The sequence below is a fragment of the Chenopodium album genome, chromosome 17 (assembly GCF_948465745.1).
Source record: "Chenopodium album chromosome 17, dcCheAlbu1.1, whole genome shotgun sequence".
Taxonomy (NCBI): Eukaryota; Viridiplantae; Streptophyta; class Magnoliopsida; order Caryophyllales; family Amaranthaceae; genus Chenopodium; species Chenopodium album.
In genome coordinates this window covers 5,829,554-5,973,732 of record NC_137850.1, presented here as the reverse complement: position 1 = coordinate 5,973,732, position 144,179 = coordinate 5,829,554, and the positions used below count along the sequence as shown (strand labels likewise).

The 144,179-nt window shown below is 33.4% G+C and overlaps 7 protein-coding genes, 2 long non-coding RNA genes and 3 pseudogenes across 11 annotated transcripts; 7 read left to right on the top strand and 5 right to left on the bottom strand.

Moving 5' to 3' along the window:
• The first annotated feature begins 21,021 nt into the window (after positions 1–21,021).
• LOC145588573 (uncharacterized) lies at positions 21,022–21,783 on the top strand. Its single transcript, XM_081645205.1, has 4 exons — positions 21,022–21,154; positions 21,218–21,518; positions 21,602–21,668; positions 21,724–21,783. Exons 1-4 carry the CDS (start codon positions 21,022–21,024, stop codon positions 21,781–21,783), a joined length of 561 nt encoding a protein of 186 aa, XP_081501331.1.
• Positions 21,784–22,152: 369 nt separating this feature from the next.
• LOC145588572 (uncharacterized) lies at positions 22,153–24,886 on the bottom strand. Its single transcript, XM_081645204.1, has 2 exons — positions 24,628–24,886; positions 22,153–22,448 (listed from the first exon to the last, which is right to left on the bottom strand). Exons 1-2 carry the CDS (start codon positions 24,884–24,886, stop codon positions 22,153–22,155), a joined length of 555 nt encoding a protein of 184 aa, XP_081501330.1.
• Positions 24,887–29,885: 4,999 nt separating this feature from the next.
• Positions 29,886–30,939, bottom strand: LOC145588571 (uncharacterized). The gene is made up of 2 exons (XM_081645203.1): positions 30,552–30,939; positions 29,886–30,310 (listed from the first exon to the last, which is right to left on the bottom strand). The coding sequence occupies exons 1-2, from the start codon at positions 30,937–30,939 to the stop codon at positions 29,886–29,888; spliced, it is 813 nt and encodes a 270-aa protein (XP_081501329.1).
• Positions 30,940–37,464: 6,525 nt separating this feature from the next.
• LOC145587505 (uncharacterized) lies at positions 37,465–41,876 on the top strand. Of its 3 annotated transcripts, none has more exons than XR_014101280.1 (6): positions 37,465–37,628; positions 37,698–37,780; positions 38,012–38,139; positions 38,302–38,412; positions 38,940–39,041; positions 41,446–41,876. It is a non-coding gene; the product is annotated as an uncharacterized LOC145587505 (long non-coding RNA). The 3 variants fall into 3 exon arrangements; XR_014101281.1 differs by adding an exon at positions 40,180–40,315 and having other exon boundaries at positions 37,465–37,780; XR_014101279.1 differs by having other exon boundaries at positions 37,465–37,780.
• A 4,929-nt stretch (positions 41,877–46,805) lies between these two features.
• LOC145587504 (pentatricopeptide repeat-containing protein At2g03880, mitochondrial pseudogene) lies at positions 46,806–49,961 on the top strand (annotated as a pseudogene).
• A 22,874-nt stretch (positions 49,962–72,835) lies between these two features.
• Positions 72,836–78,755, top strand: LOC145589440 (xyloglucan endotransglucosylase/hydrolase protein 31-like). Its single transcript, XM_081646006.1, has 4 exons — positions 72,836–73,124; positions 73,848–73,948; positions 74,252–74,469; positions 78,153–78,755. The coding sequence occupies exons 1-4, from the start codon at positions 72,932–72,934 to the stop codon at positions 78,514–78,516; spliced, it is 876 nt and encodes a 291-aa protein (XP_081502132.1). The 5' UTR covers positions 72,836–72,931; the 3' UTR covers positions 78,517–78,755.
• A 775-nt stretch (positions 78,756–79,530) lies between these two features.
• On the top strand, positions 79,531–80,216 carry LOC145588570 (13S globulin seed storage protein 1-like; annotated as a pseudogene).
• A 377-nt stretch (positions 80,217–80,593) lies between these two features.
• LOC145587503 (UDP-galactose/UDP-glucose transporter 5B-like) lies at positions 80,594–85,418 on the bottom strand. The gene is made up of 12 exons (XM_081644239.1): positions 85,158–85,418; positions 84,548–84,661; positions 84,280–84,372; positions 84,104–84,169; positions 83,867–83,965; positions 83,089–83,168; positions 82,340–82,452; positions 81,960–82,048; positions 81,727–81,813; positions 81,568–81,636; positions 81,379–81,491; positions 80,594–80,891 (listed from the first exon to the last, which is right to left on the bottom strand). Exons 1-12 carry the CDS (start codon positions 85,257–85,259, stop codon positions 80,789–80,791), a joined length of 1,128 nt encoding a protein of 375 aa, XP_081500365.1. The 5' UTR covers positions 85,260–85,418; the 3' UTR covers positions 80,594–80,788.
• A 2,348-nt stretch (positions 85,419–87,766) lies between these two features.
• LOC145588569 (putative methionine--tRNA ligase) lies at positions 87,767–94,743 on the top strand (annotated as a pseudogene).
• Positions 94,744–96,537: 1,794 nt separating this feature from the next.
• LOC145587502 (uncharacterized) lies at positions 96,538–103,766 on the bottom strand. The gene is made up of 4 exons (XR_014101278.1): positions 103,559–103,766; positions 101,678–101,773; positions 101,439–101,503; positions 96,538–97,154 (listed from the first exon to the last, which is right to left on the bottom strand). It is a non-coding gene; the product is annotated as an uncharacterized LOC145587502 (long non-coding RNA).
• Positions 103,767–110,424: 6,658 nt separating this feature from the next.
• Positions 110,425–114,502, bottom strand: LOC145587501 (putative glucuronoxylan glucuronosyltransferase F8H). Its single transcript, XM_081644238.1, has 3 exons — positions 113,668–114,502; positions 113,268–113,518; positions 110,425–112,437 (listed from the first exon to the last, which is right to left on the bottom strand). The coding sequence occupies exons 1-3, from the start codon at positions 114,349–114,351 to the stop codon at positions 111,978–111,980; spliced, it is 1,395 nt and encodes a 464-aa protein (XP_081500364.1). The 5' UTR covers positions 114,352–114,502; the 3' UTR covers positions 110,425–111,977.
• A 13,366-nt stretch (positions 114,503–127,868) lies between these two features.
• LOC145587500 (protein NUCLEAR FUSION DEFECTIVE 4-like) lies at positions 127,869–130,207 on the top strand. The gene has a single exon (XM_081644237.1). The coding sequence runs from the start codon at positions 128,133–128,135 to the stop codon at positions 129,927–129,929; it is 1,797 nt and encodes a 598-aa protein (XP_081500363.1). The 5' UTR covers positions 127,869–128,132; the 3' UTR covers positions 129,930–130,207.
• The last annotated feature ends 13,972 nt before the right edge of the window (positions 130,208–144,179 follow it).

Sequence of the window (144,179 nt, the reverse complement as noted above, 5' to 3'; positions counted from 1 at the left end):
GTTAATGTAGTAATGCTAATGAGGTTCAAGGTGTTGGCGTTGAAGGAGAGGAGGCTGATATGGAGATCAGCGATGAGGATGCTGAAGTGAAAGAAGTCATTCATTCAACGGTTGTTCGTCAGGCTGAGTAAGTACAACAGCAACCTACAATTGCTGAAAAGAATGCTGTGTTGGTGTAGCAGGGCCAACAGCAACCTGAACTTAATCAAGACAGGGACTCAGAGAAGAAGGAAGAAGACGAAGAGGGAGAAGACTAGGAGGAGTATGATTCGTGGTATGATCATTCAAAAAAGGATATTGGTTGTAATGTTTTGGATCTTGGCTGATTATATATATGAATTTCCAAATGTTGAAGGTTATATAAAACTTTTGGTTTAAATGCTAATTATTGATTTTTAGTCAAATTGTTTGTTGAATATACTTATGAATTCTAATGGGATTGTCCTTCAATAATGAGTTTAATGTAGTTTTTTTTGAATAAAATTGTTTGATGGATTCTTAGATTAGTTTTGGGTAAAATGGACAATCTTTTTATTTCTAATGGGATTGTCCTTCAATAACGAGTTTAATGTAGTTTTTTTTGAATAAAATTGTTTGATGTATTCTTAGATTAGTTTTGGGTAAAATGGATAATCTTTTGAATTTAATGACATTGTGTTACTTGTTGCTAGGAGAATAGGAAATGGCTAATAACAATATCTGTTTTGATAAAGCCTTAATATAATGTCAACACATATAGAAACATCATGTTATATATCTTAAAAAAGAATGATGTATATTTTAATATGGGTGTTGGAGACTTGATGATCTTTGTTGGAAAAAAAGAAAATAAGAATATGGTTAATTTCTACTATGTTCAAGGATTTTATCTTGTAATGATGAATGTAGATATCAAGTATTTATGTAGCAACCTTTTGTCTTATGGACAATGAGCTTTGAAGTGTTTTATGGGTCAAAGTAAGGTATGTTTATCAAAATGCTATATTGGGAAAGATTCTTTGCAATACCATTATCTAATGTGGTTTTCATTGTTGTTGATTAATTGTATGTTGAATTTTGCTTTGCCCTTTTCTCTTTCTATTTCCTTTTTGGCAAGATAGTCTAGCTTTTAGACAACAAGAAGCCTATTCAATATATAAGTAAAGAGGCTAATGTAATTTGTAGTTCTTTAGGATTTCTTGTCAAGAATAATCTTGTAAATTAGCTTAGTTTACTTTCACTGAGCTAGCTGTGTTGTAGCCTCACAATTATCAAAACTTTTTTTTTTTAGTTTAGAATTTAATATGGCAGGAAATGGTGATGAACTTTCAGCAGTGCAGAAACGCGATATTCAAACTAGGCTTCGAGTTCTAGAGCTTAGGGAAGCTATTTTACAGGAAAATTAGCTGATGCAATGGCCATTCATTTTGATGTTGAAAAGAGGATTACCAAGTTAATGAGGAAAATAAATGAGTTGTCAAATGAGATTTTGGAAATTAGGAGCTTTGGTGAAGGGAAGAGAGTTAGAAAGAATGTTGCAAGCCATGTTGATGAGTTTGTGCCTGTGGTGCAGTTAGGGGAGACCAAAATGTTGAACACTGAACCTGGAAAAGATGTTGTGGTTGCTGTTAATGGTGAAGTTGATGGGATAGCTAAGGAAAATGAAAAAAATGACATTGCTGAAGGCAAGAAAATGGAGAGTGATGTGGTAATTGGGCACTGATGGTGGGGACAATGCACAGATGAAGGGTCTGATGGGGATGATCAAGTTAATGGTTTGATTATGAAATGCATCTAGTTAACCTGGTAGAGTATTGGTAGTTTGTGTAAGAGCTTGTTTGTAATAAATAAAATGTTTAAGTTTATGAAATGGAAGCTTGTGTTGGTGCTAATTTGATGGTGTTGATTGGGTCATTTGTGCAGTGATATTTTTTTAGACAGGGTTACATCAACCTAATTTCTTAACCAAATTAGAAGAGTCAGTAAGTAATATGCTTAATAAACTGGTCAAGTATGAGTTAGCGGGTAGTTTGAAGCTAAACAATTTATGAATTATATATTATATTTAATTGAATGTTGTAAATAAGCACAAAAGTAAGCATAAGTAGCAATAGTAGTGGCAAAGTTCATCACAACTTAGTTATATTAAGGTTAGTCATGATAACCATGCATAAGTAGTTACTTAAGTACACAAAATGCAGCGAAGTTCACATGCTAGAGCATTTAAGGAGTACAGAACAATGTTCTAGTGAGTTGGCATTTTAAATGTGCAAAACGAATCTAATATTGTTTCAAAAGGTGTCCAACGGGAACACATTCAAGATGACAAGCTACTCTTGTCCGATATAACGTGTTCCTACAAGAAGCCCTAGTTCTTGGCGTTCATGACTTCACTTTGTAGCAACGGATTTGATAACCCATTTCAGATAGCCAACCCTCTTGATTGCACCTGTTGGCCTAACTTTGACTTTCACCGGTTTTAATTTAAGAGCAGCAGCTAAGGCTTCAAATTCATTCTATTCTGACATCTGCATTTCAAAGGAAAAGTTTTAATTAAGTTACAGTCTGTTCTGCTGAAAGGATTTGGACAGTAAGTAATTGAGCATGAACAACTTATTCGGATGTCCTTACCTTCTTTTCAATCAGTTCTGCTTCCTTAAGGCCTAGCAATTTTTCACACTGCTTCCCATATGCAGTTAAGCGAATAGTTCCAGTATCATCGGCTGCATAGAAGCTGACACTGACCCTGTAAGAAGGCAGATATAGTTAGCAATATAGCAGCTTGCAAGTTGAGATGATACTGAATTGTAACTTTACCTCTTTTCTGTAGAGCAGGTATCACTGCATTTATCACAGTAAAATTTAACAGCCTCAACATTGTCACAATGCTTTCCACAGATGCTGCATCCAACATAAGCACTAACATCTTCTTTCCGAGCAGCTGGGATTGTGATTGTCAGCCAGTGGCGCTCATGTGTAGTAGTAGTCAGAGGCTGTAAATGAAGAAATAAAATCAAAATGTTTTATTGGATATTATATTTATTTTTATAAATAATGATAGCTTCATTATTGTTTTCTTCTTGAGATCTTCAACTGAAGTCAGAACATTTGAGCTGCTAGCTTCCCTGGACTGCAATTGATGCGCCACATGATCAGCAAGGCGATCTTGGTTTTCCAGCACCCTGTCCCATGCAAAGCAGCAATTATTACTCAAATGTCTTGAAAACAAATTATCTTTAAAGATTATATGAGCTTACCAAGCTTTCAGTGCATTAACATCGGGACTAGTTGGCTCGGGATCAATTGTTGTGGACATAGAAGATGTCAATGAGAATCCTATGCAATAAAATAAAAGATAAGGCATAATATATTTAAGGTTACATGATTATAGTATTTTGAGAAGGAATTAACCTTCGTGGGTGGCTGCCTTCAAATGTCGAAAACTGACTACCATGTAAGATTCACACCAGGCAGCTAATTTAGCACACTCTTTAGTAGCCAACTCTCCATACACAGCAATAACAAGAGCACCAGCCATCCTGCATATATACCAAAACATTATTAAAATAGAACATACAAATAAGAATCATTCACTTAAATGTATGTGTTAATGTATAATAACCTTTGCACACTATCATCCACAACAACATTGTCTCGCACATCAAATTCATAACCATTACTTGTCATTTTTTTTGGGGTGTATCTTCCAAATGCACAACGACTCCAAGAATATATGTGCACATTAGCCACATAGTAAGGGTTAAGAAATAAGTTACAGTAGGAAGAGAAATGAAAAATTACATGGTATATATTATCATAACAATCATCTTCACTGCTTGTAGGTGGCACTTTAGCAATGGGAATGTATTTTGGCACAAGAGGACCTGAATTGGGATTGAGTGATTGAATTGCAGTTGTGCCTCCAAAAGGCAGGTAATAGTCACGTTCTTTGTGACGATACATTAGATTGGTATTCCTGATTGGTGAATCCGCTATGATAAATTCCTTCTGGTGCTCCAAAACAGTCTTAAAGTTCTCAACTTCATCATCAAACAGAGTTCCTCTGATTTCATTCCCCTAAAAGCACAACATAAAAATGAATCAGACCATGGCTAACTTTTTCATGGTAAATACACAACAAATATTCACAGCATTATATATACCTCATCATCTTCAAACACAAGTTTCTGGTAAGCCTTCTTCCCTTCTGGATATTTTGCAGGAGACTTTTCCTTCACTTTAACTTTAATCTTATACCTCTTGTTTTTGGGAGTTAGCTTATCTAGAGGCACATACTGAGGTTTCATTTAATTCATTTGCATACAAAGAAAGGTTATTTCACATTGTTTAACAATCTTATATGTATATAGCATCATTTGACTTGAGGTTATAAGTGAGCATTGTTCTAAAATGCTGTCATATTTTGTTCATAAATCAAGTTTTCTAATTTATCATGTGCAATTCAATAAAGAAACATGTTCTTTAACCTTATATTAATAATTATACAAAATTAGATCAATTAACCAAAATGAATACATTTTAGTAAAATCTGTAACAAATACATGACCAAACCACTATAGGACAAAGGGTTTTAAATCTAAAATAAAATTATCTCAGATGAATGAAACACACCCTAAGCAGCACAAATTATCTAACTTCAGCAGTAATAATTAGATTTCAGTTTCAAAAATAAGCCCAACAATTTTTCAGACAATATAAGAATAAACTGATGTCAGTGAAGCTTGTTGAGTACGCTGTAAGAAACATAGCAGTGTGGTTCATAAGAGGAAGTATATGAAGCATATATTGGCAAACAACCTAGGAATCTTAAATATAGATCTGTAATACTGAACAACATTAAAGAAGACATGCTCTAATATGAAAACAGTACATGCCTAACAATTCAGCCAGTGTATAGTCAGAGAAACATTTATTGTCATTAAGAATAAAAATACTATAGTGAAAAGAAGTGCAGTAGAGATACTAATGAAGTGATAACAATCAACACCATTAATGAAGGCATGCTATTAAATGAAGACAATTAAGAACCCAATTATATGAATTCATGAAAACAAAGCCATTAATGCACATACCTTAACAACAGAAATGTATGAACAACCAGCTGCAAAGATGCTATTTTTTAAGAGAGAAGTGTGATAAACGGTTTGAAAGCAACAAGGTTCCTTTAAATAGAACAAGGAAAACATTGAAACTTACATTTTTAAAAAGGAGAAGTATTATGATTGGCTGGAAAGCCATAGTGTGTATTGTCCACTGGAAATAAATATACCATGATGGTACTTGGTTAACCAGCAGATATTTCACTGTTGAAGTTTTATTGGGACTTATAAATATTGCAAAACTTTTTGTTTACATATCTGTTAATCCTTGAAACTCCGAAAATTTGATTTGGTTTAAAATGAAGCTCTTAAGTTTACTCTTTTGTTTGTTATAATTTGAAGCAAGTCATTATATGTAGCTACTTTGTGGGAGATCTTTCGAATGTATCTTTGAATTTATTTTATCTTAGTATGAAGTGTATGCACTTTTGTATTTCACACTATATTTAAGGCATATAAAATGTGAAATACACGAACAAATATTAATTTGTAAACATTAAAATGGCTATTTCATATAAAGAACAGTTTAAGCAAACGTTCTGTTGCTACATAACAAGGCTGTAGGTGCTAGAAAAAAAAAGTTACAAAAAATAACATGTTCATAATATTTCCTTTATAAAAGAATAGGAAAAATTATGCTGCTAAAATAATTGCCACTAAAGGCAGAGTTTAAAAACTTGTTTGACTAATGTGGGTTCGTCCAAAAGAAGAGCCACTGCTATAAGCACAGGCTGCAAATGTCCAATGTTGTGCTAAACAAGCAACATGCATAACCAATGTCTGGAATGGCTGCAAAACAAAGAGCTAAACATGAGCCTTATTTTAATATACAATATGATAGCTGGTATTCTAGATGTATATATAAAGGAGTATGTGCCATAAACCTAACCTTGCTTAGAATAAGTCTAGTTAGATGTTATTGGCTAGCCTCAAAACATCATATGACACGATGTTTCGAACAACCGTTGATGGGACAGAATCGGATAGTTGAGTTGTATACACCGTCACCTTTTCAAATTTTTGGCACGTGAGAGAGCAACATACAGTTGACCATGTGAGAAGCATGGCTGTGGAAGGTACACTAAAACACGATTGAACGTCTGCCCTTGAGACTTGTTTATAGTCATATCAAAGCTGAGTTTGAGTAGAAACTGTTTCCGTTCAAACTGGAAAGGATACTTAGAAGAAGACGAAGGCCTTAAGTTTACATGTGGAACACAATAAAATGTTCCTTTATAATGTCCACTAGCTATTTCACAAATAATTCAATTAGGAAGGAAGTGCCTACAAATAAGGCGAGTACCATTGCACATCCCTTTAGAAGGTGCTAAATTGCGTAATAAAATAACGGGGCTGTTAACCTTCATTATAAGTTGATGTGGACTCATCCCTCCTGGGCAAAGTGTGTTTAGAAATTATATTGGATAGAGGCTGCAGTTATCATCAAGGATTGAGTCGTAGCTTGAATAGACAGTAGGTATACCAGGTAACCGCTTAATCAAGTAGTCATTAATGGCATCAACTTCCTCATTCATTGGTGTGAGGATTGCTCTTTCATTGAATATGCCATTATCAAATGTTGGAATCGAGATTTCTGGGAAAATCGTTGTAGCTAAAATAGAAATTGGATCCTCATTTGCAGCAACATTCTGAACTATAATAGGGGTTTTGCTTGCGTTGACTTTTTGTTGACTTTCTCTCAAGGGCGATTTTCATGGCGATTTGAAGAAGCTAGGTTGGGTCTTCATCTTGCTTGATCTTCACCATGCCACGCAAGAAGAAACAATCAACTCCTCTTCCGCAAAACCAATCTCATGCTCCATTTGACACTATTTTGAATAATCTAAGGAAATCTGGAATCTCTTCAACATCAGAACCGATTGTTGAAGATGAAGCTGAACTTGAGCTAGTTACTCCACCACCCCATCTGGTGAATCCGGCGGTTGGAATGGTTTCCAAAGCTGATTTGAAGAAGCTTGAAAACATTTATCGAAGTTCGATTCCTCAAAATCGAGCTAATTTCAATGGAACAGTACCTAGGGTTTCTCCGGTTACTGTTCCATTAGATTTTGGGCAAAATAGGAGCTTTGTGAATCCTACGATTGATGCTGTTGGGAACTTTCAGGGCTCTGAAGATGCTGAGGAAGTTCAGGAACCTAATGCTAAAGATCGATCTTACAAAGGGAAACTAACAGCAAAAGGGGCAACTCTCTCCTTTGTTGCTCCTTTGATGCAGGATGGGAAATCGATTGCTAAACTCCAAGCATATGAACTTCGGGAAGGTAGCAAGAAATGGAGTAATGCTTTAAGTTTCTATGTTGTTGGATATTCTACTACTATTGTTGATGTTCATCGTTTTATTGCTGAGAATTGGAAGAACATAGTTAAACCAGACATTTTTTGGCATGATGAAGGATACTTTATCATTAATCTATATTTTGATGTTGATAAAGATATAATTTTATGCTCTGGCCCTATTACGTTCTATGGCAAACCAGCTATAGTCAAGGCTTGGAATGAAAAATTTGATTTTCATTTTGAAATCCTCAGAACCATCTGTTTCTAGGTTAGATTGCCAAATTTGCCTTTGAATTACTGGAGTAATGATACCCTTAGCAGAATTGGGAGCCTTTTGGGGGTCTGTAGGGAATATTTCAAGCATCCCACACTTGAGCCCCACTGTGATCATACACTTAAGCATGGTGGCCTCCAAAGGGAAGGAAGCTAGAGTAAAAGAGTCGCCAACAAGTTTTAGGAACTTGTAAACCGTTCACAGGGTGAAGGTTACACCCCTTCACGATCCATGAGATCGCTAACTCCATAGTGGTCTGGAACCATGACTGGATATTCGGGGATGAAGGTACAAATCCAACCTAAAAGAGATTGAACCTGACCTTAAATAGGCCTCTACTTTATTCTTCTCGTATTTAAGTGCGCTTTCTGACTAACATACAATCATTAGGTAAACCCTAAACCTGTTTAATCTATGTTGGTTGAATATTAATGCACAAACAAAACTATTATTGGCGATCACTTGAATTATAATCATATTAGCCTAAACAAGATTATTAATTATTTTATTAAGCGTGATCATAAGTACAAATTCCCTTTAAACATGCATAAAAGGCGTGATCAAGCAATAACAATAACAATATATATCAAGCAACATAATAACAACAATCATAACAATCATGTTAACAATAAAGCATAATAATAATAGCAAGATCCTAGGCATGATACTAACAAGATTAATAACAAATCCTAGCATGTCACTAAACCATAAAGATCAAAGCTTTAGCCCTAACATGATAGAAAGAAAGAATAGGAAGCATCATAGAAACATACATGATATTAGAAATTTTAGTTGTTACCCTAAACATGATACTAGGAATCATAAAGACATCCTAACATGATACTAGGAATCAAAATAATCAAAGCATGATTCTTATATCAAAGTAATTAAATTACTTACTTAGATGCCTCGTATCTGTTTCTAATAACAAAATACACGAGTTAGTAACTTCAAGGAAAATAATAAATCAAACAATTAAATTAAATAATTAAAATAGAGATTTAGGACCAAACCCTCAGAAATTATCAACCTTTCACGTCTAGGGTGAAGGAAACTTTGAACTTGGCTAGGTGTGTCTAGAACTAATGTATGTGGAATTTTGTAAGAGGGAAGGCTTAGAAAAAGAATAGAGAGAGAGAAAGCTTCTAGCTTTTAGAGAGAGAATAGAGAGAGATGATGGTTGTGAATTGTTGAATAAAATCGGGGAGATACGACCCCTATTTATAGAAAAAATAATCAGCAAACGATAGAAAATACTTCAAGTTCTATACGGAATAAAACTGGTATCTGTCGCCAGGCGACAGACAACAACGCCAGGCGACAGGATTAGCGCCCGGCGACAGACTCTGTTGTCTGGCGACAAACTCTGTCGTTTGGCGCTAATTAAAAGATAAGAAGCGCTTTGTACGCGGAATCCTCTTCTTAATATGATTAAGCAGCTAATTCCACGTTTATCAAATTAAAATCAGGTTTGTGATAAATCACTTATTTTATTCAAAATAAAACTCTTTAAAAATATAATTATCAATCCTTATTACATTAGAATTTAAAAGAACCTTCTAGATTATTCAGAAAGATTAAATTAATCCTAATAACTTTAGGAATAATAATTAATAGGCCCTCCTCTAGATCATTGGGTCGCATATAAAATTCATTTCGGGCCCAATTTAGTTTAGGCCATAACTTCCTCATTATTCATCGGAATTGGGCTTATAATATATCGTTGGAAAGCTCTTTTCAAGCCCAATCCAACTACACTATTATTGGACCCTTATCATGGACCAAACTAAAGTGGACTGGCTATTGTTCATAAATAGATTAGGGGTGTCCATTCGGTTTTCGGTTTGGATTTAGGCCAAATCCAATCCGATCCGAATTATAATTCGGTTTTCATTTTTCAATCCGATCCAATCCGAATTACTCTTCCAATCCAATCCGATCCAATCCGAATTTTAATTCGGTTATTTTGGATCCGATCCGAAATCCGAATTAAATTAAGTTGATTATAACGTCTAATAAACTAGTACGATAACATAAAATGATAGTCATGATTAACATAAATTGCTTCACATCCAAACAAATTAAATTGTTTAACATAAGTAGTACAACTAAAAGGCAACACTAAGAGTTCATTACAACAATTAAGTAGCATGATTTTTGTTCAAAATAAGTAGCACTTCTGGCAGTAGCAGACTAGCAGGCACAGGCGCACAGCAACTTAAGAAGAAAACAGCAGCAAACAGCAGCAAAAACAGCAGCAAAAACAGCCCACCAGCATTCTTTAATCAAGGCAGAAGCTTAGTCGTCTAAAACCTCAACTGTATCAGGCTCAGCAATGGATATCTTGCACAAATCTTGATATTGGGAGAAAAAATAAAGAGCAAATAATAATTAGATTCAAAATCAGTAACAATATTAATATATAATTAAAACAAGAAAATAAAAAGATTTAGCAATCACCTTCTTCAAGTTGCTCAACTTCCTCCAAACATTCTTCAACATTTAATGAATTCGGGGAGGCACGCAACCAATTTTGTGAACAAACAAGACTCTCAACAACTCTAGGAGAAAGGGAACTCCTAAATGGATCAAGAATCCGTCCACCAGTGCTAAAGGCACTTTCGGAAGCTACTGTTGAGACTTGACAAGCTAAAACATCACGAGCTAGTTTTGCCATTGTAGGAAATCTAGAGCAATGAAACCTCCACCATCCCAAAACATCAAAGTTATCAGAGTCTTCCTCTGTTTCTTCTTCCAAGTACTTGTCCAACTCTAACTTTGTTTCTCCTCCTTTTTCCCCCCTTTGTTTCTTATACTTGTTTTTCAAAACATCAACTTTCTTTTGAGGAGCATTTAAGTGAGCATCATCCCTACTCTCACTTGAGTCCTCTCTAAGTGTATCGGTTGTTGGAAAAACACGATACTCATCATACAATGCATATAGAGATTCCCTCAAATTTTTTGTGAGTATAGAACCAACATTGAAATCATAAATCTCACTGATCATCCACTCAACATAATCAAGTTTATAGCGAGGATCAAGAACAACAGCAACGAAAATCAGCAAGTTTATCTTTTCTGGATCCCCCCAATATTTTTCATATTTCTCCTTCATTTTACAAGCCATCAAACACATATTTTCATCCCTAGATGCACACAACTCTTTCAAAAGCGCAGCAACATTAACAAGCTCATGAAAAAATTGATTGGCAGTCACATATGCAGAACCAGAAACACGCAAAGTCAGCTCATAAAAACACTCTAAAAATTCAGAAAACCTCTTAACAGTAGCCCAATCATCACATGTAGGGGGTCCATTTCCTTCCCGCTCATATAACTCTATATTATAATGGGGATCCTCCTCTGAATATCTATCAAAAGCATCCTCTAAAGCAAGGGCAGCATCTAACATAAGATACGTAGAGTTCCACCTAGTCGGCACATCAAGACACAACAACTTCTTGCTATTTATTTTTTCATCGGCAACACATTTTTTAAACTTCAATAAGCGAGCAGGAGACTGCTTAATGAACCTAACAGCATGTCTAACCCGAATAATTGAATCATGAACACATTTCAAACCATCACCAACAACTAAATTAACAATATGAGCTACACAACGCATATGAAGGAAACGACATTTAAGAACCCCTGTCTTCCAGCCATTGATTTTTCTTTTCATATAAGCTACAGCAGTGTCATTTGAACTCGCATTATCAACAGTTATGCAAAAAACATCTTCAAGCTCCCACTCAAGTAAACACTTCTCTATCATTTTACCCACTTCTTCACCTTTGTGACTTGCAACAGTACAAAAACTCAGAATTCTTTTTTGAAGTTTCCAGTCATTATCGATAAAATGAACAGTCAAAACCATATAATTAATTTGTTGAATAGAAGTCCACAAATCTGTTGTTAAAGAGACCCTAGAATTGCATCGTTTTAGGACATTTTTTAGCTTTCTTTTTTCTGTCAAGAACATCTCATAACAGTCCCTTGCTATAGTTTGTCTAGAAGGCACATGAAACCTAGGTTCCATAATACTACAGAAATACTTAAAACCTTGACCCTCAACAAACTTGAAAGGCAGTTCATCAACAATTACCATAAAAGTTAGTGCTTTTCTAATGCTAACAGGGTCAAATTTCTGATAAGTCAAACCACTAGTTGCTCCACATGCTTTATTACTACCATTTTGAAAAGAAAGTAAGCTTTGCTTGGATTCTTTTGGAGTAGAATAGGGATACTTACGGCATTTAGAGATATGAGCCCACAAAGGGCTGGTTCCATTCTTTTTAGGGTCACAATTATACTTTGTCTTGCAATGCTTGCAGATTGCCTTTAGCCTCCCACCCGTTTCCTCTTTGTCGAAGTGATCCCAAACCTCAGATCTGTCTTTCATCCTCTTCCTCTTACCCTTTTCTTTCTTTGGGTTGTTGTTTGAAGTAACTTCAAGGTCTTCAACATCAACATTACTTTCAGCATTATTAACTTCAACATTATTAACTTCAACATCCCCTTTGCGTGAGACTCGCGACATACTGCAAGTATAATTACGAAAAAATTAAAAACTTGTAGTTGAAATTCAACAAAAAAAAAAAAAAATGAAAAAAAAAACAAAATACAATAGAAGAAGGGTAGAAAATTACCTTAAGTGGTTTAGGATTGTGAGATCATAAGGAATGATTTGATTTAAATTTTCATGAGATGAGTAGCAGAGTAGATGATGAAGTGATGAAGAAAGAGGCGTGTAATGAAGACTGAATAGGCAAATTTAGGGTTTTTATTTATATAGTATGTATTTGGGCTAAATTTTAAAGGCCCAATTATAAACCAAAACAGGCCATATTATAAATGCTGGCATCTTAAAGTTCGGTGTTCGGTTTTAATTGGATCCGAATAGGGTCAATCCGATCCGATCCGAAAATCCGAAATTTTAAAAAATTTCAATCCGATCCGATCCGATTTAAAGTTCGGATCCGATCCGAATTGACAATTCGGTTTGGATTGGATTGGATTTCGGTTTTTATCCGAATTATGGACACCCCTAAAATAGATGGTAAAAAGAAATATTTTCAAAAACAAAAAGAGAGATATTTTAATAAAAACAACCACATCACTAGACTTTTCACATTTTCACTTTGTTCGATAATCAAATGACGTGAAAGGTATTCATCACTGGGTTTGGTTTTGGGGAAACACATTTGGGTGTCTACAGAAGCCCCCACTTTGACTGAGTTTGGAGAAACGTAAGTTTCGAAAATAAAAGTCAAAGTAGCGATAGGGACGGAGAATGATCCAGAACGTTTTTTTTTTGTTTTTTTTAATGCACGGATCATATGCAAGAAAATAAATGCTCATTTTATTTAAAAAGTGAAGGGTAAAAATTCTACAGAATAAAATCTAAGGAAAATAAGAGGTACCTATGCTAGACTTATTGGGGAAAGAAAAAATAGAAGAAAATAGAAAAAAAAGGTCACGAAATCTTGTCATTGAAGCTCGCCTTGTGTCTTTTGTTCTATCATCATCTGGTCTTCTTGCTAGCTAGAGGCAATGGGATCTTGTTTGCTTCTATGAGATCTTGAATGAGATTTTGAAATCTATAACATTCATCCGTGGTATGGCCGTTTTCTTGATGGTACTTGTAATAAGAGTTGGGATTCCATCTTGAAGATCGCCTTTCTGGCGTCGGATCTTCAGTAGGGCCAATAGGTTTGATTAATCCTCGATCATAGAGACGATCGAAAGCAACATCATAGGTCATTCCAATGGGTGTGAACTCTCTTTTGGGTTTCCTTTTAGGTCCTTGATTATCCATGGCTAAGACACCGTTATGGTCAAAGGTACTAATATTGTTACTAGAGTAGGTGTTTTCGGAAGAAGAAGGATTGTCGTTCTTCTTTCCTTTCCAGCCACTGTTGTTACTACTGTTAGTAGCTTTCTGTTTTGCAAGGTCATCTTCGATTTCAATACCTATGTCGTAGACGGCCTTGAAAGTATTCAAATTATGTTGATATTTCAAATGTTTCGAATACTTGTCTTGAAGGTTCTTGATGAACATCCTTACAGACTCCTTTTCAATAGGAACCTCGACCATATTAGCGGAAGTTTCCCTCCACTTGTTGAAGAAAGAAGTGAACCCTTCATTTTCTTTTTGCTTTAGCATCTCGAGTTGTCTATGGTCAGTTTCAAATTGAATGTTACATTTGTATCTATCAATGAAAGCGTTTACTATTCTGTCCCAAGTAGAGGTCTTTTCTTTATCAAGAGAAAAGAACCAATGTTGACAAACGGTTTCAAGAGATAGCGAGAACAAAGAATGAAAAACCTTCCTATCAATCCCCTTGATGTTCATTATGGTTTCAAAAGCCCTTAAGTGAAAATAAGGATTATCCGTTGGCTTGAACTTAGGGATGTCGTAGGCATTGAACTTCTGCGGAAGAAGTTCCTTGTCCACTGAGACCCCTTGTGAGCTAATGCCCTGGAATCTATAGTCATTGGAGAGTTTGCTTAGGATTTCTTGCATGAGCTCCATTTGTTGTTGCTTCACAGGGTCATTTATTTGAAGGGTCATAGCCTTCATCAATTCAGTTATGTTAGCCATGTCTTTCTTAAGTTCGTTGACTTCCTCTTGAGTTGCCATTATCTTCTTAGCTTTTCTTTTCCGACTGATTGGTTTGTCAAAAAGTAGTACTTGAACAAAGGTGTTGTCCTTGATTAATCTGCCTTCTCTCCTTGACCAAGTGTTGTGGGAAGGGAAGTTAGGGATAAGTTTTTATTTTTGACTCAAGCTCTTTTCAACATGCAATAGATGGGAAGAGATTATGGAAGAATGAGGGATGATATGTATGGAGAAAGAAAAATGATATAGATGAAGATATATGGAATAATTTAGGAATAAAGTGGACCCCTAACTCAAATGACGGAAATAACGACTCATGCATGAACCTAAGACATGGTCATGATGACATATACACAATGTGTGTGCTAAGACTAGTGAGTGTAGGTGACATGTTTGACTCGTGTCATGAGCATGGAATTAGACTATATGACTAGACATAATTAAGGACTAAACATGACTATTGTCATTAATAAACTGATTAAACTGATTAAGTAAACTGATTAATTAGACTCGTCGCGAAGACTCGAGTAGAAAACTAGACTGTCGCCGGAGCAACAGGACTGTTGCCACACGCTAAGGACCAGCGCCAGACGACAACATTTTCGCCTAACGCTAATTACTAGTGCATGGAGCTACAGTCCAAACCTTTGCGCCATTGCTGGAACATTGGTCTGGGACTGTTTCCAGTATTTTTACTTTAAAAGGACAAGCCTAAAGTCATACTGAGTCAAGTTTGATCAATTTATTTAGACTTTAATCATTTATATTAATTAATTAATTAATTTAGCAAAGTCCTTTAGTCATTAATTAGTTCATTTAGACTCATTCACAAGTCAACAAACGGTTAGTGTAAACACATATAGGTTATGCACAAGCAAACAATGCACAAGTAGTCAAATAGTCACGATATGATGCAATGAGTTTGCAACCTAACCATGGCTCTAGTTCTCTAAAGTTCAGGATATGGGTTAGTCAAAGAGGATCCATGGTTATGAGTCCGGATGCACCGCGCGGGAGCTTGACCTTTGGGAGGGTTGGCTCGAGTGGATGGGACCCCGCGAGTTAAACTTGCTTCCAAGGTTTGGTGAATTCAACACTCGGATGTACCCTTTGTTGCCAGGAGCGTTCGATTGGGTAGATTGAGCGAGAATTCCCAGAGGGTTATGGCCATATGTAGAACACATATGGGTTTCATAAAAAAGGGAAAAACTCAATAAGGAAGTCAAATCGAGCAAACAGTACTAGAAACTAGTCGAAACAAGAAGGTAGATTTCTGGCTTGGTATTGGAAGAATTTGGCGCGAGACAATAGTGTCTATCGCCAGGCGACAGAGCCATCGCTTGGCGCTGGCGTTTTTTTCTCAGCGCTAATTCCTACATGCCTCGGCAGCTTTCTATTCTTGAATTTTCCAGTTTTTCGCAGCGTTATTTCGATTTTAGTTGTGAAAGATATTTCCCTAATTTCCTATGAGTAAAAATTCTATGTTTTTGACGCATTACGGATGGTCTTTCTAATGCGGACTTTTTTATGCTTATGCCAATAATGTTAATCAAAATTACGCACATGAAATACTTAGAACTTTTCGAGTCTCATCCACTCATTCTAAGTTATTGCCAAAATAAATTTTAGGAATTAAAATAGAAATCCTCAACAGTGGAGTTGCCAAAAAACTGTATGGAATATTTCAAGCATCCCACACTTGAGCCCCATTGTGATCATACACTTAAGCATGGTGGCGTCCAAAGGGAATGAAGCTAGAGTAAAAGAGTCGCCAACAAATTTTAGGAACTTGTAAACCATTCACAGGGTGAAGGTTACAACCCTTCACGATCCATGAGATCGCTAACTCTATAGTGGTCTGGAACCATGACTGGATATTCGGGATGAAGGTACAAATCCAACCTAAAAGAGACATACAATCATTAAGTTAACCCTAAACCTGTTGAGTCTATGTTGGTTGAATATTAATGCACAAACAAAACTATTATTGGCGATCACTTGAATTATAATCATATTAGCCTAAACAAGATTATTAATTATCTTATTAAGCGTGATTACAAGTACAAATTCCCTTTAAACATGCATAAAAGGTGTGATCAAGAAATAACAATAACAATATATATCAAGCAACATAATAACAACAATCATAACAATCATGTTAACAATAAAGCATAATAATAATAGCAAGATCCTAGGCATGATACTAACAAGATTAATAACAAATCCTAGCATGTCTTAGATGCCTCGTGTCTCTTTCTAATAACAAAATACACACGTTAGTAACTTCAAGGAAAATAATAAATCAAACAATTAAATTAAATAATTGAAATAGAGATTTGCGACCAAACCCTCAGAAATTATCAACCTTTCACGTCTAGGGCGAAGGCAACTTTGAACTTGGCTAGGTGTGTCTAGAACTAATGTATGTGGAATTTTGTAAGAGGGAAGGCTTAGAAAAAGAATAGAGAGAGAGAAAGCTTCTAGCTTTTAGAGAGAGAATAGAAAGAGATGATGGTTCTGAATTGTTGAATAAAAAAGGGGAGATATGACCCCTATTTATAGAAAAAATAGTCAGAAAACGATAGAAAATACTTCAAGTTCTATACGGAATAAAACTGGTATCCTTCGCGAGGCAACAGACATCAATGCCAGGCGACAAGATTAGCGCTAGGTGACAGACATTAGCGCCCGGCGACAGACATTAGCGCCCGGCAACAGACTCTGTCGTTTGGCGCTAATTAAAAGATAAGAAGCGCTTTGTACGCGGAATCTTCTTCTTAATATGATTAAGCAGCTAATTCCGCGTTTATCAAATTAAAATTAGGTTTGTGATAAATCACTTATTTTATTCAAAATAAAACTCTTTAAAAATATAATTATCAATCCTAATTCCATTAGAATTTAAAAGAACCTTCTAGATTATTCTAGAAGATTAAAATCAATCCTAAAAACTTTAGGAATAATAATTAATAGGCCCTCCTCTAGATCATTGGGTCGCATATAAAATTCATTTCGGGCCCAATTTAGTTTAGGCCATAACTTCCTCATTATTCATCGGAATTGGGCTTATAATATATCGTTGGAAAGCTCTTTCGAGCCCAATCCAACTACACTATTGTTGGACCCTTATCATGGACCAAACTAAACAGGACTAGCTATTTTTCATAAATAGAATGTAAAAAGAAATATTTTCAAAAACATAAAGAGAGATATTTTAATAAAAACAACCACATCACTAGACTTTTTCACACTTTCACTTTGTTCGATAATCAAATGATGTGAAAGGTATTCATCACTGGGTTTGGTTTTGGGGAGACACATTTGGGTGTCTACAGGGTCCCAATATGTACTGATGAGTGTACTTCCCGTCAACTTAGGGTCTCATTTGCTTGGCTTCTTATTGATGTGGATATTACAAAGCCTCTTCCTTAGTGTGTTTGGGTTCAAGATCCAGCTGGTGAGCTTATTGAGCTCAAAATCCAGTTTGAATGGAGCCCACCATTCTGTAAGAAGTGTGACATTGTTGTTCATGATTGCCTAGCTCCCAAGAAGCAGGTTAAACCCCAACAGAAGGGAATTGAGAATAATCAGACTACTCAAAATCAAGTTCAGAAGAAGATATGGGTCCCAAAGCAGGCTGCCCCTGTTCCTGCACCTAAGGATGTTGTTCCTGAACCTAAGGATACTATTCTTAAGCCTGCTGTTCCTGAATTTACTCCAGAAATATAGGTGCAAAAGCCTCGAGAATGGCAAATGGTTGGTAAAAAGTCAAAAAAGAAAAGTAACCGGCTGATTACTTTTCTTGTTCCAAGCTCCAACACTTACCAGCCTTTGCTTGACATAAAGATAGATCAGGGTGATGATGCTACTAATGCTGATAATATTCCTATCGGGGGTGATGGTAATCCCCCTCTAGGATCATGTTAGTAGCTGATGACCCTAATAAAGTAGCTGATGTCAAGAAGCTGCAATCTACTCATACTTGTGAATGTATTGCTCTCTTGAAAACTAAAATCAAGTAGAAAAACTCTATTGCTATTCAGAAGAAATTTGGTGTGTCTTTGTACTGGCATGTCAATTGTTCTAGCTCTCCTAAGGGCAGGATTTGGGTTGGCTGGAAAGCTGATTTTGTTAACCTGTATATTCTTATCTCTTCTAAGCAGTTTGTTCACTGTCTTTTAAGCTCCAAGGATCTTAAAGTGAAGATTTTTGTTACTTTTGTCTATGGGTTACACTCTATGCATGATAGGCAGCCTTTATGGGCTGGACTCAAAAGCATCACCACTCCTAGCCTGCCCTGGTTGTGTCTTGGTGATTTTAACTCTGTTCTAAATGCTCATGATAGGTTGAATGGTGTCCCTATTACTGATTATGAGACTAAAGATTTTCAAACTTGTATTGATGATCTGTCTCTTTTAGAAATCAAGAGTAAGGGTGCTTTCTTTTCCTAGTGTAACAAGGCTCATGAGGGGCCTAGAACTTACACTAGCATTGATAGAGGCTTGGTGAATCAGGATTGGTTGAATGCTTATGCTAATGTAGAAGCTATTTATCTCCCTCCTTCTCTATCTGACCATAGCCCTTTTCTTGTTGATATTTTTCACTCCACCCCTGGCAAAGGTAGACCTTTTAGGTTCTTAAATTGCTTGGAAGACCATACATATTTCCCTGATGCAATCAAGAGAGCTTGGCAGAGCCCAGTTGCTAGATCTGCTATGCTTCAGATCTGGAATAAATTGAAAATGGTCAAGCATGAGTTGAAAACTCTTAATATTCAGAAATTTGGTGATATTGGTGCTAAAATTGAAGTTTCTCAGAATCATCTTCATTATATTCAGAATCAGATTGCTACTAATCTAGATGATCCTGATCTGCCTGTTCAGGAACTGGATGCTATTCAAAAAGTTAAGCACTGGATGAACATTCAAGAGAGTATCTATAAGCAAAAGTCCAGGATTGATTAGATTCAGCTTGGAGATGGTAACAACCACTACTTTTTCTCTGTCATGAAACAAAGGTAGAGCAGGGCTAGGGTTGATTCTATCTACTCTGAGCAAGGTGAGCTTTTAAAAACTCCCTCTGATATTGAAGCTGAGATTATTTCCTTCTATAAGAAGTTGCTTGGCTCTAGAGCTACTTCTTTACCAGGCATTGATCTTGCTATTATGAGAAAAGGCAGGCAGCTTTCTAGGAGTTCTTAGCAATTTCTTGTTTCTTCTGTTACAACTGTTGAGATTGATTTAGCCTTGAAAAGTATTGATAGCTCTAAAGCTCCTGGAATTGATGGGTTTAACTCCTTGTTCTTTAAGAAAACTTGGGATTTAGTCAAGGGTGAGGTTTATGCTGGAGTTCTGGAATTCTTTAATACCTCTACTATGCTGACTCATTGGAACTGTACTACTGTGACTCTTGTTCCAAAAGTACGGAATCCTTCTTTTGCCAAAGACTTTAGGCCTATTGCTTGTTGTACTGTTCTTTATAAACTAATTTCTAAAGTCTTGACTGCTAGACTTGCCAAAGTTTTGCATGAGATTATGGATGATGCACAGGCTGGGTTCATTCTTGGTAAGCATATAGGAGACAATATTCTCTTAGCTACTGAGCTTATTAAGGGATATGGTCAAAAATTTATCACTCCTAGGTGCATGTTGAAAATTGATTTGAAAAAGGCATATGATTCTGTGGAATGGAGCTTCATTCAGAGTGTGATGGCTGAACTTGGTTTCCCTTCTCAGTTTATTGCCTGGATTATGAGTTGTCTGACTTCTGTTACTTTCTCTATCTTGATTAATGGTATTCCTTCCAAGCCTTTCCGTGCAAAGAAAGGGCTTAGGCAGGGAGATCCTATGTCTCCCTTCCTCTTTGCAATTGGAATGGAGTATCTATCAAGGTGTCTTTATGAGTTGAAGTTGAATCCTAATTTCAATTACCATCTAAGATGTGAAAAGCTTCTCTTGACTCGCCTTATGTTTGTTGATGATCTTTTGATGTTTTCTAGAGCTGATGCTATCTCTGTCACCCTGCTTTTTCAAGCTTTCACTAAGTTCTCACAGGCCTCTGGTTTGTCTGCTAATTTGGACAAGAGTGAAGTTTTCTTTGGTGGCATTGGTGTTGCTGATCAGGATGCTCTGAGAGTTCTTTTAGGTGTTGCTCAAGGCTCTATTCCTTTTAGATACCTTAGTGTGCCTTTATCCTCTAAGAAGCTAACTATTGCTCAATGTAGGCCCTTATTGAAAGGATCACAGGCAGAATCAAAGGATGGCTGCTAAACTGTTGTCTTATGCTGGTAGCTTCAGTTAATTAAAAGTGTTCTGTTTGGCATTCAAACTTACTGGGCTCAAATATTTGTTTTGCCCAAGAAGATTCTGAAAGAAATAGAGGCTAAATTCAGAGCTTTCTTATGGATAAGGAAAGCTAATCCTTCAAAGAAATCTCTTGTTGCTTGGTCCCAAGTCTGTCTTGCTAAAGTCAGTGGTGGTTGGGATCTTATCTCTTTGCTTGAGTGGAATAAAGCTGCTGTCACCAGGTTGCTGTGGGATTTAGCTTACAAGGGTGACAACTTGTGGGTTAAATGGGTTCATATTTACTACTTCAAAGGAAAAAATTGGTGGAGTTTTCCTGCTCCTAAAAAAGGCTCATGGGTTCTAAGGAAAATTCTGGATTGCAAGGAAATCATTGACTCTATTGGAAGCTAGGATGCTGTTCAGCATAATGGGAATTTTAAAATCATGAAATCTTACAAGCAGCTTATGGTTTCTGTGCCTAAGGTTGATTGGAGAAGAGTTATTTGTAATAACTTGGCTTCTCCTAAGAGCCTTTTCATTTTGTGGCTTGCAATAAGAAACAGGCTGATCACTAAAGGTAGATTGCAAACTTAGGGTATAGCTTGTGACCCTACCTGTTTTCTTTGTGCTCAAAATCTAGAGACTGCTCAGCATTTATTCTTTGACTGTCAGTTCTCTAGGGATGTCTGGAGTAGAATTTTGTCTCTTTTGGACTATAATATGACTGTTCTCCCATTTGGTGATGAGGTTAAATGGGTTAATAGCATTTGCAGGAAGGCAAGGCCTAAAAACAGACTCCTTGGCATGTGTTTTACAGAAGCTGTCTATTATATTTGGCTCCAAAGGAACTCTTTAATCTTTACAGGAAGCTGCAAGTCTACAGAGCTGATTTTTAAAGATGTAATATTTTGTGTAGCTTGTAGATTTCCTACTAGTGATAGGCATATGATCATTTTGTAATCTGCTGTATCTTTGCTGCTTTTGGATTGTTGTGTCTTGGTTCTTTTTTTGAACCTCTATCTAGTCTGTCTGCTGGTTTATCAGCCGGTTCCAGTTCTGGCTATTCTGTTGTAGGTTGTTGCAGGTTACAGGTCTGTTTGCCTTGCTGCTTTGTGCTTTTTGTGTCTGTCTGGTCCTGGCTTCCAGAACCCTTCCTATAAGGTGGCTGGAAGCTTGAGTCCAGTCTTTGTTCCTGGTTCTTTCTAGAACCCTTCCTAAAAGGTTGCTAGAACGGAATCTGGAACTATTTGTGGTTGTGTGGCCTGTTTTCAGGTCTTGTGGTGGTTATAGCTTAGCTTTTATAAGTTGTAACTTCTTCTCTTTGGTAATAAAATAAAATTAAAAAAAAAAACATTGTGAACTATGTGTTCAGGTAGCTGAACATAAGCATTTTCATCTGTCTGTAATTGGTCATTTCCCAAGGCTAGGAGGAAAGCTGAATAGGGTAAGTCTTCTTTAGCTCTGATGTTTTCTGTTAACCAAAATTTGACTAAAAGGGGCCAAATGTGTGACCTGACTACACTAACACCAATAGCTTCTCTTTGTGAACGACGGGGCAAAATAAGCAGAACTTGCCTAAAAATCTCCTCCAAAGACAATTATTTTTCCACCAAACGGCTGATCAGGATGGCAGAGATCGAGCAATAACAAATCTAAAGATTTTATGTTCTCTTTACAAGCCATAGAAGCTTTATCCCAAATTATTAGAGCAGTTTCTTTGATTAAAGAAGCTAAGATTCCCTGTTTTGGGACATCACAAGCAAGCGACACTTCTGATTCAAGCGGAATCTTAAATCTGGAATGAGCTGTTCTGCCAGAGGGAATATTAGAAGCAGTTATCCCTGATGTTTCTGTTGGCAATACAATCTTGCCTGCTAAGCATACCTCAGCATACAAAGCATTGTAAAGAAATGTTTTCCCTGTCCCGCCTGGACCATTGTAGACACCCAAATGTGTCTCCCCAAAACCAAACCTAGTGATGAATACTTTTCATGTCATTTGATTATAGAACGAAGTGAAAGTGTGAAAAATCTAGTGATGTGGTTGTTTTTATTAAAATCTCTCTCTTTCTGTTTTTGAAAATATTTCTTCTTACACTCTATTTATGAAAATAGCCAATCCAATTTAGTTTGGTCCATGATAAGGGTCCAATAATATTGTATTTGGATTGGGCTTGAAAATACCTTTCCAACGATATATTATAAGCCCAATTCCGATGAATAATGAGGAAGTTATGGTCAAAATACTAAACTGGGCCCAAACCGGATTTTACATACGACCCAATGATCATGTGGAGGGTCCAAAGGTTTAATCTCATTCATAAACTAATTAGGATTTATTAGAAGCTTCTATAAGTTTCTAAAAGATCTTAATTATCCTTTTTTGAAAATATAAGATCAAAGAATTCGAAATTGAATAAAACTTCTCTTTTTGAGAGTCCTTGTTCTGTGCGAAATGGAAGATGGTCAGATATTATTTTCGTGCTTCATAATTTTTATACAAATCTTATATTTGGACAGATCTTGAAATTATCTTTCCAATGACATATTATAATATTAATTTCGAGCTATAACGAAAAAGATATGAAAGAAATACGAAACTCTATCCAAAACTGATACCCTTCCACTATTTCGGCCATATCTTTTTACCTACAAAAGATTTTAATCTGATTTTAATTGGGTTGGAAAGTAGACTTCAAGAGATTTCCAACGACATATTATATAACTTATTTGGACTTCTGGATCAAAAGATATGATAAAAACAAAATCCGTAATAAACTGTCCCAGCGCCAAACGACAGAGTCTGTCGCCTGGCGCTACTACCTGTCGCTAACTCCTGTCGTTTGCGACAGGAGGTCTTTTATTCCGTATGGGACTTGAACTATTTTCTATCGTTTTTGGACTATTTTTCTATAAATAGGGGTCGTATCTCCTCGTTTTTAATCACCAACAAACAACAATCATCTCTTTCTCTCTCTCTAAAAGCTAGAAGCTTATTCTGTCTCTATTCTTTTTCTAAACCTTCCCTTTTACAAAATTCCACATTCACAAGTCTTAGACACACCTAGCCAAGTTCGAAGTTGCCTTCGCCCTAGACGTGAAAGGTTGATAATTTCTGAGGGTTTGGTCCCAAATCCCTATTTCAATTATTTAATTTAATTGTTTGTTTTATTATTTTCCTTGAAGTTACTAACGCGTGTATTTTGTTATTAGAAAGAGATACGAGACATCCAAGTAAGTAATTAAACTACTTTATTGATCTTTTGATATATAAATCATGCTTAGATTATTTTGTTAATTCCTAGTATCATGTTAAGATGTTTTATTGCTTCCTAGTATCATGTTTAGGGTTAACTAATATTTCTAATATCATGCATGTTTCTATGATGCTTCCTATTCCTTCTAATATCATGTTAGTATCATGTTAGGGCTAAAGCTTTGATCTTTAATGTTTGGTGACATGCTAGAATTTGTTATTAATCTTGTTAGTATCATGCCTAGGATCTTGCTAATATTATTATGCTTTATTGAGATTGAATATTATTATGATGATTTGTTGTTATTATTATGTTGCTTGATATTATATATTGTTGTTATTGCTTGATCACACCTTTTATGCATGTTTAAAGGGAATTTGTACTTGTAATCACGCTTAATAAGATAATTAATAATCTTGTTTAGGCTAATATGATTATAATTCAAGTGATCACCAATAATAGATTTGTTTGTGCATTAATATTCAACCAACATAGATAAACAGGTTTAGGATTAATCTATTGATTGTATGTTAGTCAGAAAGCGCACATGAATATGAGAAGAATAAAGTAGAGGCCTATTTAGGGCAGGTTCAATCTCTTTTAGGTTGGATTTGTACCTTCATCCCCGAATATCCAGTCATAGTTCCAGACCTATGGAGTTAGCGATCTCATGGATCGTGAAGGGGTGTAACCTTCACCATGTGAATGGTTTACAGGTTCCTAAAACTTGTTGGCGACTCTTTTTCTCTAGCTTCCTTCCCTTTGGACGCCACCATGCTTAAGTGTATGATCACAGTGGGGCTCAAGTGCTGGATACTTAAAATATTCCTTACAACCATCGACAAAGAAACAATCAGGCTTCTCTTCATTGACATGAGCCATAATGTTATAGAAAGCATTTTCTTGAGCTTCATTGAGCTTATTACGACAACCAATGCATTCTGGAGGAATAGGCGCTTCAAGTGCATCCTCAATATCCTTTGTAATGCGTATTCCACTACTTGCTTCTTCAATCAAATGGCCTAAGCCAAAATTTTCCAATGACTTTCCCATGGCTTCTAAGCTTTTTTTAACTTCTGTTATAATTAGATGCTTGACTTTGGCGTGATAGTTGGGATTTTGATGCTCAAAATCTTCGGAAAGCGAAGTGTAAAACTACAGCCAAAGAGCATTTGGGTTACTGGGTTGGCAAAAGATTAACACATTGGCAAAAAGTTGTCTCAGTGCTGAAGGCATCTGTGCTTCTGATGCTTCTTGCAAACATAAGGTGACTGCATTGTCTTCCTGAAATAACCCTTGTTTGATTGCAGCTTCCTAGAAGGTAGAGTAGAGCGCTCCATCTACAATTTTAAGATGGTCAAATGAGACAGGGCTAATGACTTTGCCCAGCAATAAACCACTACTACAAAAAACCCCTATCGAGTCGCCTGTAAATAACCTAACGAGTCGCCTCAAAGGCGACTCTACAACCACCAACACGATAGCTTCCAACTTTAGGAGTCGCCTCAGAGGCGACTTGATAGCTTTTATATAAGTCGCCTATTGTAGGGAATATTTCAAGCATCCCACACTGCCCCACTGTGATCATACACTTAAGCATGGTGGTGTTCAAAGGGAAGGAAGCTAGAGTAAAAGAGTCGCCAACAAGTTTTAGAAACTTGTAAACCGTTCACATGGTGAGGGTTACACCCCTTAATGATCCAGGAGATCGTTAACTCCAATAGGTCTGGAACCATGACTGGAAGTTCGGGGATGAAGGTACAAATCCAATCTAAAAGAGATTGAACCTGCCCTAATAATAGGCCTCTACTTTATTCTTCTAACATTCATGTGCGCTTTCTGACTAACATAAAATCAACAGATTAACCCTAAACCTATTTATCTATGTTGGTTGAATATTAATGCACAAACAAAACTATTATTGGCGATCACTTGAATTATAATCATATTAGCCCTAAACAAGATTATTAATTATCTTATTAAGCGTGATTATAAGTACAAATTCCCTTTAAACATGCATAAAAAGCGGTGATCAAGCAATAACAATAATATCAAGCAACATAATAATCATCATCATAATAATATTCTAAATAAAGCATAATATTAGCAAGATCCTAGGCATGATACTAACAAGATTAATAACAAACCCTAGCATGTCACTAAACATTAAAGATTAGATTTTTATCCCTAACATGACACTAACATGATATTAGAAAAGAAATGGGAAGCATCATAATAATATCAGAAATATTAGTTAACCCTAAACATGATACTAGGAAGTAATAACATCCTAACATGATACTATGAATCAACAAAATACTCTAAGCATTACTTCTATATAAAAAGATCAATAAAGTAATTAAATTACTTACTTTGATGCCTCGTACCTCTTTCTAATTACAAAATACACACGTTAGTAACTTCAAGGAAAATAATAAATCAAACAATTAAATTAAATAATTGAAAGAGAGATTTGGGACCAAACCCTCAGAAATTATCAACCTTTCACGTCTAGGGCGAAGGCAACTTCGAACTTAGCTAGGTGTGTCTAGAACTTGTGAATGCGGAATTTTGTAAAAGGGAAGGTTTAGAAAAAGAAGAGAGAGAGAGAAAGCTTATAGCTTTTTTAGAGAGAGATGATGGTTGTGAATGATGATTGTGGATGATGAAAAAGGGGAGATACGACCCCTATTTATAGAAAACAAGCATGGAATCAAAGAAAATCATATTCGGAATAAAATACCTCCTGTCGCAAACGACAAGAATCAGCGCCAGACGACAAGCTCGTCGCCAGGCGACGAAGGCCAGCGCCAGGCGACAAAAGTCAACGCCTGGCGAAGATGCTGTCGTCTCGCGCTGGTTTAAAAGCCAACGCGCTTTTACACGCGTAATTACCTTTAAAACCGGTTACAAGTAATTCTGCGTCCAAGCAGATTTAAAATCAGATTAAATATATTTTATTCAAAATAAAACATCTTTTTACTAAAAATATAATTATCAATCCTAATCTTAGTAGAATTAAAAAGAACCTTCTAGATATTCCTAGAAGACTAAAATCAATCCTAATCACTTTAGGAATAATAATTAACAGGCCCTCCTCTAGATCATTGGGCCACATTTAAAATCATTGGGCCTAATTTAATTTAATCCATAACTTCCTCATAATTCATCGGAATTGGGCTTATAATATATCATTGGAAAGCTCTTTTCGAGCCCAATCCAACTACACTATTATTGGACCCTCATCATGGACCAAACTAAATTGGACTGACTATTTTTCATAAATAGGGTACGAAAAGGAATATTTTCAAAAACAGAAAGAGAGATATTTTTATTAAAAATAACCCCATCTCTAGACTTTCCACACTTTCACCTCGTTCGCTAATCAAATAACGTGAAAGGTACTCATCACTGTGTTTGGTTTTGGGGAGACACATTTGGGTGTCTACACCTATTAGCTGTTAGGCGACTCTATAGGTTAAGCTATTGTGTCACTTGTGTTGAAAGAGGTGACTCAATAGGTTAATCTATGGTGTCGCTTGTGTTGCACTACTACAAAACTTGAAAAAGTGACCCCTAATAAAAGACCCGTTATTCAAATAACGGGTTTGTTTGGTATAAAAGATCACATATTAATTATAACGGGTCTCTTATATGTATTAGAAAAAAAAACCATAGATATAAGAGACCCGTTGTTAAATCTGACGGGTCTTTTACCTTTAATCCTGAATCTTGAATGCAATATAATGCCTCTTTTTATTTAAGTCATTCTCTCTCTTCAAACCCTAACTCTAAACTAAAACCCTCATCCTCTCTTTGAGCCTGTTTCGCCGTCACTCTCTCTTCCTTAGCTTCCTGCTTGCTCTTTCTCTTCTCAATTTTCTCAGGTTTCAAAAAAAATGCCAAGTTAATTATATGAAGATGTGGTAAACAAGCCATATGAAGAAATATAAATACTACCGGCACTCATCCATTTCAATGGCGAATACCTCCATTTTTTCTGGTAAATAAGATTTTGTTTCGCTATTTTTTAATTGGTGAGGTATTATTCTTATGGAATAATTTATACTATTAGATCTTCAAGGGATCTTCAAGACTTTGAAAAATTATTCATCCTAATTTTTTTTGAGACAAATTTTATCCATTGTCTTTGTCATAGTACCGAGTAAATACGTATACAATTAGTTCTTCATTGTTATTTTCGATGTTTTATTGCAAATTTCTTTGATTGATTGGATGTTAATTGCGATGAACATACATGCAGAGTACTGATTTCATGGTTGCAACAATTGTATGCTTTTATAAATTGGATTTATTGTGTAGTGGCCTCTAGTTGCATGTAAAGTGATTATTTTTTATAATAATTTTTAGTGCATCTCCTATTTTCTTTGTTTTTGTAAATTATAATGGTTCATTATTTTGTTTTGTCAGATTGCTTGATTTCATCTCACAAAATTATCAAATGAAGGGAGAGAATGGAATACTCAAGCCTTGATGTAATTACAATTGTAAAATTTAGTAACTTTGTTTTTTTTTTTTTTTTTTTAATTTGCTGGGATTTTATGTTGTTTTTTTTTTAATTAATTAATTTATTTTTGTATCAAATCAATTTTTATTTAGCCCATTATTATTCCAGTGTTCTTGAAGTGTAACTTACAAAAAAAAAAACGAAAATAAGTGTAACTTACAATATACTTCTAGTAGAATGAATTTTCTGCCATTTCGTATTTCGTATAAAGCGTAGAATACGAAAAATTCAAAATTTAAAAAAACCAATTTATTTTTTTTTAAAAAAATTGAGAGCGAAGAGACCCGGTAACTGACATGACAGGTCTGTTTGATACCCAACTAAACATACCCCATTTCTCAAATAACGGGTCTCTTTCCCTTCAAAACTATTAATCTCAAAACACATATAACAGACCCCGTATCACTGACAACAGGTCTTGTTGTCCTAAAAAACAGACCCCTTCAATGAACGGGTCTCTTTATCAAAGAGACCCCTGAGATAGAGACCCGTTCTGAGGTGGTCTGTCAAGCATATTACAACGGGTCTCTTTGCCAATTTTTGTAGTAGTGTTGAAAGAGGCGACACGTAAAAAATCAACATTTTTTTCCAAGTACTTTTATTACCTCATATAATGTCAATGTTTATGCTACTTAGCATGCTTGATCTCTGGTTCTTTGCCTGGAAGGTTGAAGTTCTTGCCATTATGCCAAAGTTACTTTATATGTATATATGATATTGTAACTATTTTTAATATATTGTAAAAATCAACCTTTCGAGTCATGTCTTACGTAGTAAGTGAGTTATTAGGTAATAGTCATATGATAAAGCACCTAACAAGTCAGACTTTTAGACTCGCTTGTATATAAGGTGCGACTTGTAAACATATCGAGTCGCCTCATACTAATTAGGCGACTTGTTAAATTGGTGTTAAAATCAACAAAGCACCTAACGAGTCACCTAATATACGTGAGGTGAGTTGATAGGTTTACTAGTCGCATAATATATACATTGTGACTCTATAACCTAACTTATTTGGTGGCTTAAATTAGATTTTCAAAGTCACCTATGTATAAGGTGCGACTCATTAACCTATTAAGTCGCCTTATACATATTAGGCGACTCATTCAGTGAGAGTTATAACTATCAAAACTCACCTATTAAGTCGCCTAATATGTATAAGGCGACTCGACAGGTTTTCGAGTTGAACCTTACATATAGGTGACTTTGAAAATCTAATTTGAACCACCAAATAAGTTGAGTTATAGAGTCGCATGCATATATGAGGTGACTTGTTAGGACTTGTTAGCCTATCAAGTCGCCTCATATATATTAGGCGACTCGTTAGGTGCTTTGTTGATTTTAACCCCAACTTAACAAGTCGTCTAATAAGTATGAGGCGACTCGGTAGTTTTATAAGTCGCACCTTATTTACAGGTGACTCTAAAAGTCCGACTTATTAGGAGTTTTTTGTAGTAGTGAACGTAAGAAGAAGCTTTCCCCTTCTGTTGGGCTCACAAAAGCCATCCACCCAATAATTTTTTTTTAGTAACTTCTGTTAAGCCATATTTTCTTGCTAGTTTCCCATCTGTAATGTGCAATTATTTCAGTGTACTGGTATCCTATGCCTCGAGGGATGGTTGCATTCAGCCTGAAGAATTCTGTCAAGGCAGTAGTGCATCTCTTTTCATCTTGTACAACTGAATCAAGTTGCTCATGAGACCTCATATAAATAGTCTGCATATTTGGCAAGTGCATTGGAAGAAGTTGGACAGAAGGAGTCATCTCAAAGAGATCAAACCCAAATATTCTCCAAGCCGCCTCACATGGTGAAACCCATCTACCAGACTGGAAATTATCAATCTCATCAACACCTTGATTTTGTTCGCCAACAACATTGAAAGAGACACGGTCATGACCCTTGTACACATACTTGTACAGGTATTTGACTTCTTGAATGGTGGAGCATACTTCAACATTTAAATGGCAGTCAAATAGCAGAGATAAATATGGATTATAAGAAATAACCAAGCGGTTATCAAGATTGGCTCCGTAAATTCTTACATGCTCACCAGTGTTCCTTCTTCTATACATTGGAAAACCATCTTCATTTGTGGTGGTCTATTCTAAATATGGCTTAGGGTAGCTGTACTTATAGATAACTTCACTGCCTTGTTCTTTTTTCATGCATGCACATTTAGGATTTAAAACCTCCACATGGACCATGCATCATATGACCAAGAACAATTTTGCGTAACTGAGGACATTCAGATGAAGGGATTTCTGCAGTGAAGAATTTATCATAATCAGAAGGCCCCTTTAGCTTGTATGCATCTTCCAAAATAATCAAGAAGTGAGCATGGGGCAGGCCCCTCTTTTGGAACTCCACAACATATACCATAGCTGCAACTTTGCCAAACACCTTTTCTTCCATTTTTTTCAGAGCTATTAACTTGGCCCAAAAAACCCGTGTAATAATATCTGGCTGATCACATGCGACTTCTCCAAGAGCAAGCTCAGTTGTTATCTCTGGCCATTTGGCATTACACGTCATTGTCACAAACAAATCAGGCTTACCAAAGCGTTGTACAAGAGCCATGGCATTTTAGTGTCTTCGCTTCATATCACGCGGACCACCAATGAAGGTGGGAGGCAGTATAACTCGACGACCAATGTTGTTGGCACTTGTCTCTCTGTCTTCAACTGTATCCAAAATGACCTGATACAAATCAGCTCTTATTGTCTGTTGATTCCGTCTAAAAAAATCAAGCCTTGTGTTTTCAATTTTAACATGCATATCCACAATGTATTGTTGAAAACACCGGCCTCCCCGAAAAAGCATGTTCCCTGGCCTTATCTGTAGCTTGTACGAATAGTATTCCCGAGGGGATACATGCCTTTTAGAGGTCCTTGAATTGTCTGCTGCACCTGCATGCAAATGAAATTTGCTTATTAATCTGGCTATTTAGGCATGCAAAAGTATTAGGCAACAGAATTTGAACAATCCATAATTTAGCACGTACGTTTTGCCTCTTCTGCCAGCAAGTCCTCTTCAGTATGATCAGGACATGAAGAAACAGGGCTAACACCATTAAAGCCTGTTGCTGTGCATTTCCATAATCCTTCCTAAGACCTTGCTTCCAACCACAATCACCACACGGAAATAGAAGAGGATATTATAAGGGATCTTAGCATCCATAATAGTGATATATCCGATGAGGCACAGTGGATTTTCCTGATACAACTATGTATGGGTTGTTAGATTCACTGGAAAACACGCTCTCTGGCCATATAGCAGCCACTTCATCAGTTGAAGGTGCATTATACACGCGCTGGTCTAAAATTGTGCTCTAATTAATGGTTATTTGTGTAGTCTCAGTTATAGTGAGCTCTCGTAATGATCTAAAAAAGCGAGCATATGGGTTTGTACTCATGACCCGCATTAGAATGTTTACTATGTCTTCGCTCACTTCAGGAAAAGTTTCTGTTCTACGTGCAGCTTCAAACTGTGCATCATAAAAATAAAGCTGCAAGTACTTAGGCACTTCATTTTCAGGCAAGTGGTGATAAATCTGACCATGTAATAAGAAAACGAAGATTCCTTTCTCAGAGCTAGCATTAGTTTTGTCTCCAAGTGAGAAAAATGCAAATAGGTTATTATATATGCAAGCATATCTCCTGAAATGCAATGAATCCTCATCTTGAGATGTGAAGAGCCGATGAAGTTCAGAAGGAATATCATTTGTAGCAATCCTAATACTCCCATTCCCACAAAAAAAGTGAAGCCATTCGGACTGAAACTTCTTAGCTCCGCATTTAAGACAATAATGAGGAGCATCCAGTTGTAAAGGAGCCGATGGAAGTGGTTGGCCAATAGCAGCAGCAGGTTCCTCTGGAAAGTAGGGCACTAAAAATCATATTCTTATTATCATTGCAAAACTAAAGGGAAAAAACATCTAAATACTCACTGATTGTTTTTTTCTTAGGCTTTTTTGCTTTTTATTTATTTGCTTTGTTTTTTTGTTGATGTTTCTCTGCGCACCCTGCGCACTGGTTTTTCCAAGCTCACTAAATACACAAGCATCAAAAGAAAGGTTAGTGAAATCATGCCTACATTCTAGAATTAAACATAGTCAAATAGTGAAGTTGTCACAACCTTACTGAGTCAGCTACTGAAAGGTTTCCTGTTGGTTGTAAGGCATCACGAGCAGCAGTCTTCGCTTCTATTAAGAACCCCAAATGAAGACTATCAGCTACTATTGGTAAACCTAAAAACACAAGACAGTTTTACATGCTTACTTTTTATTTCCCTCGGGTTATTTTGGTTTCTTTTTTGAAGATGTTGATTGGTTGCCTATATTTCGCAGAGCATCCTGTGCACTGGTTTTGCCAACCTCACTAAATTCACAAATGCGAAAACAAATTCTTAAGTTAAAGCATATCCACAGCATATAATACAAATCACAGAATCAGTGCACCTATTCTAACCTCACAAAAGCTGGTTCAAAAAGAGCATCAATTGCTCATGAACGCTTGCTAGAACGTTTCCTAACATAATTTGCATAGTCTGCTTGCTTATCTGGAATTCAAAGTTATTAAATATCAGTGACAATATTAATGACCAGAATGGTCTTAATTGCAATTTCAATCCTTATACCAAATCTCCTTGGATTTTAACATCTCTTTTATTATTATTATTATTATTATTATTAGTTAGTGTTTCCCCACCCCTCGTTTGAAATGTACATACCCATTTAAACAGTCACTTTTGTCTAAATTCTCTTTTGTAGCAATAGCATATGTATTTGAGGCCTGCAAATAAAGTACGCGTTCATGCTTAGTAAGGCTAGCAAGGCATGGATATGAAGCAATCAACAATCGAATTTTGAGAAAGAAGCAACAAACCCGAATAAAAACCAAACACAACATGGATAATTCCATTTAATTCAAACAAGCACACTACATTACATAGAACATTGCTGCTGAAATTGAAACTATTACATCCCATAGCCTAGCAAAATAAAACGTAGACAAAACAAACAAAAGCTACATAGAAATCCTGAAGTCTGCGAACACAAAACATTTAAGCAGCAGCATGAACCTAGCGGCCTACATAACACGAGGATGTAAGTAAACTAACTTAAGTCTTCCTACGCTTAAAAACTGTTTCTAAATCAACCAGGACTGGAACAGATATAACATTTGGAATTGAAGCTGAAAGTGCCCAAGGCCGGTTCCCAAAAGAAGAGGAAGCCTTTGGCTTGCGAGGGGCTGCTGGAAGCAGTGCAAGAGTTAGGATCTTGTTTACACCAGATTTGGGTGTCAAACAGTCAGCTCCACTAAAGAAATGAGCTAGATGCAATTCCCCTTGTTTGTCCAGAACGCGCTCCCTTACAACCATGTAGCTCTCCATGGCCAATGAACATTTGATGCCTGAATAAACAGCATTACCATAGTTCAGGTCAACTATGTCAACATTGTAAAAAGCACGCAAAAACTTGCAGCATCTTGCTTTGCACCCTTAAAAGCTAGAGCTATTTAGAGAAGGAGTGTATACTGTCAGCCAAGACACCCACTTATTTGCAGCAAGCTCAGCCACTTTTATGCCAGAGACCCTAGCCTTAGTTTCCACTGCAACAACATGCAGGACATCAACGTAATCAATGCATATGCATGTGCCACTTTGTTTCTTGACTGGAATAGCAGGCCACTTAGTTCGACCATTGACTAAGGGCTTATTCAATGATTCCAAGGCAATGAGCTTCATTTCATACAAGAAAGCTCACTGATCCAGCTTGTAAATATTCTCTGAAGTGATGTCAACAATATGCAACCCATACTGAGCTCTTAGAAAGCAGATGGTTTGCTTAGCAGTGTTTTCACAAGAAGCATCAACTGTAGCAGCAACACCACCTTCAAAAGTGTAAGGTGAGAGGATACAATCAGTGACCAGCTTTAGGTTGACAACATTTCCATCTTTTCCTGCTAGACTGTAGGTCGGAGCTGGTAACCTCAAGAACCCAACAACCTGGTTGAGTAAGCTCTGGAAAGAAATGGCTACTTTGAGTGGTTCTGACCCTATAACCTGTGCGAGCGATCAATGTATCACATCATAAGGTAGGCTAGAGTAGGAGACGGGTAGAGCCAATGATAACCTTACATTGCAGCTCCAACATTCCAAGAAGTCTTAATATATACTATTCTCCTAATTAAGGAAGCCTTCCAACACGCTAACGACATAATAACACACATCTTAAAGCTAAGACCAACAGTTTAGTGACACATGCTTTAACAGTTAACAAACTAAACTAAGAACCAACGGGATGTATGCATATTAGGCTTACAACAAATAAAGGCATCAGCATAAACTATTACTACAAATAACTAAACATGTACCTAGATAGTTAACAAGCAAAGGCAACAACATACAGGCTTGCAGAAACCAACAGCATTAATCAAGCACAGCAACATCAGGTAATTCAAATGTATATATGAAAAGAGCAAATCATCACTACTAAACAACATACACTGCAGCATGACTATATAGACAGCCAATAACAGGAAGCAGGAAACAAATGTAGACTTACAGCAGTGTCTGCAGCACAAGGAAGAAAGCAGAACTGGTTGAAACCACCTATCAACACAACAAAAATCAGGCATCACCAATATATAACCGAAACACACAATGTCTCAACAATAATATGTACTCAAATGAAGTCTGCACAAAGAAAAAAGGGAAGACTCTTATTCACTAAGTTTTAAGGATTAATAATTCTTAACCAAAGCCATGAAAACCGTAAACCTCACATGCAACTTTGCATGATGTTGATTCAAAAAAAGGCAATAACACAAAAAGAACACATTTAGACAACCAAAATCATAAGAACCTTAAGAAGCCTGAATTATTTGATAAATAAAAGATTCTGTAATTAGCAACACCCCCCTTTTTTTAAATAAATTTAAAGAACAAATACCAATACCAACAAATGTTGACATTACCATAACAACAAGATCATTTATTTTGTTAGAAACCTATACAAAATACCCATCTAACCCACAAAAAAAAAAATTGAATGATCAACAGTTATGGTTGAAGTTGATTGGAACTTCAATTTTGTCAAAACTAAGGTAATTAACAGTTCATATTATACATCCAAGTCAATAAAAATAGGTGTATACAATGTCCAATGCTTCAAATCAAGTTCAATACAATAGTCATACCTTTTAGTTCATTACAATGTACATTAGTTTAACATGATCCAATATTCAGAGCAACAAAAACAAGAAGGCAATTAAACACTACCTCAACTGGAGGTTTTGTTTGCTATCTCTCTCTCTCTTCTGTATTTTTGATAGCCTTTCCTTTGCCAAGGAAGAACAATAGAAGCAGCTCCCTTTATATAGGAATTAAAATGTAACTGCTGCAACCTAACTAGAGGTTTCGTTTGCTATCTATCTCTCTTCTGTATTTTTGATAGCATTTCCTTTGCTAAGGAAGAGCAATAGAAGCAGCTCCCTTTATATAGGAATTAAAATGTAACTGCTGTAACCTAAAGCCCACTTGCTAAGCATGATTACACAGCTATAATACAACAACACACATACCCTCAAATGCATTTTAACATTGGTAATCTAAAGCATGCGCATAAGAATATGGCAGCACACAAATGAAACCAATAAGCAGACATATTACCAAACAGTTAACAAGGTGTCTCCACATCATAAAGCTAATCAAACTGAGTGAATTTCTAAAGAAGATGGAACATCCATCTTGACATTAAACAGATCATATTTTTCCTAATCCTAAAATCCAAATATCTATACAACACTATTTCAAAAACTCTGATACATTAAGTGCATTGTAAAAATTACGTTCTCATCATTAGTAAAAAAATTGAATATAGTTAATAAGCAAACAAACAAAATCAACATTAGACTAAGGCAAAACAAACTAAATCACCAAAAACAAAAAAAAATGTGAACACAAAAAGCAATTTTTAAGACATAGGTAGACCTTTTACCCAGCAGTTAACAAGGTGTCTTAACATCATAAAGCTAATCAAACTCTGTGAATGTAAAAAGCAGATGGAACATCTATCTTGACATAAAAGAGATCATATTTTGCCTAAGCCAAAAATCCAAATATCTATACAGCAGTAATATCAACAAATCTGATAGATTAAGTGCATTGAAAAATTACTCACGCATCATTAAGCAAACAGACCAAATCAACATTCAATTAAAGCAAAACAAACTAAACAATCAAAAACCAAAAAAAATTTCAACACAATAAAGAAATTATTAAGCCATAGGCACAAAACAATTAAAAATTTATTTAGCTAACAATTTTTGTTATGACACACTTAAAACCAAGTAGGAAACCTTTTAACCAACAGATAATAAGGTAATGCTCCATCATTGAGGCTGAACAATCTCTGTGCTTGAGTAAAGCAAATAGATTATCAATTATGACATAAAACAATTGGTTATTTCCAAGAATTGTTAAAATTCCCAAATTTAAAATTAGTAAAATTACCAAGAACAACATACTGAACAATTCAAAGCCAATCCAAAAGTAAATAACAATTTAAAAAAAAAAATTAGTTATTAGAGCATAGAAAATAAAGTAATCGAAAGCAAGGCACAATTAAAAGAAATTAGGCTTGAAAGAATAGAAAATATTGAGCTTAGAATCTGTACAAAGTAATTAAAAATTACAAATAAGCCTAAGACAAATGAACACTAAGTCCATGAACCTAAAATAAGAGGAAATAATAATACAATGAAATCGATATTAAAAACTCAAAAGGCCAACAAAAACAAATTTACTAAATTTGAGATGAACAACTACAAAGTTACAATTTTTGCAATTACTTCAACAAAACAAAGAACAATTGTACATTACAGAGAATTAGAAGCTCCAGCAGTCATCCAGCATCAAAGAGGAGCCAAAAGTACGTGGCTGGCAGGGGAGAAGTTCTTTGCACACGTGGCTGGCCAGAGAGGAGAAGCTTGAGCATGTGGCAATCCTACAAGGGGCACCTACAATAAGGACAAAATGAAAGAGGTAAGTTTTCTTTTATTTTTGATTTCACATTATTAGTATTTTTAATTTAAATTTTTCTTTACAACCCTTACAGAGGTTTTTTAGTTTTTTATGCTGTTGAAATCATTTTTAAATATTTTTCTTTTATTAATTTTTGGTTTTAGGTTTGATTCGTTCCACTGTGATTAGAGAGGGATTATCTTGAAATTTCTTCAGATTTTTACAATTTGAAGATTTTAAAGGTTATTTTCACCCTTTAATTGCTTTTGCATTTAAGAACGGTTTTTGTTATATTGTTGGTAATTTTGCAGGTTTAGATTTTTTTGGTGGGAGATCTATTGTTAGCGCTTATTGATCGTTTCTCCACGGCTCATGCTGGCCCTTGAAAGTCGAGGTCAGAAATTTCAATTTTTATCGTATATTCTTATATATTATTTAAATTAGTAATCGTGTGTTTATCACTTTTCAATTTCTTTGTAATTATATGATTTGAATTTTGGACTTTCTCATTCTAAAGGTTAAACTGGCAAATACTTGTTGGTTTGCTATAAATGTATCATGTATGCTCTCAGGGCCTTTTGCCTTATGCAGAAGATACTAAGCTATGATTCTGGTGTCTGTGTAGGTGCATGCGGTGGGATTAAATCATTGGTAAGTGTAATTATTTCTACGGGGCTTTCATGTAGCAATGGGATGCGGCTCAGGGATATTGCTATAGCTAATTCAAAAGGTGAATGCTGATGCAAAGAATGGGTATGAGATAATTCTCCATGACTAGAAAAGAAATAGCGTGAATCATATCATACAAATATATACCCTATTTGCTAGGTTTTAACCACTGAATTTGATAGGTTTATAGCTGGTTATGACTCTTATGAGAATGATCATACACCTTAATTTTTCTCTGCTTCATAGAATTTCTGGGCAAAAGAGGAGATTGAGAAGAAGATTGAGCTTTGTGAGCGAGTTCAAGCTCAACTCAGTCGAGTCAAGGAGGAGACTATAAATCATAATAGATACTATAAGGTGAAGTAAAAGTGTAAAACTCTTCCATGGATTGAAGTGTTAGACATATGTACTACTGTAGTCGTTGTAGATTGTTTAGTTTGTTAGGTTATGTGCCTTTGTAAATCGGAGAATTGAATTGAGCCTTAAGGTGACAACTTAATCTCTGCATAATAAGGTGATATTTGCATTGAGCACTTCCTTTCACATGCATAGTCTAGGATATTTAAGAGGCGCATCATACATGGTTTTAAAATATACCCTTTTCGATTTAATGATTTTTATTGATGGCTCCTACATGCTTTTCTCTTACCCATTTGTGGTTCAAAGAGTTGACTAGATTGTGCCTGCTGGTTGAGGAAAATACTGCCTACTAATTTAGGATTTCTGATGTCCTTATATTCTTTAGAGGTTAAAACAAAATTAAGTTTGATTTAGGATTTCTGATGATTTTTATAGATTACCTAATTGATTAGTTTAATTTTGTTTTTAGTTTCTCAAATTTAATTGATTTAGGGTTTCTGATGAGTTTTGCTTTTGGTTTGAAGCTTATTAGGAGCAGTTCGGCCTAATTCATGTGATGAAACTCGGAATAAGCATGTGAGCAAATAGATGGAGTTTAGTTGAATCTGAAATATGGCACGAAAATGGTAATGCCTCATTTCTTCTACCTATGTTTTTCGTTTTAGATTAGTTTAATCTTTCAATGTCATTAGTTTTGTCTGTTTTTGTTGGATCTGATTTTGTTTTAACTTAGATTTTCATTTTTAGACGTACGATTTTTCGATTAGTGAATATTGTTTTGGCCTTTTAAGTGTTGATGAGAAAATGAGTTCATTTGAGGTTGTTTTAACAAATATGGATTGGAGGAATGCAGCTTTGGATTTTTATTTTTATTTTTTTTTAATGTTGTTTGATCGGAATTATTACATCGATTTTTATGGATGCAAATAGATTAGTAGATTTAGGTTTTAAAAAAACTGTTCCACTCTATTGGTTAGTTTTTGGTTTCAAGTGTATGAATTATCTCAACGTTTGTGAAGGCTGCCTGGGTTTCCGGCTGAAACCTTTATTGAAATTCAAAGGGGAAGCCCGGTTCAACATAAACGTGGCCAGTGTTTGGTTTTTTGATCAGTTCATACTTTATTGCATATTATTTCTCTTATTTTAATTTGTTTGGGCTACCTAGATTTGGTTGTTGTGTAATGCTTTGTCAACGATGGTGAGCAATCTTCACTTTTTTGCTGAATTTAATGAGAGAGGGCTAAACAATTCAGTGGGGGCAAGGACAAAAGAAGCTCTAAATTTGCATTTCGAGATGTATATTTAAGTTTGAAGAATACAACAGAGCTCCTTTTAAGACAAATATAATTTAAAATAGGATTACATCTTCGAGCACTAATTTCTGTTTTCTTTCTTCACTGTAAAGCAATTGACTACAAAGCATAATAGATTTTTACTTCATACTATATGCGTAGTATAAATGATGATATTGTTTGTTGCTGTTCTAAATGAGATATCTAACCAAATGCTTGGTGAATGACTACTAAATTATAGGTTCCAAATGAAATATGATGATCTTGTATATATGTGCTCTTAAGGTGTAATGAATTTCTTGAATGAACTTAGTTTGTGGGCATTTTCTCTTCTTTTTTTTTTTTTTTTTTTTTTTTTGCGTTTCGTCTTCTGGAAATTGAATCATGTTGTCTCACCCTTGGACTCAGTTTGTTTTATTTTTTAAATTTTATCAATTATAATTCACCCATATTTCTTTTTGGGGTGTTATAGATCTGGAGAAATTTGAGGAGATAGCGAAATTTTGGGCGGAAAAACAAATGATTTCTGTTTGGGCTGAGAAATTTTATTAGTAATTATGATTTCGATATCTCAAACATTTTACGGTGCAGACCCTGATCAATCAGAGGTACAATATTGAAGCAAATTGATTTTGTCCCGAAGTTTGGTCATTTTGAATACTTGTGATGAATTTAAGCTATGCAATAACATTAGATGCAAATTGAAATTCAAAGTTTTATTTAGAGGCTATTCAGATGTAGATTAAGTGGAGTTCATTTGATTATGCTTTATTTGTATTTGTTCTTTGCCAATTATCAAATACCAAATTTATTTCATAGAAATAAGTATAGGCGTGCTAGCAAAGTGGCTATAATTTATAATACTTTTTAATTTTTATTAAATGGCTATGTTGTTGAATTTGACAGTCAACATCTTGGCTGCCCTAGGTCTGCTTCAGTCAGTAGTAAAATTACGGTAATTTTTGTAAACTGCAGTCTTTTAAAAGGCTTACTGTTATTGAGTTTGGCAGTCAACACATGGGGTTGTGCCTTGGCCTGCTTGAGTCAGCTTAAAACCCAACAGTTTTTGTGTTTGTCCATGGGAAATTTAGGTGAGTTGATGTAGAATCCTGTAGTTGTTATTAGTATTGATGAGTTTAGGTGTATGAGCCTTGTGTTTGATGTTAAAGATTTTTACCTTTTCAGATTTATCTTTTGATTTATTAGGACAGGATACATGTAATGATATACAAAGGCTTTTGGGTATAAAAAAAAGGCTAATTTAACTAAATTCACAAATTACATATTTGTACTCTCTTACAATTTGGAGTTTATAAATAAGGACCAAGTTCAGTGAGCCTGAGCAAGAAGCAGAGAAAAAAGGCTCAAATTTGTACGCTTTTGTCTTATATTATACTCTGTATTAAGAATATATGCTACTTTGTATCATCATAAAGGTTTTAGTTAATTGGGCACTGTGCTCTTGTTGAAATAGCATGGTAAGCTTATCAAAGCTAGAGGAATGTCCGAAAAATGGTTTTTAGGTAGTTAGAAGGTCTTATTACTACCTAAAAATGGGGTTAATTTCATAATTAAACTCATGAAAATAGAACGAAAATAACAAATTTGTTCTTAGCTCTTTGTATCCTTGTGAAAGAATGATATTGTGTGACATTAATGTTAGTTATTAAATTTTGAAGCTTTTGTTGTTTTGCATTGTAATGATAATTTGATTGTTACATTGGTCATTGCATTGTAGGCCCGCTCTTGTTACATTGGTCATGTCAAAGATCAAAGAAACAGCTTAGAGGGACAACACTCTTTTGATGGCAGATGGTAAACCTGTAGTTGTGAATGAGCAACAGATGGAGAGGTTTCTTTACACTACCTTGAAGTTGCTAAGATACTCAAGAATGGCCGTTGTGGTACTTGTTAGCTTATCGCCACCACCTCCATTACCATCTATATTTTATATGGAATACTTGGATCTTTTGGTGGAAAACATTCTAAGGCTTTTAATTGTAAGAGGATATAAGAAAGATGTGGTCACGTTGTTTACATAACTTCTTAGACCCCCAATTTTTGCTACGGGGATAAACATGGTGTACTTAAGGACCAGAAAACTTGAAACTACCTATTTGTTCATATCTTCTGTTTTGACAATTTATTGTATCTTTACAATTTTGTCAATCATTCTTTTTGTAAGTGTAAGTTTAGGCAGCCCGTTTATTTGTTTTATATCAGGAATATGTAGATAAAATTCTTAATATAAAAGGATAATGTTTACGTGTTTAAAATAAGGAATTTTTTAGGGAAAAATACATTTATAGCTAATCAACCAATTTAGGTTTCAACTAACAACTCATGGTATGATTAATGAAGGGTCTTAAAGATTGTTATTTACTTTGGATTATAAACTTATTGATTAGCTCTCAATAAGTATCAAAGCGTTTTCCTTAAAGGTATAATGGCATATGACAATATAAAATACGAAGTAGTACATTGTATAGAATATGAAATAAATTCATACAATATCAAAATCATGTCAATATAAGAGAGGATTCAAGACAAGATGGAAGTGATAAAAGGAGAGATTAGGAGCGGAGATAGTGAGAATAAACTTTATAATATTAACAAAATTAAAAACTATGAGAGAGGGGTAAAAAGAAAAAACTTTTATGACCACTTTTAAATTAAATTGAAGACAAGATATTGATCATTTTAAAAAAAAAAAAATATATCATTAGTGTATGGTTTATTTGTATAATTTTCTTTGAAGAAAAGGTAAGCAATTTATTTAAGGGTGAGACACGTAATTGCATGTGATTTTTAGGGGTGATCGAAGTATTTATGCAAGAGCAATTTATTTAGGGGTATAATTTTTTGAGGTGAAAAAATTATTTATGGCCTATTCATATTTACTAAACTAAGCTGAATTGAATTGAACTGAACTGATTGGGGCTGAAATGAACTGAGTTGAATAGAGCTAAAATGAATATTTTATGAGAGAAGGAAATTAAGAGCTAAACTGAACTGAACTGATTGGAGCTAAACTGAACTGAAATTAAGCTAAAGTGAACAGGCCCTTAGTAGTGAGCATTTTTTTAAGAGGTGGGCAAACTACTTAAGGGTGAGGTAAGTATATATGACTTTTAGGGGAAAACAAATTATATAGGGGTGAGCAAAATATATGAGTTAACAAATTCTGTAGATGTGAATAAAGTATTGAGTGGTGAGCAAAGTATTGTATGGTGAGACAATTTGTTTATTTTTTAAGAGGTGAGCAATTTTTGTAGGGGTGGGGTGAGTAATTTATTTAAGGGTGGGTTAATTGTATATGATTTTTAAGACTGGTCAAATTATTTAGTAATGAGCAAACTATTTATAAGTGGACAATTTATTAGGGGTGAGTTAATTTGCATATGATTTTGAAGGGTAAACAAATTATTAGGGAATGAGGTAATTGTATATGATTCTTAGAGGTGAGAAAATTATGTAAGGGTGAATAATTAATTTAGGGATGAGCAAATTCTTTAGGGGTGATAAATCTATTTAGGGGTGAACAATTGATATATGAGTGAAAATATCCGTGCACTGTGATCCAATCCAAGCAATGATATTAACTTTTCTAATTTTTTATACTCCATATAAACATAAGTGTCAATGCTTATCAATTGTTTGTGATCTAAATATTTGCTAACATTAATATATTTCGATTTGAAATAATTATATCTTACACACGCATTCCAATAATTTATATTTCATACAACTACAAATTCGTGCACAAAATTACAAAAACTAAACCAAATTGATTATTTTAACGATTCACTAATGACATCCTAAATTATACTAACAAAATGGTGCACGCAACGCGCCCGTGTAAAAACTAGTTAAATATAAAAAGAGAAAGAGAAATCAATATTAAGATTTCAATCATTTTAAAATTAGACAAATAAAATGATTATCTTTTAATATCGAATCTAATTTTAAAGCAACGGAGTAAATTAACCTCAATTATTATTTAAAACAAGAACTCGTGTGTAATATAATATATATATATACACCTTCATATAATTTGTTAATTCGTAAATAATTTTAATATAATTTGTTTAACATTGTGAGAAAACATGTAGTATTCTTTTCTGTAAGGAGAAAGAGAATTAGTGAAATAAAGAGAATAAGATAAAGTAAATATATACAGGTAAATTCAAAAGGTATGAAAAAAAAAAGAAATTAAATATATTTAAATTCAGAATTTTAAAAGATTACTTAATTAAAAAATCTTTGAAAAGAAAGAAGAAATAAATATACCTACTTTTCCTCTTTAAATAACTTGAATCTAACAACTAAATGTGTTACATTCTCGAATTTTTTATTCTCTGTTATGTATAATTATTATAAAATCAATTTAGTTTTTCAATGGGTATAACTGAAATTTTGAAACCCTTTTATTTTATTTATTTGAGTTTTTCAAATTCTTTTTTTAGTGAATTTGTAAATCCTAATTTGATCGATATAAGAATCAAAGTTCAATCTTTGACTATTTATAAATGTGGACTACCGTAGCTGCTATTTAAGGCATTTTAACAACAGTTTTGTTGAACTTTACCTTCATATGGGGTATAATTGAAACCCTTTCATTTCATATCTTTAAGTTTCTCAAATCTTTTTTTTAGTGAGATTGTAAATTTTCATTTGACTAATGTAATAGTTAAAACTCAATCCTCAATTCTTTATAGATGTAGGCCACCGTAACTACTATTACGGGCATTTCAACAATGGTTTTGTTGAAATTTTCCCTAAACACTTGATTTCAATATCCACGGAAACGTAAATTTTTTTTACACATTGACTGTTTTTGTCTTCAAAATATCTTTTATTATTTTTGAGAAGCAAATCGTAAGAATTTAATTATTTAGAATTAAACATATATTTCGATTATATTTTAATGCTAAAACTAAGTTTAGAAAAAAAATCGTATATATATATATATATATATATATATATATATATATATATATATATATATATAAATATATATATATAGATATATATATTTAATTTAAGAAAAGTTTAGTAAACTATAATATTTAAAAATGAAATAAATACTCATAGAAAATTAGGGAAGAAAAAAAAAGTGACCATACAGCATATAGTATAAAATTAATGTTGTAATTCAGGATCCTTCGGCCCATTTATATGTAAGTCGTATGTATTTATGGGATTTGAGCTTTATCTTATTATCTTTTGCTGATAATGCGTATGGGATGCAAGCCCGTGAATATTTGTTGTATACAAAAAGCAATTTTTAAGAAATAGGTAGACCTTTTACCCATCAGTTAACAAGGTGTCTTAACATTATAAGGCTAATCAAACTCTGTGAATGTAAAAAGCAAATGGAACATCTATCTTGACATAAAAGATATCATATTTTGCCTAAGCCAAAAATCCAAATATCTATACAACACTAATATCAACAAATCTGATAGATTAAGTGCATTGAAAAATGACTCACGCATCATTAAGCAAACAGACCAAATCAACATTCAATTAAAATAAAACAAACTAAACAATCAAAAACCAAAAAAAAAATTTCAACACGATAAAGAAATTATTAAGCCATAGACACAAAACAGTTAAAAATTTATTTAGCTAACAATTTTTGTTATGACACTCTTAAAACCAAGCAGGAAACCTTTTAACCAACAGATAATAAGGTAATGCTCCATCATTGAGGCTGAACAATCTCTGTGTTTGAGAAAAGCAAATAGATTATCAATTATGACATAAAGCAATTGGTTATTTCCAAGAATTGTTAAAATTCCCAAATTTAAAATTGGTAAAATTACCAAGAACAATATACTGAACAATTCAGAGCCAATCCAAAAGTAATTAACAATTTTTAAAAAAAATTAGTTATTAGAGCATAGAAAATAAAGTAATCGAAAACAAGGCACAATTAAAAGAAATTAGGCTTGAAAGAATAGAAAATAATGAGTTTAGAATCTGTACAAAGTAATTAAAAATTACAAATAAGCCTAAGACAAGATGAACACTAAGTCCATGAACCTAAAATTAGAGGAAATAATAATACAATGAAATCGATATTAAAAACTTAAAAGGCCAACAAAAACAAATTTACTGATTTTGAGATGAACAACTACAAAGTTACAATTTTTGCAATTACTTTAACAAAACAAAGAACAATTGTACATTGCAGAGAAGTTAGAAGCTCCAACAATCATCCAGCATGAAAGAGGAGCCAAAAGTACGTGGTTGGAAGGGGAGAAGTTCTTTGCGCACGTGACTGGCCAGAAAGGAGAAGATTGAGCACGTAGCAATTCTACAAGGGACACCTACAATAAGGACAAAATGGACATTCAACTTCTTTAAGGGTAAAAGGGAGAGAACACTGATCATAAGAGTTGGAATGAGGAACCCATTTTCTCACCAATTTGGCTTTTAAGGGTTATAGATAAAATCTAAATTAAAGTTTCTAAAATATCAACTTGCACATTATAACTATTTCATATTTAAATATTTCTTCTCTCATGTTTTTATTATTTTATTATGAAGTATATTTTATGCGATTTAATACTGATCAATCTTCGGTTTTTTTTTTTTAAAATATAATTATTATAACTATTCAACATCCATTCATTGCTCGGAGTTCAATCTAGTTAGTTTCTAAAAATTGTCAAATCGCTATTAGGCTCAATAAGCTAAAAGCTCTTCACTTGGGGTACTGGATATTGTGAGATTTGTGACTATTTGATTAATAGTTCCCGCCAAACAAAAAAAAAATACAAAAAATAAAACCAATTTTATAGACCTCCAAAGTCCAAACTTTCATTTGCCAATGAATTGTTATAGAACAAGATCAATTGCAACATTTCTTCATCCCCAAATTCAATTCTCTGTATTTTCGCTATATAAGCGTGCATTTCAGACATTCTTAGACCAACATAATATCTCAGACCATAAATTCAACAATACAGATTTACTTTCATGGCTTTCTTATTACCCAAACCCAGAAATTTCTCAATTTCATACCAAAGGTTTCTCAAATATTACCAAACAATCCATTGGGAAGGCTTTGCATTGCATTTGCTTCAAGGGTTTGATCCCTTTTAGCATATTTCATTCAAATACTTTGATTGGTATGTATTCGAGATTTGGGTGTATTGATGCTGCCCACCATGTGTTCGATAAAATGCCGCTAAGAAATGAGGCTTCTTGGAATACTTTGATTTCTGGGTTTGTAAGAGTTGGTTTGTATGTGAAGGCTTTTAAGTTATTTTGTGAAATGAGAAGTTTTTCTGACTTTGCTTCGAATGGGTTTGTAATATCGAGTTTGATCACTGGTTGTAGTAGGTCGAATGATATGATTTCTCAAGCATTTCAATTACATGGTTTTGTTGTTAAGTCAGGATTATTGGATGATGTCTTTGTTGTTACTTCTATGCTGCATTTTTACGGAACTAATGGGTTTTTGATGGAGGCTAAGACTCTTTATCAGGGAATGCCATATAAGAGTGTAGTTACTCGGACTGCGCTGATGGTTGTGTATTCTGATAGTGGACAACCTCAGGAAGTTATTGATATGTATCAACAGATGAGGCAAGAGGGGGTAGGCTTCAATGAGAATACATTTACTGTGTTGATCAGTTCTTGTGGGATGCTTCAGTATCCAATTTTGGGTCTGCAAATTCTTGGACATGTTATAAAGTTTGGGTTCGAGTCAAATCTGTCGGTTGCTAATTCTCTCATATCGATGTTTGATAGCTTTGGATATTTGGATGAGGCATCATATGTGTTTGATTTGATGAAGCAACGTGATACAATCTCTTGGAATTCAATAATTACAGCATATGGTCATCACAAGCTTTGTGAAGAATCCCTAGGATACTTCAGGCAGATGCGTTTCGTTCATGATGAGGTGAACTCGGTTACACTTTCCAGCTTGTTATTGGCTTCTGATAATGTTGATTTCGTAAAATGCGGCAGGGGTATTCATGGTCTTGTAGTCAAATATGGATTTCATACAGATGTTTGTGTGTGCAATACTCTTCTTACCATGTACTCTGGAGCTGGACAACTTGATGATGCCAAGTTGATATTTACTACAATGCCAGAGAAAGATTTAATATCATGGAATTCACTTATAACATGTTATACCCAAAATGGAAAATCCATGGATGCCTTTCGAATTTTGAGTAGCCTTTTGAAGGCAAGGGTATCAATAAACCAAGCCAGTATTGCTAGTGTGTTAGGAGCATGTACCAGCCAAGAGTTCCTTCCTGAAGGAAATATTGTCCATGCTATTGCTGTCAGTTCTGGTCTTGCCAATAATTTGATTGTTGGTAATTCGTTGGTTACCATGTATGCAAATTTTGGTTTGACAATTAAAGCTCATAAAGTTTTCGAGACGATGCCTGATCAAGACACTGTCACATGGAATGCTTTGATTGGAGGATATGCTGAAAATGAAGAAGCTGATGAAGCATTTATATCCTATAAATTGATGAGAAGAAGAGGCTTGCAAGAAAATTACATAACCATAGTGAATCTTCTTTCTTCATTTTCTTCTGCCAGTAGTCTTTTGATGCGTGGTATGTCTGTTCATGCACATATTGTTTGTACAGGTTTTGAATCAGACGAGTATGTGAAGAATTCTCTTCTTACTATGTATGCCAAATGTGGTGATCTTGACTCAAGCAGTGTACTATTCAGTATATCCAGGAACATAACTCCTGTCACTTATAATGCCATAATTTCTGCTAATGCACGTCATGGCCGAGGAGAAGATGCATTGAAACTGTTCAAAAATATGTACAATCTGGAGATAGATTTAGATCAATTTACCTTTTCTAGTGCTTTTGCTGCTTCAGCCAACTTGGCAATTTTGGAAGAGGGTAAAATGCTACACGGACTGACTGTTAAAATTGGGTTGGACATAAATTTGCATGTAATAAATGCGGCAATGGATATGTATGGGAAATGCGGAGAGTTGGATGATGTCTTGAATATACTTCCAGAACCAGTTAACAGGTCAAGCTTATCGTGGAACATTCTAATTTCAACTTACTCAAGGCATGGGCTTTTTCAACAAGCAAGGGACACTTTTCATGAAATGCTTGATGCAGGGATAAGACCTGATTATGTGACTTTTGTCTGCCTCCTAAGTGCGTGTAGTCATGGGGGCCTTATTGATGAAGGTCTTGAATATTACTCTTCCATGACAAGGGATTTTGGAATTCCACCCGCAATTGAGCATTGTGTATGTGTAGTTGATTTGCTTGGGCGATCAGGAAGATTCGCTGAGGCTGAGAAATTTCTGATTGAAATGCCAGTATCTCCCAATGGATTTGTTTGGCGGAGCTTATTGGCTGCTTGTAGAGTTCATGGTAATGTTGAACTTGGTAAAAAAGCTGCACAGCAGCTTATTCAAATGGGACCTGATGATGACTCTGTATATGTTTTGTATTCAAACGTATGTGCATCAAGTGGGAACTGGGAGGATGTGGAGAGTATCAGAAATCAAATGCAATTGATTAATGTAAAGAAAAAGCCTGCATGTAGCTGGGTCAAGTTGAAGAACAAGGTCAGCTCTTTTGGAATGGGAGACAAAACCCACTCTCAAACAAAGCTAATAGATGCAAAGCTCAAAGAAGTCAAGAAGCTGATTACTGAAGCAGGTTATGTCCCTGATACAAGTTTTGCTTTGCATGACACAGATGAAGAGCAGAAGGAACACAATTTATGGAACCACAGTGAGAGACTTGCTCTTGGTTACGGGTTAATTAACTCCCCAGAAGGCTCAATCATCAGAGTATTCAAGAACCTTCGTGTCTGTGGTGATTGCCACTCTGTTTTTAAGTTTGTTAGTGCAGCAGTAGGCAGGGAAATTCTATTGAAGGATCCCTACCGGTTTCATCACTTCAAAGGTGGCAAGTGTTCATGTGGGGATTTTTGGTAGCCGGGATGTCATTGTATAGCTGCATAGTAGCAAACACACACTACACACTTCATTTGAACTTCTCTTACCTGTACTTATTAGTGAAGTACACACACACACAAACAATTTTAACTCCTCTTTTCCTGTACTTATTAGTGAAGTGTGCAATAAACGGTGATAGGGAAGAGGGGCAATTTAGGGAGTAGATTGAAGGAGAACTTAGTTTGTTAGGGAAATGCTCTGTAAATAGACATAATTAGAGAGAGAATCATGTTGAATATTGTTGAATGTGTTGGGTTAGCTTTAAAAGGCTAAATGGGGAGAGATTATACCTCGCAAAAGTAGAATTATCATCTTCTTCCTATGTTCTTCCATTTATGATGCCCAAGCTATGATAATACATAGCAGTCTTTTAAATGTACTCATCAGTGTTAACAGTTGGTAAGAGTATAATATCTCTGTAGTGATAGTTTTCTTGTCTTTGATATCTGGTCTTCTGCTTACCCTATTAATAGGTCTATTTACAGCTATTTGGATTGTTTGTAAATGCAGGCCTACCAGATTAATCAGAAACATGGTATTTGAGCACAGGCATATTGTTGTCCAGATCAAGTACATTGTATAAGATCTTCTGTACTGTTTTTCTCCAACTTTCTGCTATCTTTTACTTAACGGTTTTTTATGTTGTCGCCTGCAAATTCTACGCTACCTGCTGTGCCAGTTGATTCTCATAAACTTTGGGAGCAGCCTACGGGTTTCAACATCTCTTCAGTGCATCCATTTAGTTCGGTTCCTTACAGTTTCAATACATCTTGTCTCCATGTCAATATTAGGATTTAGGAACTGCAGCTTCTGCTGTTTCAAGGGTTGAAATGCTTAAGGCTTTGTCTATGCGACCATGCATAGAAACTGAAGGATAAGGCCTAATCTTTAACCTATCTTTCATTTATTAAGTGGAATGTATTTTTCAGATAAACAGGATACTAGAACTCTAAAAGCAAGAATTTGCCTGAATTACTACCATTATTCCAACCGTATTATTATTTTTCAGATAAACAGGTTACTATTATTTATTTTACTTTTATCATAAAATTGTTGCTCCTGTTATTCCAACCGTATTTTTTTCCAATGTATGTTTAAATGGCTACTAAATGCAGTACAAAATTTCCTAAATGCAGAAAAGATTAATAATATGTAAAAAATCAATACTATCGTTTCTCCTTCCCCCCTTCTCTTAATGTCTACTCTAATCTTCTCCAAGCCAATTCTACATTAACTTCATCTCTTAAACATTTTTTTGGTTGCTTATTTTGTCGGTTGACTTCACAAACTGTTGTTATATTTCATAATTAGGTAGTTTACTTTCCATATATATGTCTAGTTTGTGAAAAAAAATAGCCTTATAAGTTATAGTTCACTGTATATTGTTAAGGGTATTTGTCTTGACGCCCGGAAACATCATCCGTTAGATGGTTCAGAGCCCCAGAAACATCATTCAGTAGGTAGTTTATAGCCCCGGAAACATCATCCGGTACATAGCTTTCAGCCCCGGAAACATTATCCGGTAGTTGGTTTTAAAGCCCGAATATTAGACCCTCTCCAATAGTGAGACTTAAGTGAGTTTTTTTAGAAGAGAGAGTATTTTTTGCAAAGGATACCAGTAAGTTGGTATCTAAACTTAGCAATTAGTAACTCCAAAAGAAAGTTGCTAAGTTTTGATACTCAACTTTGAGTATCATTTGACAAAAAGTGTGAGCCGTTATCAATATTATAATATGTTTTATAATTTAAGTTTTAATTTTATTTTTTTTTTCTAAAAAAAAACTTAAAATATGATTTTGGTGGGCCATAAATTGAAAGTAACATTAGTATACTTTAGAAAGGAGGTGTTTGGCAATTGGCTTTTTGCCTAGCTTTTGGCTTTTAGCTTTTTAATTCGGTCAAACAACCAAAAAATATATTTGGTAGTTGGCTTTTTTGTTGGCTTTTAAGCTAGCTTTTCCGTCAAAAGTCAAAAGCTAATAAGAGTAGCTTTTTCTGTTGGCTTTTGACTTGTTGGCCACTTTATTACTAATAAACAGCTAACAACCATTAATAATTTTACCAAACACTTTTGTAAACAGCCATCTTAAACAATAACTTAAAAAGTCAACCCATACAACTAATACTTCCAGCTAATCAACCAAGCCAACAGCCAACCGCTGATTGCCAAACAACCCCAAAGTCTCACCATTGGAAAATTAGATTTCATATGGGTTGTTAAATTAAGAAGTGGGTTGGGTATCACCATTAGAGGTAAAAAACAACTCATTTTGTATTTCAATAATCAAAGTTGAGTCTCACCATTAGAGATGGTCTTACAACCAATTGCTAAATGTTGGTCTTGGAAATTTTTTAGAGAAACTTTTCCATCAATCTTACAAATATTATGTACTTCGTATGATGAAAGTGACTGGAAAAAAAAAAAAAAAAAAAAAAAAAAAAAAAAAAAAAAAAAGGTTAAAGAAGTTGGAATTTGTGTACAAGTGGTGAAAGGGATGATTAAATACTACATATATATAATTTCTGGGTTGGAAATTGGAACTCTTGGACTTTAGAGTCTTAAGAGGTTATTTTTAACAAAGGGTAAGATTGGAAATCTAATTTTTCATAAAAATTAATTTATCCTGCATTTAGGTAATTTGGTACCTGCATTTAGTACTTGTAATATAGTACAAAAGATTATACCGTTGATAGTAAATAGTTGAGGTTGTATTCTTTTCCACACCGTTAATAGTTGGTATTATTTTAAGTCAATTTTCTTTATTTATATTAAATTGAACTTTATTTTATTTTATTTTGTTTTTTTTGAATGATTGCTGAATTTATTTATTTTTTTTGACAAATGTTAAAAAAAGAAAAAGGAGTACAAAAGTCTTCTCCCCGCCAAATAAACATTCCAACTCTCATACCGTCTTTTATAGTCTCCCTCACTAGTCATTACTCATTACAGCCATTCGCAAGCATAAATTATCATCACCAAAATTCTTGTTCATCATCTTCGTCGTCAACTCTTATACTTGAGGTATTGTCATCTCAATCTGTCTTCAATTCTAATGCGATTATCATCGGATATCAATTGCCTTTGATGACCAAACTGACGCCGGGATATTTTCGATTGAGGAACTTTGAATTGGCTGCGCAATTATTATAATGGACATCGGTTCGCCGTCGTCCACTCTCTCTCCTCGTCATCGTATCATTCAGGTCTTCTTCTCTTTGTCTTTGTCTTTTATTTTTGTATTTTGGGTGGAGAGATATTCGCAAAGGGTAAATGATGTAGACGGGATTTGATTTTAGGCTTTCGGAGACTTTAATTAAGTAAGATAGTTGACAACTCTTGATTAACCTTTCAATTTCTATGAGTAACAAATTAACAATGATATCCGTAAATTTTTTTTAAAAAATTCGAAATCTTTGTTATTTGATTTTTGATTAGTAGGTTTTTTGGGAATGCAAGTGTTGCTGAATAAACTTAATCAAAGTAGATTGTCATACTTTGTCAACGATTGCAAAGTTTGATTTTATGGCCGGTATTAAAGCAAAAGGTGTTTATTTTAAACAATTTGTGGTAATTATTAGAATGTCTACACAAATTATGGTGGTTTTTGTTCACACTACAGTACTACACCCTATTATATATGACCCTAATAGGCTAATAATGTAGTCGACATCACGGTTATGCAAGGCATTACATGCGTCATAGATAGTGCTGTGGGAGTAAGCTTTTGGCGGGTTAGACGCTCACCTTGCAATGGATTCTTAACACTTCATTTTCAACAACAACAATAACAACAAAGCCTTAGTCCCAAAATGATTTAGGGTCGACTAACATGAAGCGTCATTAGAAATCGTACAATATAAAGAGACGGACAAAACCATCATTTAAAATAGTTTGAAAAAAGGTGAGTAAAGTAAGTAAAGAAAGAGCATTTAAGAAAAGATAAAGGGAGTTTTAAAAGAGAATCAAGAATTAAATTCAAGAAAGTTTTAAAAGAATGGTTAAAATATTCAAGTTAAAATATAAAGGTTTGAGAAAACTTAAGCAAAGAAAAACAATACTATTCATAAAACATTGGTGCGCTAAAAATGAAATTTAAAACGAAAATAAATTTTAAAGTAATATATGAAATCACGATACATCGTTGACGTGAATTTTCTCCCTCCACACCACCCTATCCAACATCATATTTTCTTCAATCCCCAAAGCACTCATGTCGCCTTGCAATTTGGCACTTCATTTTGAGCAAAAAAAAAAATGCTATAATTTCATATTACACTCTGAGACACGTAGTCGTGTCCTACACGAGTAGTCAAGCCTGAGTAGAACTAGATGCCAAAGCTCAAATGTGCAACTTAGAAGTGGATGGTGGTTTGGATAGAGGTGTCAATTCGGATAACCGGATGGAATTTGGGTAGGATATGTTCGGGTCAAAATTATTCTTATAATTCGGATCGGTTCGGGTCGGGTCAAATTCGGGTCGGATCAAATTCGGGTCATGGTCTATCGAGTCCGGGTCGGATATGGGTCGGATCAACTCCAAATCGGTTCATGTTCGGTTCGAATAAATTTCGGGTCGGATGAATTTGGATCGGGTTGATTTCGGTTTGGATGATTTCAGTTCAGTCAAGTTTGGTTTGATTAAGATAAGGTTGATCCATTGATTCATTAAATTGGTCAATTTCAATTCAATTCCTTTTTGTGTTTGGCTGGATTTTAATTGAGTTGACCCAATTCATATTTAAATAAGGTTATTTTTAAACTAGAGTTATTATTGAATTTTTACCTTATTATTGGGTCAATATCAAGTCATTCATGTATCATACAGAGTATATTTCATCGAGTTAAAAGAAGAGGTTTTAAAGTTCAAGTATTACAAACTATTTGTAGCAAATTTTAGATGAGATGAATATAAAGCTTAGCAAATAATTTTATATAATTGGTATATAAATGAAGTAAATTTATTACTGCGGATTATTTCTTTGTAGTAAAAAACGTAAACTTATTAATAATAACGTAGCAGTATAAGAACTTGAATAAAAAGGTCAAAAATTAATTATGGTCTGGTTAAATTCGGATCGGGTAAAAATCAAATCGAGTTAAAATTGGGTCGGGTTAATATCAGTTTGGGTCAAAACAGATCGGATTAGATCGGTTATTTGGCGGGTCAATTTCGGATCAAGTTAAGCTCGGGTCAGATCAAATCGGTTCGGTTAGAGTTTAGGTCGGGTCAAATTGGATTTGGGTTGAGTTTAGGTCGGATCAAATCGGTGCCGGGTTAAGTTCAGATCGGGTCGAATTCGAATTCAGGTTGAGTTCAGTTCGGTTACAGATCGGGTTTGGGTCTTGAATTTCTCGGATCAAATCGGATCGGTTACAGTTCGAAACGGATAGCTTTTTTCGGGTCGGGTCGGTTCGGTTCGGTTTTGACACCTCTAGGTTGGAGACATTAGGGAGGCATTGTAAGTTGTGGGTTATAAATTATGTTCTTATGTTAAATGATATTTATAGAGCCATGAAGCTTGAATATAAAAAGTGATATCATAGGTATGGGAATTCTTATTAGAAATCTATGCAATATTTTCAGTTATGCTATCAACAATAATGTTCGGAAATCCTTCATAAATGATTTCCATTATCAGTTGAATAAATATTTGTGCATTGTAGTGGAGAGTGGTTTTTAAGAAGTTTTATCCATGAAGATCTTTTTAATATAAAGTAATCTTTATATATTGTATGTGTACAATTGTCTTTCATACACGTGTTGGAAATATTTAGGCCTCTTTATAGGCTGTAGATTTGAAGTATATGATAGTATACACATCTGCTTGTATCATTGTCTAAAATGATTTACATTCTGTATTGGGTAGAATTCACATGGTTGCATCAATGCATCATTTGTGTGATTATGTCTCACAAGGTTCCTTTCCTAAGGAAGGAAAGGAGTTATAGTATATCCCTTCCAGAACAGCATATTTATGATAAAGTTATGCTTTTATAAACCCAAAAAAAAAAAAAAAAAAATGTTTTCTTAAAATGATTTATATATTGGAGAGAGAAAGTATTTTTTTTTGTGAATAGTAACATGAACAATTTATTTTTTGTTCATGAATAAGGATGCTCTTATTGCATCAATAGAGAATAATGATTTTTTTTTTTTTTTTTTTTTTACTCAAACTGTAAATTTTAATTGACTTCTGATATTATCATTGTATCTAGTGGAAGCGAATGCCAAGCTCATGCAATGTCATGTGGCGCTGGGACTGGGGTGTTCCTTTTAATTAGGGTAAGGATTCCATGACCTCTTGCAGGTGATTATTTTCATTGTTCTCTCTTTTTGTTGGGACTACATGCCTACCTCCTCCACCTTTTTTTGTGGATTTTCACTAAGCTTTGTTTTTTTAACCCCTGTGAATAGAAAACAACAATTTTACTTCAGCGAAATGTACGCAAAGCTCTTTGGCCTTCGCCTTACCTTGATGCATATGGTGAAGAGGTAACAATAAAATATCCGAAGATTTCATTATGCTAGTATTTGTTCTGTCAAAGCCCAGTGAAGTATTATAGCTAAAGGTTTCTTTCTGTGAAATGCTTTTACTCACTGTATGTCTACACTCTGATTAAGTGAACATGCTCATGTTTCAGTTAATCCATAAGGCGGACTGATAGACTGGTTGTATTGTTATATGTCGAGAAAATTACAAAGTTGATTTAGGTTTCCATCATCTTAATTTCATTTCCCATTACTCGTATTTTATTCACAGGATGCTCAAATGCGTTGGGGCAAGCCACTGTATCTAAATGAGGAGCGGTATGCTGCTTTGACGTACATGGTCAGGGCTGAAATTTTAACATCATTTTGTTGCTTTCTTTTTAGCAATTTTGTTGCTCCATTGTCGTATGGTTTTTATTTTTTAGACGTAGCCATTGTCATAATACATTAATACGGACTCGGAGCACTACATTTCTATTTTAAGTTCTTGTACACTAACACTTTTTCATTTAGGTGGCTTCTCATGGCCTTGATCAAAGCTCCGAAGTTCTTCGTCAAACCACAATTGGTCCCTACTCCTTGGTTTAATTCTCAGAAAAAGCTCTGGTTGGATGGTACACTACTATCGTTGTGTATTTCCTTTGTGTAGTTTTACCCTACTTTAACTGCAGTTCTTGAAAAACGTCAGATGCATAGTTGTAACCTTGTACAGGAGATGAGTTGACACGAAAAGCGAGAACCATGTACAGGAGATGAAGACTTCGTTGATTCCTTGTCCACACCTCAAACCTTGATGACAACATACTTAGTTTTGACCTGCAGCGCCCTTGTAAAATTCAACCGTGTAAGCTTTCTTTACAAACTGCTTTTGTTTAATTGCAACATTTGCCATTTTAAGAAGCATAAAGATAATAATGTCTTGCAGTTTGGGGTTTTGGATCTGTGACTTGATGCCGAATGCCCGAATGTATATGTAGACCAACTAATGTTTGTGAAAATTTTCATATACTATTCTCCTTGTTCTTAACAATTATGCAATGGTAGATCCTACAATCCAGAACATGATAGTAATAATAGTATCATGCTCCCGAAAGAACAAACAGTTCTAAAGCCAGGATCTAATTTGTATCAATGATGTTTTGTTATGCTTTACGTACCCCATGAATCTATTTATAAATTTACACTATTTTCTAAAACGTTTCAGGTAATTATATACTCGTATTTGATTACAACCATTGAAGAAAGGGGAATTCTTGGAACATGATAGTAATTATATGCCTGTATGTAATTGTATATATTATTGGCAAACTTGTAAATAATTGCAAAGTTTTTGTTTTTGTTAATTTGTGAATTTTGATATACCACAAAAAATGTGATTTTTGTGTACAATTTTGATGTTTGGTACAACATTTGATTTGAAACATAAAACATACGAAGTATTAATCCTTATACATTCAATACTTGTCCTCCTCGAAAGCCCCGTCAATGAATTTACTAAAACAACCTTAAATGTATAGCCAACTATCCAAAATATTACATGATGTACCTTTACCTCTATACCTAGACAATTTTAATTATACAACCAGTTGTATTTTACATGGTGCAACTAAAGATATATCAGTAATATTTGTTCATTTACATAAAATCTACTCATTGCACAATTTGCTCATTCGCAATTTGCATGAAATGAGAGCAATTTTTTTTGCTAATTTATACAAAATGAGCAAATTATATTTTCTTGCTCATTATACAAAATGAACAAATCTACCCAACCTCTTCTTTTTATGAAGTACCTCCTTCTCTCCTTTTTATACCACACACTTCTTTTTGCTCATTTACATAAAATGAACAAATAACTACTTTTATTACTCATCGACGTCAAAAGATTCCCCGTTTGTGGGTTACTCCAGCTCAATGGTTGACTGATTGTGCTCGGCGTCGTTAGTTATTGTACTTTTTGTTGACGGTTGTTTTTGTTTGTTTTCCTTTTATTTGATACTTCGTAGCTCTTTTGTCGCAAAAAAAAAAAAAAAAAAAAAAAAAAAAAAAAAAAAAACTACTCGTCGACATAAAATGAGCAAAATTGTCCAACCTTATTTTCTTCTTTCACTTCCTTTTCCTATAACCAACATCATTTTTCATTCATTTAAACAAAAATTAGTAAGTAATTTGCCCAACCTCCTCTTCTTCCTCTCATCCTCTCCCTTTCTTAATACAAAATACCTTTTTTTTTCTATGCACATTTACACAAAATGACCAAAAAAATCCGTATTATTTCACTCATTCATACTATTCAAAATAAGCAAAATTACTTTTTTTCAAAAAAAAAAAAAAAAAAAAAGCACAATTACTTGACCTCCTTTTGCTCCTGTTGTTTGCGGCTTCCATTTCCATGCATATTAAGTAATGTTGTTGCTACCAATTCATACACCATTTCAAAAATATCAAATTAAAGCGAGTAGAAAAATGCAATGATTTTATTATATTTAAATTGATACTGAAAATGATGAAGAGGAGCAGAGAGAAAATAAGTGAGATGATGAAGCAGAGGAGAAGAGAGATTCGAATTTGTTTTCGTAGTTGAATTTGATAAAGTAAATAATTGTATCTTTGCAATTAATTTTGCCATTGTTGTACAGTTTGAAGTTTTAGGAAAATTTCAAATTAACTATTGTTGACATTTATATCTTTTGTTAGGAACTTGTTAATTAGGTTAATTGTAGACTTGTAATGAATTGTCCATAAAGTTACAGATATTTACAAAAATGACATTGATGGTACCTTGCTAGAACGCTAGGTACCACCGGTGGTATGGTGCATGAATTGCTATACCTGTTATATATAGGGCACTCTCATGAAGAAATTATGTATTTTTAAAAGTTTCTTATTGTTACATTTGCTAGCCTTTTATTAGTTTCTCATGTAACAATGTGTTTGAATTTTTTTCACTAGTATCAACTTTGATTATGAATTTGTGATTTAGACTAACTTAGTAAACTTTTTTTCTTTCTTTTTTTTGCCGGAATAGTAAAAGAAAATTTAATTATGAAATATGCTATTAAATAATACGAAGTATAATGTTTTATAATACTCGTATTAACTTTTTAATGTTTATTTTTTTGTAAAAATTATGTCAAACTAGTGTATTGACATTGTATGCTAAATTTGAATCACAAATGACCCATAAATTTTATAACGAGTCACCTAACGATACTGTTTTAATCATTAAATGATGGATATTCAAGGGGGGTGTTCTAAGTTACAAATTAATTATGGCAAATATCCAAATCACCAACATTTATTGAGTCGCAATTTTTCTAGTCACCCCATTCGAAAGTTCGACTCTCGTTTCGTGCGGAGTTGAATTGATGCATGTGTTATGACTTATGCGTATCAACTCTCCTAAAAATGGTAGTAGTTAAAATTAAGTCTTTGTTTGATTAATTTAATTTTGTTTGAAATTATTTTGTATGAAATTATTTTATTTTGTTATTGTACTCTGTTTATTGTATTTGAAATAATTTTATTCTAGTTTATTTTATTTAAACTTATTTTGTTCTAATTTATTTTAGTAAGTCTTGTGTATAGCCACATTTGTTTATAAGAGTAACCCTATTCATTAATATGGGCAACTTTAATTATTCATAAGGTTAATTGATGTGGGAGCATCTGTAAAATACATAGATTATATTGGTATGACCCGATTGGTGATATTTTTGGGCTCCAAACAACTATTTGGATGCTCCTTTAGTCTTGAGTTTACATTTGATGATGGGAGATGGAAACATTGAATATAGTTGGTATTTAGATAAGTAAACAACAATTATATAAGATGAGTGTAAACAACTTTTTAGATGCTCCTTTTGTCTTGAGTTTACATTTGATGATGGAAGATGGAATAATAGATATAAGGGTGAGAAAGAAAGAATTGTACTTAATCAGAAATGCATTTCTTAATTTAATTTTAACATCAATATCTTCTTCACTACATGGAATTAAGGCAATCATTCAAATTGCGGATGAAAGTAGAGTTCAAAAGTTATGCGACGATAGGTCATATATCCAATTTGAGTAAGAAACGAAAAAGTTATGTACATTTGAATTTAAACTTTATAGCAAGCCACCTCAGAATTCGTGCTTTGCTATTTAGAGTGTCCACTCTAGACTACGGGAAGATTTTCAATTTTGGGTAAAAGGGGTAGAGCGATCTCTCGATCCCTTTGAGATAGCACTCCATAATTCCATATGTTCAAAAAGCTCTTCGGGGCCCTACTCCACATGGAAAAAATTTTGCGTGAGACTACACTCACCGTACGTGAGTCCAATATATCTGACATTAATAATCTAATATCGAATATTATTAATCTAATATCTAACATGAGAAATCTAATATATGGCATTAATAATCTAATATTTGACATTAATAATCTAACATCTGACATTAATATTTTTTTTCCCTTTTTATGCATTACCTCCCAAGAAAGTTGATAGCATCTTGAAGCCATCTTTACTCACTTACGCCAAAAACCATGGTACTGATTTCATCCCATTTGATGTCAATCAACCTTTGATTCATCAAGGTCCATTTGATTGCGTTCTTCATCACAAAATCTACGACGATTATTGGAGTCATCAGTTACTCGATTTCGCTTCCAAGAACCCTAGTATTCCAATCATCGATTCTCCCACTGCGATTCAGCGTCTTCATGATAGGATTTCGATTTTAAAGTCGTCAATAATCTTGTGATTCCGTCAACTACGGCGGAGATGGCGCCAAGTGTGGGATTTCGAAGCAAGTTTTGTTGACAGTTGAAGATGAGATTGAAAATCTGGGTTATATATAAAAATGGATGCTTTTGAACCACGAATCGGCCCAAAGGTCAAGGATGAAGAAGCAGCAGCACTTAGGTTCTCAAGTCCGGACTCACGGTGAGTCCGTTCTACACAAATTTTTTTTTTCCTTTCCTCTTTCTCTTTTTTTTTCCCTTGTTTTTGTATGTTACTTTGTTTCTTGTATTTTAACCTCGACCCTTCTTTTGTATTTTATGGGCTAACTGTAGGGTTTTTGCAAGGCACCTATATATTTATGAGTTGGTATTTATGTAAGAACAAGTTATTGCTTATTTTATATTTTTGAAATTTTCCCTCTATGCTATACAATTTTTTGTGATTGCTCTCTTAATCTTTAGTCTACTTTGTGTTTAGCTGCCTAGATTATGACTCTTGTTATATTAAACTTGGTGATTGTTACTACCTCCATTGATTGTTAACTCACAAATAATAGTCTAAAGTTAGCAGATAATTAATAACTAATAGATGTAGTTAAGATTTTATTGTAGACACCCAAATCTGTCTCCCCAAAAACCAAACCCAGTGATGAATACTTTTCGCATCACTTGATTATCGAACGAAGTGAAAGTGTGGAAAGTGTTGTGATGTGGTCGTTTTAATAAAAATCTTTCCTTCTGTTTTCGAAAATCTACTCTATTTATGAAAATAGCCAGTCCAATTTAGCTTGGTTCATGACGATGGTCCAATAATAGTGTAGTTGGGCCAGTCTTACAAAGAGCTTTCCAATGATATATTATAAGCCTAATTCCGATCAATAATGAGGAAGTTATGGCCAAAATACTAAATTGGGCTTGAAATAGTTTATGGCCCAATGATCTAGTGGAGGGCCCATTAATTATTATACCTAAAAATATTAGGATTAATTCTGGTCTTCTAGAATAATCTAGAAGGTTATTTTGAATTCTAATAGAGTTAGGATTAATAATTATCTTTTGAGAATAATGAGTTTGATTTGAATAAAACAAGTGTTTTATTATGATAAAATTTGATTTAAAGTTGATAACACGGAGTTTAATTGCTTAATTATATTAGGATAAGGATTCCGTACAAAAGCGTGTTTTATCTTTTAAACCAGCACCAAACGACAAACCTGTCGCCAAACGACAGAGCCTGTCGCCATGCGTGATTTCTGTCGTTTCGCGTTGGGTCCTGTCGTTCGTGACAGGAGCCAGTTTTGTTCTGATTCAAATTTTAATTCTTTTCTATCGTTTCCAGACTATTTTCTCTATAAATAAGGTCGTATTTCCTCGTTTTTTTTATCATCAACAAGCTTGATCATCACCAATGATCTCTCTTCGTTCACTATTCTTTTTCTAAGCCTAGCCCTTTACAAAATACATCATACCTCATTCACGAGTTCTAGACATACCTAGCTAAGTTCGAAGATGCCTTCGCCCTAGACGTTAAAGGTTGATAATTTCTGAGGGTTTGGTCCCAAATCTTATTTCAATTCTTTGATTAGATTTATTATTTAACATTTTTCTTGAAGTTACTAACGTGTGTATTGTTTTGATAGAAAGAGAACAAGGCATCGAAGTAAATAATTTAATTGCTTAACTATTCTTTTGATTTAGAAATCATGTTCTTTATATTATATTAATTCTTAGTAGCATGTTATGATGCTTTTATTGCTTTCTAGTATCATGTTTAGGTTGCTTCCTATTTCTTCTATCATGTTAGGGATAAAGTTTTGATCTTTATTGCTTAGTAACATGCTAGGATTTGTTGTTTATCTTGTTAGTATCATGCCTAGGATCTTGCTAATATCATTATGCTTTATTGAATATTATGATGATGATGATTTATTGTTATTATGTTGCTTGATATTGTTGTTGTTATTGCTTAATCACGCCCTCTCTTGCGGGTTTAAAGGGAATTTGTACTTATAATCACGCTTAATAAGATAATTAATAATCTTGTTTAGGCTAATATGATTATAATTTAAGTGATCGCCAATAATAGTTTTATTTGTGCATTAATATTCAACCAACATAGATTAAACAGGTTTAGGATTAATATATTGATTGTATGTTAGTCAGAAAGCGCACATGAATATGAGAAGAATAAAGTAGAGGCCTATTTTTAGGGCAGGTTCAATCTCTTTTAGGTTGAATTTGTACCTTCATCCCCGAATATCCAGTCATGGTTCCAGACCACTGTGGAGTTAGTGATCTCATTGATCGTAAAGGGGTGTAACCTTCACCCTGTGAACGGTTTACAAGTTCCTAAAACTTGTTGCCGACTCTTTTACTCTAGCTTCCTTCCCTTTGGACGCCACCATACTTAAGTGTATGATCACAATGAGGCTCAAGTGTGAGATGCTTGAAATATTCCCTACATTTATCTTTATTTTTTTCTCAAATTACACACAATTTTCACAAACCTCAAGTCACAATGTTGAACATTCTAACAAGCTTGGAATTAGAAATTTGAAGATATTATTGCAAAATTGTTATTTCAATATCAATACTGATAAGTGGATATTATACCGTTATTCTTGGGTTATTTGGGACGTTTTTACTCTAGAAATTGTTATTTCAATATCAATATCAATATGTATGTTTTATCCAAATTGGACTCGATTTCTTCTATTTTTGTTGTTTGGTTGCTATGTTGTGATTTCAGGATGAAATGGAGCATTTGGAGTGATGATAAGCATGCCACGACATTTTAAGGTGGATTGGAGAGCTTCATAAAGAGATTTGCAAGTCATGAGAAGTGTATTGAAGTGTTAGATGATGATTGATGATAATGTTACATGGCCGTGTACCATAAGCCACATGGTCGTGTGATTCTTCCATCCACGCTTACATGCTACATGGCCGTGTACCTTTAACTACACGGTCATGCGAAGGTTCCAAGTTCGAGTGTTTGCTACACGGTCGTGTACCACGAGCTACACGGCCGTGTGATTCCATCTCCGTATGAAGTCCGCCTACACGCTCATGTACCTCTCAGCTACACGACCGTGTACATATATGATGAAATTTAAAGATCAAGTATAGGTCAGCTACACGGTCGTGTACCCATCAGCACACGACCGTGTACGTGTGCGTAGGAGATTTATTTTCTTTATTATTTTATGTTCATTTTAGGAAAGTATAAATAGGGGTTTTAACCCTATTTTAAAACATCTAATTTTTTTTTAATATAACTTTTTCCATTCTACGTTGTTTTGGAGAGAACACATAGAACTCCATTGAAGCATTCATCTTAATTCAATTTCAAGTATTTCTCTTTCAACCTTAATCTCTTTAATTTATTATTGTTATTATGTTTTCTTTAATTATTTGTCTTTTTATTTCTATTATCATGTGTGAGTAGTTTCATAATCTAGGGTTAGGTTGAACCCTATTATGGATTGATGTGTTATTTGATTCCCAATTTCCAATTTAATTAATTTATATTTCCTCTTTGTTAGGGTTGGTTTTATTATCAATGATTAATTAACTAGAAATAGTATTATTGAATGTGATTAGGTTTACAATGAAAGTTGATTCTTAATTGATTTTAGAACCCTAATTAAAAGTAAGAGCTTTTATGCATGAAAATTGCTAATTGTTCTTGCTAGGTTTTATAGGATGCCGTTCTCAATGTCTTTAATATGTATGATTCCATGAAAATAGGTATGATTGCATGTTAGGGAAGCTATTAGTTGATCGAAAGAAACTCTTAGTATTGTTTTAGGGAGCATCTGTCCTGTGGAATGTTTATTGATTTAATTGAGGAAAAGGGATTGTTCTATTACATTGATTCACATTAGTGGGGATACTTAATCTTAGATGTTTTTAGTTCTTGATTAATTCCATAGTATTATTATCCATTGCTTATTAGTTAATATTGCTCTAGTATAGATTCCTCAATTTTGTTTGGTTACTTGCTTAGTAGTTACTTGAGTCTAATTAATTAGTTGAACTATAGTCTCTTGGGATCCAACCCTTACTTACCCGTCTACATAGTAGTGGTCTTGTTAGGTTATTTTTGTTAGGTACGCGACACGCCTATCAAATACCCTTATTTTGTTTATAAGAGTAAGGAGTAACCCCAAAACTTATTATACTAGTACAATTAAGTATTTATTCATTCGAGCAACCTCTCTCTTTTGTTTTGACTATTAAAAAATAATTTAACTTGTTTATAAATGTAACCTCATTTAACCATTTTCTATAGCGGTAAACATTCATTCGTCAAAGTAATCCCCATTTAATCTTTGTTATAACCCCTATTTGTAATACCCCTATTTTTATACGTATTTTATTTAAAATAAGTATTTTGAGAAGTATTTAATTAAATAGAAATATTTTATTTAAAGTATTTTAATTATTCATTTTAATAAGTTTGGAAATATTTTACAAGAGGAAAGTTTATTTAATTAATTATTTTATTTAAGTTGGGGTTTAATTTAGGAAAGTTTTATTTTAGTAAAGTTTTATTAGGGAAAGAATTAGGAAATATTTAAAAAGGAAAGTTTAGGGAGAAGGGTTTCTAGAGAAGGGGTATAAATATTCAACACTTAAGGCAAATCAAACTTTGCCCAAAGTGGAGAAAACCCAAGGTAAACTTCTCTCCCTTTCTCTTTATTTTTCTTTTTCTTTTTCTTTTTCTTTTTTTTCCCCTTCCCCTTTTCGGCTTCCCCCTCACCGCCGGCCACCACCACCACCGGTGGGTCGCCGGCGCCAGCCACCAGCAGCGCCAGCCGGCAGCTGGCGGCAGCCGGCAGCTGGCGGCAGCCGGCAGTGGTGGCCGGCCAGCCACCTATTTCGAACAAAAAAAAAATATTTAAACTTTGTTTTAAAAACTAGTTTAATCTTAGATCTAATTATTAATTATGAGTTTTGTGATTTGATTTTGATTGTTTGATTATGAGTATTATGTAAATTAATTTTCAGATTTTATTTTTAATTGAAAAGCCCCAATTTTTGAAACCCTAGGTTCTTAAATTATGAATGATTGAAGGATTATGAAATATAATGGTTTAAACCTTTGATTAAATGTTTTAAGGCTAAATTACAGAAAGTTTTCATTAAAATATAATGTTGGAATTTTTGGTAGTGCATTAAAAATCAAGTTTCTTTAAGGAATTTCAATTACCCATTAATTGGGATTAAAGTATGATGTTTTAAATATAATTTCAGCTTATTTTAATTAAATTATGAGGGGTTTTATAATAGTATATATTGCTGGAAATTTGTGTAGAGAGGATTTTAATACTCTTCTATTATTTTAAATTGTAGGAGATTTTGAAGTGAGTGATTTCTATTAGTTGTGGCGATACTAAGATCATATACAAGGTACGTTCGCATACTTAGCATAATTTTTATGAGTAGTAACATGCTAAATGTGTTTAATTGATTACAAGTAGTATCATGCTAAATTTGGAATGGAAATTATGATTTGGATGTTATTGGTGATTGAATTATGAAGCATGATTTATTTGTGAGGAATTAAAGGATGGAAAATAATAGTTTGGAATATTTGTATATGAACCACACTTTTATTTATGGCATGATAGAGAGCATGTTTAATTAAACTAAATGTTTAATTTGGTTTGGAATATTAAAAGGGAATTTTATTATGGTTCATATAATTTTTATTGATGCTATAAGCATGAGGAATGAGCTATTTAAGTGTCTTTGTACACGGGGAATAAGTTATATTTTTGGTGCCTTAGTGCACTTAAGGTGTTTTCAACACCAAGGGATAGGATTTATGGCGCACTATGCATTTAAGGTGTCATTGGCACCGAGATAGAATTAAAAAAGGGTTTAACATTAAATATTATGTGGTCACTAATTATTCAAGAATTAAATTGGTATGTTTGATTGTTTGAATAATCATTGTTGATTGAATGATTATGGTTTGAGAGTCATCACCAAGTTTAATAATATGTAAATAACGTAAAGTGATAGAGATTACGCACCAAAACTCTTGGAACGTATATACCTTGAGTATGAACATATGGGGGGAGTTATGTGACTTTATATTTGATCATAACTTCTACTGGAGTACAGGACGTTGTACATTCCTTTTATTATTACTATGCGCAAGAATTCCGCCACCTACGAGTGGTTATTGATGCTGGCACGGTTAGCTCCCGTATTAGTAACTTCAATTTATTGGGGGAGGTTAGTGGGAAACCCGTTCGATGCGTAATCAACGCTAAACAAATCATGTAGTTGTCTAGTTGAGAAGTTTGTTGAATGTTGAAGGCTTGAAAAACAGGTGCAACAAGGTAAGTTGTGTGTTGATAGGTAATTGCATGTTAGTGTGTTAATTACGCTTATGTACTCAGCTTTGCTGATAGTGTGTTTTGTGTGTTTGTTGGCCTTGTCTTTATCTTGGCCCTATGATGACCTATTTTTAATGGAGAGTAGTGGAAACAAGTAGAGAGAAGCTTTTCAGGTGATGAAGCATATTCTTGAATGAGCATGAGTGAAGAGCAAATCATGCTAGTTTCTATAAGTATATGATGTGTTTATTGCTTTAATTACTTATGATATTATTATTATGCATGCCTAACGCAAAAGTTTTGAAGTTGGTTTGGTGTTAATAAGGGCCTATAATGGTTCCAAGTTGTAGGTTGATTTTATTTTACTTCGTTTGACTTTGGTTTAACTTTACTTTCGTTGATTGACTTTTCAAGTTGACTTGTTTTGAATAGTTTTGAAATTAGTCTTCCGCTGTGTGTCTTCGGTAGTTACCTTAGTCGTTTTCACGGTGGCGGTAATATCTTAGATGTTCCTATTTAAAGTTTTAAACAGCGCAAAACAGGTATTTTAAAAGAAAGGAATTTCTAGAGTGTTACACTATTACTCAACTAATTACTTATATTATGTGAAATGGTCTGGCCACATTATGTGACTTTATTTAATCAAAACTTATTTTATCGTAATTGTTATTTTATTTTATTCTCTCTATAATTATATTTTCTAAATTTTTTTAATTTTACTTTTACATTTTATATTGTTTCCTAATTCCTACTACATTTAACAACGCAAGTGTATTACTAGAAGTCAAAAGAAGAGTTAGTACAACAATCATCTATCAACATAGAGTCAACAACTGTGGCTGAGGCTGCAAGCCCAAATTTCATTGCTGAAAAAGTGGGCTTGCAAGAATTTAGAAAAAATATAATGTCATTTTCATGTTGATTTCTCTCTGTCTTAAAAGATTTTGAAATATAATTCGTATATAATTAGACGATCAAATGAGACATAATTGCATAATTATCGGCTTATCACCTACGTAAGGTATTTTAATTTGTTGTCCAAAGCAAGAGAACATAATTATATGAAGATTTAATTAAACAAATACGAAATTCTAGAAAATAAAAGAGGATGTTGTGTTTCATTATTTGCCTTAAATACTTTGGTTTAGGGGATTGTCGGTAAGATTAAAGGTGGCCCCTTAATTGAATGCGACTAATCATTTAGATTTTAATCTAATGAGCCAACATACAATGACGATGTTTGAAAGTAATTGTACGACAAACAACTGATAACCAATTAACGGATTCTCTAACGAGTGTTCATAGGCACTTATTAAGTTTAATATAAAATCAACTAAGATTAAAACTCTTGTGGTGTGGCGTTGATTCTTATAATAATAGCGTATGTATACTAATTTTTGACATAAGGTGCTATCATTAGTTATATCTATACTAACCTTAATCGCTATTGATAAATTTGATTTTATTCTGTTAGATTTATCATAGCGGTTTGCTTTGTTACTCTACAGTAACTTCAATGGTCGTAGCTAGATACTTGCTTGTAAATTTCGAAAGTTCCTATCTTCTAGCTTGACCATTGGAGCTAAAAAATAAATAAAATTTGCTTGAGCAAAAGTATTCAAAAAAATATGGGATATTAACAGATTGAAATTTAAAAAGCTTATTGAGAAAGTGAAGTTCATTTAAATAGCAAGTTAGGGTCTGTTCACTTCAGCTTAATTTCAGTTCATTTCAGTTTAGCTCCAATCAGTTCAGTTCAGCTCCTAATTTCATTCTCTCATAAAATATTCATTTCAGTTCAGCTCCAATCAGTTCAGCTCAGTTCAGTAAATGTGAACAAGCTCAGTAGCTAATCATTGTGGCACAAATTAGCTACAAAACTGTCAAATATAAGCTACTGAATTGTCGATATAAGCTACTAAATTTTTATCATAAACAATTGAATTGGCGATATAAGTTATTAAAATGGTGTAATAATTAAGCTACCATACCCCTTCTTTTCCAAAATGTTGTTCTTGTTTTAATTTTTATGATCAAACTTTATAAAATTCAAGTCATGTAAGTTTTTGTTAAATTAAACTCGGCTCAATGTGTAGATTTATAATCTTTGCTAATAATACATAATCAAATATAGATAAGCTATTAGGTGAGGCTTGCCTCGCCAACATAAGCTTCATGAGGCTGGCCCAAAATTAAATAAGGAAAGTCCAACTTTCATGAATGCTAAATCAATTATAATGATATCATCTAAATATTTACTGATATCATCCAACCAATTAATCATATCATCTAACCTAGATAATTAAAGATAGCATCCAAATAACTACTGGTATATCATCCAAACAATTAATCATGTCATCAAACTAATTAATCATATCATCTAGAACACTTAAAGATATCACTAAAATAGTTAATCATATCATCCAAACAATGAATAATATCATCCAACCTAGAAATTAAAGATATCATCCAAACAATGAATGATATAATCCAAACATTCCAACCCATAAATTAAAGATATCATCCAAACAATTAATCATATTATCCAACATAAAAACTAGTAAATGTATCATCCAAACAATTAATCATATCCTTATCATCAAACCTAGAAATTAAAGATATTATCCAAACAATTAATCATATCATCTGAATGATTATATTTAATATAGAAATTAAAGATAACATTCAAACAATTAATCATATAATCAGCTGAAATCATCCAAACAATTAACCATATCAACCAACCTAAAAATTAAAGACATGATCGGAACAATTAATCATATCATCCAAACAATGAATGATATTATCCAACAACTTAAAAAGTAAAGATGTTGTCCAAATAATTAATCACATCATTCAAACAACGAATGATATCATCTAACCAATTAATCATATTATCCACCCAATATCATCCAAATAATGAATGATATCATCCAATCAAGACAATCTTTTATTTAACATGATTAATATCATTCAAACAATGAATGATAGATATCATCTAAATAATACATAGATATCATCAAGCCAGGGCTAGTAGCTTAGTACTTCCCATTATCGTGGCTTGAGGTATGGAATGGGAGCAGCGAAGGAAGGTTGGTGATGAGAAATGTCTCACCAATGGTTAGGTGAGGCACCCAATACTTTGTAATATTCAAATATATTGATAATCAAATGTATGTCTTGATGAAGACCGTGCAAACTGCAAAGTCAAACAGTAATATAACTTGGGATGGATGTAGTATTAAATTGTCGATATAAAATCTCACATGACTATATTTTATCGTAAGTTTTGTAATTATAAATATTATAGATAGTCAAATATAGTTTGTAAATATTGTAAAAGTCCCTTTAAAGCGTGTCAACTTAAAAATAATGGAGGGAATATTAAATGGTTGACATAAATAATTAAATCACAGACAAATGTAAGTTATTGAATTGTCAATATTACCATTAAATTATTAATATATGTCACTAAATTGCTGAAAAAAGCTACAAATTATTGATATTAGCCATTAAATTATCAATATAATAAGTTATTAAATTGTTAATTTATTAAATGGTAAATACTATATGTTATTAAAATATCGATACATGCTATAAATTTGATGATATAAGTCATTAATTTGTAAAATTAAGTTATTAAAATGCTGCCATTAGTGATATGATAGGATCATAGGACTTATTCTGAGTCCAATTTCACATAATACATTCTGTAATTTATTTTATATCCATCAATAGTGGTTAATTGTTATTTGAACTCTTAACTTTATCCATAATGGTTTATTGCTCTCCAAACTCAAATATGTTAATAATGGTTTATTGCACTCCATATTCAAATATATTAATAATTATATATAAACAAACTGTATTGTCATTTTTTTTGAAACTTAATTTAATTTATTCACAAAAAAAAGGGTGCTTGGGATTAGGAAAGGTAAGATAAATGTACGAGGCATGCATGCAAAAATGGCCGGAAAATAAAAATAGAGTAAGTATTTAAAAACGAATGGAGTACTAGACTTTAAATAATTTGCAACTTCAATTCAATTAATTTTTCTGTAAAAGTTAGTACAACAAATAGAAAAGAGAAAAGGGGAAAGACCCAAATAAAAAAAGGTGCAAATCACTTAATTCAACTTTTGAATTGTACAACTCCGTGGTACTCTCCTTCAAATTCCTCTACAAATTACAACTATGTAACTGTTCACCATCAATGAAAAAAGCAAAGGTGGATTGTCACAGATACATCAAGAAAATTGTCATGACCAGAAAATAATTAGAAAAGCTTAAAACATACATACAAATTTTTTTTTTTTTATTTATTTTTTTTTTTTTTATTTTTTTGTGAAATATATGCATGCTGCATGCAATATGATTTCCTAAGTACCAACATGCACCACTCAAATTAAAATAAAATGGCAGCATAAGAAGAAAGGAAAAAAAAAATTTACTATAAGTAAAACATACTTGAGTTTTTTAAAATTAATTTAGTTTAACTTTAAGAAATCAATATAACTCTATTTATCCGGAATTACTCGCATCACTTTCTAAGCAAAGTTGTCTCAAATTAGTTGCAACAAATATATAAAAGGCATATAAAAGGCATGAACTTAAATGTCTTTTTTATATTTCTTGCTGCATATTTATTTATACATGTAAAGGGTGAATGATATTTTTATTGTATTAGATCTTTGTATTCGTCTATGTATTCGTCAAGGCTCTCTATAGACCACTTTACTTACTACGTACTTTCTATATACAATATAGGAAGAAACATTTTATCCACTCACATTTTTAGTCCAATTTTTTTGGAGGCAAATACTTGGAAATAAAGGGAAGGCCGAAAGGGTAAGGGATCATCTCTCCAAGCTAAGCATACATGTAGTTAGAAAAACTCGAATTCATAATCTCAAAGGCATAAGATAGATTTCCAATCAAATACATGCACCAAACCTAGCTTAGTATACCTAGTTAATAACGCTCATTTAAAGCTACTTTAGATTATAAATTTGATAACGTTTGTACATCTAACTATATTTTTACCGTTGTATAAAATCGAAAACAACTACCAATAAGAATTTGATTTGAACAGAAAGAGTATGTACATTAAAAGACTTGGAACCTATAATTGATGTTTAGCCGCATGACTTATAAGTGTGTAACTTATAGTTTAATACAATAATGTTGCGTACTTGTAGAAACCGATTACCTACCAAATCACCTAAATTCATCACAATGTAGTGAAAATAGTAGCCAATTTGAGCGCAAAATCAGTGAAACTACATACCCACACCTTTTGGATTCACATGACCCTAAGATAATGCCATATAACTAATTCCAATAACCAAGTGTCCAAGTGTCTTAGTCCAACTATAATATTTTCCATAAATAATCGTTAAAAAGGGCAAAAAATAAAAGTGCCAATTATATAGAGTGTAAGAGAAAGAAAATTTGTGCATTATTTATTCACAAGATGTTGCTATTTTTGTCTTTATTTGTAACTTCCAAATCAACTTCTTTTCATAGGGTCATTTAATACCTCCTATTTATACCCACTTAAATTAGCACACTCTTCAATATATACTCATTTCTCTTGATCCCTAAACACTAAGCATTAGTACAACTTCTTTTAAATATTACTATTTCCTTTTCCCCACAAAATATAGAAAAAAAAATGGCCCCTTTTGTGTGTCTCATTACTCTTCTTCTTGTGTCTCATTTATGCAATGCACAACCTTCCCCTGGCTACTACCCTAGTTCCCAAGTTGCTCCTTTGAGTTTCAATCAAGGGTATAGAACTCTATGGGGTCCTCAACACCAGACGTTCCAACAAGGCACTGTCACGGTCTGGCTCGACCGTAGTACTGGTAATCAATCATTTTTTATTTTATTTTTTTTCCTTTTTGCTTTGTCTAAGACCTCTCTAATTTGTCTCGTTAATATGCATATCACTCTCATAAACTTCCGAATTACGGTTTGCAATCCTCATTAACAGTGTTATAGTGACTTTTTGAGTAAAATTTAGCATGGGTGATAACCTGATTACCGATATATCGAGGAGATAAACTTTTTCTTTTTTTCTTTTTAATTATTATTAAGCCTACTAAACAATAGTTTAATATACATAACTTTTTATTTTTGTAATAGTATACTCGTGGTGTTCTTTTTTATTTGTCATACCATAAATAGTAATGCACCATAACTTTGGACTTACTATTTACGGTATATAAAGAATTTCTAATATTTCAGGTGCTATTTCAAGTGGTTAAATTTATAATCAAAACCACCACATGATACCTCAGATCAATGGCTTGACTGAGACATATAGCTATTCATATGAACTATGAACCTACTTATTATCAATATTTTTAATGTCAAAACTCAGTTAAAACAACTTTAATTCAAGCCAAATGATAAAATTGAAATCCATCTAACATTAATTAAATTAAATTGCCAATAAATCTAACATTTTTTTCTCTCTTACCACTTACATTTATTGTTACAATTCAGAATTTTGTTAAATATTTAAGTTTTATAAAGTTTCTATAACTTAAGTTAAATGGTGTACTAATATTTTCTGTTAATAATAGGTAGTGGATTCAAGTCCTTGAAACGGTATCAATCGGGTTACTTCAGTGCCGCAATGAAGCTCCAACCCGGCTACACTGCCGGAGTGATCACATCCTTCTACGTAAGATAATTTAAAACTCTACAAATCCGACTTTATATTAGTCTACTCGCATTTTGCTTTCTACAATAAAATCAAATACTTTCGTACGAAAATTTATACAATACACGTGACAGAGCGAGTATAATTAACACTGTAGAAATGTGACGGAGTGAGTATAGAGACTATAGACACTCCGTCCATTTAACTTTCAAAAAAAAGAATTTAATTTAAGAAAGAAAATATTTTAATTAAAGAAACTTTTAGGTGGTGATTACCTACTAATTAAATAATTATTTATATAAAATTGTAATTAATTTTTTGCAGCTTTCAAATCAAGAAGATTTTCCTGGTCACCATGATGAAGTTGATATTGAATTTCTTGGAACAACCCCTGGAAAACCATACGTATTACAAACAAATGTTTATGTAGAAGGAAGTGGAGATGGAAGGCTTATTGGAAGAGAAATGAAATTTCATTTATGGTTTGATCCTACCAAAGATTTTCACAACTATGCCATATTTTGGTCACAAAATGACATAATGTACGTATCATTTTCCCTATTTCTCCTATTAGTTATTCGATTTATATATATATAATGATATAATATCTAACCACTAAATTTAAATCACGTACATATTATATATATGGCTTATATATGGCAATTTGTCGGTTAATGCAATTTTATACGTGGTAAATTTCTTACCTTCCTTCTCAATAAGTTATACATAACCTTAAAAGAGTATTGCTTACTCGAGAGCAAAAGGTGCAAATTTTGTCCTATGATCGATCTTTAACAATAACAAGGATGTTTCGTCCTGTAAAATTAGTATTGCCCTATTCTATCAATTAAAACTAATTTAATTTGTTTTTACTTCATAGTTTTTGTATGTTAGTTTGTATGATTGCAATATGAACAATGGACGTGAAAAAATGGTATTTTCCTTTTGTTGACATGACGTCTATTTCATAAGCTAACAGCAAGGCGTATCTTTTTTAGATTTATTCATGGCATAATTAATTATTGATAGAAAAGATTTATAGAGATTGATGGGATATCCTAACTAGAGTGTGAGTCCATAATAGTATTGTCATGCTAGAAAAATTAAGGGAAGCGTATCAACGTTGTACTTAACCTAAAATTAATGTATAAGAGTGAACTCTTGGGCTTTAAGAGATACACGTCGCTAGCTACTTTGTCATACACAAACTGATAAAAATTACATGGTTTTATCAAGGATTAATATAGAGGTGAAGAACGATGCTGAGAGGAAATCAGGAAAATGACTCATCTTTTCAATCTGAGAGTCGGTGCTCGTTTATAGTATGTTACTCCATCCGTTCCTAAATTACATTCCTACTTCTAACATTTATCTTTTACATAATAGAAGAAGTAGAAATGTAATTTAGGGATGAAGGGAGTAGTATATTGTAACGCAATGATTCCATAGGCGACCAACCCCAAAAACGACCCCTGGCCCTAGTTCCCCTCAATGGTCACAACCATAAATCATGAAGGTTATTTAAGATCCCATAATAAGATAATGGACCATTGGACGTACAATATTGTAAAAAAGAGGGGGACAAGAAGTATACCCTTGAAAAAAAGATGAACCGACACCTCACCAAAACATTGACATTAACATGCACAAACTTAAGGAAGAGTAGTACGCCATAACTTAATTTAGATCACCTTTGTCGGAATTAATAATGGAGGTTGACAATCAATTATATAAATATTTGGCCGTACTATTTTAGGTTCAATTATTGGTACCTTTACTAAAAAGTGACCAAATCCGTATTTGCATTAGGGCAGTTGATTAATTTAATGTTCAACATTAAATTTCTTTTGACTATTTTATATGACTAATTTAATTTCTTTGAACGAGTTTAATTACTGTATTTTGTCAAATCTTAACAAATTAATTTATTTTATGTACTGTAGAACTTAGTTAAACTTAAAAATATTAAAGGGTGTTGTAATTGTAAATTAAACTTGTGAGAATTAATTATAATATTTTATTTAAAATGAGTCAAAATAAGTTAAATAAAATATAGTTTTTTTTTTTTTTTGAAGGTAAAGTAGTGCCAATATTATTAATCATGGGACAAATTGTCCATTAATACATACGGAGCAATATTTGAGGGACAGTGATTCTCCCAAATCTGTCCATTCAAAATTATAATAACTATATAATTTTAAATTTTTCATGTAACAAAAAACAATATCATAGCAAGAAAAAAAAAAGCGATGAAAATTTATTTATATGATATATACGGTGAAGAATTGGAGGTTTGTAAATTGAAAGAGTAAAGGATGATTTTGATATTTTGGTTGAATTCCTTAGAGATTATTTAGATCATATGTGACCGATGATGATTTTTGGGATGAACTGAATTTAATAGAAATATGCTTTTCTAGAACATAAGACATTAGAATTGATGGTTAATATTAAAATAAATAAAAAAATTAAGTCATAGAATGAAGTTTATTTTATTGATTTAGGATTTTGGAAAGAGTAATTATTAACTACCAATACTTGTGTGACAAGTCATGAACAATAATTGTGGATACTATTCTGGGAAAGATCACATTCAATCAATAACAATTTATAATTAAGATAATGATGTTAATAATGATTATTGATCACAGATGGCTAAGCTAGTGCTTGGCTTATTATTATTGGTGAAGAAATATAAAGTAATTTAATTATATGATTCTTAATTTTTAAGATCTTTGCTTTATCAGACAAATGAATGAATGATTAGTAGCCTAGATTTATATACTCCAACACTCTTCCAATGGAAGATTATGGTACAATATCACATATGAGTTTGACAACCAATTAAGATTTCTAATACAATCACAATTAAGCTAACCAATAAAAACAAGTTGATAACATTCATAGAAGTTTTCTTTTATTAACATCCATCATGTAAGAGAAAAGCTTCTAACATGTGATTACAATCGAAATTTCTCTTTTTAAAATAAGCTATACTAGAATTTTAACTTTACCTAATCATTATTACGATTTACGATGGTTTCTTTTATTGCGAAAAAATTATAAAGATACTAGTATATATAATTCATCGCCTCAAACTCGTGCACATCTACTTCTACACAGATCGATGCTTAATCCATTACTAACACCTCCCCTTGACCCCTTACCTTTCTACTAATATGAAAACTCAACCCGTCAACTACATCGTCCTAATCAGGGCATCCACCTCCACCACCTCCTCCAAATGAAAATGATGTAACATCATGAAAATTTACAAAAAACACATTAAAAATAGAAACCTAAGTATCTTATATGGTCCCTTTGATGTAAAATGTAGGGATGATAATAGCCCATCTAAACATGAAAAGGAATGTTGTAAAGTGACCAATTAAGCCAAATTATAAACGGGCCATAATTATAAGGATGTCACAAATCAAAGTTTTGATTTCTAAGACAAATGGCATAAACACATTTGTCCTATTTCCTCATAAATCAATATAACTATTATTATTATTACTATATCATACGGAGTATTATTTTATGGGTGATGCTATATATAGCTCTAATTGATATGTATAAGCATTAATTACACTCTTGAAAATTGAATAAAATTAGGAATTCATAACAAAAATACGCGTAAATCAGTGTAAATAGTGTTTATATTTTTATGATTTTCTTTTTTTTTCTATACGATTTTCTAGTGTGTATTTAATGCTTATATGTAGCCATAAGGACTATTTATACTCCCTCCGTCCCCAAAACTTCGATCTTTTTGAGTTGATTTCGCGGTTATTAAGAAACTTAAATAAAAAGAAATAAAAACATATTGGAAAGATAAATTTACACAGGGTTTGTAAAAAAGTAGAGAGATAAAGTATTAAAAATACATGAAAAAACAAAATTTTATATGGGGAAGCTAATTTTGCACTAATATTGTTATAAATTGGTGGGTATTTTAATGCAAATAGGTCGATCATTTTGAGACTAAAATTATGCTAAAAGGGTCGAAATTTTGGGGACAGAGGGAGTAGCATTTTCCTTATTTTATTATTTATACAATAATGTTGAAATTAATGAAATTTAATGTGTCACATTAGTTTTATACGATAATCTAGTGTGTATTTAATGCTTACATGTAACCCTAAAGACTATTTATAGCATTTTCCTTATTTATTATTTATACAATAATGTTGAAATTAATGAAATTTAATGTGCCACATTGCAGATTCTTAGTGGATGATGTACCTATAAGAAGGTACCCTAGAAAAAGTGATGCCACGTTTCCACAAAGGCCCATGTACATGTATGGATCAATTTGGGATGCTTCATCTTGGGCCACTGAAGATGGTAAAATCAAAGCCAATTACAATTATCAACCTTTTGTGGGGCAATATCGTAATTTCAAGATTGCGGGCTGTGAATTTGGTGGGCCTAAAGGATCATGTCATCTTCCAAAAATGTCACCTTCTGGGCCCAATAACCTCAGCCCACAACAAGTCGCGGCGATGACGTGGGCCCAAAGAAACTACTTGGTTTATGATTATTGCAAGGATTCTAAGAGAGACCATACCCTTACACCTGAGTGTTGATAATTGGGTTATACTTTTGTACTTCGTTTTATGCTGTTGGTTTGCAGTGTGTCGTTTTGATTTAAAAAAAAAAATATATGTTATGATTGAGATATTGTTGATGTTTTATTTTTATTTTACCTGTAAAGGTTTACGAGTGTGGTGTCTAAGATGTAAATTTTGAGAAGGCGAATGGTCTTCCATTAAAAGATTGAAATAAAGGCATTATACGTTATATATACAAGTTTACTTTCTGGATATATTCTGCTTTTATAATCATTCAACTAAATGTCTAAATGTTCAATAGATTCAAGGTGACTTTTTTTTTAAGCATCGTACTTCTTTTGGCACGAAGTTTAGGAAATTAACTAGTGTGTGGCCCGGGTGATGCCCCGAGTTGCTAGTTTGTACTTGATTAATTTGCTAATCAAATTCAACTGTTTAGATAGTAAAACTTGTTGATTTTGAGTTTAAGTCTTACTATAAATATTTTTTAGCTGTCGAACTCAATCATTACATAATGGAAACAAATAGTATAATAAGACACAAATTTACTTATCTAAGTTAACTATAATTTTGTTGGATAAAAAAATACAATTAATAAATGGCTAAGATGGTAAGACTCTTAACTTAAGACTTGTTGGTCTTGAGTTCAAGTTTTGTTATAAGCATTTTTTAGATGCAAACCTAATTCATGTGAAAGTGGCAATATAGATAAATAGATTGAGCTACATGTGGTTAATTCAACTTACCATAAACTACGGGTGTTCATCTCTAATTTATTCCCTTCCATGTTGTAATAAAATCTTGATTATTTTGAATCTTTCCATAAGAAAAAATTGAAAAAATGAAAGTATTTAAAGGTAGTAGTCCTTTAAGAAAATCCCCTCCTAAAACTTCTTCTTCACCTTCTTCAAATTCTCCAAATAATAGTAGCAGTAATAAATCTAATTTGTTATGTGGAGTCATCACATGTTTAAAATGATAAACACATAAAGTGTCAGAGGATATGTACCAAAACTTTTGGAACACAAAATGCCTAAACCCGAGAAGGAACACAAAATGCCTAAACCCGAGAAGGAACACCGTGATGGAATGGCATTGAATTGTGAGGAAGCTCCATTGGATGTTGAGTTGTTGACATCAAGGGTGGTGGAAAGGTGGTCGTCTTGAACACCAAGAACTTGCCCTTGGTGGATGAGGTAGGCCTTGGGGCTGACCTTGTTAGGCTCAATGGAAAAGCTATGTGCTCTCCAGGGTTCTCTTGTGAATCTGCCTACAGGCGACTTACGTCATCAGAGGTAGTGGTTGAGTTCAAGTAGTTGGGGCTTATGGTAAGAGGGTGTTGGAGTCCACGATCACAGCAGGCAATATGTTCATTGTGCCCCAGTTTTTTTGGTTGTTTCAAAGATTGCGGATGGTGATGGCTTGGAGTGGTTTTCTATCATCTCTACTACAAAGTAAGAAACAGAATCCTTTGTTTTGTATTGGTGTATTTGGTTTTGGTTATTTAGACTAAAGATTTATTTTCTAACATAACTTTTTCGCGGTGTTTGCAGTCCTGTTTTTACACACTTAGCTGTGAAGACTTCAGTCTGGAAGGCATTATCACCACAAGTGCTGGAAGCTGCCTTCAAGGTGCCTAACTGCCTACTGAGACCGAGCAGCAATTCTACTCAACAGGGACTTCTGATGAAATTTTCGTCCCTCCTCCAAATTAAGAAAATGAATGCTGAGTACTTACCAGAAACTGATGATATGTCTGGACTATTTGAATAAGCAATTTTCGCATATAGGATTCTTGAGTTTTTTTTATAATTATGGATTCTGTTTGAATTTTCAATGAGAATATATAGACGTTTTTTTCGTGAATTTTTCATTTTTTTTTTTTTTTACTCTATATAACAACGTAAATATCCAACATGATCTTCTAAGAGATAAGGGATAATAAGGATTACTTAAACTCAATTATAATACCTCGGTCTCAGGTGAATAAATGTGAAGAAAAAAAACCCAGAGATTTTTTTTTTTTTTTTTTTTTTGAACAAACCCTGAGATTAATTAAAACATCTTTTTGATTAAAGATTACTAGTCTACTTTTGTAATTAAAAAAATAAAAATAAAATAAAAACCATGGAAGACATACTCAAGACTAAAACCCTCAAGTATCATCTGTACATTTAAATTAAGAGTTCAACCAACACAAGCATTCCCCTGTGTACTCTTCCAACTCAACCTTTCATTAGTACATTAAAGCGTGAGTGACCGACCGGACATACCACAGACACTGAGGCTAGCTTAGTTCATTCAAGGGGCATTGCTTGGCGCTTGGAGGTGTGCTAGGAAGTGCATTTTGAAGGCACAAGAGTGTGGTGCCAATGTGCCACTGGAAAAGCCTGCTTATCGAGTGATGCACAATGCATGACTAGTGCATAGTCAACATTTGATAATATGCTACCTCACAAGGTTTAATCAAGATTTAACATATACACTTAGTGCATATATATTTTATTTTATTTTTTTTTTTGGGAATATTTCACATAAATTAGCTGAATGCCTGAATTGCCAAAATATTTTTTTTTAAAAAAGTTTTACAATGTAATACATGTTGAACTGCCGACTTGCTTAACAATAACATAAACTATTCATCTTCCCGTTTAGAAAATATAGGAGAGAAAAGCCATATTACCAACCCGGTCATGTTCCCTACGACTATCAAACTAACTATCCATATTCACTATAAAAATCCCTAGTACTATAACATTATCTATCTGTTATCACCAAAATCCCCCTCTACAAGATCAAGTCTAAGAAAATGGGGTCACTTAGCAACCTCAACATGGGGCAAAACTACGACAATGGAAAAAAATGCTTTTGACTTACGGGTTGCCCTTTAGTGGAGCCAATTCTTTATCTTGCTCGTCTGTTGGAGGAGGGGATTTTTGGGTGTTGCCCCTCAAGAAGCTTTTCGCATATAGCGAACCGAAGACAATAACCTGGTGGAGGATAATGCATTATTAAACAATATCACTGCAATTTTGGACAAAAATACCAAGAGGTCAAAGGTCTTACTGCTCCAAGCCATTGCAATGGGCTTAAAGGATGAGCAAACCACAGGCATGAGAGTAGGATGCTGATAAGCTGCATTTACAGAGGACACTTGTTTCAGCAAGTTACTCATTGTAGCAGAAAACAAAGAAACAAAAACGAAACATATAGAGCAAAACTCACCTGTCTTGTAGTCATTATGGTCGCAAAAGTGAGAGCACCAAAGGTCCGAATTGTATAAGAAATGAAGAACTGACTAGCAGTAGCTACCTGTACAAGCTCCAATATAAGCTACTATGATGCACCACCAAATAACATGAAAAATAGAAGATTAAGACACGTTGCAAATTGAGTTTCCCAAGATTTGCATATGAACTGTTGGAATAATAGATTAAGAGAAAAGATATGAATCTTACAATAGAAAGCAATACAATATCATATAAACAATCATTGTGTCTATGAATAAAATCTATAGCTGCCAGAAGTTGCCCCTGTAATACAAGTCCTGTCAAGCAAAAGAACAAATTCATCAAAATATGTGCAAAAGTCCATATTCCACAGGTAATTGTGTATATGAAATCAATCCGATCCATAGCAAACACGTCAAAGGTATTAAAGATTTTGGTTTCAGTAATTTCAACACATGTCAAGTGACTTACAGTTCAAATTACCAGTAACATGGCATGCATCTTATGTAAATTCAAAATGTTAATATCCATCCTCACACATCAGAATAAAACAAATAGACCAACTGGGAATGCATGAAGCAATAGAATAATAAACACTGTATACCTACCAGTCAAACTTAGCACACAGGAGCACAATGTTGTATAAAATATTTGGTTGTGTATTTCCATATTGTAACCTTTGAATAATTTGTCTTGGAATGTGCTTGTAAAGCCATCAAATCTGCACAAGGAAACAATGACACTTGTGATGTTTAAGCTATTTGAGACATTGAAGTCAGGAAAGAAGAATGCAAAGTATGCTATTTCACCAAATAAATACAAGACTTTATAACAGGATAGGGAAACAAGTACATAATCAAAATGTTGTGACAATCCCAAGATGTCTCAAATCGTCAAAAATCGAAACAAGTCTACAGAAACATAGGTTGAAATAGAGTGCTTTGTATAGTTTCTCATTCCCAGATCAAGTGCAAAGAAAAAGAGTACTCCGACACCCTATCCTTTTTCAAATATAAGATGCAAATGATATCATTTATTAATTCAGCAATATTGTATCTCCCTCACTTTATCGTATTCCAGTCTAAGCAGACCTATAGAGAATATCTCTGCTTCAAGTGTAAACATATTGACCGCCTCCTTAACTAAAGAGTGGAGTAGAGGGGATGATTAGGATGTTACTGCTTAAGAGAGGAATAAGGGAACGTTTTGGCAGAGTAAGTTCGGGTAAACTATAGACCTTCCTCACACACTGCTAAACTCATAGGAAAGGAAAATGTTGCATCAAGTAAACCAGTATGTGAAACTCAAAGCAGCACAACACGAGATAAAATAGCGAGTTAAAGTGCAAGACTAATACCCCAGATAGCCGGCCATGAGGGACATACCCCAAACCGTGCTCTCTCTCCCTTTCTTGTAGGGGCTGATATCATCTCCTGCCTGTATTGAAGAGGCAACAACAACAAAAGGGTCATGACTCCCAAAAAGAGAAGAAAAAAAAAAAAGAGAGGGGGGGGGGGGGGTGGTACTACCCAATCGTGATGGGCTGATGGCCAATGATAAGACGACTTTCAACTAATACAGTTAAAAATTAATACTAATTCCTTTTTTTTTTTTAATTGCACCATTATCCTTTTTGGGAAGTTGCATATTAATTGCACCATTTCCTTATTGGGTACGAAGTATGTTTTTTTAACTTTTCAGTCGTATTCACACACATAATACCCAACTTAGCCTTGTTCACATGACATAACAACCATTATTACCCCACCTTTTCTCTCTCTCTCATTTGTTTTTGTCACATAAGCACTTTTGACATACTACATCTTTTACACTATTTCTTACATTTTGTGCCATACCAAATGGTACAATAAAAAAGAATGGAGGAAGTATAAAGCAAGCATTTCCTTCTACAAGACATATTTACATTGAATATGAGCATTAGCACGCTACCACTACATGATTAGAATGCTGACGCCTAAAAATCCAAGAAAAATGATAGGGAAATAATCTATAAAGAATACTCTAGCTATAATGAACAACAAAACACCAATTCAAATGCATGAAGATGATTACAACAGCACTAACAATCACAATCTCAAGCTGCAAAAAAATTTAAACAAGACCATAATACTAACCGGATACAGAATAAACACAGAACATCCAACGGTTACAAGGACAGCCCACAAATAATCGAGCCCCTTGTATCTTTTCTGCATGATTATAGAACCCCAAATCTGCAAATGCAAGGAAAGAAGAGTGGATCAAACATCTAGCAAAGAAAGCTAATAAATAAGATATGCAGAAATATCGCTAGCCTTGTCCCTTTGGATATTTTTGAAACAAGCTATTAACATTAGTGATTTTCCACTTACCATGACTGGTATCATTTTGGCACATTTTGCAAGAGTCTGGACAGGAAAACTGACATATTTAAGCGCCTGAAAGAAAGCAAGAAGGTTGGTTTAAAATCTGATCCCAAACTTCCAGCATTAACAAATTGACCATGATTTTCATCAAATTCACTTCCATCTCAGGAGCATTTACTCACTTCATACTGGCATGTTGTGGTTAGAATATTTGTTACAGACACCAAGCAGTACTTATAAACAGGGGCAACAGGATCCAAAGCTTTCTTACTCGCCTAAAGAAACAAATCGACGAATGGCAAGAGTCAAAACCACGACACAATTAACGCATAATTTCATACACAACATAGACATATCAGCATTACAACAAAACAGTAGATATGCAATGTCGAGTACATTACAGCCAAATCAGTTCACAACATATCTAGACCAATTCAATAACAACTTTACCACTAATGAAGCAGCAGATACAGCTGAGGTCGTAAGACGATTGCAGAAGACTAGAAATAGTGAGAATGTGAAAAATTCTTTGTTTTGCCCATACGGAATTCTCATGAGCTTTTCCTGCATGATCACAAAATCTTCAGCTCAGTACACCACAGAAATAAGCAAAACGTAACATTCTTCAACTCAATTAATAAATACAATAAGCATATAATTCAACATTCATCACACCAAATGCTGCCTTCAAATCTTCAACCTTAATCATATCGCCGCGATTTTTGATGATTTCAAATCAAAAACCACTAATTTCTGCACAAATTAATCGTATTTCCACTATTCATTACAACTTAAATTTCACTAAATATTAATTGCAAATTAGATACAAATCAACAACAAAACTCTTTTGAAATGTTCCACTATTATTACTGAGCTCGCAACTTATTTTCATATATTTCAGCTAATCAACATAATCCAAAAACAACATTAAAAACTGTTAAAAAAATCAACACAGATAACAACAAAGTCATTACAGACAAAAATAAATAACAATAAAGACGAAAATCATCAAGTTTGATCGTTTTACAAATTAATCGAACATAATTAGGGTTTAAATTACCTGCAAAACACCATAGATTACGAGAGTAACCATGATTCCGCCGACAGCAAAAGCTCCCTTTAATAGCTTGTTATCTTTCACAGCTACCACCGGAGAATCCATTGTTAAGATTTTTCTGGAAAATTAATCAATTCATCTTCAAAACAATCTCCAGAAATTTCGAAAACGAAGAAAATTTAACTCTATTTAGATCCAAGAAATTGAAAAACCTCGATTTTTTGCCCCAAATTTAAACCCTAAATCCCTAATTAGAAAAATTGTACGGAGTAATAAACAGTTTACCCTTTTCGAAGAAGAAACCCAGCTAAGAGAGGGAAAAAAAATGTCTGTTTGTTTGCCACGTAGGATTTCAATTGACAAACGTGGACCCCAGATCATTTTTTTTAGTTGGTACAATTTGGTTGGGTCCACTTTTAATCAAGGGTCAAATTAGTCACATATCATCGCATGCACTGTGGTCCGTGGTGGTCTAATTTTAGTGACCTCGTTTTCTAGGCCCTTAATTTTAAACCGGTTAACACGTAAACAAGGTGGAGATGGATATTTAAAAAACATTTTGTGCCAAACAAGAAAATGGTGTAATTAATATGAAAATTCTTAAAATATTTATTAACTATTACTAAAATAAAACATTGTTGATATCATCAATTATGAAACAATCTTACATGTCATTGTCACATTAAATTTTTTCCCTCCAATTTTATGTATGATGTCATCAATTATTTATGATTTTTTTTTTTTTTTTAATCTACACTTTTGACTTTAATGCATAAGTTTCTATATAAAATTCAATTAACCAAGTTTCTCTCCTAATAGTCTTAAATTATAGTTTCACATACCTAATTTGTTTGATGTTTGATCCTGGTTTTAATTTTATTTACTTTCCTTAAATGTAGATTATTTTTATATTTAATTCTGATCTTCATATACAATGTAATGCAATTGAATATAAATTATAAGAGTGGTTAATTTAAACCGTACATCGCACGAGAATAACCTAGTTAATATTAATATTTTAACTTTTAATTCTCTTATTATTATCTAATTGCCTTGAAGGCACTCATTAGATTTTGCCAAATTCTATTGATCAAATTAATGAGTTTGACGTATTTAAATTTTCAAATATTACAAATAACGGGTAGATAATATAATTCGCCCTTGGAAGCCACTCCCTTTTTTTTCCTTTTTTTTTTATTTTTTTATTTTTTTTTTGAGGAAATCACTCTTACCTATTTTGCCTTGGCAATAAAGGCACCTAAAATAATTCTGAAAATATTATCTAAGTAAGATTGGATATTAATTTAACCTATTCACCGGGATTATCCCTCAGTCTTTTTAAAGTCATTAACTAGTTTGCGTTTTTTTTAACCTGTTTCGTAATAAGTTGTCTGGTCCAATTCCAAGTTTCTTCGAATATTTTCAATTGATAACGTATTCTTCTTTTTCCACTTCGTTCTTTCTGTCAACAAAAGTTAAAAAAAATATAAAAAACAATAGAGTGATCAATTGATCATAGCACTCCACCAACGACAACCGCCATTCCACGGGATTTCACGACGACCTAAATTTCTTCTCCATCGTTTTTTCCTACTTTCAATTGTGAGGTAAGCCCTAATTATCCCATTAATGATTTTAATATTCATCATACATTTTTTTCTATTTTCTAGAGTTTATTTAAAATAAAAAATAAAATCTCATCTTTGTATTCTTTGATTGACGAAAAAAAAACCTCCATTTCTAACCAATGATAATACCTCTATTAATCGTCTCCAACATTAATTCTTACATCATAGTTCTTCTTCTTCATAAATCATACATCAACACCTTAACGAGCCATTGCTAGTTATTAGTGTCAGCAACATCGCTTTCCCGACGAGGTTAACTCTTCTTCTCTTTTATTTAGGGTTTTCGTTTTAATTTCGACGGCGAAGCCGTTGAAATAATTACCGGCGCCTGATCGGAGTAAATGTATAGATTTGGGTTGGGTGGGTAACAAGGAGGGAGCCCCAGTTGATCTCAGAGATCAACAATCTAATTTATCTCCTCTCACAACTTTATGTGTTGAAATCTGTGCCACTTAATTATTTTACTTTTATCATTTAAAAAATAAAAGAAAATGAATAAATTGTGAGAGGAGATTTATTCGCATCATTTATCTCAGAGATCAACCTGAATTTACCCGGTAACAAGTCTAGGATTAAATTTGGGTTTTTTTTGCAATGGAGAATGAATGTTGCTGGAGAAAATTAATGGGATACAAGTTGTGGGCAATTAATCCACAATTCCTATACAATATTACGAGTATCAAAAATATATTTTTCTTTTAAATTTGTTTATTTTGAAAAAGTATTGGTAAATAATAAAGGTACAAACCGTACAATATATTAAATTTGGTAATTAAAAACAAATCCAATGATAACCAAAATTAATTCCTGTCAAAAAAAAATATTACTACTCGTAGATTCTATAATTAAATGACAAAAAAAAAAAAAAAAAAAAAAAAAATTGACCTTTTTTTTTTTTTTTTTTCAGCCGTTAACTATAAAAGCCAGTTCCAGTTTCAGCTCATAACTCCAAAGCTCTCCTTCTCCTTCCTCTGCAATTTTCTTATGGAGGGATCACCAGTTAAGCTCCCGAAAGCCGGGGATCGAAACATACTCGTGACGAGCGCGCTTCCGTATGTCAACAACTTGCCTCACCTAGGAAACATAATCGGATCAGTGCTGAGCGCCGATGTGTTCGCTAGGTTCTGCCGGTTAAGGGAGTATAATGTATTGTTCGTTTGCGGTACCGATGAATACGGTACCAGTACCGAGGTTAGGGCGGCTAAGGAGAATGTTTTGCCTCGCGAGATTTGCGATAAGTACCATCCTTTGCATAGGGAGGTTTATCAATGGTTTGATATTAGTTTTGATCAATTTGGTCGTACTTCTACTGATGAACACACTGTTGTTTGTCATCAAGTGTTCAATTCACTCTTTCAGAATAATCTTTTGGCGGAAGATACAATTGAACAGGTTTAATTATTTCTTCTTACTAAATTATTTTTATTTAGGATTTAGTTGTGTTGAATTTTGCTTAATTTTTGTGTTGTTGTCTGTAATTGATGATGGTTGCTTTAGTGTATGATTACTTCGTATTTTTTGTGAGTGAGTAATAATTGTGTTGTGCTTCGTAATTTATGGTTGCTTTAATCGATACCTTTTTTTTTTTTTTTTTTTTTAAGTAATTTGCTTCATTTTTGTTATTTTTCGTAAGTCATAATTGATGGATACTTTAATCGATTTTTTTTTTTTTTTTTTTTTTTTTGGTGAGGAAATAATAATTTGGCTTAATTTCTATGTATTAATCGATTTAACTATATGTACGGAGTAGTAGCTTCTAGGGTTTCATGTGTTTTATTTATAATTGATTATATTATAATTAAGCTAAGTTAATTAGTTAAGTATTTAGGGTTTTATGTAATTTTGATGTGTTTTGCTTGTTTTTGAGATGGTCGATTTAGCTAATTCATGATTGTCATAGAAATCTAATCAGAGGTGTAATTAGATTTTAAGACATTATAAGTTGTGCATTTTTGTATTTTGCTTGGTCATGCAGTGTAATTAGATCGGAGGAAGCAAGTAGTGTTTCTTTTAATTGCTAATTCAACAAGCTTAGATTGCACCTGATAGATATAGTATATTGATCGAGTATTCCGAGTAATGTAGATCACTTATTCTACCCAAGAAAACAAAGTGTTGGTCATATAGCTTGTTAGTTTTATGCATCATGTTTTACAGCCAAGATGACTCATTAATTTTGTGATTTCTTTTCTTTTCCAGTTGTATTGTGAAAATTGTTTGAAGTTTTTGGCGGACAGTTTTGTTGGAGGTCACTGCCCTCACTGCCGTGGGTCTTGTAAAGGCGATCAATGTGAGGATTGCAGTGCACATTTAAATGCTCGTGATTTATTAGACCCGATTTGCAAGATTTGTCAGAGTTCGAACCCAACACTCCACTCCACAGAACATCTATTTCTACAACTAGCAACTGTGCAGCAGGATGTGCATGCCCTCTCTGAAAGAATTTACTTTTCGAATGAACAAGCATTGACTGATACTCAGAATCTTGTTTGTTTGGATAATAAACTCCCGCCAAAGTGCATAACTCGTGATCTTAAATGGGGGGTTCCTGTTCCTGTTGAAAAATTCAAAGACAAGGTAAAATATAGGAAATTCAAATCTTCAAATTTGTTTGGCTTTAATTCCTTTTGTGTTGAATATACTAGGCATGGTTTCTAATTGTTCCTTGTTTCTTGGTACCAGGTGATGTATGTTTGGTTTGATGCTCCCCTTGGTTATATATCTATCACAAAGTGTCACACATCCGAGTGGGAGCTGTGGTGGAAAATCCACAGAATGTCGAGCTACACCAATTCATGGGAAAAGACAATGTTTCATTTCATTCGGTAAACTTTTAATTTTGGAACTCGTTTTTCTTTTATTTTCATGCTTCCCCTGTTATTTATTAGAGCTAATTGCCTGAGTGTCACCCTTGCTTCTGGTTCATTTCCCTTCTTATCTGATAGGCACTGGGGAAAACTGGACCCTGCCTCATTCGATAATCGATACATGCTACACACTTTCTTCTATTTTGAGCAGGTCCTTCCCAGCTCTTGCATTTTGTTCTTGCATCATTTGCTTTCTGTATCTTAAGATGATTTCAAACTAATTATCAGTTTTTATGCCTTTCCAGGGAAATTTTCAAAGAGCAGGGGTATTGGAATTTTTGGTGATGAAGTGAAAGACACAAATATACCTGTAGAAGTATGGAGATATTACCTAGTTAGTGTTAGGCCAGAGGTAAGCAGTTGAAGTCACTATCTCTTTTTTTTAACCTTATTTATCCCCCCTCTTCTGAAACTATGTGTTTACATTTTGTAGACATCAGACTCAAGATTCTCTTGGGAGGACTTGCAAGCAAAACTCAATAGCGAGCTTGCTGATAATTTGGGCAATTTCATGAATCGTGTGCTCACCTTTGTCGCTAAGCCCCTCGGTATTGATATCTTTAGTTTATGCCTGTGTTTCACTAACCAATGATGATATTTTTAGTTTTTCTCTCCCTAAACATGAACATGCTAGTACACTGACTAAAATGTCCATAGAGAAATCATGATGTTACTTTCTACTTATTTTGTACACATCATATGCATCTCACCTTGTTATGTAAGTGATGGGATTTTATGTTTATTTAGGGGGACGAAAATAACTATGAATGTGACTATTGTCTTATTTAAACTATATAAATTGTTGGTTCCCATAGTCTATAGATACTACTTATATATATATATAGGTGGCTTCTCAATCTAGCACCATTCAAGTATTTAGATGATGAAAAAGGAGCATAGGTTGCAATGTTCCCTTGTAATATAAAACTTGTGATGTTCTCTTGTAATAAAAGTGCCTTTCCACTTCGTTTTATTTCTTATTTTAAATTTCTCCGTAGGCAAAGGATATAACTCTATTGTCCCTGATGTACCTGATGCTGTGCTCAATGAGATAGACATCGAGTTTGGTGATTCCCTTAAACGTTATGTGCAAGAATATGTCAAGTATTTAGAGAAGGTAAACTTTGTTCTCCCATTTCCTGAAGTTGCTGTCACTGCATGAGTGCATCTAGCTTGTCACCTAATATACTCTTTTCTATATTTGTGTCTTAATTGCAGGGTAAGTTGAAAGATGGTCTAAAGGCTGCAATGGCTATTGCTAACGAGGGAAATCGATACTTCCAGGTAATGATGATTTTTGGCATGATCACACATGCATTTTCATTAATCATTTTCCCTTTCTGTTTATGTATGCCACTGATATTCTGCTTTCATAATTTCGTTACAGAGAACAAAAGTTTGGAAACTTTACATTGAAGACAGATCAAGGTGTTCTTTTGTTGTCAAGACTTTAGTTGGAGTTGTTTGCATTCTTGCATGCCTGCTTCAGCCATATATGCCATCATTCACCACAAAGGTATGTGTTTGTTGTGGCTTTGGCTCTTGAATTTTTTTTTGTCTTTCCTTTTCCACTGATTGATTTTCTGCTGTAATTTGAAATTGTGCTTGGCAATTTAGGTATTGAAGCAGCTTAAGCTGGAAGCTTGTGTGTTTACTCTTCATGATGAAGATATAGAAAGGGCTCAAAAGCCTTGGGAAATTGTTCCTGCTGGCCATAAAATAGGGAAGCCATGTCCTTTATTCAGGAAATTGGTATAATGCGATTACCCTTGCTCTCCTTCTCTGTTTAGACAATCTGAACTTCCATTAGACTTTCTCACTTCATTTATTTTTTATTCTTCAGAGCGATGATGATATCAATGAACTGGAGAAAGAATTTTGTGGAAGCCAGACAGAACGCCATGAGAATGTGGTTTTACTCAAACAAAAGCGAGGTAATTTATCTTTCAGATCATCTATTGTTGCCTAATGGTGTTACAACTATGTGGAATTAATCACTCAAGCTCTAGGAAGAAAACTACTGGGGTTGAGATAGGTTCCTTATTTTAATTATTTATGGAATTTTGGGTATCTAATTATGTCTGTTGGGAATTATATATTTAGTTATTTGTGCATTAAATGTCTCTAATGACAAGTGATGTCAATGGTTATAGTTAAACTATAATTCACGTCAATGGGTGTAATTTTGCCTCTATTGTATCAATTTTTAAGATGATTATTATACTGCTGGTTATTAATGTGTCTTTTTTTTTTTTTTTTTTTTAATTGTAATAACAGGTTGACGTTACAAAATAATGGGAGCTAAATATCTATGCAAGTGAAACAATAGCAAACGTACAAAAACTTCAAACTATCAATGATCCCACTATGGCTGCTAAATATTTTGTAGTGACTTAATTAGTATTTATTTGCTACCTCATGTGAGATATGAACTGTAAAAGAAGAATCTGTAGGATTCCAGACTTCCAGTGATCAACTCTACTCACATGAGTTTCTAAAGCATGATTTATAACATAGTTCATAAAAACTTTCTTCTAAGCCTTTTTAATATTAATTGTGCTACGACTATGGATCCTCACTGCTGCTAGAGGATGAAACTGGTTATCGTGATGTTACTGAACTTTAACATCTTTTTTTCATACCATAAGTATAGCTATGGTTGGTGGATAAGTACTCATACTATTACTTTTTGAAGATTTAATACCTTAATATTGTAAAAAGAAATAGCAAAGCATGTCATGTCGTCTTTTAGCGCACTCCATCAACACTAACATGGATTTGCTTATTTTTCTACATTTTAATAATGTTCTGACAGTATCTACTGTCATCTTTCATATCTATTCTAAAGGAAAGAAAGAAATTTCTGATATTGTAGCTTGGATCTGGCACGGCGAGCTCCATTTAACACTGCACTTGCGTGATACAGGTGTTGTGGATCTACCATCTTCAAACAGACATTGTGGTTTACATGTCTTCTTGCTAAATGTATTTGGTCTGCATATCAAGGGCACATGCCTGCATGAAACAATTTAATATTGTGCTTTTATGCCTTTATTTTTTGTCACCCTTTAATGTCATACTGATGTAACAAACAAGGAATCTTATTCTGTCTTAGAAAACATACTATCTTTCACCATTTTCGTAAAACCGAAATTGGCTTGTGCCAGTGCCTGTCTTTAAATTCTAGAGCTTATGAATTCTATACTGCTGCCCTCTTGTTTTTGTTAGTACTTTGAAGTGAATATTAAGTTTAATTGATGGAACACTAGTCATGATGGGTGATATCTCAAATTGGGTCTAGAGACATTGTTATTACTTAGCAATAAACTCATTCTGAGTTTCTAGAAAAACTCAGGTTCCCAAGGCAGCATAGTCTGTTTATATGATGTCATTATTTATTTCAGTGCTTGTGCAGTTGTGCTTGTAGGCTGTAGCCCTTTCATTTGTACGGTTTTGATTTCTGCTTATTTGGGTATGAGCTTTTTCAATTCTCTCATAAAACTTGCTTTAAAGTTCTCCTTAAGTCCTTTATTATTTAGTAACTTATGCTGGTGGGGACTAGAGAAAAAGATGTGACTTGTGCAGTTGTAGCTGCTATACTTTGCTGGGAAGTAAGTTTGATGATGCTGATCCTGCTCTAGTTATTCTGTGTAGGAATTTCTGCATCTCTATTGTTGTTATTATGTTGGTTTTTCAGATTTTGGGTTGGATATTTTACCTTATGAGATGTTTTTAGTGCCTAATTTTTTACCTTTATTCTGAAATTGTAAGTTCTTTTAAAGCTTAATCTTAGATTAAATTGAAGAGTTGGGTTCGGTATATCATTGATTGCACTATCTAGCTCAAAACATGTATGCTTGCATTCTTGTTTGATATTGACTTGAGTACTTGACCTTTAATTTTGCTTATAAATAGATGATAAAAAAAATGGTGTAGTTTGCTACAATTTAGGTTCTTTTTACTGTTGGTTTCGTTGTTATCATTGCTCAGCTTGGAATGAATGTACGAAATGCTTAGTTATTGCTAGGGATCATACTTGGTTGATGATATAAATGCCAGATGTTTGATGAAATTTTCCTGGTAAACATTTGTCTGAAAGGCTTTATTTTTCTTTTCTGAAAGTGTGTATAACTTTTCCAGGATGTTATTATTGTTTTGTGACATCCAATATCCTTCCAAGGACATGGATGCACGTTTGAGCGGTCCTTCAACAAAATAGATAATGTCAATGTTCTCTTACTTCATCCTGTTCATTGTGAGTTTTTGTTCCTATAATTTCTGCCTTCTATTAGGTTCATTGTGTGATTGTCCATCTTGATTGTTGATGCATGGATTAATTTGCATTGGCAGTTCTGTGGTTAATGATCACTTTCACACTAATTTGCTATTCTGGAATGTCCAAATTAAAGTCTATTTACTTCTTTTGCCTATATATGATTATTTGAGGCGATGACTGCCTGGATGCCCAAGGTAGACACCTTACTGTAGTAGACGACTAACTTCTATGCACTTGGGATTGCTGGATTGGGACGTTAGTTGAGGTGGGAAGGGGGAGTGTGACTGTTTTGCGACTTTGATCATTGGATTGTAAAGGTTTTTTCTTTAACAAGTTGTCTCTTCCCTTTTCCCGGCAGATTAGGTTTGCATTCTTCCCTGTGCATAGTTAAAACATTTAGACCTGGTGTTTGGAAAGCGCTCTGTCTATAGATCGTTTGTTGATGGGATATATTTCTGTCGTGAAAGCATGACCACAGTTGGCCCAGAACTTGCAAGTTTTATTGATCCCAGTTTGACTTGGAATAGTCTGAGGACCTTGTTGGTGACCATAGCACTGCAGATCAGCTAAGCTGCTCAGATTGTTATCAGAGTCCAGTTATGGAAGTTATTATTTCTGAAGGATCAAAATCCAAAAAATTTGATTGTGATGGTAACATTGATGAGAAAGGTGTGAAATCATTAAATGATGACTCAATTGGTTTGGGGGAGGATTTCTCAGGTATTGCCATACTTGCTGCTGCAGCTTGGAGTGATCGATTAGATTATTCCACCAATGATGCTGGGAAGAGTCTGTCAGATGGGTGGTCCCTCAAATAGGGAGCATAATGAATCATTTTTTTCTGCATCCGACTTGAAAGAAAGCATTACAAGCATTCAATCACCCGACTTGCTTGGATCGGACATTAAACATGTTGGAGGAGTTTGCATGGTTGCTTTGCCTATTGATAGTATTCAAGTTGCTAGCGTGAGCAATGATGCTGATGTTGTTGGCATAAGTCCAATAAAGGAGTTTCAGAAAGTGGAGCAAAATGAGTCAATTGTGTCTACATCCCTTAAGAAAGAAAGAGTGAATGTCTTGGATTAACTGTGTGGATCAGAATTCAGAAGTGATGCTGAAAGTAAGGCATTGGCTGACTCTCCAATTGAAGTTGCTGATAGAACATCAGAAAGTTCTGGTGCAACCTGAGATTTCGATTCCATTGGGATTTTAGTACTGTGATGGATGAGTGGAGTAATCCATTTGATGATACTAGTGCTCAATCTAGTGGAAGTTACTCTGATGAATACTATGGATTCCCAAAATTTGAAGAATATGGAAGGTTCTGAGGCAGATAGATCTGTGATCAAGAACGTATATGCTAATATGTAGAGGTTTGGAGGCAAAGAAATTGGAAACTACTGTTAGTGGTGATAGAGAAACCTTTCAAGCTGAAGTCTGTGTGGAGTAGTAGGGTGTTGCCAGACAATGCAGGCTCTACTAGTGTTAGTACCACAAGCAGCAGGATGGAACCTAATGCAGACATGTCATCTGGTTTCATCTAAGTGGATCTAACAGTGTAGTCGAAAGATCCTAGTGAATCATTGGATAACCAGTAGATTCTCAGCCTTCCAGCTCTAAAAATCTAATGGTTTACTCGAAAGATCCTAGTGTTTTTCATTGCTCAAGCAAAGTTGTATATAGGTTTGCAACCTCAATGTCTATGGGTGATGACCAAGCCATATATGCAATGTCTGCGAAAAAAATTGAAGAAAACCCTATTGTCACTGATGCCTGTGTAACTTACACCCTGAATAATCATGGATATGAAGCTCTTGTGCCTATAATGTTGGATCCTTGTGTTTCTGTTGATCCATACAGCAAATCTACCAGTGGCCATGTTGTTAACAAGTCTTTGGATGATGGTCATGCCTTGTGACTGAAAATTCTAGGACTGTTAGGGGATTGGAAGGATAATGAAGGTGAAAGTGAACATGTGTATTATGATTCTGATGATAGGAATGATTTTGTTTTATAAAGCTTCTAGTGATTCTGTCCAATTGTCAGGAGAAATTCTGGTTGGGTCTGAGAAGCAGAGTTATCGATCTGATGGTTTTAGCTCAGCTGATGAACAGTTAAATCATGTGAATAGTTTTGAACAACATTGCTCTCTACGGTTTCAGGGTTACTTGTCCACTGTGGACGCTATGAAAATGATTTGTACAAAGAAAAACTCAGCCCTGAAGGTATGTTTCGCAGCAAATAAATCTGAAAAGATGGAGATGGATGACCAGGTCAAGTATAGAAGCTGATAGCATAGGAAAAGAATTGACTGTGATCTTCCACGCTATGCCACAGGTGCCTCTGTAAGCAGAAGGGAATTGGAATTTTCAGACAGGTGTGCTGATTCCATGGGAAGAAGCAGGTAATTCCATCCCTACAATTTCTCTCTAAATTTAGTGAATATTTAATGAGTTAGATGGATTAATATTAAGACTAGCGTGTTTAAACTAATATGAGATCCATAGAAAATGAGTTAGATAAGTTGATAAAATATACTTGTATTCATCTGCTTTTCTAGTCATTAGTATTACTACTATATACTTTCAAAAATTGGATTATAGTGTCTTAAGCTGTATCTTATCCCTTTCCAATCAGCTTGCTGGACAATTACAACATCTTGTTGTGCGACAATTTATTTTTATAAGAATACAAGTTACCTTTGTCTCAAAAAAAAAAAAAAAGAAAATTACAAATTACCTACTGTTTATTGAGTAGGGATGTAGTTTTAGTTGTTTTTCATCCATTACCAAGTTCAAACCACCTTTAGATATGCGTACTAAGTGCTTGATAAAATGTGAAATAAAAGGTTTGTGTTTTTTTTGTTCCTAATTCACGTGTTCTGCTCGAAATTAGATCAATTTTTTGTGTTGTATTCTTCTGCTTTCTTGCATATGATGATTCAAATGCACCTTAAGTCACGGTAAAAGATACTGAATTGCAAGTTGCAACTGCTGGTGCTCGACGCTGCTGCTGCTGCTACTGCTACTGCTACTATGCTCAACATTGCTGCTGGTGCTGTAATAATGTGATGTGCGCTGATGCCAGTGCTGTATTACTCAACGTTACTGGTGCTGAATTCCTCGCTGCTAATAAGCAAAAGTTGTTGCTGCTGTGATACTGCATTACTGCTGCAGCTATACTTGATGTTGCTGCTGTGATACTGCTGCAGCTATACTTGATGTTGCTGCTGTAGTATTGTAAGCCTTAGAACAATTAGTTTTTTGTTTTTTTTTTGGATGAAATAGTGATATTACAAGCTTTTTTTAATGACATTATAAGCCTAATAACTATATTAAAAAGACTAAGTTATAGAAATTCTAAATGTAATCAGCAAACATCATTAAGAGTAAGATTATGTATAAGATGATGTCTAAGCCTTAATGTGTTTTTAACTCTTACTGTAGTAAACATTTAAATAAATTTTAATTTTGAAAAACAAGATATCCTGATGAATGAAGCAATCATGTTATAGTAGAATCAGGCTTCAAAGTATTTGAATTGGGCTTTGTATTTGCGGTCAAGGAATGGGTTTCGTCATTTGCTTTTGTGGAGGCCTCAATTGACGTAGTTGATAGACTAGTACTGTATGTTTTGGTCTTCTTTTATTAGACTTCAAAGAATTTTGGTCATAAAAGAGTAATTTGTTTGGATTTGGACAATGGACATGGTTGTTTGGATCCACCTGAAATATTCATAATTGAAGCTTACACTTACAGCAGAGTCAATTAGAGGCCCAACTTGTGGAATTGTCAGTGTCTGACCACAAATTATCTTTAGCATTGGTTATTCGAAGTTAAGGGTGTTGTTTATTCACTTGGTTTCTATTTATTTGAACTAATCTAAATTTAGTTGTTGTTAATCTTGAAAAGCGATTATTAATATTTATCTCACTTAAATTTTTCAGAAATTATATCATCTGAGATGAAACTAATAGTGCCTAAATATTTCATATTTTCTACTTTTCAAATAATTGACTCATGTTACTAATCTAATATATATAGAATTGGGATCATGTGAGAACCAAGTCCTATAATAGGAACTAGGAACTCATCGTGATCGTTGATTGCTCTCAATCCGACGGCTTGTGTTTTACCCGCCTTTTTCAATTTCATTAAGGGTATTTTGGTAATTTCACCACTTGAATGGCCTTTCTCTTGTTCTTTGCGTAGCTCTTTTGTTTCTCTCTCCTCTCTTGCTCTTTCTCTCTCTACTCTCAAATCTCTCTGTATTTTCGTTTCTCTTGTATCGAAATCGGATCTTTGTTCTTCGCTGATCAATTTTTTTGCTGTGATTCTTTGTTTTTCGTCATTATTTGAGGTAATTCTTTTTAATTTATTATACTTTTTGTGATTTTGTGAATTTTTTTATCGATTTGCGATCTGTTTTGTTCGATTTGAGTGTGAAGTTAGGTTTTCGCCATTTTTGTTTGATTAATTTTTGTCTGCGTTTTTTATAATCAGATATTTGATTTGGTATTGTTATAATTTCACATTATGTCTTTTGGAAATAATAATTTGTTTGAATTTTGTATAATTTTATTTATTTTTCTTATTTGTTCGATTGAGGTATTCTTCAAATTTGACTGATTTTAGGGGGTTTGTATTTGATGTTCTAAAATTATGGCTTCAATCTATACTTTTGTTCTAGGCTTCTATACTGGAAATTTCATCTGTTTTTTCCAGGGGATAATTCAATGGTGAATTGGATTATCATCAGGGATATGCTTTGGGTGGTTGGATAATAATTTACTTTTAGATAATTACTTTTAATAAAATCTTATTCACTTTTATGAGTTTTTGTTTCACTTTTATGCCTTGAGTTCGCAATTGCGATTTGCGAGGCAATAATATCTTGTTCAATGTATTGACGTAGTGGAAATGGCTTGTATTTCGCTAGTAAATAATCTCTACTTGTATGAAATGAATGATAGTATAGCTTGCATTCTTGACTATGAGTTATGTCTTGGAGAAAGCTGATTGTGTTAGCTTGTACGTTCTTAACATTGCTCTCGCACTAAAAGAAAGCATTGAGTATGACAACCTTCATACTTCTACTGTAGCTATATATGCCTGATAGACTGCAAATTTGTATGCTCTTGTTGGCTTATATTTGTATGCTCCATGTACCCAAGATTTTGATTACTTCACCAGCTACACAGGTAGTTCTAATTACACCCAAAACAGTCCGTACCAAAAAAACCTCAGTAATCTCTTAGCCGAGTTAACTGCCAAAGCTTCACTTTCTGGTTTTTATTACACATCTGTAGGTCAGATCCCTGATAAAGTCTATGGCCTTTATCTATGCCGGGGTGACATTGGTGGTCAAGGTTGTGGCCAGTGTGTATACCAAGCTCAAGGTAGTATCCTCAAAGAGTGTCCGACCCAGATATGGGTTGTTCTATGGTACGATAATTGCATGCTTCATTTCTCTAATGAGTCATTTTAAATCAGATGGATGATTACCCAAGCAACGTGGCATGGAACCCTGAAAACATTACTAGTAACGAGACTCGGGCATTTTCTAAGGTGCTTAACAATACCATGATGGATTTGACACCAGAGATTGTGAACAACAAGATGAAATTTGGTACCAAAATGGCTAACATCACAAGGTCAAAAAAGTTATATACCTTGGGGCAGTGCACGCTAGACTTTATAGGGAACACTTCCAAATGTACAAGAAATAGCAGTGAAAAGGTTGTCATCCACCTCAGGGGCAAGGTATTGCAGAATTCAAGACAAAAGTTCTATTAGTTGCAAAGCTTCAGCATAAGAATTTGGTTAGACTCTTGGGATTCTGTTTGCAAGCACAAGAAAAGTTACATGTCTATGAGTTCTTGCCTAATTCAAGTCTTGACAAAGTCCTACTTGGTATCATATGATTAATTTAAGGCAACCAACATTTCAATTCTGTTTTTGTTTGTAGTATATCAAGATTTGCTAATTAATTAAAATTGCAGATCCAAATAAGCACATATCATTGAAGGCAAGTACCCTGGTTCCCTCTCCCCTCTCAACGTCTCTAATTCCTCTCTTCTCTCTTGCAAGTCACATGCCTGCTCTTCCACTCACTCTTTGTCTTCCTCTGATTTCAGAAGTATAGAAGGTGAATTTCTTTTTTATTTACATTAAGAAATATTTTATTTACTTTAAAATATATTGAATCTACTTTTATTACTAGAAATTCAAACTCACTTATCCAATGATTAAATAAATGAACATGTAGATTAACTCACTTATCAAATCAAGATCACTTTTGAGTAAATATTACCTACTTTTAAGTTAATATATTTAGTTTTGAGTTAATATTAATATTAGTAATATACTTTGACGATATTTGATTTACTTTTTAGTGTTTTTTATTTACTTTTAAGCTATTATGACTTATTTTTAAGTACTTTTTATTTGCTTTTGAGTAATTTTGTTTAACTTAGAAAGTTGAATATACACCAGCCTACTAGCTCAACAGGCAAAGCATTGTGTAAATGCACAAATGATGTGGGTTCGAATCCCACGTAGGTTTGTTTATAAGATAAAACTATTTTTTTATTCACTTTACTTCTGAAATTTTCATATTTACTTTCTGAATATTTCGATTTACTTTAAAGTCTTTCTTATTTACTTTATATTTATTTTATTTACTGTAAAGACCATAAAATTATTTTTTTATTCACTCCACTTTAAGACTTTTTATTTACTTTTAGAATATTTCGATTTACTTTAAAGTATATTTTATTTACCTTTAGAGATAACCTATGTAGGATTCGAACCTAAACCTCTATGCATCCGCATAGTGCTCTACCACTTGAACTAATAGTTTTACTTTAAAGGCTTTTTTATTTAATTTAAATTCGATTTTATTTACTAAACTTATCTAGAACTAACAATCATAAAAACTCTAACACAAACCCAAGGCTAGATGAATCAAAGACAAAAGAGGAGCAAGAGAATATAGGTTTACTTTAAAGCTTTTTTTTTTTTTATTTACTTTAAATTCAATTTTATTTACTTTTAGGACAACTAAGTTTTTGATTGCATACAACCTTGTTAATTACAAACGGCTTATCTAGAACTAACAGTCAGAATAACTCAAACATTTTGAATAAATTTAGAGTGTTTTGTAATTACTTTTTAAGATAACCTATGTAGGAATCAAACCTACACCTCTATGCATCTGCATAGTGCTCTACCACTTGAGCTAATAGGTTTACTTTAAAGTCTTTTTTATTCACTTAAGAGTTGTTTTTATTTACTTTTTATTCCTGCTTCTCTCACAAACTTAACTCTCATCTCAACAACTTATTTCTAATAAATCAGCTAACAATCAACTAAAATGCTAATCATTTTTCAATACAATGCTGCAATATGCTAATGAGGACGAGCTTTATATTTGATATTGCTAATGTGTTATATATTTATTATTTGTGCTGCATATTTGCGGGAAGGGATCACAAATTTGCTAATAGTCTTACCTTGCTTGCATTTAGAACTGCTTCCGCAGAGCTTTCATCTTTTGGTTGATACAATATCTTCTTCGCTATGATATTATTTTTTAGAACAAGTAGAAACAGTCATATTAGGTATGTTATTTCTGAATTTGCTCCAAATAAAATAACTACTTCTGTGCATATTCTAGAAAAATTATTATCTTTTGAAGTTGTTATTAAAATTGCTAGTAGGTAATGAAGAATTTGATTATTAATAAATTTACCCTTTCAGACTGATTATGAACAGCAGCTGCCCTTCCTTTTCTTGTGTATGATCGACCTGTTTCTCCGTTTGTTTCTCACTCCTCTTCTTGGATTTCCTGTTACAAGAGTTAAAACATAAAACTATAAGTTTCCATGCTGAAATTGTTTGAAAAAAAAAGAGGGGGGGTGCTCTAGATCAATCTTGTGGCCTAGCCAGTGACGGAGAAGAAGAGATTCTTGTAGGAATTAAGCTCCATGAGATTTTATTTTCTGTCATAATGTTGTACCAACAGAGAAAGATATCGGACAAATAGGGAATCTACAGAATTTCAGTCTTTAATTAGGATTTTACATGCTAAAAGGTTTTGCAAGGTTCAATTTTATACAAATCATCACTCTTATTTCAGAATAAACTTGGTTACTCATCTAGGATAAGGGCTGAGTACAACTTATATTCGAGCATTTAACGCTTGATTGCTTTGCTTAGCATCCAAAATAAGATTAGGTCTCTCCTCTACCTTAACCAGGTAGAGCAAAACTATAGCAAAATAAGACTTCCAACTAATAGCAATTTCATAGATATGACTCTCATTAGCACAATCATGAGCACAACTAGTTGATGCAAAAATTGTGAAGATAATCTATAGTTACGAACACTACTAGTTGGAGCAAAACTATACAAGTAGATGAAATATACTTGTGTTTTTTTTTTTTTTTTTTTTTTTGAAAGAACCCACAAAGACAAAGGAGACTAAATAGATAAATCAGAGCAAGCTACATCAATAATACGGGGTGGGATTACATTATTCCACACTCTTTGACCGATCTCCCAAGGTTGGAAGTGAGCCAATTCGTGTGCCACTATATTCCCACCGCACTTAACAAAAGATCATTTAATGCAAACATTGAATAAATCTCTAAAATATCCTCTAAAACTAAATGCAATGAACTTGATCCTACTAACTTGTTTCTCAAAGCCTGAATGACAGCAAGGCAATCTCCTTCCACAATAATACTTCTTCCGCCCAAGTTATATGCAAATTCCATACCCCATATGATAGCCATAGCTTCAGGTACATTCCCATCGTTCGATGTCCTACACCACAGAACAACCCTGAACCAAGCCATTACAGTCACGCAACACTGACCCCAGACCAGCCCCTAACTCCTCTACAGCTCCAGCATCAACATTCAGCTTTCCCCACCCCTCATCAGGTAGTGACCAAGCTATAGGAAGGGGCATACCAGCACCCCCTTTTTGATTTACTCTTATCATATTTCTATCTGCTTATTACAGGAGGGGTAAAATCCTCAACCATAAACTCATTGATTATCTACTTTTTGAGCAATTTAATCTACTATTAAAAATATTTAGTTTACTTTTAGTGGAATTATATTCAAGTCCACTTATAATTTTACGGATTCTAGAATAAAAATTCAACCTACACAAAAACCCACACTCTCCTCTCATCAATCTTGCTGCCAGCTTATACACACCACAACAACAACACAAACTTGTCCACAAGCAGCTATCTTCCTACTTCCTGGTCTCCTCAAAACTAACACAACAATAACATCTACCATAATGTTATTATAAATCGATTAAAAGTTAAATTATAACTTCTACCATTATCTTAGCAAAAAAATTCTAGCACATTCAACAATCAATCCATCTCAATTCGATTTGCAACAGAAGAATTCCAAAATTGAAAAACTGGTAAAGTAAAATGGAAATTTGATATCGAAATAGACCGTATGAAGAAATTTCGAAGAGTTTGATTTTTTTTTTTTTAAAAAAAAAAAAAAAAAAAAAAAAAAAAAAAAAAAAAAAAAAAAAAAACCCTAGATCGAGAAATATTGAAATTTGATGATTAAAAAAAGAATGAAATAAAACATCTAACCTCAGATGCTGCTTTAATGGAGTAGAGAAAGCTCGAGAGCCACTTCAATGGAGTATAGAAAGCTCAGAAGTCACTTTCATGGAGAATTCAGCGCAGCTTCAATGGAGGAGAGAGATTGATCAGAGGAGCGAGAATTTGGAGTGGGAAAGTTGCGTGACCAAATATTAAGAAGATCTTATCCGTCCATTATTTTTTAATCCAACGGTTGTAATGAGTTCCTAGTTCCTACTATAGGATTGGTTCTCATTATAACCTGGTCTTATATATATATATATATATATATATAGGGGAGTTTTTTTTCCGAGGTTTTAGAGAGTAGGATTTAATTTACTTAGCACGCCATGTAAGATTATAAATTTTTGTTGTAGTCAATTAAATTAAGAGATTATTAATTTATTTTAGAATTAATTAATTCAAATGTCACGCAAGCAAAATTGGCGAATGATATTTTTAAGTTTAAATTAATTAAATATAAAATATTATATTTTGATATTAGGAATTTTATCTAAATATGTAACAAATTTTAGCACATAAATACAAAAAAAAAATATTTTAAAAATTCAAACAAATCGTGCATCGCACGGGCTTCATCTAGTAATATATGAAAATATAAGTTGATAAAAATTATAAGAAGCCGAAGAAAAAAAATATTAATATAATATCAAAAATAACAGAAGAATATTGCAAAAGATCAAATTGTGTTAATTAATCTTAAATGTACATATTATGTTTTTTTTCAAAATACTCGTTATGTTTAATTTGGATACATGGATCAGGAAAAAGAGTTTATAGGTTACACAAAAGGTGATGATATAGACAAGATTTTAAGGTAGGTAGTTTTCTCTTCACTTGCATTTCACTAATTCTTATCATATTAATTAAAAACTTGTATTATCTTAACATATCTAAACCTATTAGCTCTTATCTTATTTTATTTGAACTTGTCAACTTTTATGTTATCTCATTCTATACTTTGTATCATACATGTATCTTATATATTATTTTCAAATAAGGCAAGAATAACATGGCTTTATGTAACGCCCACCAACTAGATAGTAGTTGCAATTGGTTTAAGTCAAATCTTATTTTGATCATCTCAAATGTAATATCTCGTATTTTTATACGTATTTTATTTAAAATAAGTATTTTGAGAAGTATTTGATTAAATTGAAATGTTTTATTTAAAGTATTTTAATTATTTATTCTAATAAGTTTGGAAATATTTATAAAAGGAAAGTTTATTTAATTAATTATTTTAGTTAAGTTGGGGTTTAATTTAGGAAAGTTTTAATTTAGTAAAGTTTTATTAGGGATGGGATTAGGAAAATTAAAAGAGTAAAGTTAGGAAAAAGGGTTTGTAAATAAGGGGTATAAATATCCCACTTATGATGCAAATTAACTTTGCCCAGAGTAGAGAAAACCCAAGGTAAACTTCTCTCTCATTTCTCCTTATTTTCTTTCTTTTTCTTTCTCTTTTTCCCCTTCCCCTTTTCTTTTTTTTTCGGCCGCCCCCTCCACCACCACTACCGACCACCGACAGCAGGTGGCCGCCACCGCCAGCAGCGTCAGGCGCCGGCAGCAGGCAGCCACCGGCGCTGGCAGTCGGCGTGGTGGCTGCCGCTGCTTTCTCTCTCCCCTTTTTCAAACATAAAAAAAATAAAAAAAAATAAATAAATAAATCTTTAATGTTGAAAACTAATCTATGCTTAAATCTAATTGTTAATTATGAGTTTTGGGATTTGATTTTGATGTTTGATTATAAGTATTATGTTTTAAATTAAAAAGCCCCAATTTTTGAAACCCTAGGTTCTTGATTTATAAATTATTAAAGGATTATGATATATATTGGTGTAAACCTTTGATTAAAGTGTTTTAAGGCTAAATTACAGCAAGTTTTCATTAAAATATAATGCTGGAATTTTAGGTAGTGCTTTGAAAATCAAGTTTCTTTAATCAATTACCCATTAATTGGGATTAAAGTATGATGTTTTAAATATAATTTCAGCTTATTTTAATTAAATTATGAGGGGTTTTATAATAGTATATATTGTTGGAAATTTGTGCAGAGTAGATTTTAATACTCTTCTATAATTTTAAATTGTAGGAGACTTTGAAGTGAGTGATTTCTATTAATTGTGGCGATATTAAGATCGTATTCAAGGTACGTTCGCGTACTTAGCATAATTTTATTGATATAGTAGCATGCTAAATGTGTTTAATAGATTACAAGTAGTATTATGCTAGATTTGGAATAGAAATTATTATTTGGATGTTATTGGTGATTAGATTATGAAGCATGATTTATTTGTGATGGATTATTGGATGGAAAATAATAGTTTGGAATATTATTTATGAACCACATATTTATTTATGGCATGTTAGAGAGCATGTTTAATTAAACTGAATGTTTAATTTGGTTTAGAATATTGAAAAGGAGTTTTATTATGGTTCATATAATTTTTATTGATGCTATAAGTATGAGGAAAGAGCTATATAAGTGTCTATGTACACGAGGAATAAATTCTATGTTGGTGCCTTAGTGCACTTAAGGTGTTTTTAACACCGAGGGATAGGATTTGTGGCGCTTTATGCGTTTAAGGTGTCTTTGACACCGAGGTAGATCTAAAAAGGGTTCAACATTAAATACTATGTGGTCACTAATTATTCAAGAATTAAATTGGTATATTTGATTGTTTGAATAATTATTGTTGATTGAATGATTATGGTTTGAGAGTCATCACCAAGTTTAATAATCTGTGAATAACGTAAAGTGAAAGAGATTACTCACCAAAACTCTTGGAACGTATATACCTTGAGTATGAACATATGAGGGGAGTTATGTGACTTTATATTTGATCATAACTTCTACTGGAGTACAGGACGCTGTACATTCCTTTTTATTATTATTATTATGTGCAGGAATTCCGCCACCTATGAGTGGTTTTGATGCTGGCACGGTTAGCTCCTGTGTCAGTAACCTCAATTTATTTGGGGGAGGTAGAGTAGGAAACCCGTTCGATGCGTATTCAACATTAAATAAATTATGTAGTGTCTAGAGAGAACTTTTATTGATTGTTGTATGCTTGAAAAACAGGTGCAACGAGGTAAGTTGTGTATTGATAGGGAATTGTATGCTACTGTGTTAATTACGCTTATGTACTCAGCTTTGCTGATTGTGTGTTTTGTGTGTTTGTTGGCCTTGTCTTTATCTTGGCCCTATGATGACCCATTTTTAATGGAGAGTAGTGGAAATAGGTAGAGATAAGCTTTTCAGGTGATGAAGCATATTCATGAATGGACATGAGTGAAGAGCGAATCATGCTAGTTTCTAAAAGTATATGATGTGTTTATTGCCTTAATTATTTATGATATTATTATTATGCATGACTAACGCAAAGGTTTTGAGTTCGGTTTGGTTTTAATAAGGGCCTATAATGGTTCCAAGTTGTAGGTTGACTTTATTTTACTTCGTTTGACTATGGTTTAACTTTATTTTCACTGATTGACTTTTCAAGTTGACTTGTTTTGAGTGGTTTTGAAATTAGTCTTCCGCTGTGTGTCTTTGATAGTTGCCTTAGCCGTTTTCACGGTGGCGGTAATGTCTTAGATATTCCTATTTAAAGTTTTAAACAAGGCAAAACAGGTATTTTAAAAGAAAGGAATTTCTAGGGTGTTACATCAAATATTTGGCTTTGTTGTTTTACTACCTCCGTCCTCTTTTGATAGTCACTTTTGGTAGAAAATCACGAGATTTAATAAACATAAAAAAGAAGCAAAAGTACATTGAAAAAGTAAATTTACATTGGGTATGCAAAAAAGTAGAGAGAGAAAGTAATTAAAGTACATGAAAAAGTTAAATTTACACAAATATTTTTGCAAATGGGAGAGAATTTTGGTAAAAAAAATATTAATGGTACTTGAAAAAAACAAATATGACTAACATTTTGGGTCATAAAAATAGCATAAGTGACTATCAAAAGGAGACGGATGGAGTATTATTTTGTATCACTGCATTAACCCATTCTAAAACAATACTGAATGGATTTAAATCCCTTAACTTAATAAAGAATCTAAAATCACAAGTAACACAAGCCTTCTGAATTCCCTTATAAACTCGAACCTCTTGATTCGCATCAATTACTAGATTGGGTCCATTGGGCTTGTCAAATAAAAAGAATGTTTAAGCATTTGCTCTCTTCTCAATTGTTAGATCGACAACATGTTGGTTTGGTCTTGGTCAAAAATTATGGTTCAATGAAGAAATAGCCAAGTCAAAATTATGTCAATTTGAATATAGGCCAATTTCAACTCAAAAAATCTCAAAGTTCCTTCGTCTTAAAATATGGAAAACACATTTCCTCCGTTTTTTTTAATTTGGCACCATTCATCTAACTTTTATGATTTATAGTTACGATAAAACATAATTAAGAGAGATCTTATTTGAACTGTCTCAATGATATTTTATTAACATCTACTTTTTACAATCTTACAAAGTTGAGAATTTAATTGTTAAAATATTATATTGGTAAACGTGATAAAAGGAAGGTGTCAACTAAAACAATGAAAGTAGTAGTTTGCATTGCAGCTCTCAAGCATATCTACCCTCAAATATGTAAGATAGTTTTTTTTTTTAATATATATATTATTATTATTAACAACAGCAAAAGAGAAAGAAAGAACTAAGTAACAAAGCTAGAAAAAGTAGTCCTGTAGCCGTAAGCAACTAAGTGTGCTTTGTGAACTTGGTCTCTGCTCACCTTCCAAACTACGCAAGTTTGAAACCTACTAGCCGCCCTCTGTATATCACGTATCGTCCACAAGATGCCAATGTCCGATTCTTGACGATTACCCAGTATGTTGACTAAAACAGCAGAATCCGAGAACAAGAAAATCCTTTGCCAGTTCTTAGAGGAAGCCCATCTAATAGCCATTAGGCAAGCTAGGGCTTCTGCATGAATGGCTGAGACTACCCTACAGTAGTGCCCGCCGCCTTCCTGAAACTCATTATTATCATTAGGTTGCGCCCATCCCAACCCTGCATTTCCTGTATTTTTCTACCAAGACCTGTCGATAAGGATTGTAACCCCTTGAGAGCTTACCCCATTGGCCTGGGGATGGAAGTCCTCCCTTCCTAACAATGCATAGTGGAAATTTGGGGGTCTAGCACCTATATCATTCCCTGTAGGGGAGACCGGCTTGTCCTGAAGGCCTCAAGATCTTCCCTTGCCTTCTCTATATGATGCAAGAGCGCAACCGAATTACCCTCGTCTCCTCTAAAGACCTTTTCGTTTCTGTTGATCCATAAACATCACAGAATCACTATAATATAGTGATTTTGTCGCTATGAATACCATCCTCCCTATAAAAACAGTAGGATATATCTCTGAATCTATTGTCGCATTGGAGTAGATTCAGCCAATTTCAAAGTGGGACCCAACGAGCAATCTTCCACACACACTGAGCTAGACACAATCTCTAAATAGGTGCTTAGGGCCTGTTCTCATACGATTATTTTCAGTTCATTTCAGCTCTAATAAGTTCAGTTCAATTCAGTTCAGCTCTAATAAATTCAGTTCAGCTCCTAATTTTCTTCTCTTATAAAATATTCATTTCAGTTCAGCTCAGCTCTAATAAGTTCAGTTTAGTTCAGTTCAGCTCAGTTCAGTCAATGAGAACAGGCCCTTAGTATCTTCTTCTTCCCCTCCACAAAGATCACATGCCATTTATACAGGTATACCCCTATGGTACAAATTTGATTTTACTACTATCCCATTCACAACTAATTTCCAAAGGAAGAGACTCCGCTTTGGAGGGATATTGAGGCGCCATAAAACCTTGCAGAATTCTGGTGTCAACCCACTGTCGAGATGTGTGGCCTTTACCCCCGAAGAAAGGCATACCCTGTCTTAGTTTTATATTTTCTTGTTTTATAATGATGCCAATATAGGATGTCTTCCTCCTGTATTTCTGACCATTCCAAGTTCAAGATATCTTTTGCATTATCCCATTCAAAATAATCCCTCAACTTCTGGATGTTCCATCTCTTTGGCCTCCTTAAGATCAGATCACTAACCAAACCTGCCCCAACTCCACTTAAAGTTTGATTGGAAGCGAGTACTGGAATCCTGCCATCTACCCATTTCATATTTGCAAACTTGATCCGTTCACCGGCACCAAACATGGAGTCATACAAGATCTCACAACATTGAGGAAATTGATTCAAACAACATGTAATTACCTGAGTTATTTCTTACTTCTTGCAAGTTTAATAACTTATGTATAATGTAGAGGAAGTCATAAGAAACAATGATATAAATTAATTTGTTCTCAAGTTTTGAATATCAAAAATTGTATTTGGATACCTTAAAATTTTATCCAAGTTAAGTGATTGTCATACTTTGTACTTATTCTTTTTATACAATTATACATGATCATGTTTTGAATTATCCATTTAGGTATTGCTGATTGTTCCTTTTAACAACAACTCCAATTGCACCAAACACTAGTCTTATAGTATAAACAAAAATTAATTTTAAAAACCCAATCATACAAGTTATGCTACAACATTTGTTATAATGAAAAACAAACATGCAAAAAAATCATAGGCTATGAACTCGTTTTCTTAAACCACACGGCATAATACAAATCAAGTATGCAAATATTTTAGTTAGACTTTGACATCATTCAAAGAAGGTTGCCTTCTTACTTTTATTAATTTAGAAACATTCAAAGTTTCAAACACATTTTTTTTATTTTTTTTTTAATTCAGCACAAAACGACCTTCTACCTATCCAAAATTAATTCAATTTCTGAAAAAATCAAAAATAGCACATATCACACGGCAAAATTGTCATATGACATAAAAAGATCTTTAAGTATGTCACTCTCTTCTCAAAATTTATCAATATTCAAGTATTCAACTGTACATTGTATATTCCCTAATTTTTACAGGCTCGTTTCTGACATTACATCTATACAATAATAATTCCTCTGTATAAACAGTATAAAATCCAAAAATAAAAAAATTGTATATTTTTTCAAAAAAATCTAAAAAATTTAAAAATTGAATTTTTTTTTCTCTTTCATCACATGAACCGTCTTCCACATCCAACCAGAATCAGCCACGTCACCAAAATAATATTGTGTCACCCAATCTTATCTTTCTTGTGTCAGAAAAATAGTGGGGTGTAGTAAAAAACAGTATTCACAGCTTGTCACAACTCCCTAGAAAAACACTCCAACTGGCTTCCATTATCAAATTTCTCATGCATTGCACACACTCCGTCACACTGATTTGTGACAACTTGTAAATAGAATTAGTATTAAAAGGAAACAGCATCGTGGCTATCAAAGAAAAGATCAAGGGTATAATGTAATAGAAATAGAGTAGAGGACAACAATTTTTTAGTTAAGACAATAAGAGAAATACCTGTTTATACAATTCATCTTTCCTGAGTTTAACACGCAGATGCTTTTCCAAAACTTCCTGCACAATATTCTTCTCAATCTCATCCCTGAGCCTTTCTGCCAAAAGAAAATAGCCATCTTTGGCTAAGTCTTCATACGAAGTTCCATACTTACTGAAACGGTTAGCCCATCGAAATAAATCTCGCGGAGTAATGAATCCATGTTTTCCAGCAAACACTTTGCTCTTCTGCCTCCGTAGCTGTAGTTCCTTCATAACTTCAATCATTTTATTCGCATAACTGCGAGGAATTTTGCATTTTTTCTCTAATATTTCAGTTAACTCATCATCTGGGATATCATTAACATGTATCTCAACAAAACGGTTGCGAAACGCACGTGAAAGCATCTTCCGGCCACCATAGAAAGTTGGAGGATTTTGAGTAGCAAAAAGCATAAAATTTGGGTGAGCACGCACAGTTTCACGCAGCTCTGGAACAAAAAGCTCTCGATTATCATCTAGCAATCGATTCAATGCTTCTAGGACGTCAGAAGGGGCAAGATTAAGCTCATCCAAGACAATCCAATGTCCATAACGAACGGCCTTAACCAATACACCTTCATGAAATACAAGTCTCCCACTGGCATCAGTAATATATGATCCTAAATATTCTTGCAGATCAGTATGTTCATGATTATTTATACGAACAAACTCATGGCCTGTTTTTGCAGCAAGATATTGCACAAGACTAGTCTTCCCACTAGAGGTTGGACCCTGCAAGAGAAATACCTGGTTGGCTGGTCACTGGTTGGCTGGTTGTGCCCGACGTCGTCAGTTGTTGTATTTTCTGTTTTAGTGTTTTTGGGTTGACAGTTGTTTTTTTGGTTGTTGTTCCTTTTTTTGATAGCTCTTTTGTCAAAAAAAAAAAAAAAAAAAAAATACCCAAATTAAATCTCGAAATTCCAAGCTGGCAAACCTGACCCCACCAATGACTTTCTCCCACGTGTCCTGTCCTTATTGGTCAGAAACCCTCGTCCTTTGGTGGGCCAGCTTTGTACTAAGAGTGCGAAGCACCTGCCACGTGGCATCCCCTTTTTCGATCCGATCGTTGAAAAGGAGGGCCCTACTCACATTTGGGTCCCACAGGTTTCTTTGGATGGCCGTGAGGTTGGTCCGGGACACGTGATCGAGGATTGTACCTAGCTTTGCGACGTCCCGCTCCGCCACGGTCAAGGATATGTTGGCCCATGGCACGACGTCTTCGAATGGCAACTTAATGCCATCCGCTATGATCACAGGTACGCAACCAAGTGCAACCGATTCCACTAGGCGTGGACTCCACGGAGCCCACCCTAGGGGACATAAACAAAACACGGACCTTGCGATTTCTGACTGGTAACCGGCGTACCTATGTCTCTTTAGGTAAAACCTCCGGTTATTGTTGAAATTCCGCCAAATGTGGGTCCTTACAGCCCTACAAAAGAATAACACGAACAACATCAATATAAAAGTGGAGTCATTGTTGTAAAGAACTTTTTTGGGTCACTATACCAATAATAACATGGTGTTAGGATTTAAAGCACTTGTTCCAATAATAATACCATTATTATTATTCCTATTTCCTAAAGTAATTTTACAACAAGATTCCTTAATAAAGAAGGTAATGCGTAAATTAATCATAATCTTCTATCGATGTGATAAAGACTGTTACATAATGCAAATCGATTTAGATATATCGTATCTTAAAAGCTACAACATGGAGTACTATTATAAGTTAATAAGCCATCGCATTAAATTTTTGACCAATTCAAATTCAAATATAGAATGTACGTCTAGACGAAAAAACAAGAACAGAACATTATTATCGATACAACGATAAAGTATAGTCTAAGTGGTCATAAGTACAACATCAAACCCAAATCTACCGCGTAAATTTGTCCTAAGTTCAAATTATATTAAAGCTTAGCAAAGTCTATAAATGTTTTGTGACATGCAAATACAAGTATATGACAAGAATCTAATCAAAATTCCAAATTTAAGAAAAACAAAGAAAAGGAAAGAAATTAAATGTCAATAAATTGGATATATTTAGTAGTCTTCATACTTTTAGCTTGTCAAAAGGGCAAATATTACCAAGAAGGTCATGAGAATTAGTTGTGAAAATTAATAACACATCAACCACTAAATTTAATGGAGTAACTTCTCGTTTGAACACTTGAATGGCAAGCATATAAAGAGTCACAAGGGTAGAATTGGAATTTCAAGACCAAAAAAATTTAAAAGAGAGAGAGAAAAAGTATGTACTTGCTGTAAAAGCGACCGCTGACATTCTTAGGATTGACCTCCATTTTACCCCTGAAAAATGCAAAAATATCACGACGACCATCCAACGGCCACCTTTCGGCCGTCGTACGTACACTTCCCGGCGGTACGTACGGCGGCACCACCACACTCTCCGCTGATTGACACGGGTGTTTGTATTTCACCCCGAAAGTTTGTAAAATTATCGAACCTCTTAATTCTTTCATTATACCATCTTCAATTGCCACATTTTCCTGTAACAACAATAAACAAAATAAATAAGACGATGATGATTATTTATTATTTTTATTGATTTGAACTCACTTATAAAAAAATGAGGCCGAGGCCGGCTGCATGAGCCGGAATAAGACGATACGAGTATATAAACCAATTTTGGACTTACCATGGTATGAAAACAGGCGCCGAAGTCGTGGGAAGCGACGAAGATATGGTCGGCTCCGCGGCTTCGATTCCAGAAGGGGAAGGCGGAGGAGACGTGAGTAACGGCGGAGGAAATGAGGGAGCGAGCATGTCCAATAGCAGGGAAGCCATTAATTGTGCTGAAATTACAAGAAACATAGACAGGAACAAAGAAGAAATCCGCTTGATTTGGGTCAAATGTTCGAACATTACTTTCTAATAAAGCTCTATGAATAGCAACTTCAGATGCGAACAAATGTTTGGTGCATCTTTCGTTGTTTTGAACCCAATATTGGTTGTATTTAGCTGGCAATTCGTAAACATAAATCTTGACATCATCAGCATCCGAAGATGAAGAACCCGTGTCTTGCGTCTCGGCGAGAGCGCGAGGTTTAGCAAACGAGGAGGAGGACAATGGTGATGACGACGAAAGCGAGGGAGGTGGTGAATAATGGTTTCGTAAAGGAGGGAAGGAGATGAACAAATAGAAAGAAATAAACAACCAAACAAACCATTTAATTGCTCTGTAAAAGATTATAGAGTTTCTTTTGAAATTATGATTATTGATGATTTCTTTGTTTCTACCATGTTTGTGATTTGAATGTAAGAATTTCATCCTAACATAGAAACCTTTTCTTCCTTTGATGGGTATGTTAAAATCCACCATTTTTTTTTTAAATTAGGAAGCGATTATTTAGGAGTTGGGTGAAATGGGATTTTCTTGGTTTGGTGTTGGGGATCAAGTAGAGAAGAAGGAACAAAGACTAGTTTAGTTTAGAGAGAGAAAGAAATAGAGTTTGTTGGGGGTTCGTTTTTGCTTAAAGATGATGAAATTTTTTATTAAGTGTAGTTGGGAGAGATGCTTACTACTATTGTATTGGATTTGGTTGATTTTCTGTTATGCTTTCAATTAATGGTGATGGTATTATTGGTGAACACTTTATTATTGAATTGGGTTGATAGGTTATTAATCCTCCCTCTACCCCGATTATTTGTCTCATAGCCATATATTACTTTATTCTGAATCAACTTTTGATTGCAAGGAATTAATAATATGGAGTGGAGAAATTAGTAGGATATTATTAATAGAGTATTTATGAGAGTAATATTGCAAGTCTCTTGTAGACATTTATGTTATGAGACAATCTTTAAAAAAAAATACTAGTCTTTTTTAGACTTTTATATCATGAGACAATCTTTTAAGGATAACCTAACGATAAAAATTGGACAGGGACAAAGGGAGTAATTGCTCCGGGTGAGCTTTGATAATTGTTATCAGGGGTCAGTAAAGGTTTATTGTCAAACTGGATACCTGCAGAGTCAACGTAAATTAGCTAATCTGGGGGTTTATCCGGGGATAATTGCTTCGATAATAAAGTCAATAAGATGAATAAAAAAGGAGGTGAAAGATAATTTGTAGAGAGAAGTTTAGAGAGAAAAATCGTACCTTATAAGTGAATTATACTTGGGTATTTATAGAAAGATAACCAAACTGGTGTCAAGTGTGATCCACATAGCTTGCATGACAAGTGGGTGGTGAATATCCACGTGGTTAGAAGCAACTCTCCACGTGACTGACGAGAATATGTCGATATAGTTTTCGTACCAATATAGAACAAGACCTAAGAGTGAAGTTCCTGTCCATTGCTCTATATATTATATCGGCGCCGGTATCATCCCATACAGTAATTACGATTATCTTTTCTCCGATCTGATGTAATGTAATAAGGATTAATAATAGTGATGTTGATGAGATTAGATTAAAGTATACTGAGTATTAAAAAGGTGAGGATATAATTTTGATTGGTCTATTTAATTAAGTGGAGATCTTTTGTTGAGTAGAAAAATATTGGACTTTGGAAGAAAAGGGTGTGGAAGAAGTTGATTAGTTTAGTAGAGAGCTTCGGAAGTGGTTCTTGGAAATTGTGCAAAGCATATTAGTGTTTTTAATAATGACATAATGTTGTAGTTAAATTGACTAAAATGACCTTTAGCAAGTTTTGAATTTGTCCGTGATTTGGTCATGTACTGGACCTTCTTTGGCGGCTTTGTCTGTGGGCAAGTCGGCCATTAATTAAAAGTATATAAGAATAAATTTGGTTGTAACTTGTAATTATGGTTAAGTTTATATAATTAGATGATAAGTTTACATTGTCAGAATTCATAACCAAAACAGCTCATATAATGCAAGTACAATGGGGCCTTTGTTGCCTCTTTTGCTGGTCATGTGAGGATTACAAAAGAAGAGGTGCTCTAAATGCTAATACAGTAGGGGATTAAAGGTCAATAATATACTACTTGTGTGATACATTTGATACTATTCCCTTTCAGAATTGTTCTATTGACTTTTTTACGATTTTTTTCGAAGCTTGTCGATCTTAAGCCATCAATATTTCTAATTATATTGAAATGAATTTAATAAAAATTTATACACGTAACTTAATAACTTAATAATGTTTGACACAATTATGCAATGAGACGACTTTTATAGATGTAAGATATACGACTAGAAGCAATGTTGTTGGTCATTGGCCATCAATATTACTCCATTTTAAGTTGTACTCACGTGAGGCGGTCCTCATCAACTAATTTGAATATTTGATTGCTCATCATATCATATAGTTAGTTGTTCACTTCGTTAGAAAAAAATCAAATCACTTTGTAAGTTTGTTGCATGCATGTATACAGCTCAATTTCATTAATCACCATATTGGCAATGTTGTAATAAGTGTCAAACTGTCAATACATAAGAATGAATTGAAGTTTTTCAGCCAAGTGAATCACACTAATTGTCAACACACATGATATATATCTTAACCTCTTACTGAAAATTTTTAGAAGTGTTACCTAAGTTCAAATTACAATTAAAACAAGTTTTAATTATAATTCGTAACTGTAGATTAGCTAGCTAGTTTCCGGTAAATTCAAACAAATTTAGATAAGTGAAAATCAAATGAATAGAACACAACCTAATCATTAATTGGGCTTATGTAACAAACTACGACAGGATGATCATCGAGGATGTATATGATTAACACACAAGTCAAGTAAGAGTATCATAAAATTAATTAAGAAAGTAACCTTAGCTCACAAGTCACATTAGCTTCCTAATATTTTCCGATATTGATGATATCATATCTCTAACATTATGCGATATGTGATGAGTTATTTTCACGCATATGTAAACCTCGCAACCTAGCCTCCAAGCCTTAACCCAAGCCACCATCTTAGCCTAAGTATGACCACGACTTGCACTTACACTAAGCTACTGGAAGTATCTTTTTGAAAGTACATCGTAAAATCTACACAAATAAAGAGATTATATTATTCGATAATAATTTTTTTATAAATAAAGACAAATTGATCAAATATATTATTTGTAAACAAATTAGTGAAGTTTGATGATATCATATTATCACCACACAGTGCTTGGTCGGCGAATGACTTGGTTTAATTAGTGGCTAATATAAATCGAACTAATTAATCAAAAATGTCATTTCACTTTTACATCACTAACCTTTAGCTTGTTTGCATTAGCAACATATATCATGCTTTGTTTTCCTTATTAATTAATTAACATTAGGTGGCAAAAGTATCAAAATCATCAACTATTATAAAAGATAAAAGCTCCATTATCTTTTGCATGGCTGCGTTACTTGTACGTCTTGTTATTTTATTTTTCTGAATTCTTTCATATTTAGAGTGCCACACGTGTGAAGTTTATATATATATATATATATCATATATATTGGGTTATCATAATCATTTTGATTAGACAAATAAAAGTGACAAGCCTTGATTAATATAGTATGTAGAACAAGAATTTTTCAAAATTTAATTGTTGATTTTTTATAACCTATAAACAAGTGATAACTAAAGATATTTCTTTATTATTTTAGCAATTCCTCGAAGAATTATCTGAGAGCATTCAAAAAAAAAGTTAATTATGAAAACTCAGATATTATTTTAGGAGTATAATTTTTCCAACGTAATAAAATAAAATTAAGTCGGTAAAATTGATGTGTTTTAAATATTTGATCTACCTCTAAAAAAGTTATATAAAAACTAAAATATACTAATATATTTACATAGCAGATATATTAAGTCTTGATTATCAGAGAAAAAAAAAAAAAAAAAGTTGATATACTTGTATTAAGTCTTAAGTATGGCCTTACCAACTCCTATGAAAATGAAATGTTCACAGTGAGACCTAAAAGTTTGGAAATATATAACAATTGCAAAAGGTGTAGATGGCCAAAGTGGTTTTATAATTTGCTTTCATCGTGTTTTTGATGTACAAGTTTTTTTTAATATGCTTTCATATTCCTTTAATGTACGCGTTAAAAAAATTCACAGTATCAAATCAACTTTGTAAGATCGTATTTAGAAAATAAATAAATACGGTTGTTTATTTTTTTGTTTTGGTGTTTAGAAAACCACAAAGGTGGGGTGAGAATCGATTCCGAGATCTCCTGAAATCGAGAAAGGAAAGTCTAACCAGTTGAGCTATCCCCCACTCTCAACACGATTGTTTATTTGATTGCATACTATTATATCCTAATTAAAAGTAAATATATATACAGCTCAAAAATAAATGAGTACACCTCTATTTAATTTCCATGTTCCATACATGTTAATTTTAACACAATACGAGTATCATGTTCCACGCCTGCATATTAATTTAACACAAAATCCCTTCTTTTTTTTTGGTTTGGTTAGTAGTTGAACTGTTGAAAGTAAAAGAACACACATATATGTCTCATTTTTCTTCATAAAAGAGCATAGATTGTGATTAAATAGGACATGTAGTATATGTAATCTCATATATACTACGTACATACATACTCTTGATAGATTTAAAAGAGAATATATACAAGTATTAATGTAGGAAGATTATAGTCAGTCTCTACATGTATGATTTAGTAGGTTCCGTCAATCTAGTTATGGTGGAATTTTTAGTTTTATATATCTATATGCATGAATACAGATTAGAAGATATGTCTTGCAGATTTGTGAAACCGAGTGTCTATATATAATTGTTAAAGGACCAACTCAACCAAAAGTTTAAACTGATAGTTGAAACCCACGAATATGTTTTATACTCTATCACGCCCCCTCACACAAAGGCCCTTTAGGCTTGAAGTGTGGATTTTGCATGGGCCCCCTTTCATACCCAGAGTTTAGTATTCCACTTTGAAAGAAGAGGTGGATGAGATTCGAACCCATGACCTTTGTGTCACATTAACTCTGATACGACATATTCTTAGGTGCACCCTTAATAGGTGCACCACTCATCAAATACCCCATTTTATACACCAAACACACATATATACTATGTACTAGTGTAATACTGGAGTATTGGTATATATTACTTCATCTCCTTCCTTTAATCTTCTTCCTATTTTATTTCTTTCCTTATTTCTTAATTTTCACATAAATTTTTCTCTTTTTTCCAAATTCTTTACTTAACTCTTAATTTTGGTTGAAATTTTCTCTCTCCACTGTGTTTGACATTATCTTCTTCTATTAAAATTTTCTCTCTCCTCCATTTTTTATATTTTCGTTGATTCGTGATGAATTTAATAGGAATCTTGAAGACATTGTTGGTATAAGTTAGTTTATGTTATTGACTTGTAATTTGGTTTAAGTGGTTTTATTCTAGGTTAGTGTTTTATTTGGTTGATTGTAATTAGGTTTTTTTTTTTTAAGGTTACATTCAATTGTAATTGTATTCAGTTTAATTTCAATCAATTTGATCTATGTATGAATTTCGATTTGTTTTTTGTGGTGATTTTGTAATAATTTTGATCAATTTTATTAGGTTTGTGAACATGTATTCATATGAATTGAATTTACGGCCTTTAATTATGAACATAAGAAAATTGAAGAAATAAAAAATAAATTGATGATGAAATATACGCATTATAAGTATTAAAAATATGAACATATGCATTTTAGAAAATGAACATACGCATTCAAAATATGAACATATGCATTGGTTCATTTTTGAATGCATATGAACATAATTAAGCATTTCCGAATGTGAACATATACATAAAAAAATATGAACAGGATTTAGAAAGTGAATATATGCATTTCAGAAAGTGAACATAAGTATTCAAAATATGAACATAAGAATTCAAAATATGAACATATGCATTTCAGAATGTGAACATATAGTATCCGTTTGATTTCACTAATTTTTTTGACAATTCCAATAAAAAATTTCGAACAACAGAGTATCGAACAATATTCAAACAAAATTAAGTGATAATCATATAAATTCAAACAAAATTAAGTGAAATTTACATAAATTGCCTCTTTTTTTTTTGGGAGAATCTGTTTGATTTTTCATCTCATCTCAAATATTCATGGTTGTTTTTTAAGAGAGAGTGAATTGTGTTTGATTGTTAGAGAGAGAAAATCAAAGAGAGGAGTAATAAATTTTAGAAATTTAAATTTAAGAGTGACGCTTTTAAAAAAAATTATATTTAAAAAATAATTGCTGTTAAAAGTGATGGTTGAGTGGGCTGTATTTTAAAAATATGTTCAGTTTTTGGGTGGGCTCATTTTGGTTTGGGGCTTTTTTAATGGAGCGCGTTTGAAATTGGGTTTATGGGCTGATGTTGCATCTAAAATAGGTGCACAAGGCCATAAGGGTGCAGCTTAGACCTATTGCTCTGATACTATGTTAGAGGATCATTTTAACCAAAAGCTTAAAGTGATGGTTGAAACCTAAGAATATGTTTAACACTATATCAGTAATATGTCACATGGTTTTATATTTGAAAGATCTGCCAACCATTAATTTAGGGGTGTTTAATAATATGATGTACATGAATTGAGAATAACTAGATCGGATGATTGTAAGATGATTTTAAGTTTGTAACCTGTAAATGTCAAATAACTTTTATTCAATAAAATCACTCGTCCCTATTTCATTCCAAAAATATATAGGATCTCTTTAGTTTATTTCAAGTTGCTGTTAAACCATTTTAAAATTATTTATATACTCCTATGCTCAAATGCTAGATAGTAACTTGTGATAAAAATGAAACATGACTGTCATTTAGAGTCGAATACATAATACATGTGATGAACTGATGCTGAAGTATTCATGAGACAAACTATTGGCATCCTATTACTCCTTTAAATTTTTATTAATTTATTGCTAAATAACTTTATTTTCGCGTGAAAAAAAATTGGTATGCAATGAGATGGGTCTATATATTGTCACTCACTGATGGCAATGGATCAAATTAGGATTAGTTGGAGCTTCACCCGTATATCCATCCATTATTCCAATTGCTCCATTTATGTCCATCCGTCATCCGCTTCAACCATCATCCATATATGTCCGTCCATCATTCGCGAATGAAACGGGTGGAGCGGATGACTAATGGATGAATATTTAAAGTGAAAAAAATATCCACATAAACTCTAATATAGTAATATTCGGTTATTTATACAATTTTTTTATTTTATTAATAGAAAAGGAAACCATAACAATATATTGTTTGAAAAAATTAATTTGCAATAAAAAAAAAATTAAAATTTCATGCATAATTTTCATACTTATTTTATTTTTAAAATTTTTAGGAAAAAAATTCAATATATGTTAAACGGGTGGGTAAATGGTTAGCGGGTGAAGAATAAGATCTCCACATCCGATCCGATTCATCATCCGCTTCATCCGTCACCCGTTTCTCATGCATCCATTTATTTCGAGTTTTCGTCCATTTATTTAAAGCAGGTGGAGTGGATTAGCGGATATCCATTTAATATTATCATCCCTGTCTACTATAAATAAAGTCAAAATTTAGTCAAATTAGATTAAAAAAATATATATATTTCTAAACCAAAGCGGATATCCATTTAATATTGTCATCCCTGTCTACTACTACATTATTACAATCATTAGAAAAACATATTTCAGTAAAGATAACAAGTCCGAAGACAAACGGTGAAGCATTCACGAGATATAACACTTAAAAGGTCCCATTACTCGAATTAGTTCCATAGCATCCATTGCAAAAAAGTTCCTTTAAGTGAGAAAAGAAAAATGTCCAAGTACCTTTCACTAGAAACCATGGGTTAACACAGGAAACTGAGTTGTTCTCGCACATGCTATAGACAGGATGCATGTGATACATTATTGTATTTGCGACAAACCAGAGTTGACAAATATCTATTATTAATACCAAGTAATAATTATAAGTCGTATTATTTTTGTCCCAATTTTAAGATTGTGGATTATGGCCAAATATATTTAGTACAAGTGAATAAGATACTGTGTAGTATGTATGATCCAAATTATGGTGAATGGTCACTATCTGTATAGAAGAGTGCCAATAAACTGTACAAAAAATTTTAAAATAACATGCCAATAAACATCTAATCTATGTCGAAAATTGATTGATTCAACAAAATGCAAGACTCAAAGTTAATGCCAAAAACTAGAGCATAAAAAAGTTGTCATTCTATATAGACAATAATGCATGTAGATATGTTCGATCTTCACCTTGTTGTAGGCACATAAAATTTGTTCAAATATCATATTGTAGTGTAAATCGTTTGGTCGTCATCCCATTGACTTGATAATATAAATAAAATTAATTAATTTGGGTGAATTACATTAAGCTCAATATAGTTAATGAGTTCATTAAAACCCAACAAAACGAGATAATTAAACTAATAATAATGCATGATTATTACCAAGTTCGAGAATAATAGGCTTAATGTACACTAAAGTTATAAACCCCTCATTCAATTATGAAGTATTAAATCTTTATCTATCGCACTTATTTGAAAGGAGATTAAACTATAAAAACCTAAATGACTCAAGTTTTTTCTTTAATCACCATCCACTCAAGTTAAAAAAAGTATCTCCCTTAAAAGAAGAATAACAAGCATTATTTTGACAAGTAAAGATTAATGGAATGAAGAGAAGACTGGACAAATCTTAAACCTCTCGAAAACCCCATCTTGGCACAACAATGATATTTGATTAAAATCAAAAGACCCTCAATTAAGACTCAAAAGTTGCTCATGAGCCAAGTCAAATTTAATATGGAGATCGAATCAAAGATCAAATTAGACATCATACCCAAAATTTTACATTTTATTTCGATCAATAATTTGAAATCTATTAATTATTTACAAATTTAAATTTACGTCTATATTTCTCCGCACACGTACATCATGTATGGTAAGGTGGCTTCTATAATTGTTCAGGTTAGTGTAGGACGGTAGAATATTTATGTGACGAATGGGTAAAACATGTAAATTTGACCATTTTACAGCCTTGGTAACAAACTAGTGTGTTGATAATGCTATGTCTCAATTTAGCAGTACATATAGAGGTAGAGATAGATAAAATAATTCGGAAAAAGATAGGCAACATAATAGTAAAGAAATGGACCCATAATTTTTATCGTAGGAAAAATTCTCAAGAGAGTAAAAAACCCTTGATAAGGAGTACAAGAGAACTCTCACTGAGTCTCAATATAAGAACTCACAAAGAAGTAGTACAAAAATAAGAATAGTGGATTCGTAAATTGGTAGAGAATTATAAGGAGGTAAAAGGCTTATATGTGTATGATATGACTTCTTCTATGTGTATGTATGTAGATTGAATGTCCATGTTCTATATTTATAGTTGTAGATGGAGCTTGGAAGAATGCCCAGAAAATTCCAGAACCTCCTTCATTACTCTTGTATCCATAATATTCTAGAACGTTCACGAACCATGTATTCTAGTCGATTTCAATGTCAAGAATTCTCAAAAATGATAAAGTTAGTTGACAATTCTAGAGAAAATATGGGTAAGGAGACTTAGGGCCTATTTTTTTCAGATTATTTTCAATTTAGTTCAGTTCAGTTTAGTTCCAATAAGTTCAGTTCAGTTCTTAATTTTCTTCTCTCATAAAATATTCAGTTTAGTTCAGTTCCAATAAGTTCGGTTTAGTTCAGTTCAGCTCAGTTCAGTCAATTAGAACAGGCCCTAAGGACTACCTACATTGATTTTTTTGAAAACATCTAAAATATGCATAAATACTCCACCAAAATAATGAGCTTATAAAATTTGGAACACGAATAAATATAAGAAAACATAACAACTTAGATCATTTCATGTTAATCTTATACGAAGTATTAATTTTTTTTTTTCACAGGAAAGTTCTAACATTATTATACCAATTGATAATATTTACAAATTAAACATCCTTTTCTCATTAAATTAAAATAAAATTGTAGTTGATGTAAGAGAGCAAACTGCTAACACAATTACTACTACTAATAATAAAAGGTTTGACCAGCAGGCTGGTCAAAGTTAAGCTCTGAACACATCTGATGCTTCTCATTCTCATGTGAACGTTGAGGTCCCTTTCATACCTTATATTGAAATTCTGCCAATGTTGAGTAAATTAGTATTTAATTCTATAAATACAAACTGATTATATCTGAAATACTATAAATTCATGAATTGCCAACCCTATCAACGTTCATATTCAAGGCCTCTTAATGAATACTACTCAGTATAATGCAATAATATACCATTTTATTACGTGTAAACCCGTGAGATAATATAACCAAACTAAAAGTAATGTTTAGTTAGAGTATGTTTTCTTCAATAAATTTCAATTAATTCGTAAATAACCTTATAAATGAACTTTATACTTTGCAATTCCTCTATATTTTAATGATGTCAACAAATACTGGTATAATTTTTCCTTTTGCGTTTTCATAAGGTAGTTTATCGGTTTAAGATCGGACCAATTAGACGGCTAGACTGAATCAAATTGAAGATCGAAAATTAAAGTTTTAAGCTAATACGTATAAGTAGGGGTGTTCACGGTGCGGTTTGTAATTTTTTCAAACCGCAGTTTAAAAAAACCACACCAAACCGCACCGCAAAATGTGGTTTGGTGCAGTGCGGTTTGCGGTTTAACCGTATTTTATTAAAATTGTAATTATTCTTTTTAAAACAAAACTTTTATTTTATTTTATAATTATTAGTTTATAATTCAAATACTACCTCCGTTAATTATTATGTGCAACAAAGGGGTATTATTTGTGAGACATAAAAAATTCCTTTGTTGCACATAATAATTAACGGAGGTAGTATTAAACTCTTTATCAACCTTTAATTAACTAATAGTTAAAGATTAGCTCATATAATTTAGTTTTTTTTATATAATTTTAATGAAAATATATAAAAATCGCAAACTGCATTAAAGTACGGTTTGGTCTCAATATTTTTGGAAACCGCACCAAACCGCAAACCGCGATTTGGTCATTTTTAAAAACCGCACCGCGATTTTCAAACCGCAAACCGCACCAAACCGCAAAATTCCGGTTTGGTTTGCGGTTTGATGTGGTTTAAACCACACTCTGTACAGTCCTACGTATAAGACTTAAAGACTGAATCATTAAAAACCATCCTTAAACTTGAATTGGCCTGGTTTTATAAATCTAATACCGAGTAGCTCATAGTATCATTTTAGAGATTTTGATACATAATTTCAAACATAAAATTGATATGGTCCAAGACCAGTCCTCACACAATTTTGGACCGAGGACCCAAATTATTTTTTTTTTGACACAAATACTAGATTGGTTTCCTTTGGGCCTGATATGGTCTATTTTCTGATTCAAAATGGTCTATGAACACCCCTAATTATTTATATTGTATTGATGAGATAAATTGTAACTTATTTCACAGACTCGTAGTTACTTAGGGCCTGTTCTCATATGTTTATTTTCATTTCAGCTCAGCTCTAATAAGTTCAGTTCAGCTCAACTTCTGATTTCCTTCTCTTATAAAATGTTCAGTTCAGTTTCGTTCAGCTCAGTTCAGTCAATGAGAACAAGCCCTTAGTTAGACGCTTAAATCTGTTTATTATAAGATGTGTTGCACGCCACTTAATTGCCCTTGTGGACTTGTGGTTTGTTGTCCATATATAATATCCCATTTTATTTAAATCAAGGTCTATAATAGATTGTAACTTATCCTTGATGACTTGACTTGATATGGTTGGTACTCCTGTGTGCACGAATGTCTATCACCCGCGATTGGCCGAGGTGGTAGGGACTAATTGACGTCGTGCATGGAGGAGGTGACTGATGCTGTGCATGAACTGCAAATCTAAGTGATGAAGGGAAGTCATCAATTCATCATATCCAAGTTAAGGGCTATTTATGGAGTAATTTGATATAACATGATCACGTAACACTCATATCATATGAGCTAAAGACGATATGCCCCGACTCCATTGAACCCGATTCATATCCAATCTACACACCTTATTTAGTGTGTAGTTATATAATGAGGTCTAAAAATTGGTTAACATCTAACTATTTTAGTCAAATCCAACTTTAGAGTGGCAAAAAATATTTGGTTTGGATAAGTGATGTAAAGATCCAAATGTATGTTGGCCCAAAAGGCACTTTACGGGTCAATGTGCATATTTCTGTTGGGCTTGACAAAGTCCTTAATTCCTTTATTATTATTAGTAAAATGTGACTAAAATCAAATTATGTTAGCCAATTGAAACTTGGATTACCAACGAACCACCAGTCCACCACCTTTGAAGCAATTGCTAGCTGGACTCAGCAATGCCCATCATTCCAAGCAACATCTAATTCTTTTGAAATGGACAATAAGAAAATTGAAATATCGTAAGGGAGAACTGAGAATCATTGGTGGATGAAATTCCGTAGAAAATTACTTTCTCTATTTTATATGTTTATTTTGAATTTGACCTAATCTATTTGACAATTTTTTTTTTTTTTTTTTTTTTTTTTTTTTTTTTTTTTTTTTTTAACGAGTAATAAGGAAAAACTAACGTATATGAAGTAGGAGTATTAAATTTGAACATGTTTAGGATAGAATAATCAATTTTACCTTAATTCTAAAAATCTCTTCCAACCCCTTTCTTCTTTTTTTGTTTTTTTTTTTCAAAATTAGACTATAAGAGTCAAATTTAGTTTCAAATCCTCAGTCAACCAAATACTTTTATAGAGATTTGAAGTAGTTACATACCTTTATCTTTGCCATCAAATCCTCAGTCAGCTAAACAACTTTTATAAAAATTTTGCCAAATTCAAGTGTTATGCGAGGGAAGGGGGCCAAGTAGTGTGTGTTGACCTCGTTGATCTCACAAAATTTTAGAAGTCTAGCAGTCTAGCTTGGTAACTAATTATTATTTTTATTATTATTTTTCTGAATGGGACTTTGGTAACTAATTAAAAGAAAGATAAACGTTATTCCAACGGAAAAAAAAATATCATATATTTCATTTATTAATGTAAAAAATTCTACTAGTGATATTGATAGAATTCGATTGGATTTCTTATGTATGATCAGTCCAAAGTATTATATACCACCCTAAATAATTCTAGCTAACTAGGGGCCTGTTCTTTTCACCTTATTTTCAGTTCAGTTCAACTCTAATCACTTTAGTTCAGTTTATAATTTCATTCTCTCATAAAATATTCAATTCAGTTCAGCTTCAATTCAGTTAAATCAGATCAGACCCCTAGATTTTAACCTTCTCAATTTATTTTCATCAGATTAACACTATCAAGTTAATGTTATAAACTTAGAGAGTGGTGGATAAACTAATAAATTCAATTAATATCAAAATAAGATAGGATAAAGGATAATAAGTTTACATAAAATAAGTTTGTAATAGATTAGATACTAAAAGATAAGATTTTTTTTATTTTTTTTTATTTTTTACAAAAATAAAAATCAAGTTCAATTGTGATTCACTCATTCACATGGTTAATATATTGTCTTATTGAGCCCAAATGCTGCAACCTCAACATGACTTAGAAGTCACCTATCCAAATAATCCAATACTCATTTTCATATTTTTTTTTTTCAAAAAAAAAAAAAAAAATCAATACCCAATTAAAACAACACTACATCCTTCCTAAAACACCAATCTAAAAAAGATGGCATCATCAATTTAGAGTAAGAAAATCACGAATTCACGAGTAACATCACACATTCACACTGCCGTGCTGTAACTAGCCCCACACTCTCATCATATTTCAAATTTCATAATCCATAATCACATACTTCCACTCCTAACATCAAAATAAATACTCCCCTATCCCATAAATCAAGGACAAGTCTACTCTACTTTTTTTATTCAACTTTTTGTCTTTTATCTTCTTCTTTCAATTAATTTGGACCCTTTTTTTAATCTTTATCCTTTTCCTATTTTATCTCTTTCAGTTTTCTCACACTCTTAAAGTCTCAACAAACTCATCATCCTTTCTTCTTTCCTCCTACCAAAAACCAAAACTATACCATACTCCGTTATAAACTCTAAAAATCCAGCCAAAAAAAAAAAAAAAACACCCTTCTAATTCTTTTTATTTTCACAAGTTTGGTTACGGTATTGAGAGAAGACGTTCCTAATCTCCCCGGCTCGAACAATGAGCAACCCAAAGGGCGGCGGAGGCGAAACAACAATGAATTTCGCGGAGCAAGTAGTAAAGGGAAGATGGTTCACAGTATTCGCATCCCTTTTAATAATGGCAGGAGCAGGTGCTACATATCTATTTGGTATATACTCAAAAGAGATCAAATCATCCTTAGGATATGATCAATCAACCCTTAATCTTTTGGGGTTTTTCAAAGATTTGGGTGCAAATGTAGGTGTATTTTCCGGCTTAATTGCCGAAGTAATCCCTACTTGGGCCGTCCTATTAATCGGATCATCCATGAATTTTGTTGGGTATTTCATGATTTGGCTTGCGGTTACAAACAAAATCGCACGGCCTAAAGTTTGGCACATGTGTTTGTACATTATGATTGGTGCAAATTCTCAAAACTTTGCTAACACTGGTGCGTTAGTTACTTGTGTTAAGAACTTTCCAGAAAGTAGGGGGATTATGCTTGGTCTATTGAAGGGTTATGTTGGGTTAAGTGGTGCGATTATGACCCAAGTTTACTTAGCCATTTATGGGAACGACTCTAAGTCACTGATTTTGCTAATCGGGTGGTTACCGGCCGCGATTTCGGTCGTATTTGTGTATACCATTAGAACCATGAAAGTAAACCGACAACCTAACAATGAGGTGAAAGTTTTCTACCATTTCTTGTATGTTTCAATTGGGTTAGCATTGTTTCTTATGGTTGTGACTGTATTGCAAAAATTTATTCATTTTAGTAGAGCGGCTTATGCTGGTAGTGTTAGTGTTGTTTGTGTTATGTTATTTTTTCCCCTTTTGATTGCGGTTAGGGAGGAGTTTTATATTCGTACTCGAACTCGAGCCGAGTCGCGGACTTGTGGTGATGGTGTTGGTGATGGTTCATGTCCTTTGCCATCTAATGTTGGTGGTTTTGTTGTGCCAAAATATATTGATGATAATGAGAAGGAGCTTTTGGAGTTTGTTGATGGTAAAAAGAAGGAAAGGTCTTGTTTTCTAACTATATGTAACAAGCCTGAAAGAGGGGAGGATTATACAATTTTACAAGCACTTTTGAGTTTGGATATGGGTATTTTGTTCCTAGCTACATTATGTGGGTTAGGGTCTAGTTTGACGGCTGTGGACAACTTGGGTCAAATCGGTGAATCATTGGGCTACCCGACTAAGACGATTAGCACATTCGTGTCGCTAGTGAGCATATGGAACTACTTTGGGAGAGTATTCGCCGGGTTTGTGTCCGAAGCACTATTAGCCAAGTGGAAGGTCCCACGGCCGCTAATGTTGACACTTGTGTTACTACTCGCGTGTGTGGGCCATCTACTCATCGCGTTCCCCATCCCAGGATCCGTCTACATTGCATCAGTTATCATCGGGTTCTCCTTTGGGGCGCAACTTCCCTTACTTTTCGCCATCATATCAGAGTTGTTCGGGCTCAAGTACTACTCCACATTGTTCAATTGCGGGCAATTGGCTAGCCCACTCGGGTCGTACATACTCAACGTTAAGGTGACCGGGATGTTATACGATAAGCAAGCTATAAAAGAGTTGGCTAAGAAAGGGTTAACAAGGAAAGATGTTAAGGAATTAACATGTCTAGGGTCACGTTGTTATAGACTATCTTTTATAATTTTGGCAGGCGTTACATTTTTTGGTGCATTGGTTTCATATATATTGGTGTTAAGAACTAGGGAATTCTATAAAGGAGATATCTATGAGAAGTTTAGGGAGCAAGCAGAGAATGCAGACAAGGAGAAGGGTTTGGTGCTGAGCAAGCCTGCTGCACAAAAAGAAGTTGAATAATTATTAATAATTAGTGGTTGTTTTGTTTTCGAGTTTCAACAAATGGTATAAGTGGTTAATCCACTTGATTGTTCCTCAGCTACACTATTATTGTAATAAGTTGAGATTCAATCAAGGTTTGTAAATCGATTAATTCCATTGCTATAATACAAAGTACGTAGTATTTTTTTATAGTTGGTGTAAAATTTGATTGCATTATGCATGAATCGGTGAAGATATCAAACTGAGTTGTGAATTGTTAGTTAACTATATCTATATTTACTTCGTTTTTCTTTTAATTTACACTTTTTTGTTTTAACATTATTGTTTGTCATGTTAGACTTGTTTCGCTATTGAGTTCATGATATCAAATGTTGATGATTTATGTTTAATTGTTTATTAGTCACTAAAGATAGATGTTAATAGTCGAATTTCCGCGTTCTACTAAAATGGAGGAAACATCACCAAAAGATATGAACAACATTTACAAGAACCATAATTGGAGATTTGAATTTGAATCACAAAATTTTAACTAAAATACATTATTAGGATAAAATCATTATGTTAAGTCTAATATAGTAGTCGTGATTTTTGGACGTTAGTTAGGTAGGGAACGTGGTGGTCAAATCTAATGTATCCACATGCATTTGATGAATATACAATTTCAATTGGTCGTAGGTCCCACGATTAATAATAAATTAGTGGAGAAAGATATTCAATTCTAATTCTAAAGTTTACAGTTTGTTCATTTAAAAGAATAATGGATCAGTATAGCACTCTCTCTGTTTTTAAATACTTGCCCTATTTTTTTATGTGCGGAGGTTTAGAAAAAATTGGAGAAGGTAATAAAATATGGAGGTAGTAGGGTAGTTGAGAGAATAAAAAATTTTAAAAAGCTAAAGTAGTGGAAGAATAGGAGGAGAGAGATTATTATGTTGGGTCCACTAAGTGTAAAAAATGAATTAAATATTGTAAAAACTTTCCAAAAATGGAAATGGAGCAAGTATTTAAAAACGACCGAAAAAGAAAAGTGGAGCAAGTATTTAAAAACGGAGTGAGAAATACACTAAGGATCTGTTCTGATTTACTGAACTAATTTGAATTGAATTGAACTGAATTAAACTGAACTGAACTGAATATTTATGAGAGAAGAAAATTAGAAAATAAATTGATTGAATTGAACTGATTGAAGCTGAACTGAATTAAAAATAAGCTGAATAGAACATGCCCTAATAATAGGCTGATTGAGTACGGAGTAGTTAGTCGTGGTAGACCCAAAACTAAAGTAGTCTGGCTTTCTCTTTACGAAATGTACATTTCAAGCTACAATGGTACATTACATTACTATAAATTGTTTGAAATTGGAGTATTAATGTAATATTGTTCAATGTTTGGTACAGTCCTTTTTTATTTCTCTGTTGCTGCCATTAACAATTACTAGAGTCACGGCTTCACGGGTAGAGTTGATTTGTCTTTGGTATCCAAAGAGCCAAAGAGGACAATTACCCGTACCGGTGTTTTCATACGGGTACCAAGTATATCTAGTTTGAATGTCTTGTAAATGGCAAAAGACAATTCTCATACTATACTGATTTCGCTCTCAAATATGTCATTTTGACATAAATTTATCCGATTCAATCAATCGGAGGAACTGCTTAACTATCAATTAATGAGTACTAAAGTTATTAAGTTGAAGTGAAAGTTTTGTGTAGAACGAATTAGCGTGAGTTCGATCATACCAAAAAAAAAAAAAAAAAAAAGAGGAAAAAAAAAACTTAATAGTCAGAAATTAGACAATAATAGTCAGATATTAGATTATAATGGTCAGAATTTATATTATGATGGTCAGGTATTATATTATAAATATCAGATACTATATTATACTTCGTAATTGTCAGAAAATAAGTTATATATATATATATATATATATATATATATATATATATATATATATATATATATATATATATATATATATATATATATATATATCAGAAAATAGGTTAAATATATCATAAATTAGATTATAATAGTCAGGTATTAAAACCCTCCTTCCTTCCTCTCTTTCTCTACAACTCACATTTTCTCTTTCCTCCATGAAAATGGCGAGACCTCAATCCCACCATAATAACCACCAAATCGCCATCAAACCAAATCGCAACATACAACTAAAGCACAACCAAATCAAACCATCAACTCCTTCAAATTGAACCATCAAAGCGCAGCCAAATCGCAGCACGTCGATGGTGGGTTTAGCGTTTAGCATTCGATGACAATTGGGGGATTATCAAAAGGTTGTTTTATTTATGGCAGATCAGACAAAGGTCATAATATTCTTTGTCAATTTTTCCTTGAAGATTTGATACAACTTTTTTTTTTTTTTTTTAGGAAAAAGATTTGATACAACTTTCCTAAGAAAAATATTGACAACTAAAATTTAAACAAAAAAAATAAAATAATATTCTTAACATAATTTGCGACATATGAACTATTTTTTTCAGGAAAGACATATTATATTATGTACTACATACGTTTATTACAACAAGATTATATATTAGTTTCTTGATTTTTTTTTAAAAAAAATTATGTAATAGAAGCTACAAGCTTAAATAATGAAATGTGAATATCAAATCAACATATAATACTTATGTCATTTCCTTGAATAATCTATGATTAGAATTTCAATCAATTAATACTCTATAAATACTTCGATAAGATTTGCCAAGAACAACACATGTTGATTATTTTTAATGTGATTTTTTCCTGTGAATTTGTTATTCTGTAGCATTCAATTAATATGAATATAACTAACATATGAAAGTCAAAAAATTTAATATAATGTTAATTTTAAAAACAATTATTGAAAATTACCGTGCATGGCACGGGACCTAAATTAGTTGGTACAATTTGACAACCCAAATCAAGTATATGTTGAAATCAAAGTAATTAGAAATTGGAAATAAAAAGAAAAACTTAAAGTCTCGCACTCTTGCAACTTTAAATATTATTAGGAAAAAAAGAGTTTAATGACATATATTAATAGAAAAAACATTTAAACAACATTAATTAACTTTCGTTTATTCTACAATAATCTCAACTTTCACATGTGTTTTCTTCTAAATAGGGTGGTTCACGCACGCTACGTTAGGGCTGAGCAAAACTACCCGAAAACCCGAAAACCCGAAAAATCGATTCGTAATCGTTCCGAAAATTAGGGTACCCAGTCTGATAACCATAACGGTTCGGGTTCCCGTTCCGATAATTTGTTATCGGGTATAGTTATTGGGTATCATTTTAAAATTAACGGTTACCCGATCCGATCCGATAAGCATTTTTTTTGCTTTTTTTCCCTACTTAAACCTATTTTTTTTAAAAATCTAAACTCTTACTTTACATCATAATTACTTTATAATATCAATGATTAGTAATATTATTAATAATTTGGTCAAAATCATATGATATTGTTATTATTAGTGGTAAATTATATCATAATAACTACATAATTAAGTTTAATTATCATTATTGGATATCTTATTGGGTACCCGATAACCGATCCGAAAATACGGGTACCCAAAGTCCGGGTATCTGAACTTATCGGTTCGGATTATGGATATCACTTTTAGGAATTTTGGTTATCGGGTACCCGAACCGTTAGTACTAACGGTACAGGTACCCGTCCCATGCTCACCCCTACGCTACATGCGAGTTGCTAGTTTGAAGTATGGCGTGTAGTTCTTGCTTTGAGGTGTGGCAATATGAGGGGTTTTCTTTTTTATTTTTCAAGGAGGTTATGAATTCGAAAAGAAATTTTTCATAAGAATTTTAAACAATAAATGATAATGATGTTTTTGGTAAGGTGAAAAAATGAAGTGTGTTCTATTAAGAAAGTTCAATAAATAGGTCACTTTAGTTATGTTATTTTGGTGCTAACTGTAAGTGTTAGTGGATTTAGAATAAATATCAAAAATATCAAGCGAGGTCATGTATATTAAATATAAGAGTAGTAAAATGCATTTTGGGGATTCACCTTCCATACTTTTCATCGTTTGGGGATTATCGGTCACCGGAATTCAAAAATTCGATCGCTTCATAAAAAATTCTCCCTAAATTTAATTTGTTGATTACAACTGTCAAAGTGATAAAATTCTTAATATAAAATTAATCAATAGTCCTTGGCTCTACAAAAAAAATACATTACAGAAGAAAACTCCAAAATATTAAAAGATTCTGCAGTGCCCGAAATGGTAAAATTGTAACTGGATAACCCCAAAATGTTAAACATTCTGCAAAAAAAAAAAAAAAAAAAAAAAAAAAAAGAAAGAAAAATTAAAAATTAAAATTGTATATGAGTAATGAGAATTATTTTAATAACAATAATATTTTGTTTAAAAAAAAACCCATAGCATATATTGTACAGAGTTGTGGGTTTACCTCAAGTTTGATTTATTATGTAACTTCTCATATATCATTGATTGAGATTGTGTCTTGTTGTTGTATTGTTGTAAGGTCCAATATTTTTAGATACAATGTACTTTGTATACCTGTAATGAAGAGTAATGGAATATTTTTGAAGAGTGTTGGAGAAGATTTTTCGTCTAATATGGAAGCGTTGCTCGTTTGAGAAAATACAGGAGTACAAGTTGCTTGACTTTAGTCTAATCTAGGTTATTTTGATTAGGAGTGTTTTATTTTATTACTCCCTCTGTATTTTAATAAGTGTTACAGTTTGACTAAAAACACATTCCGAAACACGACTTTGACCATTAATTTATCTAATCATATGTTAATAAAATTATAGGAAAATTGAAATTATGAAAGTATACGTTATAACGAATCCAACAATGTATTATACAATAACATTGGTTTTTTTATATATTAGTAAATTAATCAAGTCAAACCCATTATGTGAATAGTGAAAAAAGTCAAACTGTAACACTTATTAAAACACGGAGGGAGTAGGAATTATTTTTATTTAGCTGTACAGTATATATATGTTACTTCACCGGAAAACGCTTAATACCTACCGACAATCCCCAAACTGAAAAGTGAAAGGTGAGTCCCCAAAGGATGAAAAGTATGGAAGGTAAATCTCCTAAAATGCATTTTACTCTTAAATATAACTAATTATATTGCCAAAGAATAGTGTTTTGGTTTTAAAACTTTGTAACAATCACTTTACGTTATGTGTTTTTTGTTGGATACGAATTTGCGTCCGGATCCTCTAGAGTTCGAGGAAAACTCTACCATGTAGAGTTGGGCTTATCACAGCCCTCCATGCATATCAACAGTTGTTATCACTCAACCCTCCACTAACTTTATTAAAAAAATTTTAAAAAAATCATTATTCACCCCAATTACATACTGTACTCGTTTTTTTTTTATTTTTCACCTCCCTCACTTCAATCTATCTCATGGGTCTTCATTCTCCATTGTCTTCTAGAATCTAGATGACCAAAATTCTCACTACCTATGGCAATTTCATCTTTCGATCGTCAATGAAAACCATCAATGTATCACCTGGCATCTAATTAAATCAGGTATGTATTTCTTGAAATTTTAATTTTTGGTGGTTTTGTTTTGGTTGAATTAGATAAATTTTGGGGGTTTTGATTCTCTCTATGATCTTTGTGAGTCGCAATTGGGTAATTGTTGTTGTTGATATGTTGTGTGCTAAAATAATACTTCGTAAATGGTTTTTCGTTTATTGGAGCTTAATGGGTTTAATTTTGCGGCTCTTATTTTTTAATTAGAAAATTTGGGGAAATATTATCTTGATTATATCATAGTTAATTAGTTTATACTTGGTTTACGACTTTACAAGTTGAATTTTGCTTAGTACTTTTGTTGCGTAGTACTTAATAGAACTTGATTTTTGCAAAGCAATTGCATAGTACTTAGTAGAACTTTTGTTGCTTTCCACTCATTTTAATTTACTTTTCAAACTGTTGAATTTTGCTCCTAATTTCTACTTCACATATTGTTGTAATTAGTGGAACTTATGTTAAAGTATATGACAAACTACATTTCACTTATAGTAGTATGACAACTACCTCTCCTACTAGAGCTTACCTACTTCGGCTACTTGAATTTGCTATGCCACTAATGTCTAGCCTATTAGCTCAATATGGTAGAGCGTTGTGCTAAAGCACACAATGAAGTAGGTTCAAATCCTACATAGGTTACACGATAATGAAGAAATGTTTGAGTTGTGATAAAACTAATTGAGATTATAATATTATTTAAAATGAGCATATGGATAAATTCATAATGATGTATGATTACATAGAATAAAAAAACACGACTCTTTCTTCATCAAACTTGCACTTGAGCTTCAACTTGTAAAGCAACTCGGAGGGACCTTAAGCATCACATACCTACATCCATGTAAAAAAAAAAGGTCACTATGTGAACTCACACACAGCTTATACTACCTAAGTATCACACAATTTGTAGGAATTATATAACATTTAATACACTTCGTTGGTCAACATTTGACATATTGCTAAATAGGTCTGATGATTGAGCTCAAGACTAGAATTTGGTACATTCATAGCCTACAGAAGTCGTCGAAAATGTATTAGTATAAGGCATTACATCAAAATGCAAACTATATTATTTACAACATACACCTGAGCTTGAGATAGGACCTCTTTCCATATGTTATAATAAGATGAAGCTTCACTTCCATAAGATTCACCCTGTGTTACAAAACACAAAAGCACAACAAATAAGAAGAATTCAATTGTTTAATGATATTTACCAACAACACTTGTGTATAATTGCTCCAGGGGACTTCAAGACTATCATAATTAATCTCATGTGGCATATTATAAATTTCTCCTTGCTAAGAAAATACAAAAAAATAATATTAAAAAAAGTTCAATTTAATGTTAACTATTTTATGAAGTTATGATTATAGCTTACCTGTGGTGGTATATTTTCTGTATTTGGATGATTTGGCACTTTCTTCTTGTTATGTTTTGTCTGCTTTGACCTAGAGGCTTGGGTACTTGCATCATGAAATTTTTCAGTCCAACTTTTTCTTCGCTTTCCTCCTTTTTTCCCCTCTTTTGGTTTCAACGTAATATTGTTAGGAACACATGCTTGTAGTTGTTTACTTGAATTCACTTCAGAAGAAGCTCTACCCTTTTCGATAGCAAGGCTCATAAATAACTTATCAACCTCAGAAATCAAATTAGTTAACCCATTCTCTAAAAGTGATGATGATTCTTCAAAATTAGATGCTCTCGAAGCAACTTTCACAAATTTTTGACACAATGATTTATATCTATGAGTAGCATCCAATCGAGAAGCCTCAAGAATAGCCCTTCCAGAAACATCTTCCACAACTTCACTCCTAGCTGAAGGAGTTATGTCTTCGATAAGTGCAATTACTAGATATATCAAGGATTACTATTATGGAGATAATAAGTTCGTTCTTTTAGGTCGTCATTATCTGTTGCTAGACTATGATCAATGATCTTTGGGCTAGTCAAATAGTCCAAAGCCTGCTAGAATGGATCCTATGAGGTCACACACAAGGGTATTGGGTTAAGCAAGTTAGAGGCCCATTTATGGGCCTCATGAGTAAGTAACTAATCATGAATTGGATTGGGCTAGCATAGTTAGATTGGAGTTAGGTTTTGGGCTTTGTCATGGACTCTTATTTAGAGATGAAATCTATAAATAAGATCCATGCCTAGGGTTGTATGACATAATAATTGACATACAATTAACAATTGATTGTGAATCAAGGCAACCAAATCCCAAAACTCTCTCACTCTCTCTTTAACCCACGGCTCTCTCTCTCCTCCCCTTGAACTCACGGTCGGCCACCCCTAGTGGCGCGTGTGGTGGTTCGTTGCTCGTTCTTCTCCTTAGAAGGTCATTTGAAGGGTTCAATTGCAACTAATTAGCATTAGTGGAGGTCTTAATCCGTGCCTGTGGACCAAGTAGAGGAATCACGTTTGAGGTTCTTTGTCTCCCTTGTTCTTGTTCGATCACACGTGGAATCACGCTACAAAGGTATTAATTCTAATTCTTTATGTGTTATGCATGATCTTGGGATTAGGTGCTACATGAATATGATTCATGTTTTTCCGCAATCGTACCTATAAACTCCTACAATGGTATCAGTTAGCCTATGCATGTACATATATTGAATATTAATTCTTTGACAGTCCACACTTTTAATTCAATTAGGAGGGAGAATAATTTAATTATGGGTCAATTATTATTTTAAATGTGATTTAACAATTAGAATCATTAAAAGTTGTTTAATTTGCTCCAAATTAGCCATCAAGAGATCTGATAGGTTGTCGTACACCTGTCAAAAATAAATTCCTAACAAATCCAACTAACAATGCAGTAGGGTAAGTAGGGTCGAATCCACAGAGAGATGGTATTCAATCTAACCTCTAAGAAATTGGAGAAACTAACCTATGTCACGAAATTGGGAAAGAGAAGTAGTCTAAATAAAAATAGGAATAAAACAAATAATAAAAAGACCTAGGGTTATGGTTCACCATGTTTATAGTTCTAAATCTATCAAATATCAATAAGAATTCAATCAATCAATTATCTAGAGCAATTGCTAAGCCTACGGTCGGGTCTTAACACTCTCAATTCAACACATGTAGTTCGGTCGCTAACATAATCAGAATTGCTAATTGTAGGTAAGCCTCTAAAAGTAAGATCTTTCGATTCAAACTCTTATTAACATGAATTAATCATACAATTGATCAGGTTGCAAGATTAACAATAAAACACTATCAATTAGAGAAATCAATAATCAAAATATTAGAATTATCAATCAAAATTCATAATATAAACATGGATTCCCAAACCCTAGAAATAAAACTACTCAAGCATGAAATAAATAAATAAAACTAGATCTAAGGAATAAAACATAATTAAAAGCAAGAAAATAGAAATAAAATACCTCAATGAATTAAAATCATAAACCCAAGAATCATCCATGGAAGAATCCATGGAGATGCCATGAGAAACTAGGGTTCTAGAGAGAAAACTAAAAAGAACGTAAAATAAAAAAGATGTAAAAGGCCTAAGGGAAAATAATATCCCTTGAGTATTTATATTATCCTAAAACTAATCTAAAAATAATTAAAGAAAAGTAACAAGAAAATAATAAATACATAAGTTGAATTACTATTGGATGATAGAAGATGACGTGGCATAAATCCGAAAGAGAAGTCGAGAACACGAGCTATACATGGCTGCCGTGGCTGCTCGCCAGAACCTGCGGCCGCAGGGTGGTTCCCGCGGGCTGGCAGTAGCACCTGCTGGTGCCGATTGGTCGCGGGACAGGGGCGCAGGGGTGGCCGCGGGTGCTGCACTTCATCGCTGACTGCATGGCTCAGATTAAAACGCCTATAACTTCTGTTATAGAAGGCTTCTTGGGGCGTGTGACCTATCAAATGAAATCTCTTTAAGTCTAGTTTCCAATGCAATTTGAATCGCATCAATCCGATTTATAGAACTCAAGTTATGATCAAAAGAGTGGACAAAGGTCATTTTTGCAACTTTGTAAAACATCGTTTTTCTTCGTTACTAACTCAAATTCGTTTCCGTAAAGTGCATAACGACCCTTGTAGATGCTATATCCATTCCTCATGCATATAAATCTCAAAACAAGCTTCCAAAAACAGATATCCTTCATTGAACAACCTCAATTCATCGACTTTTCATCCTTTCATTATCCGGTTCTTCCAAAATCACTCCGAAAGCGTCCAAATAGTTATTGAAACTACCTGAAACATTAAGAAAACACAAACGAAGCGTAATAGAGCACAAAATGGACAACTTATGCAATTGCGACCTAAAAAGCAACAAAAGACTCAAAAATCAACTATAAAACTAGCATAAATGTGCCTATAAACTCTATATAAATGTGATTCATCAAATTCCCCCAAGCTAAACCGTTGCTTGTCCCCAAGCAACACTAAACTCAAGATAGAAAAATATGACAAATAAGACTTCCAGGGAACCAGAATAAGACTGACTCGACTCTCGAGCAAATAATCAAACCAAAGTTATTAAGACCAAAATTTAGCTCGGATACAAATAGAACCACTCAACATCGCAATCCACAATTGAAACCAAACTTGGCCACAAACGATTTCCCAATCAAGCTAGTCGTCACCGCACACCTTTTAGAATATAAATATTTGATGCAACAAAAGGTAACATGACGATAGCAAGAAATAACGTTCACTCAATCACAAAACACACATGCCGATCAAAAGGACTTTTTAAAGCTTGTAATGGGGCAAAGGTGAAGGGGTAGGATAATATTTAGGAAAATGTGAGCGAAAAAGCCAACTTGGGGAGCAATAACATAAACACGAACAAATAATGATCTAAAATTCATTCTCCAATTGACATCACCAACTTTCTCTAAAACATTATATAGAACCAAGATTGAAATCAACTATACATCGTCATGGATAATCTTTTTCTTTCTTTTTTTTTCCTTTTTCTTTGCCTTTTTTTCTTTCAATTCTTCGGCTTTTTCAATGAGTACATATAAACAAGCTTTTTTATTTATATTTTTTTTTTCTTTTTCTTTTTTTTTTTCTTCACATCTTCAAGTAACACTTCTCAACTATAAATATAAATTTTTTTCAATCTTTATTCCACCATGTTTTGCATAAATTGAAGCTTGACACACAAACAACACCGCATCAATAAGCTCCCCAAGCTAGCTAGACTTGGGAATAGTAACCAATGGGGCTAAAGTGGCTTGTAATGTAGCTACATATCAATGAATGGGCAAGGCAACAACATGGGTGAGCAAAATGGGAACAAATGTATCTAAATATCATCTGAAGGCTACCTAAAGAACATGGCCTTTATCATATGCGGCATGCGTGAATCATAGTCAAATTACTAATAAATCTCAAGCCAAAGTCATTGAAATAACAAATTGCATCAATCACACAAACACGGAGTAAGGTGACCTAACAAGAGAATTGGCTAGCTATACTTGATATGGGACAACCAATCTTTCCACAAACCATTCAATTGGTTCACACAATGTCAAGCAGTTAGCAATGTATAGCGCAAACCGACTGAATTTTAGAATTATAACTAAGATCAAAAGAAGCTCAAGAGAGTCAAACCAAATCCGCACACGGTTCGAAGTCAAATATATGAAAAATGGACACAAGTATGCACTATCAAAACAACTAGAAAAAAAAAATAAAATAAAAAATAAGAAAGCAATACATTGTTTTTCGTTGTATGTAAACCCCCACTCCTAATGAATGGTACAAACCATACAACACCTACTAAGCAAAAGAACTAAACTAAACACAACTAACATGCACAAAGTGATGATAACAATCTTTCTCCCCCAAGCTAAACATCACATTGTCCTCAATGTGAACAAAGAGGAACTAAAGCATAAATAAAGGAGAGATACAACTCACAAAGGGGTGGGTAAGCGAAGGGAGCGTCAAAGGTATAGACACCTCCACCACGATTGGTAGTTGTAATTGGGTAGCCGACGTAGCCAAGGAACTTAGCTATGTTTGTACCTAGCAAAAGACGTCATCACTAGAACACACATTAGCATTATTATTTAAATAACGAAAAATATAGGAAGTAGCAAAAAAAACAAAAAGAAAATTGGGTTGCCTCCCAATTAGCGCTGGTTTTTAAGGTCCCGCACGACCCTACTCAATTCGTCAATCGGAAGAATCCAATGCCTTGAGTAACTTATCATACGCCCCTGCAAACATATCATTGAGCACCACATATGGCTTGACTGCAAGCACACAAATCTTGAAATACAAGGGGTTAGAAAAAATAAAAGAAAAATAATCGGAAAAAGAAAAGTTAAAATAAAAAGAAAAAGAATGTATACACCTTACCCCTGCTTGCCCCTTAGGCCATGTAGACCTTTTTGAGCAATCATCAAGGTCCACATGACCAAGTGTATCATGAAATGGAGATATTTTGAGAAAGTATGGAAGATTTGACATAGTGAATGAAGGAACTAGATCAAGCCTGTAGGAAAACGGGATATGAAGGGGAGATGGGTTAGGCTTAACACAAATGTTTTTACCTATGCTTTTACCTTCAACTTCACCCTCATGAATAAGCTTGTCAACAAGATCTTCAACTACAAAAAGATCCAAAACCAATGGTTTCTCAACCAAGGACTTCACGATAATTGGTTGTTCTTCCTTCTCCACTACTTCTATATCGTCATTCCAAAAATTTTCACCATCTGAATCATAAATAGATGGGAAATTATTTTCCTCTATTGTACTTTCATTTGACGGGGAGTAAATATCATGAGTCAAATTAGCGCTTTCCTCCACTGAAATACAATCCTCAAAACCAATATCATTATCATCATGTATCACCTGTTGGTTAGCATATTGTTGCACAGCAAGTAATTCAATAGATTTTGAAATACGTTGACAATCATGCATCAATTCATTAAGTTCTTCATGTTGATTAACAATAAACTCATTCATCATATTAAAAAGTTCCCTACACTCCGATGAATTGGGTTGAGTATAATTATCAACTAAGGGTTGGTAAGAGGAATTAAAATCATGCATATAAGACTCACTAGGGTAATAAAAATTTTCACAGGAATTCATGCATATATTTTGTGAATTTTGATAATCATATGATGCATCAAACACAGAAACATTAGCATTACAATGCCCGGAATTATAATCATATTGCCCCTGATCATTAAGAACATTCATCCCATACGAATTATAATCATACCACTCCATGAAAACACAATATGAGTAAAACAAAAAGTAAGTATATACACAATAAAAATAAGAAAAAATATATATATACAGATTAGTCTCACCAAATAAGAAGCTAAATAAAATTAAGCCGTCTCCCCGGCAACGGCGCCAAAATTTGATAGGTTGTCGTACACCTGTCAAAAATAAATTCCTAACAAATCCAACTAACAATGCAGTAGGGTAAGTAGGGTCGAATCCACAGAGAGATGGTATTCAATCTAACCTCTAAGAAATTGGAGAAACTAACCTATGTCACGAAATTGGGAAAGAGAAGTAGTCTAAATAAAAATAGGAATAAAACAAATAATAAAAAGACCTAGGGTTATGGTTCACCATGTTTATAGTTCTAAATCTATCAAATATCAATAAGAATTCAATCAATCAATTATCTAGAGCAATTGCTAAGCCTACGGTCGGGTCTTAACACTCTCAATTCAACACATGTAGTTCGGTCGCTAACATAATCAGAATTGCTAATTGTAGGTAAGCCTCTAAAAGTAAGATCTTTCGATTCAAACTCTTATTAACATGAATTAATCATACAATTGATCAGGTTGCAAGATTAACAATAAAACACTATCAATTAGAGAAATCAATAATCAAAATATTAGAATTATCAATCAAAATTCATAATATAAACATGGATTCCCAAACCCTAGAAATAAAACTACTCAAGCATGAAATAAATAAATAAAACTAGATCTAAGGAATAAAACATAATTAAAAGCAAGAAAATAGAAATAAAATACCTCAATGAATTAAAATCATAAACCCAAGAATCATCCATGGAAGAATCCATGGAGATGCCATGAGAAACTAGGGTTCTAGAGAGAAAACTAAAAAGAACGTAAAATAAAAAAGATGTAAAAGGCCTAAGGGAAAATAATATCCCTTGAGTATTTATATTATCCTAAAACTAATCTAAAAATAATTAAAGAAAAGTAACAAGAAAATAATAAATACATAAGTTGAATTACTATTGGATGATAGAAGATGACGTGGCATAAATCCGAAAGAGAAGTCGAGAACACGAGCTATACATGGCTGCCGTGGCTGCTCGCCAGAACCTGCGGCCGCAGGGTGGTTCCCGCGGGCTGGCAGTAGCACCTGCTGGTGCCGATTGGTCGCGGGACAGGGGCGCAGGGGTGGCCGCGGGTGCTGCACTTCATCGCTGACTGCATGGCTCAGATTAAAACGCCTATAACTTCTGTTCTAGAAGGCTTCTTGGGGCGTGTGACCTATCAAATGAAATCTCTTTAAGTCTAGTTTCCAATGCAATTTGAATCGCATCAATCCGATTTATAGAACTCAAGTTATGATCAAAAGAGTGGACAAAGGTCATTTTTGCAACTTTGTAAAACATCGTTTTTCTTCGTTACTAACTCAAATTCGTTTCCGTAAAGTGCATAACGACCCTTGTAGATGCTATATCCATTCCTCATGCATATAAATCTCAAAACAAGCTTCCAAAAAC

Coding starts and splice junctions, on each gene's coding strand:
- LOC145588573 (XM_081645205.1), top strand. CDS start 21,022: ATGAAATCTTACAAGCAGCTTATGGTTTCTGTGCCTAAGGTTGATTGG. Junction 21,519..21,601: donor AGATTTCCTACTAGTGATAG/GCATATGATCAT, acceptor ACCTCTATCTAG/TCTGTCTGCTGGTTTATCAG. Junction 21,669..21,723: donor TAGGTTGTTGCAGGTTACAG/GTCTGTTTGCCT, acceptor CCTGGCTTCCAG/AACCCTTCCTATAAGGTGGC.
- LOC145588572 (XM_081645204.1), bottom strand. CDS start 24,886: ATGGGAAAGTCATTGGAAAATTTTGGCTTAGGCCATTTGATTGAAGAA. Junction 22,449..24,627: donor TCCAGCACTTGAGCCCCACT/GTGATCATACAC, acceptor TATGCTTAGCAG/GCAAGATTGTATTGCCAACA.
- LOC145588571 (XM_081645203.1), bottom strand. CDS start 30,939: ATGGCTCTTGTACAACGCTTTGGTAAGCCTGATTTGTTTGTGACAATG. Junction 30,311..30,551: donor GATGCATGGTCCATGTGGAG/GTTTTAAATCCT, acceptor TAAATGTTGAAG/TATGCTCCACCATTCAAGAA.
- LOC145589440 (XM_081646006.1), top strand. CDS start 72,932: ATGGCCCCTTTTGTGTGTCTCATTACTCTTCTTCTTGTGTCTCATTTA. Junction 73,125..73,847: donor CTGGCTCGACCGTAGTACTG/GTAATCAATCAT, acceptor TGTTAATAATAG/GTAGTGGATTCAAGTCCTTG. Junction 73,949..74,251: donor GAGTGATCACATCCTTCTAC/GTAAGATAATTT, acceptor AATTTTTTGCAG/CTTTCAAATCAAGAAGATTT.
- LOC145587503 (XM_081644239.1), bottom strand. CDS start 85,259: ATGGATTCTCCGGTGGTAGCTGTGAAAGATAACAAGCTATTAAAGGGA. Junction 84,662..85,157: donor TAATCTATGGTGTTTTGCAG/GTAATTTAAACC, acceptor GTGATCATGCAG/GAAAAGCTCATGAGAATTCC. Junction 83,966..84,103: donor CCAAAATGATACCAGTCATG/GTAAGTGGAAAA, acceptor TTGCATTTGCAG/ATTTGGGGTTCTATAATCAT.
- LOC145587501 (XM_081644238.1), bottom strand. CDS start 114,351: ATGGTGGATTTTAACATACCCATCAAAGGAAGAAAAGGTTTCTATGTT. Junction 113,519..113,667: donor GCGCCTGTTTTCATACCATG/GTAAGTCCAAAA, acceptor TTGTTGTTACAG/GAAAATGTGGCAATTGAAGA. Junction 112,438..113,267: donor AGCGGTCGCTTTTACAGCAA/GTACATACTTTT, acceptor ATTCTTTTGTAG/GGCTGTAAGGACCCACATTT.
- LOC145587500 (XM_081644237.1), top strand. CDS start 128,133: ATGAGCAACCCAAAGGGCGGCGGAGGCGAAACAACAATGAATTTCGCG.